A 144,179-nucleotide genomic window follows, 5' to 3' on the forward strand; every position below is an offset into this window, starting at 1 on the left:
AGATGTTTAAAAATGCATTCTATTTCTAAATCATGAAAGAAAAAATGTGGGTATCATGGCCCTTTAAGTTTAGTATATACTAAACTAATATATTTTCATTTTAAATGCATTTATTCTTAAATTTGTTCCACTGAAAATCTATATATTCTTTTAAAGTGACACAAAACCCATTGTTTTCCTTTTTTTATTCAGATAGATCATATAATTGCAAACAACTTTCCAATTTACTTCTATTATCTCATTTGCTTCATTCTTTTGTTATCCTTTGTTGAAGTAGAACTAATGCACTACTGGGAGCTAGCTGACAGCCAGTGACAAGAGGTATATATGTGCAGCCACCAATCAGCAGCTTCTGAGCCTACCTATGTATACTTTTCAACAAAGGATACAATGAGAATGAAAACTTAGATAACTGAAATAAATTAGAAAGCTGTTTAAAATGATATGCTTTATCTGAATCATGGAAGAAAAAATACACGTGAGCAGTAACACCACGTCAAGACTTCAACTGTGTTACTGGCCATTCATACCCCTTTCATATCTCCATAATCTTACATACAAAAGTATTTTTCACAGACCCATATAACCTTTTTTCACTTAAAGGGACAGTCTACTCCAGAATTTGCATTGTTTAAAAAGATAGATAATCCCTTTATTACCCATTCCCCAGTTTTGCATAACCAACACAGTAATATTAATATACTTTTTACCTCTGATTACCTTGTATTTATGCTTCTGCAGACTGTCCCCTTATTTCAGTTCTTTTGACAGACATCCATTTTAGCCAATCAGTGCCCTCTCATAAGTAAGTCCACGGATGTGAGCTCAATGTTATCTATTTGGCACACATGAACTAACGCCTTCTAGCTGTGAAAAACTGTCAACTGCATTCAGATAAGAGTCGGCCTTCAAGGGCTTAGCTTTCAACTAAGAATACCAAGAGAACAAAGCAAATTTGATGGTAAAAGTAAATTGGAAAGTTGCTTAAAATGGCATGCCCTATCTGAATCACGAAAGTTTAATTTTGACTAGACTGTCCCTTTAACTTATATATACCCTTGCTTTCACACACAACACTCATATATGCATTCACAATTTCATACATGGACTTCTCATGTCTCCATTTACAGGCAGAGTTACAGAGTACACACCGAACAAGTTTCTTTCTCACCATACACAGACATCATTCATTTTTTCATACATACACAATCACATGGTAGACGTGTACGTAAAGGATTAGGACAGGAGGGTAAAGAAAGGTAGAAAAGGATAGGATGAGGAAGGATATGGAGATAACAACGGATAGAGGGCATAAGGAGAAGGAATACAGTATGTATTAGAAGAGTAATGTCCGCGTTATTAGTAGAAAGACTTCTACAATTTTTAAGCTTTGTGATACTTTAATTTAGATTGCATTTGAACAAGCTGAAATTTTACTCTGTTTCAGATAGCACAAGCTTCAAAAAATAATTTACTGTAATATACAGTTTGAAATTGAGCGGGAATGTGGGGTGTTATGACATATAGTATGCTGTAACACCATTTAGACCTAGATTACAAGTTGAGTGCAAAATCATTAGCGTTTTTGAGCGCTAACGCAGCTCAAATTAGATCAATAGAGCTCTTATTCTTGCCCTCATATTGCAACTTCAAAGTAAAAAGGTAGTGATCGAGCAAAAGCCTTATAGGCGTGCTAACATCTGGAGGTCAGATAGCGAGGCTGCGCTAAATAACTCACCTCATATACTTCTGTGGGGCATTGTAAGGGTTTCACCCAGACTTCAATAGTTATTTGCAGCTTTTTATCTTGGCTTTCATTTTAGACTCACCTGTGTTTTCTCCTTGCCTAAAGCTCACTACTATGGTTACCACCTCGGCCATGTTGTCCTGGACACTTATGAGTTATACATGCTGCAGGGTGTGCAGAGGGGAACATGAATGCACTCCTGGACAACACACGAATAGTGATCCTGGACAGCATTATTCATGTTCCTCCCTGCACACCTTGCAGCATGTGTAACTCATAAGTGTCGAGGAAAACATGGTCAAGGTGGCAACCCTAGTCACTACTCTCAGGCTCCCTCTTATGGTCAAACTGGTAAACATCATCAGAGAGACGCAGGTTGCAGTCCCCAGAATGATGATGTCCTCATTACCTATTTAACTGTCTCAGTCCTGTTTGCCCTTGCGTTGTCTCTGACCTCTCTGTAAGTTCCTGACTCTGTGTATTTCCTAGCTTGTTTGATGTCCCATTCTAGTTCCTGATCCCTGGCTTGTTCCTGACATCGCTGATCTTCGTGTTCCTGACCCCGGCTTGTCTGACTACTCGCTTTGGTTCCTTATCCAGCTTGTCTGACTATTTGCTCTGGCTTTGACTCCTGGCTTGTCATTTGGCTTTTGGACTAGTTATAATTTTTTGTTATTTTTTAATAAAGGTGTGATAAATTTATCATTTCTTGTCTAAGTCTGGTTCCTGGTACCATAATAAGCAAGGGCCATGAATCCTGACGATGCTAATAATCCACCTTTACCCACAATCATTTCCAGGATGGAGGAACAGGATCACTGCATGGATCAATTTTCACTAGCACTGCAAACCCTTCTAACTTGCAATGCACACTTGGATCAGAGCACTCAACAACCTATGGCTGCTCCCGTTACCGCTACTGCACCTAGTCCTACTAGGAGCATGTCCGGTTTTGCACCTCTGCCCCAGAGATATGGAGGCGAAAGTGTTCAACAAGGCATTAACAACAACTTAGTAGCTTGTTCTATGGTGAGTTACCACCTGGGAGGAGCCTCTTTTAGCCCAATTGTGCGTTTCACAGAGGAGAACTTTACTGCAGTACAGTATATCAATCTGATTCCACCTAAAAATGACAGTCCAGCCCTGAAATGCTATAAAATCCTCCTCTTAACAAGGAAAATGGCAACCCTAGACAATTGTTTCTGCCTTCTGTGGGCCTTGCCAGTGAAGTCTTCTCTCTTTTGTGTATGGAAATTATGACCCTTGTGGAAGTCTCCCTAAGGGTGACGGTGGGAATCTAGACATGGACCCGTTGCACAATGTGCGATTTTGGTGCCGGACTGTACTTTTTAGTCAGGACTAGCCATAGAACAAGCTATTACGTTATTGGTTATTTTCTGGTTTCTCTCTTTTTGTGTAATCAGCTAATTTTTAACTGTTACTAATACTAACTGACCTCAGCAGGAAATAGCTAGAATAACCAACATAGTGTTTCTTGTTACCTTATATAAACTCAGGGGAACTGTAAAGCCTGCAATTTTCAGAAATAAATTGCAGGAAAAAGAGACAACCTTTTGTTGTCCTTTTTTTTAACTACACATACTTAGGGCACATGAAACTCCTTATTTGACCAAGGATAATCCCCTAATTCCAATGAGGGTTATTGTGTACGTGTGTTGTCTTTAGGGGGCAGGGTCTCCTTTGGCACCAATATCAACCATACAGTAACTACATTAAGTAGGTCACTGACATTTTATGCTGATCACCTACTAATGATAAGGTATTAGACCCAAGTTGGGAAAAATGGAGCTCCACTCTTTTAAAATGAGGTATCATGCCTTCTGTGTGCCTTGTCAGTGGTAGTGCCCCTCCTTCGTATAAAACACCTACCTTATAGCTAATTAGGGCAAATGAGTGTCATTATCATGGTAATCAACCAAAGTTTAAAGGTGCCTTAGAATCCTCAATCATTAGAGGGGCATTCTGTCTTTCAAATAAGGGGTCTCATACCCCTCTAATTAAATCACAGAGGGAAACAGGGGCTATGAAACAGCCCACTTCTCTGCCTATCCAAAAAAAAAAACACACGCTACATAGCATACACACACTACTCAGCATACACTTACATACATGTAGATATACACACACACACTACATAGCTTACATTTATACACGCATTTATATCTACATAGCTTACATTTATACACGCAGATACACACACACACTACATAGCTTACACTTATATGCAGATACACACACACACACTACATAGCTTACACTTATTCATGCAGATACACACACACTACTCAGCATACACTTATACATGGAGATACACACACACATTACATAGCTTACACTTATACATGCAGATACACACACACACACACTACATAGCTTACACTTATATGCAGATACACACACACACACACACTACATAGCTTACACTTATACATGCAGATACACACACACTACTCAGCATACACTTATACATGGAGATACACACACACATTACATAGCTTACACTTATACATGCAGATACACACACACACTACATAGCTTACACTTATATAGCATACTTCCCAACATTTCAAAATTCAAAAGAGGGACACCCCCCCCCCCCCCCGCGGCAAAAAAATGAAATGTGGTGGGCAGGGCTTAAAAAATCATAAGACCAAAGTAATATAAATAAAATTCTAAATAAAGTCATATATTTTAATATACTTAGGCAGCAAATCAAACACAAGCTCAATCCACTGGTATTGCTATGTGAGCTATATATTTAATAAGCCTTTGCAAAGACATTGCTAAATATTTTTATCTTAATTGGACATTTAATAATAAATTCTTTAAAACTGCTCTCTGCATTCCCCATTAATATTCTAGATTCTGGCCTTTAAAGTCAGCAAAAATGCACAGTAGCACACTACATAGCATACACTTATACATGCAGATACACACACACTACATAGTATACACATTCAGATACACACACGCTACATAGCATACACATGCAAATACACACACACTACATAGCATACACTTATACATGCAGATACACACACACACACTACATAGCATACACTTATACATGCAGATACACAATAGCATACACTTATACATGCAGATACACACACACTACATAGCATACACGTATACATGCAGGTACACTCACACACTACATAGCTTACACTTATACATGCAGATACACACACACACACTACATAGCATACACGTATACATGCAGATACAGACACTACATAGTATACACTTATACATGTAGATAAAAACAGCCACACTACATAGCATACACTAATACATGCAGATACACACACACACACACACACACACACACACTAAATAGCTTACAATTATACATGCAGATACACACACTACATAGCTTACACTTATACATGCAGATACACACACACTACATAGCTTATACTTATACATGCAGATACACACACCCACATTACATAGCTTACACTTATACATGCAGATACACACACACTACATAGCTTACACTTATACATGCAGATACACACACTACACAGCATACACTTATACTTGCAGAGATACACACACTACTCAGCACACTTATACATGTAGATATACACACACACTACATAGCTTACACTTATACATGCGGATACATACACTACATAGCTTACACTTATACATGCAGATACATACACACTACACAGCATACACTTATACAGATACATACACACTACATAGCTTACACTTATACATGCAGATATATACACACACACTACATAGCTTACACTAATAAATGCAGATACACACACTACATAGCTTACACTTATACATGCATACACACACTACATAGCTTACATTTATACATGCAGATACACACACACACACACTACATAGCTTACACTTATATGCAGATACACACACACACTACATAGCTTACACTTATACATGCAGATACACACACACTACTTAGCTTACACTTATACAGGCAGATACACACACTACACAGCATACACTTATACATGCAGATACATAGACACTACATAGTATATACTTATACATGTAGTTACAAACACACACACTACATAGCATACACTTATACATGCAGATACACACACACTACATAGCATACACTTATACATGCAGATACACACACACTACATAGCATACACTTATACATGCAGATACACACACACTACATAGCTTACACTTATACATGCAGATACACATTTAACATGCAATACAGATTTAACTGTTGTGGTATATAACATGTCTTTATTTATCTTAAAATTTTATAAAATTAAGTTTTGTAAATTTTACAAAAGAGCAGTAATTGGATATGGATTGATTATAACACCTTGCATAAAATGTTTTTGTCAGCAAATTTTGATTTAGTTTTAGTCATAGTATTTTGACTAAAATGTCATTTTAGTTTTAGTCGTATTTTAGTCATCAGAATTTCTTTAGTTTTATAGGTATTTTAGTCGACGAAATTAACACTGCTTCTGAGTATGGGTCCAATAGAATTTAAAAAATGCATGGGGCAATGCGGAACATATGGGATTGCCCTGCGAAAATTGGGACAGTTGGGGGGTCCTGTCACATGGTGTGTAACAGTACATAGTATAGTCCTGTCACATGGTGTGTAACAGTACATAGTATAGTCCTGTACATGTCCAGTATAGTCCTGTATACATAGTATAGTCCTGTCACATGGTGTGTAACAGTACATAGTATAGTCCTGTCACATGGTGTGTAACAGTACATAGTATAGTCCTGTCACATGGTGTGTAACAGTACATAGTATAGTCCTGTCACATGGTGTAACATTAGAACATAGTATAGTCGTATCATATGGTGTAACATTAGTATATAGTATAGTCATGTCACATGGCATAACATCAGTACATAGTATAGTCGTGTCACATGGTGTTACATAAGTACATAGTATAGTCATGTCACATGGTGTTACATAAGTACATAGTATAGTCCTGTCACATGGTGTTACATAAGTACATAGTATAGTCCTGTCATATGGTGTTACATAAGTATATAGTATAGTCCTGTCACATGGTGTTACATAAGTACATAGTATAGTCCTGTCATATGGTGTTACATAAGTACATAGTATAGTCCTGTCACATGGTGTTACATAAGTACATAGTATAGTCCTGTCATATGGTGTTACATAAGTATATAGTATAGTCCTGTCACATGGTGTTACATAAGTACATAGTATAGTCCTGTCATATGGTGTTACATAAGTACATAGTATAGTCCTGTCATATGGTGTTACATAAGTACATAGTATAGTCCTGTCACATGGTGTTACATAAGTACATAGTATAGTCCTGTCATATGGTGTTACATAAGTACATAGTATAGTCCTGTCATATGGTGTTACATAAGTACATAGTATAGTCCTGTCACATGGTGTTACATAAGTACATAGTATAGTCCTGTCATATGGTGTTACATAAGTACATAGTATAGTCCTGTCACATGGTGTTACATAAGTACATAGTATAGTCCTGTCATATGGTGTTACATAAGTACATAGTATAGTCCTGTCACATGGTGTTACATAAGTACATAGTATAGTCCTGTCATATGGTGTTACATAAGTACATAGTATAGTCCTGTCACATGGTGTTACATAAGTACATAGTATAGTCCTGTCATATGGTGTTACATAAGTACATAGTATAGTCCTGTCATATGGTGTTACATAAGTACATAGTATAGTCCTGTCACATGGTGTTACATAAGTACATAGTATAGTCCTGTCATATGGTGTTACATAAGTACATAGTATAGTCCTGTCATATGGTGTTACATAAGTACATAGTATAGTCCTGTCACATGGTGTTACATAAGTACATAGTATAGTCCTGTCACATGGTGTTACATAAGTACATAGTATAGTCCTGTCACATGGTGTAACATTAAATTAATCTAGCCCTAAGAGAACAAAGTACATTTGGATAAAAGAAATGAATTGGAAACCGTTATTAAAAATCGCATGCTTTATCTGAATCACGAAAGTTTAATCTTGAAGTGAAAAGAAAGCTAAAACTGCCTTGTTTCACTTTACAGCTGGGCTCCCTAACCCGCTGTATGAGCGAGGTACCTGTAACTGAGCATAACCTAATCGTATTATTAATGGTTTATCATGAGAACACATCAACTGTACACTTTAAAAAAAAAGTTTTATTACTTTTAATCAAAAGCATATTAACACACAGTTTGTAAAACAAGAAATAAAGTAACGTGAGAAAGTGGTTATGGGTCCACTATTAAAATTCCTGGTATTATCTTTGTCACAAATACTTTTTCGAGATAAGAGGTTACTCCTCACCTCTCCTCTAAGTAATAGATAGGCGCCACTTTGCAGCGCTAGTGCTACACGTTTAACATGTAAACATTTCTCCTCCCTTCACATCTAGATAACAACTTTTTTTCACACTGCAGCTCCTCCCTCTGTTGATCGCTCCAATACCAATTGGTCACATAAGTAATGCGGCGGGAAGACAGAAAGCGGCGGTGGGGAGTTCTATGGGAGAAAAGACGCGCGCCCTGATATTCCAACTGACTCTGCTCGCGCTGGAACTCGCGCGCATAACTTTAGTAAAGTCTGTAGTAGGCGGGGAATCTGGCCGCAAGTAAATGGGCGTGGTTTCAAACGTCCATGCGAATAGGCGTGGCTTGGAAAACTTCGCTTTAACCATTGCGCTGCCCTTACCCCGCTAGTACTGTATGTGTTGCGGCTGATTAATGGAGACGTATGGTGGTTGTTAGTGTCGCGATGTCCCCTATACAGACAGCTAAGGCAGAAGAAGAGGAAGTGGTGAGCACCAGTTATATAACAGGGAAACAGTTATAAAGTACTAATACTTACTGGTAATTGCCTGTAAAAATTGTTATTAATGTTGACTTACATCTAAATATATATTTATCAATTCATTTACTGAAATTACTCTCATTTCACGATTATTGATGTTTATATGATGCACTTATTAGGATTGTGCAGGTTATGGAAGCGAAGAAACCTGGTTTTATAACACATAATTCACGTATTTAGTACATTGCACATGGCTTTATCTGCACTTGCAACATTTAACCCTATATATTTTGTCAGGGTTTTCAAAGTATGAACTTATCTATTAGGCTAAATTACTTTTTATGCCATCATATGAAATTGTTCAATACCACAAGACTTAGATGTGCCATGCTGGACAGAACACTCCCATGTTATTGAATGTACAATACAAATAAGGAATCTATAGAGGGACTGTGATGGGGTTACCCCTGATGCCAGGGAGGGATACTGCACATGGTACCCCAGAGGTTAAAACCGTTATTTGCCTAGTTCAGTTTAGTCAGTGCCACTCAATTGTCACTTTGCTGCACGTGTTTCCCAAAGATCTTACATAGTCTGTCCCCCACCTGAAAATATCCTTGTATTTTGATCATTTTTTTAAATTATTCTGTATGTTAAGAAAACGTCACCCACTTTATATCACCATTATTTTGATAAAAACCTGCATCACACTTTTACCTAAATAGAATTGCAGCCAAATAGCATTATTACTATTTTAATGTTTTCACCGAGGGGTATAAAGTTGGATCCATTTTGCTGTTTGTTGAAAATGTGCTGCATAAAATGTAACAATGTAACTCGTCTATGTAACTGATTTATGTTGCCTGAGCAATCAATTCGGTATTCAACTGACATCTGGATTTGGTGACATTTTGAACTTTGAAAATAATTTCACACACACACACACACATATATATATATAGTTGCATCTAAAAATGTTTTTTTTTTTTAACTATTTCTTGTTTTTAAAGCTATATTTTTAATGCTTGTCTCCATATTCTTCAAGAAAGAATTTTTAAGGCTGTGACACACTGCAAGCGGAGCGGCGTGCAGGGCGTAGATGCGACTTTGTGCGCGTAGTGTGTCTTGCCTTATCAACTCTGAGCACTCTGCTGCGTCAGGTCGCATAGCTGAGCGCTCAGAGATGAAATATTTGAACTTCAGAAGCGATGAGACCTTTAGAACGTTGTGCTTTTTTTATATGCTTATGTTGAATCCTGTATAATAATACAAATCCGCAATTCATTTTTTTTTTTTTTTGCTCACATTTGGTTGGAGTGGGTATGCAGGATTTAGTAACCTGCCCCTGCAACATTTTATACAGCGGTTGCTTGATCAATGCAGAAACTCATTTATATCGGCTCCTAATTGGCCACAGCAAATAAGATAAGATAAACAGCACTGCACATGCTTTTCAAGGGGGTATATCCCTGGATTCCTATGAGGCAGAGCAATCCAGATGTTGCTGATAAAACTCAAGTTTTGTTATAACACATTTATTTTTGTTCATGCAGTGCTTTAAATATAAAATGTTTTTACTATACACACTGACTCTGGTATTAAATTGCTACTGCTTTTGGAATGGAAAGGGTTACTTTCTATCAGCCCCTTATGTAGTCACTGCCTACTCTGGCCTCAGGGGTGACCATGGGAACAGCTATGTAATTCTGTATTATTTACATTGCAACTCCACGCGAGACTGGATGTGCAACTCCCACCCTGCGTGCTTAGGCTGTGCTCACGGTGACATCAGACCCTTGTATGGCTGAGCCTGGCTGCAGAGGAGTAGCATCTACAGCGAATATGTAAGCGTTTTCCACTAGACCTTATTAGTTAGCACTTTAAACAAGCTGTCACTCAGAACAGTGAATAAAATGAGAACCTATCTGCTCCCACGCAGGAAGCAGTGGCTGAATACTGAGTCTACTGGGAAGGCCTCATTAGCATTGCACATATGACATCATTTATTATATGTTCTGCTTATGCTAGTAGTGTCATGTGTGGTGCTTTACAGTACTGCTCTTAAGCTTAGGTTTCTGTGTAAGTTTTGCACCATAACCCCTGCGCTTATGTTTACAAGACAGTTACTGACTACAGGGGGTGGAGATGAAGGTTTGTTCCTTATTGCATGGCAACTGTTTCTGTATGCCAAGTTCAAGGCAGGTGTCCTGTGACAGCGCATTCAACAAGTTCTGTGTTGCTTGCAGTGTTGGAAACTGCATTTTGGTAACTTTATCAGATTTGGAGATATATTTATTCAGTGCTAGCAAAAATACCTGCCATTTTTTTTAAAATGTATTTATTTTTAATTCACGTTTGTGATATTTTGTCTTGATATGAGATTTATTTAGTTATTCATTAGTATGAATTAATCTAAAAGAAGTGTATTAGCTCATTCTTTTTAGAAATCCTGTTTTTAGTACAAGATCTAAACATTGAATGCACCTTTCCTACAGGTATGCTCTAAATCGGCATTTAAATGACTGTGCATGGGTTTTTATACCTTTTGGATTCTTGGGAGCTGCAACACATTAGATCCTGGCTTGTTAGTGACATATGAGGGATTAACATTTACTTATATGAACAGAGAAAGTGTATTACTGTGACCAAGTGTCACAGAGACAAGTGGCAGATAAATGTGCCACTGTAAAATAGGTAAAGTGCATCATACTGAAGTATGCCACTGTAAAACAAGACAGATAAACTGTGTATGCATTGTTTATTAAAAATAGAAAGATGGTACCATAAATATTACTTTCCTAATCATGCAGTAAAGAGTTTATTTCCTCTTTTTTAATGAAAGAAGAACATTAATTGCATATAATTATTTATATTAATGAACCATATATCAGTGTTTTATGTGTTTCTTATTCTCTGTTGTAATATTGCCAAATTTTACATTCCGGAACACATAAAACAAATATCTGATTCCTATGTATTTACTTCATTAAAGAGACACTGAACCCAATTTTTTTTTTCATGATTCAGATAGAGCATGACATTTTAAGCAACTTTCTAATTTACTCCTATTATCAATTTTTCTTTGTTCTCTTGCTATCTTTATTTTAAAAGCAGGAATGTAAGTCTTAGCAGCCAGCCCATTTTAGGTTCAGCACCTTGGATAGCGCTTGCTTATTGGAGGCTTATATTTACCCACCAATAAGCAAGCATAACCCAGGTTCTCAACCAAAAATGGCCCGGCTCCTATGCATCACATTCCTGCTTTTTAAATAAAGATAGCAAGAGAAAGAAGAAAAATTTATAATAGGAGTAAATTAGAAAGTTGCTTAAAATTGCATGCTCTGCCTATTTAACCTTTGTATTGAACCACTGGCAATCAGGATCAGATCACAAATAGAAGGAATTGTACTAGGCAAACAAGAGATGAAAATAGCTCTATATGCGGACAATATACTTATCTATCTATCAAATACCAAAAGTAATATACCTAAGCTCCTGCAAATCATTAATCAATTTGGGTCATTCTCTGGCTACAAAATAAATGCCACAAAATCAGAAATTCTCTGGCTCAGGAAAAATAACAATTCTTTTCTTAATAGCCCATTTAGAACAGTTAAGAAGTCATTTAAATATTTAGGGATTTTAATCCCAATTAAACCAAACGATTTATACAATTTGAACATACTTCCAATTCTGATAAAATTTAAAGAGAAACTCAGAAGCTGGGAAATTTACCACTCTCTATCTCTGGACGGATAGCCCTATTCAAAATGGTCCTTCTCCCTAAGTTACTGTATGTGCTACAGAATACTGCATTAACACTTTTAGAAAGGGATATTCGAGCATTAAACAGCTTGCTTAGAAATTTTATTTGGCAGAAGAGGAAACCTAGGATAGCGCTGACTAAATTAACACAGGCAAAAGTATTTGGAGGTTTTGCGCTACCCGATGAACTGCTTTATAACCTTGCCTTTCTAGCACGAATCGTGGCAGACTGGATTTTCGGTAATAATTATGTTTTGAATAATGCATTAGAGGAAAGTGTATGTGACCCATACCTCCCACGTGCGCTGTTGCATTGTGAGCCAAAGGGGTTGCCAACTAGAATTAAGAGATTAAAAATGATTTTCAACCCATTAAAGGCCTGGTGGAAGATAGGGAAGCTCCTCGAAGTACCTTCCTCTTATGGGGAATCCACTATTTCAAGCTGGGCTGGATTCATTAATTTTTAAGAAATGGCATTTACTAGGACTCAATAAGATTATACAGTTTATTGATCAGGAAAAAAAATGCATCAAGTCATTTGAAGAAATTAAGAATAATTTCAATCTCTCTAACAGATAGTTTTTTTGCCTATTTACAAGTAAGGCATTATGCCTTAGATTTAATGAGGAAGGGAGAGTGGCAATGGGATCTAGTTTGTTTGGAGGGGTGGTTTTTGCTGGTAAAGAAAGGACTTATGTCCATTTCTCATTGTTATCTTCTGGGAGCCGGAAAAGGGAGACAAACTCTTGAGAAGATTGCTCAAGACTGGAATTTAACTCTGTTTCAGGAAAATATTGACCTTAAACTTTTACAAAAGTCCATCCATAAAGTGACACAGGCTACTCTCTCAGCTACATGGAGAGAAGCACACCTTAAATTACTGCATAAATTTCACTTTACTCCTGAAAAAGGTTATAAGTTTCGAAATATGGAATTTCATAAATGCCCCAAATGTTCCCTGATTGCGGCAGACCTTCTGCATATGCTCTGGAATTGTCCTTTGATTAGACAATTCTGGCGTAAATTAGAATTTTAGATGAATACATCACTTAAGATCTCCCCTCTGGAGCTGTCGGTAAGTTTAATTGTATTTTGCGTTATAAGTCAGCAAGAACAACAGCTGAATGAAAAAATAATAAGTGTGGCAATTCTGGCAGCCAGGTATTTGATTTTCAAAAAATGGAAAACTAGAGAAACACCCAATGTATCAGAGATAAAAAACTACCTTACAAAGCAATGTATACTGGAACAGCGAGACATGAATATAAATAACGAATCTGATATTAGACAATTTTTTGGTAAATGGGCACCCTTTATTAAAGGGACACTGTAAGCAAAAAATATCTAAGCTTGTAACGAATTAACTACCCTAATCAAACATTTTCTCAATATAATCTCATAATGAGATTGTTACCGTTTTGCCGATTTCTTTCTTCAATTATTTATTGCTTTCCAAACCCACTCCGTGGGTATCCTTAACTCCTGTGCAATCCGGGCTGACAACCGCGGTTTGAATATGGCGCCTCTAATAAGCTCTGCGCATGCGCAAGATTGCGCAACGTCACCGAAACCGTCACTCCTTGTAATGCGCAAGCGTGATTCCTATCTGTGGGTAACTTCGGATTCACTAGTTTAAAATGCGCATGCGATATTTAGCCGATTTTATGCGCAGTAGGACAAATTAGTCTCTTAATGAGATGCATAAACATGCAATATGATTGGTTACTGTATCCTAACACGTAGTGCCGACATTTGTGGGCTGGATATCGTGACGTAATCACCGAAAACTAAATATGATTTTTCTACCGTTATGCTTCTTCGTTTTACAACATTTATAGGTCAGTATGTTTTAGTTTATGCTTATAACATGTTATATGGGGTTTGTTTATAATAAAAATAGTAAAAGATAGTAATCCTTTAAGTCTCTCCCGAACACAGAGATTGAATACATTATATTCCCCTTCCAAAACACAGAACTGGTACTTTTAGGGATATGGTAGTTGGATCTGGTAGATGAGGAAGAATGACAGGGGAAATGAGAATGAGATTGTATGTCTTTTTTTTTTTTTTTTTTCTTCTCCTTTTTTTTTCTTTTCTTTTTTTTTTCTTTGTTATATATTTTATATTTACCTTCTTTACGGAGCTGGTCTAGGAATAAAAATGGGTCAGCAACATAAATCAGATATTAAAGTTTTAAGTGGGGTTAGCTGTGAGTTAGATCACGCTAACAGTATCCCTATTCTGTTTTTTTGTTCTTTTTGGTTGATAATTTAATGTCTGTTAGTTTAATTGCATTAACAATATAATAATGTAATGATATGTTTTGTGATTAATAATTGGTTTGTTAGAAGGCATGCCTTGCATGGCATAAATAACATGTTTGAATTTATTATGTTGAACATATATATATGCTGAAATTAAAAAAAAAAAAAATTGCATGCTTTGAATCATGAAAGAAAAAAATTGGGTTTAGTGTCCCTTTAATATATCTGATACAAGCTTGTGAAATCAAGTGATACACGTGATTTCCATCTTTGCTCATGTAAAAGATTAATAATATTTGTGCTACGGTTGGGGTACATAGGAAACAACTGTATGCCTACAGGGGTACTTGCTACAAAAAGCTTGAGAAACACTGCTCTATGGCAACTGAGAGAGTTCAGTGTGTAGCTAAGAACTCTCTGCACAGGCAACTGGTTTGACCTTTTTATGTATATATAAGAAATAATTGCTAATCATCAGATTAGTGGCTTCAGGTGTGTTTGAATGATGACATTAAACAAATTGAGAACATATTTAACAGGCAGGGTCCTGTAGCCCAAATAGGGTTGCCATCTTGGCCATGTTTTCCTGGACACTTATGAGTTACACATGCTGTAGGGTGTTGTACCCCTGGATAGCACACGAATAGTGATCATGGACAGCACTGTTCATGTTGTCCTCGGCACACCCTGCAGCATGGGTATCTCATAAGTGTCCAGGAAAACATGGCTGATGTGGCAACCTTAAAGTGAAAGTTAATTTTCAACAAAAACCTTAATGCCATTGATCCATCTGATCACCCTGTATCTAGTCGCTAAGTTTTTTTTTTTTTAAATCCATAGTTATTTTTTTTATATTTATTATTTTTCGCACATACCGTACTTACTGATCCTCCGCCTACCCGCTCATTTCCTGGTTTTTCTCTTTCAGAAATAAGAGCGGTCCCACCCGCTCTTACGTGGTCATCCGTGTGCGCTCCAGTGAAGCATCCTGTATTGCGCATGCATTAAAATACAATGTACATTTGTACATCACTTCATTCATTGTTTTGCATCATAGCAGAGATCGTATTATCTGTTCCTGTGCCATCAATGCGCATGCATGCCCCATGAACGTGCATCTATACAGGGAGGAGATTCAATGAGACACGCATGCGTAGTTTAAGTTGGGGGCGTGTAGTTTGTCTGTTAGGACGCCACTGGTTGGCCAATGCTTGTTCTTCGGAATATAGTTTTTGTATTTTTTTTTTTATATACACTTTTTTTTTTTTTTACTTAGCTTTGGAAAGTTAATTCACAAACCCGGTTTAGCTAGTACAATTTGTAAGTATGCTTTTTGTAGGAACTTTTATATCATGCATATGAAAGAGTAGGATGTACACACATTGAAAATATTTTTTTAAGGGACACTTTGTAATTACAAGATATTTCTTTTTATATTTTCGGCCAAGTCTAAACATATTGAAAACAAATTAAAGGGACAGTCAACTCCAATTTTTTTTTATTGTTTAAAAAAATAGATAATCCCTTTATTACCCATTCTCTAGTTTTGCACAGCCAACATGGTTATATTAATATACTTTTAACCTCTGTGATTACCTTGTATCTAAGCCTCTTTTGACAGCCCCCTGATCACATGACTTTTTATTTATTATCTATTGACTTGCATTTTAGCTGTGTTGTGCAGAACCCACGGGCGTGAGCACAATGTTATCTATATGGCTGACATGAACTAGCAGTCTCCTGTTGTGAAAAACAAATAAAAAAAGCATGTGATTAAGAGGCTGACTTTAGTGGCTTGGAAACAGGCCAAAGTTTAGAGGTTTAAATGTTATAAAGTATGTTAATATAACAGTGTTAGTTGTGCAAAGCTGGGGAATGGGTAGTAAAGGCGTTATCTAGATTTTTCAACAATAACAATTTTAGTGTTGACTGTCCCTTTAATGTCTTGTTTGCTGCAATTGTTTTTTAATAGACAAGCTCAACCCACCACTTGCCTTATTTGGAGGAGTCAATCCGGGTTCAAGTATGCAGAAAAGGGCTAGCTACAGTCCTTATGAATTAAAATAAAGTGCTTTGATTTGCAGTTGTGCTTAATTAAACATTATTAGGGAACAATATGTAATGGTTAGCATTGAGAGAAGTTACCAGGGTGCATTTCTGGTTCCAATCCAGTTCCATTACCACAGTGATCACCTGGTTATTAAAACCTATATAGGAGCTTTATTTTATTTTAGAGTTTAAACCAATGTCTTGGGGGTCTTTAAGCCTTTTTTTGCGGAGCTGTTACAGGCACATATAGACTTCTTTCTCATAAAATGTGTTAAATGACTATCCCTCTCAAAGGTGTTAAAGTACTACTTAGGAGCCGCAGAGAACTGCCAGCCCAGATTGGAAACTGCAGCTGACCCAATTAGCAGTGCCCTAATTTTGTGTTTAACTCCTTTGTGGGAGGTTGCTAGTGAATTTTTTTTTTACATGCTCTAAGAAAATTAAAACGTCATTTTTTGACTATAATTTCCCTTTAACTCTGAAAAATGTAGTTAAAAATTCATGAGAGGTTAAAGTGCATTCTTCAGACTTCATAAGTCTAACTCTGTTACATTCCACACGGAGATTGCTTTATCTGTATAGTAGCTCAGTTCTTGACAAATATGTTCAAAATCTAGGAGCCAGCCCAAAAATATAGAAGCCAGGCATTTTTCATGTTTATTGTATGTGTGTGTTTTGCGTGTGTGTGTGATTGATATATATATTTCATTATCTAGTAAGGAACAATTTCTGTGTTTATAACATATTGTTTAAAATGATTTTTTTTATTAAATAAAAGGTAAAAATAAAGAAATTGTATTGTGTGTATATATATATATATATATATATATATATGTTTATATATATATATATATATATATATATACATATATACACACACACACACACACACACACACACACACATATATATATATATATATATATATATATATATATATATATATATATATATATATATATATATATATAAAAGGTAAAGTCCAGCACCAATTCACCTTTAGTATATGGGTGCAAGCAGCCTCTGTCTCACCTTAAACAGATAATAATATCAAACGTAGAAATGGCTGTAGCACTCCAATTTCTTTTTAAAGATTTTTTATTACAAGCAGTGAAATACAGGCGACGTTTCGGGCTTCTGCCCTTTCTCAAGCCAAGTGATTAGTACATAATTCAAATCCACCTTTTATAGGCTGTGCATGTGACAAACAACAGGTGTATTGTATTACAATTACTTAAGTTTGGTTTCTTAAAGGAACAATAACCTAATATTAAAGTCATCATTTATTCTTTCATTTTCTTCAATTCATTTTTTTCCCAAACATATAAGTCTATCCTTCTTCATCTTTTGGGTAGTCTCCCCTATGTATATAAGACCACAAGAGCATTTTAATATATATATCACATATTCTGATTGACAGGTATATAAACCATTAATACTATGCCGTTTTCCTGTTTGCGGGTGAACAACTTCACTTCCTCTTATGACACTACTGCAATGTGAACAATTATAACAGGGGAAAGTTCCTTTCTTACTTGATATTAACATTTTAGGTTTACTACTCCCTATATATGTTTTGACTAAGTAAGGAGACTAAGTAAGGAGACTACCCAAAAGATGAAGGATAGACTTACACAACACAAATATACCATACGTAAGGGCATCACAGATCTCCCAGTGTCATCACATTTTAAAGAACAAAATCATAATGTAAATCAATTAAGGTTCCAAATATTGGAACATGTTCTAATACAGCTAAGAGGACGAGATAGAATAAAGAAACTACAACAGAGAGAGGTTATATGGATAAACAGATTAGAAAGTATGTACCCTAAGGGATTAAATAAAGATTATAAATTGTTTTTATTCCTTTAACCTATAAATTGTGATGAATAATTGTAAACTTTTTTCTTCCATAATTTAGATCAAGATTTACATAAGAATCAAAAGACTACAAGAAAAAGATATGTGCCGCATAAAATAGAATACAATTATGATATTAATATTGGCATTAAATAATAATGTGGTCTTTTTTACTAATTTGTTGTAAATTGTATTATGAAGTTATCCTCATACTAAGCCTAGCTAGCTTTAGTTATTAGTGCCTTGCTCCTGTTTTGATACATCAGCTAAGTAACATGTCTTGTAAGATTAGATTTTATTTGTTAGTTTCTTTTATTTTTACAATAGAAAGTGTTTTCTAAATGTCACAAAAGTTAATGGAATTTTACTAATATGCACTAACAGATATTTGCACGTAATTCATGATTGAATAGCTGACACTGTTAATTTATATATTCACAAAATGTTTGGTTATAATGAACACAATATTATCACATAAGTTATATATATGTTTGAAAAATAATGAAGAAAATAAAAGAATAAATGATGACTGCGATATTAGGTTATTGTTCCTTTAAGAAACCAAACTTAAGTAATTGTAATACAATACACCTGTTGTTTGTCACATGCACAGCCTATAAAAGGTGGGTTTGAATTATGTACTAATCACTTGGCTTGAGAAAGGGCAGAAGCCCGAAACGTCGCCTGTATTTCACTGCTTGTAATAAAAAATCTTTAAAAAGAAATTGGAGTGCTGCAGCCATTTCTACGTTTGATATATATATATATATATATATATATATATATATATATATATATATATATATATACAGAATATATAGACAAATAAACTGCCTTGTAGTACCCAGGGATACATGTTAGAGTTCAAATTTTCATCCCAGAGGCAGGTCTCTGCTTTCAAGATTATCTGAAGATCAGTCTATAAGGAGAGGTGTTCTAACTGCGTAGGAGACCTCTCAGTCCTGGGAGTGATTGTTCCAGTTCCAATACAGGGTCTGGGTTTTTTATCCCAATCGGATTGTGGTTCCTAAAAAAGAAGGACCTTTCAGACCACTTTTTTTAGATCTCAGGAGTTTAAACAAATTCTTAGTGTACCGTCCTTCAAGTTGGACACCTTTCGTTCCTTTCTTCCCGTAGTCCAAGAAGGTCAATTTATGACAACAGTGTTTTTAATGGACGCGTATCTTCATGTACCATTTCAAGAATTGTTTCAAGTTCTCAGGTTGGCCTTCTGGACTAATGTTTCCAGTCCGTGGCTCTTCCTTTTGGCTTGCCACAACTCTCAGAGTTTTCAAAAAGGTTCTGGGATTGCTGTTGGGGGCATTGCAGTGGCGTCCTATCTGGACGACATACCAGTCCAGACGCCAGCCTTACAGCAAGCAAGATTTCACACAAACATGGTGTTATCCTTTCCGCAATCTCATGGGTGGAAGGTAAATTTGGAAAAGTGTTCCTTAGTTCCAAGCACAAGGGCGACTTGCGTGGGAACCGTAATAGATTACATCTCAATGAAGATTTTCCTGACAGAGGTCAGGAAATCAATGATTATTGATACTTGCCTAGTCCTTCAGTCCACTCCTAGGCCTTCAGGGGTTCAGTGCATGGAGGTAATCGGGCTGATGGTGGCAGCAATGGACCTCATCCCGTTTGCTCGGTTCCACCTTAGACCTCTGTAGTTGAGCATGCTCAAGCAATGGAACGGAGATTATGCAGGTTTGTCTCCTCGAATACTATTGTAGCAGGAGACAAGGGATTCTCTTCCATGGTGGTTGTCTCTGGATTATATCTCCCAGGGAACCTGCTTTCGCAGACCATCTTGGGTGTTTGTGACAACAGACACCAGCCTTCTGGGGTGGGGCGCAGTCTAGGGCTCCCTGAAGGTTCAGGGAGTTTGCTCTCAGAGTCTGTTCTTTCTATAAACATTCTGGACAAGGCTCTTTGGGCCTGGTCTCAGTTAGCCACGGTCCAGTTTATCAAGTTCCAGTCGGACGACATGTCTTCAGTGGAGGAACAAGGAGTTCCTTAGCGATGCCAGAGGTAACCAAAATATTCAAGTGGGCGGAAGTCCACTCTTGTTACCTATTGGCGATCCACATCCCAGGGGTGGACAATTGGGAAGCGGATTTCCTGAACAAGCAGACTTCTTATCCGGGGGAGTGGGAACTCCATCCGGCAGTGCTCTCATGCTTAGTTTTCAAGTGGGGTCACCCAGTATTGAATCTCATGGCGTCACGTCTCAATGCTGAGATTCCGAGATACGGGTCGAGGTCCGGGGGTCCCCAGGCGGAACTGATAGTTGCTTGGCGGTCCATTGGATTTTCAGGCTCGCAGACCTATTTTCTCTGTTTGCTCTTTTGTTCTCGGGTAATTGCTTGAATCAAACAGGTGAGGGCTTCAGTGATTCTGATAGCTTTGGCTTAGCCTCGCAGGATTTGGTATGCGAATCTGGTGTTGGCGGCATATCTACCGTCTTGGAGACTTCCGTTGAGGAAGGTCCTTCTGATTCAGGGACCCTTCTTTCATCCAATGCTATTCTCTCTGCAGCTGACTGATTGGTGATTGTACGCTTAATTTTATCAGAGAGAGGGTTTTTCTAATTCGGCCATAGAAAAACATGATTCAGGCTCGTAAGCCTGTGACTAGAAGGATTTACCATAAAATTTAGCGTAACTATTTTTATCGATGTGAATCCCAGTGCTCCTCATGGAGTAGTGTTGGGTTTTCTACAATTTTTGTCTTTTCTCCAAGAGGGTTTGGAGAGGAGCTTATCCACGAGTTCTCTAAGAGATTTCGGCTTTATCTGTTTTGTTATGCAAACGTCTGGCAGTTGTTCCAGATGTTCAATCATTTTATCAAGCCTTGGTTGGGATCAGGCCTGTGTTAAAACCAGTTATTCCTCCATGGAGGATTAATTTAGTTCTCAAAGTTCTTCAAGGGGTTCAGTTTGAGGCTATGCATAACTTAGATATTAAGTTGTTATCTTGGAAAATTTTATTTTTTGTTACCATTTCTTCAGTTCGAAGAGTGTCTGATCTTTCGGCATTACTATACTACTTATCTTATTTTTCATTCAGACACGGTGGTTTTACGTGCTATCCTAGGGTTCCTTACTAGGGTTGTTTCTAACAGGAACATTAATCAAGAGATTGTTGTTCTTTTCCTGTGTCTAATCCTTCTGCTCAAAAGGAACGTCATTTGCACAATTTGGACGTGGTCCGTGTTTTGTAATTTTGTTTACGAAGGACTTTCGTCAGTCGTCTTCTTTGTCATTTTCAATGGAGAATGTAAGGGTCAGAAAGCTACGGCTATTTCTCTTTCTTTTTGGCTGAAGAGTATCATCCATGTTGCATATGAGACTACTGGACAGCTGCCTCCTGAAAAGATTACGGCTCATTCCACTAGGGCTGTTGCTTCCTCATGGGCATTCCAAATTGTTGCTTCTGTTGAACAGATTTGTAAGGCTGCAACTTGGTCCTCTCTTCACACTTTTCCTAAATTTTACCAATTTGATACTTTTGTCTTGGCTGAGGCTGTTTTTGGGAGAAAAAGGTTTTTCAAGCAGTGGTGCCTTCCGTTTAGGTTCCCTGTCTTGTCCCTCCCTTTTCATCCGTATACTATAGCTTTGGTATTGTATCCCACAAGTAAGGATGAAATACGTGGACTCATCGTATCTAGAAAAAGAAATTTATGCTTACCTGATAAATTTGTTTCTTTTTCGATATGATGAGTCCAAGGCCCGCCCTGTTCTTATGAGACAGGTTGTTAACTTTTTGTTAAACTTCAGAATCATCTGCACCTTGGCTTTTCCTTTCTCTTCCTAACTTCGGTCGAATGACTGGAGTGGGAGGGAAGGGAGGAGCTATATATACAGCTCTGCTGTGGTGCTCTTTGCCTCCTCCTGCTGACCAGGAGGCGATATCCCACAAGTAAGGATGAAATCCGTGGACTCATTGTATCGAAAAAGAAACAAATTTATCAGGTAAGCATAAATTTCCCTTTTGTTATTACAATGACAGTTTAAATGCATTCTGATCTTTTGCATTGTATTGCTTTATTATTAATATAAGATATACATATAAAATGCATTTTATGTCCCTTTTTATTACTTAACTTCAGTTTTATTCCCAGTATTTGTGTGTATACACATACACACCCGCAAGCAAGAACAGTGATTTAACACCATAGCAACATATTGCCCGCCACCTGAAGCCACTTCTTTTTAGCCTACGGTTCTTGTGTCCTCTGTCTTCTTCCATTCAAGGCCGTACCTGGGAACTTCCTTGCATGAGTTGTAGTTCCCAGGTGTGTCTTAGAGTTTATCTCGGCAGCCACTGGGTGGAATTTCAACAGAACTAGGCTTTAGGTGGTGGACAGTATGGAAATGTGTTCATTATTTTTACCATGAGGTCCAAATTTTAAATTGGTGGTGCTGAGCTTGTTCTATGGCTAGTTACCACCCCAAAAGTAGCCTCTTTTTGCCCAGCATGTGCCTTTCACATAGAAGAACTTTCCTGTAGTATATCAGTCTGCTCCTGCCTAAACAGTATAGTCCAGTCCCAAAATACAAGGCAATTCCTCTTTGAACAAGAGACATGTCAAACCCTAGACGTATGTTTCAGCCTAGTGTGGGCCTCGTCGGGGAAATGCAGCCAAAAGCCCATATGCGTGTCTAGGCACATTGGGCAACGGGTCCACGTCTTGTTTCTTGCATTATCCTTAGGGAGACTTTATATATATATATATATATATATATATATATATATATATATATATATATATATATATATATATATATATATAATTTTATTTTTTTGTTGCTTACTTGGATAGGGAACTGAATCTGCAATATAGTGAGGAAAGTTGGGGGAGCTGGATTTTAAGCACTTTTGTTCACAGCATTAAAGAAAGTTTAAGTAGCCCTGTACAAAAGATGACTTAAACGGCACTCTGAATACTTAATACTTTTTCCTACTGTCATTCATGCAAGTGATTACCACTGAGACAGGATAAAATTAAACTTCTCTCCACAATACGTTTTCTTAGGTTAACTGCATGATACTGAATATGGACAGCCCTTTGTTTTCACAATTTGTCAGTGGGATTTCCAGCACGGTGCCCTCTTCCCAATCTAAACTATACAGCAGCTGGTCTCTGTTTGATGAAGCAAGCTCTCCATCGGTATCTGATTTTCGGCAAAAAAGGTAAATAATGGTTTGGTCCTTTCATTTTGCATGGGCCACATTGTTCCTTATGAATTGGTTGTGCAAAATGTACAGTGTTTACACGTATCTGTCACTTTATATTTCAGTGTACCACTTGCACTTTCTGACAATGGAAACTGTAAAGATGTTTTGGGGATAGTTTGCAATATTCCAGAGGAACCAGTGACTGATTGGTAAGTTTTTGTTATTTTTTTTTTATTTTTTTAATGTGTATAAACCAGAAATTCATTATTTTAGTGCCTGGATTTTTATGGGATATATGGTGTAAACTTATGTTACTCAAAATACAATATGACTTTACATTTACCTTCCTTTGAGAAAGCTACAGAGAAATGCACTTTAGGCTTTTTGTTCCTTGCATCTGCCTGTGTGTATTTTAAATGCTATATCTGTTTAATAACTTGAATTTTGATTGTTATTTGCCCCCTTATCTTTTTATTGTTGATTTGGTTTTACATGATTGCACATAGGAATACCCAGCTATTTTCAAATAATTAATGTGACTGAGCATTAGAGACTAGGAAGGGCCACCCTTATATTTGACTTGATTAATAGTAGGGCTGGGCGATATGGGCCAAAAAAAAATTCGCAATTTTTTGGAAAAAAAACACGATTACGATTTAATTGCAATTTTCTTATAAATGACTCATTTTGCATTCTAAAGTTTATTTAACACTACAGAATCTTAATGTACATGTTTCTCAATGTCCAATACACTCTTGGAGTATAAAAATACAAAACAAAAAATAGTTAAAATAAAATTTGTGTGCTGTGATTAAATAGTAGCCACTAGCCAGTTATTAGGTCTTATGGCACACAACATTGTCATGTTTTCTTCTTGGACAGTGGTATGATTAACAAATGAAGCAGTGTAAGCCACATACACACACAATTATATATATATATATATATATATATATATATATATATATATATATATATATATATAAAATATACAACCACATACACAGTTACACACACATATATATATAACACACACACACACACACATACTGTGTTTGTGTGTGTGTATATATATATATATATATATACACAGAGAGTTATTCTCTGGGAAAAGCATTACTGGGCTAAAAAGCTGCACCCAGGTTGTAAATCGCCATAGAACAGGCTAACAATGGTATTGAGACAGTTGTTTGTTCCTGTGAGTGCACTTCTTTCTGTATGTATTTAGTCTCCCTATGGGAAAAAGGGGCAACCAGACGTGGACTCCTTGCTCAGTGTGCTTAGAGGATTATGGCTACACCTCACTGACAAGGCCCAATGAAGGCCGAAACGATCGTCTGGGGTTGCTGTGTTCCTTGTTAAGAGAGGAATTGCCTGGTATTTCGGCGCTGGACTGACCGTAATAGGCCGGATCAGACTGATTGATATACTACAGGAAAGTTCTTCTCTATGAAAAGCATTACTGAGCTAAAAAGCTGCACCCAGGTGGTAAATCCCCATAGAACAGGCTAACAATGGTATTGAGCCAGTTGTTCGTTCATGTGAGTGCACTTCTTTCTGTATATGTGTATATATATATATATATATATTTTTTTTTTTTTTTTTTTCTTTTTCTTTTCTTTTTTTAAACATTTTAATTTGACTGAAAATAAGCCCTGCTCCTGTGCAGGAATCGAATACAGGCATACTAGCAGTAGGGGTGGGGGGCTGCTCCTTTTAGAAATGCTGTGCCTTGCTGATATCAAATACATTGTAGATGCAGTTAAAGTGAAAGTAAATCCTAGCGTTTTACAAACGCTAGGATTTACTATTGAAACAAATAAAGGGGACTTTCATTCATGAAGTATAAGATACTTCATATAGAAAGCTCCTTTATTTGATTCAATCGATCGCCGCTCTTAGCTCTTACAGCAGCCCACGGCTAAAAAATTTTTTGGCTAAGAGGTGACGTTTTCACCTCTTAGCCAATAGCCGTGCGATAAATCCGGCTTGGCACCCATGGGAGCTGGATTTACCGCACCGCTATTGGCTAAGAGGTGAAAACATCACCTCTTAGCCTATTTTTTTTTTATCCTTGCGCTGCTGTAGGAGCTAAGAGCAGCGATCGATTAAATCAAATAAAGGAGCTTTCTACATGAAGTATCTTCTACTTCATGAATGAAAGTGCCTTTTATTTGTTTCAATAGTAAATCCTAGAGTTTGTAAAATGCTAGGATTTACTTTCACTTTAAGTTAACCCAGCAGCAGAGGGGACTGCAGTTTTAGCCTTTTTGGCAGCTGTGGGATTAACTGCATCTGCTATGTATTTGAGCCGTTTCTCAGAGAGCAGGAGATTGTGTGAGAGGTTCCATAATGATTACATACCCTAAGTTTCAGACTGCAGACGTTCCTAGGGGGAAATATAAGTAAGTGGCTTTCCCTCCTCTTCATTCCTGCATGGGCTCTGCTTTTATACTTCTAGATAGATTGGCCGCTGCTACTCTGAGATCAGAAAGTAAAACAGCCATTTTACAAATGTGTGCTAAAAGCAACCACTAGATAGAGCTAGTTTGCAAGAAATCACATAAAAATCAATGCATAACAGCCACTTCAGAGGATTTTTTTAAGCAAATGGGGAAAATGACTCGTTTTTAACGTGTATTTGGAACCATACTGAGTATTGAGATATATATATATATATATATATATATATATATAAATATATATATACAGTTGTGTTCATAAGTTTACATACCCTGGCAGAATTTATGATTTCTTGGCCATTTTTCCGAGAATATGAATGATAAAACAAAAACTTTTCTTTCATTCATGGTTAGTGTTTGGCTGAAGCCATTTATTATCAATCAACCGTGTTTACTGTTTTTAAATCATAATGACAACAGAAACTACCCAAATGACCCTGATCAAAAGTTTACATACCCTGGTGATTTTGGCCTGATAACATGCACACAAGTTGAGACAAAGGGGTTTGAATGGCTATTAAAGGTAACCATCCTCACCTGTGATCTGTTTGCTTGTAATTAGTGTGTGTGTATAAAAGGTCAATGAGTTTCTGGACTCCTGACAGACCCTTGCATCTTTCATCCAGTGCTGCACTGATGTTTCTGGATTTTGAGTCATAAGGAAAGAAAAAGAATTGTCAAAGGATCTGTGGGAAAAAGGTAGTTGAACTGTATAAAACAGGAAAGGGATATAAAAAGATATCCAAGGAATTGAGAATGCAAATCAGCAGTGTTCAAACTCTAATCAAGAAGTGGAAAATGAGGCGTTCTGTTTGATAACATACTGCATTCATCTTGCCATCAATTCTGACCAAATTTCCTGTGCCTTCGTAGCTCACACATCCCCAAAACATTAGCGATCCACCTCCGTGTTTCACAGTAGGAATGGTGTACCTTTCATCACAGGGCTTGTTGACTCCTCTCCAAATGTAGCGTTTATGGTTGTGGCCAAAAAGCTCAGTTTTGGTCTCATCACTCCATATGACTTTGTGCCAGAAGGTTTGAGGCTTGTCTCTGTGTTGTTTGGCGTATTGTAAGCAGGATACTTTGTGGCATTTGCGTAGTAATGGCTTTCTTCTGGCGACTTGACTATGCAGCCCATCTTTCTTCAAGTGCCTCCTTATTGTGCATCTTGAAACAACCACACCACGTGTCCTGTATTTCACCTGAAGTTATTTGTGGGTTTGTCTTTGCATCCCGAACAATTTTCCTGGCAGTTGTGGCTGAAATTTTAGTTGGTCTATATGACCATGGTTTGGTTTCAACAGAACCCCTCATTTTTCACTTCTTTATTAGAGTTTGAACACTGCTGATTTGCATTCTCAATTCCTTGGATAACATTTTATATACATTATAAAAAGAGGCCATTAACGTTTTAGACATTAATGGCTGTGTGTTGAGTTATTTTGAGGAGGTAGCAAATTTACACTGTTATACAGGCTGTACACTCACTACTTTACATTGTAGCAAAGTGTCATTTCTTCAGTGTTGTCACACGAAAAGATATAATAAAATATTTACAAAAATGTGAGGGGTGTACTCACTTTTGTGAGATACTGTGTATATATATATATATCGGAAAACAAGGGCGGTTATATTTCAAGCGCTGTCCTAAAGGGTACTAAGAATGATGATTCAAATGTATCCCTATCCCAATGAGCACAATTTAAGCAATATGAATAAATGATATAATATATATACACATATGCGCGCATATATATATATATATATATATATATATATACACACACACAATAAAGCTGCCAGTTCTCTAGGGGTGTCTAGTTATCACCAACAAGACTAAAAGGTTAAAATGTGTGGAGGGGAAGGAGAATAACGCTAGTAGAGCAAGAAAATAACTGCTGTGACTTGAAGGTATCGCAAAAGAGTGATGTCACTTACGTTTTTTTCTTGCTTCCGGTTTTCACGGCATACACGCCAAAACAGATTTTACAATTTTGGATTCAGATAAGCATTTTTTTATTTTATATTCAGTGACATTATTGTTTTACTTGTTCGGTTTTATACTTTATATGCAGTTCTGCTAGCGTTATCACCTTGTTTTTAATTGATCGATTTCTCCAGGATTTGTACATAAACCCAAATTTTGCTTTATTGATAATATCAACAGAACATGGTCGACGTTTCGGCCCTCATTCAGGTCTTCATCAGGACATATCTAATCTGAAATCAGCTGTGCAGCGGAGCTCCCAGTCGGAAAAAACTCTGCTGCACAGCTGATTTCAGATTATATATGTCCTGATGAAGGCCTGAATGAGGGCCGAAACGTCGACCATGTTCTGTTGATATTATCAATAAAGCAAAAATTGGGTTTATGTACAAATCCTGAGAGTGCCCTTTTCTACATGGATCCATATACTTCTTTCTTTTGAGGATTGCACCCAGGTCTATCATACACCACCCAGGTTGGAGTGCTGGGCCACCGGCTAATTGAAACTATATATATATATATATATATATATATATATATATATATATATATATATGATATATATATATACACACACACACTAATGAAGTCTCAAAGGGACATGAGGGACATGAAACCCAAAATTCTTTCATGATTTAGGTAGAACATTTTAAACTGCTTTCCAATTTACTTCTATTATCAAATTTCCTTCATTCTTTTGGTATCATTTGTTGAAGGAACAGCAATGCACTACTGGTTTCTATCTGAACACATGGGTGAGCCAATGACAATCAGTATTTATATGCAGCCACCAATCAGCAGCTAGAACCTAGGTTCTTTGCTGGTCCTGAGCTTTCCTAGATAAACATTTCAGCAAAGAATAACAAGAGAAGGAAGCAAATTAAATAATATAAGTAAATTTGAAAGTTGTTTAAAATGATGTGCTCTGTCTAAATTATGAATGTCTAATTGTGACTTTACTGTCCCTTTAAGCCAATGACATGGTTATAAATGAAATCATTTTAAATGTGGTTAAATGGATTTGTGGAATTTTCTTTTATCTCTTTCAGGGACTCGCTATCTAAACTTTTTCCTCCATTATGGACTTCAAATATTAATGATCACAAAGAAGCATCAGAATATTTTACTAATACTCATTCAGCAGACGGAAATTTGTCATCTTTTAATGGCTCTGAAAGTTTTGGAGAACAAGTAAGAAAACTACCAGACTTAGAGAGCCTTCAAAAAGGGTTTGAAGATCTTGGTTTACTGGATTCTTGGGTATCCCAGGCTGACACATGTAATTTTGGAATGGAGGACCTTATTAAAGATGTTTTCATTGAGAATCCTACTTTAATAAAAAATTCACCATTTGAGCTGAATGAGGGATCTAACCAAATCATGGAAGATTACATCAAGTTTCCAAGTAATGACCACAGAACAATTGGTGCTGATGTGAACACTAATTTTCAGAAGATATCTAATCCTCAGAAGCCAGTGTGGAAAGCTGAGAAAGTAAGGGGAAAGTTTGTTAAAAATAAAAACATAAATCTTGGTAATTCACCAAGTTCTAGAGAATTATGGAATAAAGAAATGGGCCCCAAAACCTACAATGACTTTTCATACTTAAAATCTTATTCAGCTGCCAACCAACCACCCATTTACCATAACCAGCAGCTACCTGAAGAAGAAACCTTTCTTGCTACCATGAATAGAAAATCCTACTATGATGAAATGGAAAGTAATTATAACATGTTCTCTAAGGTTGGCAACTTTGAAGGTCCTGAAAACCTCAATCCTCATAGCCCAAAGGAAAATTTTACAAAGCCCCATGGATTTGATTCTCCTATTAGTGCTGTTCATCAAAATGAGAACCTTCATGCATCCCCTACATGGTTAGAAAGTGACCAACTAAGTTTGCAAATCTCCATATCCAGTCCACTTCAGTCTCCTGTTAGGGCTACCTTGTCAGATTGTTCACCAAAACATCACCCAACATCTCATTCTGCTTACTTCTCACCAGCATCTGCTACACACTCATTGGTTAAGGAGGGTCCCTCACAATTAAATAATACTTCTAGTAAACTAGCATTTCCTAGTTCCATTGAAGAAAACCAGAGATCTGAAAAGGCATTTAGACACTCCCCTCCTATTAAAGAAGGCATGTATAAAAAAACACCTGTTGGATTACAACCCCCTTGGCATGGTGCCATTCATAATAACTCTGAAAGATATCCCTCTTTACCCAAAAAGCAGAACGCACAGAATAACAATAGTGATAAAAGAGGAGGAAGAAGACACTGGAATTCTCAACAAGTTAATATGAGACTAAATCAAGCGCAACATAACCAGTTTCGGAGGAAGCAAAATCCAAATGTTGGCAATGTATCTGACTTTATCAACAGCTCCTTTCTCCCATCTTTCTCAAATTCCGATTTTAAGCAGAGCCAGAATTTTCTTTCCTTTAATCCACAAACTTTTTCTTCACCAGCTAGCTTTGCCTTTCCTCCTCCATTTCCATTGTCAGATCTTATTGATCTTTTTCACTATGAAGATTTGAACCATCTGAGTCCTTTTATTAATGATCTTTTTTGTGGTGAAATTCCCTCATCATATTATGCATTCCCCACTTCATTTAACCGATATAGACCCCCAAGGAATCGCAGTGGCCCCTCCAATGAGCTTCATACTCAACTCGAGGAATGCTGTGAGCAATGGCGAGCATTGGAGAAAGAAAGGAAAAAGGCAAGGAAAAAACTTTATTAAGAGTGTACCTATAACATTTTAATCTGATGAGCCTATAGTAGGCTCAGTTGGGTATATAATTAATCAGATATTGAAGACAAAACTGATCTGGGGCTTTGTTATAATTTTTTAGTTTAATAATTTTGCTAAGAATTTTATTTAGTAACTCCAAGATTGGTTCTGTGGGAGCCTACACATTTTCTGATTGGTTCTCCAAACACAAGTTTGATTGACTTGGCTGTTTCTTGTTCCAACAGCACAGCAAAAATAAAACGTGACAGAGCTTTAGAATACTTTTAACTAGAATATCCCTTTAAATGCTCTGACTGAACAAAAACCTTCTAGCTTCTCTTACAGTAATGTAGCTAATTACATAAAGAAACAAATATACTACAGTAAGACTAACATGTATGAGCTTAGAATAAGAAATAATGCTAAAGATCAAATTAAAATGCAACTTATTTGATTAAACAAAATTATATTCTGTGTAATCAACTTAACCCACTATGTTGCTTTGCTTGGATTCTAGCAGGGCTTGACAAACCCAGGAGCCAGGGAGCCATAGATCAGACGTTTTTTGGATATATATTATTTGTGTGTAGCCATACATTTTGGCCCTTAAAGGGACACTAAACCCAATTTTTTTCTTTCGTGATTCAAATAGAGCATGACATTTTAAGCAGCTTTCTAATTTACTCCTATTATCAAATTTACTTTATTCTCTTGGTATCTTTATTTAAAATGCAAGAATGTAAGTCTAGATGCCGGCCCATTTTAGTGAACAACCTGGGTTGTCCTTGCTGATTGGTGGATAAATTCATCCGCCAATAAAAAAGTGCTGTCCAGAGTCTTAAACCAGAAAATAGCTTAGATGCTATCTTTTTCAAATAAAGATAGCAAGAGAACAAAGAAAAATTGATAATAGGAGTAAATTAGAAAGTTGCTTAAAATTGCATGATCTATCTGAATCATGAAAGAAAAGCTTTGCGTTCAGTGTCCCTTTAAGGCTTCTAAATACCAATTTGCGGTCCCCATTTATCTAAAAGATTATATAAAAAACTCAACCATACTTTGAAAACAAAATTTGACGTAATTCTAAATTGTAGTTTTTTTGTGTGTGTGTGTGTGGGGGGGTGTCCTAGGAGGTGGTTGCAGTTGTTAGCATGCTATGTACATTATATATTTATTGTATTTCTCTTTAAAGTCGGAAGCGGACCTCGCCAGAAACTTTCCTGGGAATCGAGTTTCTAGCTCTTACAGTTCAACAGTCCCCAGGCTTCCTACAAATCCATCCAGAGTTGACCGCTTAATTGTGGATCAGTCAAGAGAGCAGGCTAGGGTAAGTAACGTGTGTCTTTTTTTTTTTTTTATATAATCTTTATTGAAAAATAACTTAAAGGAACAGTAAACACCTTGCAATTACATTTTTTTCTGCAATCTTTCAGTAGGTTTACATATCAGCAGAGTCTGAACATCATTAGAACAGATTAATACTATGCTTGCTGCAGTTGTTTTTAATCATCAAGCTCTACCCACCAATTTCCTTATTGGAGGAGCCAATCTGGAGTTGTGTGGAGAAGACAGGGATAGTCACAGCCATTGTGTTAAAAAATCTTGGATTAATAAGAAATTTTAAAATAACGAACTGCAAATTAGGAACAGGTAAGTGGCAGGGTTAGGCTTTTCTCTTTCAGTTTTCAGGATGGGAAAGTCACAATTTTTAAAAGTAAATTACAGGAAAAGGGGCAAAAAATATATAAAGTATATTGCAAAGTTGTTTGATTGCACGTAATTACGCATTTTATATTACAATCTCAGTGTTTACTCTCCCTTTAATATAGAGGTTAAAATCAAGGTTCATCCTTATGCTCACTCTTTTACTTCGTATTGCCTGTTTTACACAGGTAAGACATAGTGTGTGCATGCCAGTTTTGTGGTTTAGGCTAATCAGAGGAGCACTGCAGTGTAGGTTCCAGTTTGGGATAGGAATTGCTAATAAATACAGAGGCACAGCCTATAAAGTGTGAATATACTAAGGTTTCAACATGCTTTATTTTACTTTAGTTTCTTACTGGGATGTGACATTTAAAGGGACAGTAAACACTAAATTCTTAATATATAAGTATAGTACTGAGGTTATTCCCGCCTCCTTCTAGTTATGGGTGCTGCCATGTTGAAATCTATCTTTCACTGCATTCCATTGGTGACCTGTTAATCTCCTTCAGATACTGGAAGTGTAATCTAGGTTCCATAATGGCAGCACTCATAATTAAAGGAAGGTGCATAAAATGTATTCAGTGTCCCTTTAAAACTAAACTGCCATGATTCAAATAAAGAATGCAAACTTAAAGTGTCAGTAAACCTAAAAAATAATGTTATATAATTCTGCACATAGTGCAGAATTATGTAACATTATTTTAGTGCTATTGTTATAAAAGCTTTTTTTGCCTTTGAATTTTTAAAAAATATGCCGCTTTTACAGACCCGCTCTCTGCTGAGCGGGTCTGTTTTTTTTACTCAGAGCATCGGGGCAGCTGTATAGTCTGACAGCAGGAGCGATCTGCACTTAATGCTATGGCGCGGTCGGGCCGGGCTGTGACTATACAGCTGGCCCGATGCGCTGAGTAAAAAAAACAGACCCACTCAGCAGAGAGCGGGTCTGTAAAAGCGGCATATTTTAAAAAAATTCAAAGGCAAAAAAAGCTTTTATAACAATAGCACTAAAATAATGTTATATAATTCTGCACTATGTGCAGAATTATATAACATTATTTTTTAGGTTTACTGTCCCTTTAACAATTGTGCACCAGTATGTAAACGCCACGCCTTCTCAGAGAGCTGTTGGTGGTGTGTATCGCTTCTAAAGACATAATTTCTGTCATAGAAGTCACGGCTGACTCTCTGAGCAGGCATGGTGTTTAAATACTGGTGCACAGGATATGTGCGTATGCCACTGAAAACCAGTAGCAACTTTTACTAGAAGCATTTTTCCTAATGGAAGTATATTGAAAAAATGCTTCTATTTCAAATTGAAATGCACTCATGTTTATTTTATTTTTGATCTTTCTATCCCTTTTTAAACTTTTCTGATGCAGATAGAGCATGCATATTTAAAGGGGCAGTAAACCTAGAAAATAATGTTATATAATTCTGCACTATGTGCAGAATTATATAACATTATCTTAGCCAAACTTTATGTAACATAATATTGCCGGTGAAATTTGATTAAAAAAAGAGGGTTTTCAGACCGCCGCTCTTACTCTACTGAGCGGGTCTGGTTTTCCCCCTGAGCGCATCTGGGCAGCTGTCTAGTCACAGCCCGGCCCGATAACGCCATTACACTCAATGTAGCCCGCTCCCGCTATCAGACAGAGCAGGAGCGAGCTGCATTGAGTGTAATGGCGTGATCGGGCCGGGCTGTGACTAGACAGCTGCCCTTAGTGGGAAAACCAGATCCGCTCAGTAGAGCAAGAGCGGCGGTCTGAAAAACCCTCTTTTTTTAATCAAATTTCACCGGCAATATTATGTTGAATAGTTTGACTAAGATAATGTTATTTAATTTGCTTTGTTCTTTTGGCATCCTTTGTTAAAAAACATACCTAGTTAGGCTCAGTAGCAACAATTAGGAGATAGCTGCATATTGGTGGCTACAAAGATGTCCATCTTGTCATTGGCTCACCTGATGTGTCCAGCTAGCTCCCAGTAGTGCATTACTGCTACTTCAACAAAGGCAAATTTGATAAACAAAAGTAAAAAAGAAAGTTATTTAAAATGACATGCTCCCTCTGAATCATGAAAGAAAAAAAAATTTCATGTCCCTTTAATAATGAAAATGTAATTTTGACTTTAAAGTGAAGTTAATAGCTCCAGAATTCATCCATCAGAGCAAAATACTAACAGCAATATGGTCACTAACTTTTTTAAATATTTTTTTTTTCCAAAATTAGACTTTTTATCTATATATTTTCTATTACCGTTGCTGGGCGAACTCCTCCCACCCTCTATTTCTGTAATTTGACATATAGAGTGGTCCCACACGCTCTATACGTATTTCTAATGCTCGTGCACGAAGTCCCTTTCTAATGCGCATGCACGAATCGTCGTGTCACAGTTTAACGCGCATGCGCTCCGCAGCGATACCGGTATCCAAAACAGGAGCACGCTAATGCACATGCGCGAAACTGGAACGCGCTCTAAACACAATTAGTCGGAAAAAAGGTGCGCATGTGCAGACTAAGATGTGGGAGGGTGACGTAGTTTGACGGGCGCCTAACGGCCAGAATTTCAATTGGGTAGATAGAAAACGTGACCAAGGCAGAAAAAAATGAGTAAATAACGGGCTGATTTAGGAGATAGAAAAAATGTAATTTATTGCGGCGATAACTCTGTAAATAGAAAAATAGGAAAAAAATGATGAATGAAACTGATATTATTTTTGGGTAAACAATATAACTGTGGATCGCAAACATTGTAAGTTAACTTTCACTTTAAAGTGAAGCTTAACTTTCCTTCATGCCGATCGACTATTTTACTTTTTGTACACAATCAATAGGAGTTTAATTCATCATTTTTTATTAATCTTATTATTAAACAAGTTATCGGCGCTATAAATAGATACCCGACGCTTTACAAATTCGACCTGTTTTTGTTATTTTTTTCATTCTTGATCACGTTTTTAGTTTGACCAATTGAAAACCTGGCCGTTAGGTGGCCGTCACCCCACGTCATCCGCCTCCTTGGATTATCCGCCTCCTTGGACGGCCCGTTTTTCAATTGGACAAGCTAAAAACGTCATCGAGAGTTAAAAAAAAAAAAAAAAAGGGAAATGTATTCTTACCTGATAAATTTGTTTCTTTTATGATACGATGAGTCCACGGATTTCATCCTTGTGGGATATCGCCTCCTGGTCAGCAGGAGGAGGCAAAGAGCTCCACAGCAGAGCTGCATAAATAGCTCCTCCCTTCCCTCCCAACCCAGTCATTCGACCGAAGTTAGGAAGAGAAAGGAAAAGCCAAGGAGCAGAGGTGACTGAAGTTTAACAAAAATAAAGACCTGTCTCATAAACAACAGGGAGGGCCGTGGACTCATCGTATCGTAAAAGAAACAAATTTATCAGGTAATAATAAATTTCCCTTTTCTTTTACAAGATACGATGAGTCCACGGATTTCATCCTTACTTGTGGGATACAATACCAAAGCTATAGTACACTGATGAAACGGGAGGGACAAGACATGGAACATAAACGGAAGGCACCACTGCTTGCAAGAACCTTTCTCCCAAAAAGTATCAAATTTGGAAAAAGTGTGAAGAGACGACCAAGTCGCAGCTTTGCAAATCTGTTCCACAGAAGCATCATGTTTAAATGCCCATGAGGAAGCCACATCCCTAGTGGAATGAGCCGTAATTCGTTCAGGAGGCTGCTGTCCAGCAGTCTCATATGCAAAATGAATGATACTCTTCAGCCAAAAAGAAAGAGAGGTAGCCGTAGCTTTCTGACCCCTACGTTTCCCAGAAAAAACAACAAACAGGGAAAAAGATTGACAAAACTCCTTAGTTGCCTGTAAGTAAAACTTCAAGGCACGGACCACGTCCAAATTATGTAACAGTTGCTCCTTCTTAGAAGAAGGGTTAGGACACAAGGAAGGAACAACAATTTCCTGATTAAAGGATTACTTTCTGTTATAATTTTTAAGCTAAACAACTAACATATTAAAGTTAATAAACATTAATTAAATCCTACTGACCTATATTTTCTCAAACGAAGTTTCATAACGTTCTAAAAGTTATATCTTTTATTCGCCGATGATGTCACGTTATCCTGCTCACTATTTTCAGCACTGCATGTTCAAAATACTTAAACCAATAACTTTGTGTTTAAAGCGCCATTTTGAAACCTAGGTATTGTAAACGAATTGGTACAGAGCAAAGGATACTCACGGAGTGGGTTTGGAAAACAATTAAATTTGCAGACAAGATTTCTGATATACGGTAGAGATATGTTAATGAAATGCTATTGATAAAAAGCGTATTTGGGGTACTTAGTTACTAACAGGCATAGAAAATATTTACTTACAGTGGCCCTTTAATATTTTTATTTGAAACCACCTTAGGAATAAAACCAGGTTTGGTACGCAACACTACCTTATCTGCATGGAAAATAAGATAAGGAGAATCCCATTGTAATGCCGAAAGCTCAGAAACTCTGCGAGCAGAAGAAATAGCAAACAAAAATAAAACTTTCCAAGATAACAACTTAATATCTATGGAAGGCATAGGTTCAAACGGAACCCCTTGAAGAACATTAAGAACTAAGTTCAAACTCCAAGGAGGAGCAATTGGTCTAAACACAGGCCTGATTCTAGTCAGAGCCTGACAAAAAGATTGTACATCTGGAACATCTGCCAGACGCTTGTGTAGCAAAATAGACAAAGCAGAAATCTGTCCCTTAAGGAATTTGATGACAACCTTTTCTCCAATCCTTCCTGGAGAAAAGGTAAATCCTGGGAATCCTAACCTTACTCCATGAGAAGCCCTTGGATTCACACCAATAAAGATATTTACGCCATATCTTACGGTAAATTTTTCTAGTAACAGGTTTACGTGCCTGAATCAAGGTATCAATGACCGAATCAGAGAACCCTCGCTTAGATAAAATCAAGCGTTCAATCTCCAAGCAGTCAGCTGCAGAGAAATTAGATTTGGATGATGGAAGGGTCCCTGAATGAGAAGGTCCTGCCTCAATGGAAGCTTCCACGGTGGCAGAGATGACATATCCACCAGATTGGCATATCAAGTCCTGCGAGGCCACGCAGGAGCAATAAGAATCACTGAAGCCCTCTCCTGTTTGACTCGAGCAATCACCCGGGGAAGGAGAGCAAACAGAGGGAACACATAAGCTAGGTTGAACGACCAAGGCACTGCCAACATCTATCAGTTCGGCCTGAGGATCCCTGGACCTGGATCCGTATCTCGGGAGCTTGGCATTCTAACGAGACGCCATAAGATCCAGCTCCGGCCTGCTCCATCTGAGAATCAGGTTGGCAAATACCTCCGGGTGGAGTTCCCATTCACCCGGATGAAACGTCTGCTCAAAAAATCCGCCTCCCAATTGTCCACTCATGGATGTGGATTGCCGACAGATAACAAGAGTGAGTCTCCGCCCACTGAATTATCCTGGCTACTTCTGTCATCGCTAAGGAACTCCTTGTTCCTCCCCGATGATTGATGTTAGCTACAGTTTGGTCGAAGCCAACTGAGGCCAAGCCTGAAGCGCATTGAATATTGCCCTCAATTCCAGAATGTTGATGGGAATTAGAGACTCCGATCGAGTCCACACACCTTGAGCCTTCAAGGAATTCCAGACTGCTCCCCATCCTATCAGACTGGCATCCGTTGTCACTATCTCCCATGAGGGTCTGCGGAAGCATGTCCCCTGGGACAGATGATCCAGCAACAACCACCACAGAAGAGAGTCCCTTGTCTCCTGATCTAGATCTATTTGAGGAGACAAATTGGCATAATCTCCATTCCACTGTCTGAGCATTCTCAGTTGTAGAGGTCTGAGATGAAAACGAGCAAACGGAATGATGTACATTGCTGCCACCATCAATCCAATTACTTCCATACACTGAGCCACTGACGGCCGAGGATTGGACTGAAGGGATCGGCATGTATTCAGAATCTTTAAATTTCTGACTTCCGTCAAAAAGATCTTCATGGATAGAGAGTTGATTAGAGTTCCCAGGAAAGGAACCCTTGTCTGTGGAGTTAGTGAACTCTTTTCTAGATTCACCTTCCACCCGTGAGTCCTTAGAAAGGACAGAACAATGTCTGTATGGGACTTTGCTAGCTGATAAGACGACGCCTGGATCAAAATATTGTCCAGATAAGGTGCCACTGCAATGCCCCGCGGCCTGAGAACCGCCAGCAGAGACTCCAGAACCTTTGTGAAAATTCTGGGTGCCGTGGCCAGACCGAAAGGAAGGGCCACAAACTGAAAATGTCCAGAAAGGCAAACCTCAGGAACTTGTGATGATCTCTGTGGATAGGAACATGAAGATATGCATCCTTTAGATCCACGGTAGTCATAAATTGACCCTCCTGGATCAACGGAAGAATGGTCCGAATAGTTTCCATCTTGAAGGATGGAACTCTGAGAAACTTGTTTAGACTTTTGAGATCTAAAATTGGTCGGAACGTTCCCTTTATTTTGGGAACTACAAAGAGATTTGAGTAAAACCCCTGCCCCTGTTCCCGTATTGGAACGGGGCATATTACTCCCGTGGAGGAGAGATCTCTTACACAGCGTAAGAACGCCTCTCTTTTTATCTGGTCACCAGATAATCGTGAAAGAAGAAATCTTCCTCTGGGGAAGGAATTTTTTTAACTCCAACTGATAACCTTGAGACACAATTTCTAGTGTCCAGGGATCCTGAACGTCTCTTATCCAAGCCTGGACAAAGAGAGAAAGTCTGTCCTCAACTAGATCCGGTCCCGGATCGGGAGCCGCCCCTTCATGCTGTCTTGGGAGCAGCAGCAGACTTCTTAGGTTGTTTACCCTTGTTCCAAGCCTGGTTGGGTCTCCAGGTGGACTTGGCTTGTGAATAATTCCCTTCCTGTTTAGCGGAAGAGGAAGAGGGGACTCCCTTGAAATTTTGAAAGGAACGAAAATTACTCCGTCATCCCCTTTGCTTAGATGTTTTATCTTGAGGGAGGAGGTGACCCTTACCTCCCATAATGTCAGAAATGATCTCTTTCAAGTCAGGCCCGAACAGGGTCTTTCCCTTGAAAGGAATAGCCAAGAGCTTGGATTTAGAGGACACCTCCGGAGACCAAGATTTTAACCATAAGGCTCTTCGTGCTAAGATGGAGAATCCTGAACTCTTAGCCGCCAATTTGGTGATCTGAAAGGAGGCATCCGTGATAAAAGAATTAGCCAGGTTAAGGGCCTTAATTCTATCCTGTATTTCTTCTAAAGAAGTCTCAGTCCTAAGAGACTCTTGTAGAGTGTCAAACCAAAAAGCAGCCGCAGTCGTGACTGTTACAAGGCAGGCCGTCGGTTGCAATAGAAACCCTTGATGAACATATAGTTTTTTGAGAAGACCCTCCAACTTCTTATACATGGGGTCTTTGAAAGCACAACTGTCCTCGATAGGGATAGTCGTACGCTTAGCCAGGGTAGAGACAGCTCCCTCCACCTTAGGGATCGTCTGCCAAGAATCCCGAACGGTGTCAGCTATAGGGTACATTTTCTTAAAAATAGGGGAAGGGGAGAACGGAATACCCGGTCTTTCCCATTCCCTAGCAATAATTTCCGAAATTCTCTTAGGAACATGAAAAACATCAGAATAAGAAGGAACCTCCAAATATCTCTCCATCTTACTCAATTTCTCTGGAGGGACCACAGTAGAGTCACAGTTGTCCAGAGTCACCAAAACCTCTCGAAGCAACAGGCGGAGGTGTTCAAGCTTAAATCTGAAGGACATCACGTCCGAATCAGTCGGGGGCAATGCGCTTCCTGAGTCAGAAAGTTCCCCCTCAGACAGAGCCTCCATACCCCCCAATTCAGAGCCCTGGGAGGGTACATCGCCATCAAAGCATCAGAAGTTGCAGGGACCACCTGGGCCTCTTTCCTACTGCGTTTGTCTTGTAACACTGGCAATTTAGATAAAACTTCTGAAAGAGTGGATGACATAACTGCAGCTATATCCTGCAGAGTGAATGAAGCCGACGCAGTTGAAGAACATGGCGTCGCCTGAGCGGGCGTTAAAGGCTGTGACGCTTGGGGAGAAAGTTGCAGCATACCCTGAATCTCATCAGTCTGAGAACCTTCCTTAGATATATCTTTATTAAAGAAAATCTGCTCTCTACACTGTAAGGCCCTCTCAATACATGAGGGACAAAGCGTAACAGGGGGTTCCACAATGGCATCTAAACACATAGGACAGGTACTGTGTTTAAGATCATCCATGATAACAGTAAGCAAAAACTAGCTTGGTCGTGTAACAGAAAAAAATATGGCTAGAAATCCTAACAGATAATCAGCCCCAATATATATAGAAAAAGTGTGCACTGTTTCTTTAAAACCAAACTGTCACAGTTTATAAACGAACGATACTTAAAATCAATTAAGGAGAAATATGGTTAAAGATATATCCCACACTCCCTGCAAGTAGACACTGTCTTAAAAGAAAAACACACTGGCACACCAAAATTATCAGTCACCTCGCCGCAGCTCCGCTGCAGGTCCTACCTGCCTCCACGGACCAAGACTTTCCCCTCTGAACCGGCGTGCCTAAGATCGCTTGTGAGATATTAGCAACAAGCGGACTTAGGAGCCGTAATGAAAAGCTGCCGACTGGAACACTATCAGCAAACGACTGCGCGGCTTAAGTGCGCGAATACTAGGCCCCGCCCTTCGTGGGCGGTAAACAACACAACCCGGAAAAAGTTGAGACACCGAAAACTAGGCCCCCGCCAAACACCGGAGTCCGTTAGAGCCTTACCCTCCAACTCTGGCACTTTACCAGCATCAGCCCCACATTCAATAAATAAAAATAAAAATAATTAGAGAATCGCCTGTTACAAAGTCCAGAGCAACTAAACCCCATACAAACCCCAGCGTTTCTAGGCTTACTTTGATAAATGTAAGTAAAGAAGGAGAGAAAAGAGATATCTGTATGGCACACTTATATTGAGACCTAAAGTATCAGTTTTTCTTAGGCAGCACAGAGAGTATTAAAATATAACTTTTATTGATAATGTTAAAAATATATATAAATATTAATTACGTTCACACAAAACATATATATAAAAAGGGGGATAAATTGTAGTTCTCAAAATGTGAGATTGTCACATATAGATAAGCAGTGTAGTTACTTACGGCTAGATTTGGAGTTTTGTCGGTAACGAGCCAATCAGAATCAAGTTCAATCCGATTGGCTGATCCAATCAGCCAATCAGATTGAGCTTGCATTCTATTGGCTGATCGGAACAGCCAATAGAATGCGAGCTCAATCTGATTGGCTGATCGGATCAGCCAATCGGATTGAACTTGATTCTGATTGGCTGATTCCATCAGCCAATCATAATATTCCTACCTTAATTCCGATTGGCTGATAGAATCCTATCAGCCAATCGGAATTCGAGGGACGCCATCTTGGATGACGTCATTTAAAGGAACCGTCATTCGTCGTTCAGTCGTCGGCCAGGATGGATGTTCCGCGGTGGAGGTCTTCAGGATGCTGCCGCTTCGCTCCGGATGGATGCCGCTTGGATGAAGACTTCAATCGGATGGAAGACCTCTTCTGCCCCGCTTGGATGAAGACTTCAGCCGGATCATGGACCTCTTCAGCCCCCCGCTTGGGCTTGGATCAGGACATCGGAGGAGCTCTTCTGGACGGATCGGTGTGATACCCGGTGAGGTGAAGACAAGGTAGGATGATCTTCAGGGGCTTAGTGTTAGGTTTATTTAAGGGGGGTTTGGGTTAGATTAGGGGTATGTGGGTGGTGGGTTGTAATGTTGGGGGGCTTGGGTATTGTATTTTTTTTTTACAGGCAAAAGAGCTGTATTTCTTGGGGCATGCCCCGCAAAGGGCCCTGTTCAGGGCTGGTAAGGTAAAAGAGCTTTGAACTTTAGTAATTTAGAATAGGGTAGGGCATTTTTTTATTTTGGGGGGCTTTGTTATTTTATTAGGGGGCTTAGAGTAGGTGTAATTAGTTTAAAATTGTTGTAATATTTTTCTTATGTTTGTAAATATTTTTTTATTTTTTGTAACTTAGTTCTTTTTTATTTTTTGTACTTTAGCTAGTTTATTTAATTGTATTTATTTGTAGCAATTGTATTTAATTAATTTATTGATAGTGTAGTGTTAGGTTAATTGTAGATAATTGTAGGTAGTTTATTTAATTAATTTATTGATAGTCTAGTGTTAGGTTTAATTGTAACTTAGGTTAGGATTTCTTTTACAGGTAAATTTGTAATTATTTTAACTATTTTAGCTATTAAATAGTTCTTAACTATTTAATAGCTATTGTACCTGGTTAAAATAAATACAAAGTTACCTGTAAAATAAATATAAATCCTAAAATAGCTATAATATAATTATAATTTATATTGTAGCTATATTAGGATTTATTTTACAGGTAAGTATTTAGCTTTAAATAGGAATAATTTATTTAATAAGAGTTAATTAATTTCGTTAGATTTAAATTATATTTAACTTAGGGGGGTGTTAGTGTTAGGGTTAGACTTAGCTTTAGGGGTTAATACATTTATTAGAATAGCGGTGAGCTCCGGTCAGCAGATTAGGGGTTAATAATTGAAGTTAGGTGTCGGCAATGTTAGGGAGGGCAGATTAGGGGTTAATACTATTTATTATAGGGTTAGTGAGGCGGATTAGGGGTTAATAACTTTATTATAGTAGCGCTCAGGTCCGGTCGGCAGATTAGGGGTTAATAAGTGTAGGCAGGTGGAGGCGACGTTGAGGGGGGCAGATTAGGGGTTAATAAATATAATATAGGGGTCGGCGGTGTTAGGGGCAGCAGATTAGGGGTACATAAGGATAACGTAGGTGGCGGCGCTTTGCGGTCGGCAGATTAGGGGTTAATAAGTGTAGGTAGGTGGAGGCGACGTTGTGGGGGGCAGGTTAGGGGTTAATAAATATAGGGGTCGGCGGTGTTAGGGGCAGCAGATTAGGGGTACATAAGGATAACGTAGGTGGCGGTCGGCAGATTAGGGGTTAAAAAAAATTATTCGAGTGTCGGCGATGTGGGGGGACCTCGGTTTAGGGGTACATAGGTAGTTTATGGGTGTTAGTGTACTTTAGAGTACAGTAGTTAAGAGCTTTATAAACCGGCGTTAGCCCAGAAAGCTCTTAACTACTGACTTTTTTCCTGCGGCTGGAGTTTTGTCGTTAGATGTCTAACGCTCACTTCAGACACAACTCTAAATACCGGAGTTAGAAAGATCCCATTGAAAAGATAGGAAAAGTCGCGGCTGAAAAGTGAGAGTTAGACCCTATTTCTCCAACATAGGTGTGTCCGGTCCACGGCGTCATCCTTACTTGTGGGATATTCTCTTCCCCAACAGGAAATGGCAAAGAGCCCAGCAAAGCTGGTCACATGATCCCTCCTAGGCTCCGCCTACCCCAGTCATTCTCTTTGCCGTTGTACAGGCAACATCTCCACGGAGATGGCTTAGAGTTTTTTAGTGTTTAACTGTAGTTTTTATTATTCAATCAAGAGTTTGTTATTTTAAAATAGTGCTGGTATGTACTATTTACTCAGAAACAGAAAAGAGATGAAGATTTCTGTTTGTATGAGGAAAATGATTTTAGCACCGTAACTAAAATCCATGGCTGTTCCACACAGGACTGTTGAGAGCAATTAACTTCAGTTGGGGGAACAGTGTGCAGTCTCTTACTGCTTGAGGTATGACACATTCTAACAAGACGATGTAATGCTGGAAGCTGTCATTTTCCCTATGGGATCCGGTAAGCCATGTTTATTAAGATAGTAAATAAGGGCTTCACAAGGGCTTATTAAGACTGTAGACTTTTTCTGGGCTAAATCGATTCATTATTAACACATATTTAGCCTTGAGGAATCATTTATTCTGGGTATTTTGATATGATTATATCGGCAGGCACTGTTTTTGACACCTTATTCTTTAGGGGCTTTCCCTAATCATAGTCAGAGCCTCATTTTCGCGCCGGTATGGCGCACTTGTTTTTGAGGACAGCATGGCATGCAGCTGCATGTGTGTGGAGCTCTGTTACATAGAAAAGTCTTTCTGAAGGCATCATTTGGTATCGTATTCCCCTTTGGGCTTGGTTGGGTCTCAGCAAAGCAGATTCCAGGGACTGTAAAGGGGTTAAATATAAAAACGGCTCCGGTTCCGTTATTTTAAGGGTTAAAGCTTCCAAATTTGGTGTGCAATACTTTTAAGGCTTTAAGACACTGTGGTGAAATTTTGGTGAATTTTGAACAATTCCTTCATACTTTTTCGCAATTGCAGTAATAAAGTGTGTTTAGTTTAAAATTTAAAGTGACAGTAACGGTTTTATTTTAAAACGTTTTTTTGTGCTTTGTTATCAAGTTTATGCCTGTTTAACATGTCTGAACTACCAGATAGATTGTGTTCTGACTGTGGGGAAACCAAGGTTCCTTCTCATTTAACTATATGTATTTTATGTCATAAAAAAATTTAGTAAAAATGATGCCCAAGATGATTCCTCAAGTGAGGGGAGTAAGCATGGTACTGCATCATCCCCTCCGTCTACACCAGTCTTGCCCATACAGGAGGCCCCTAGTACATCTAGTGCGCCAATACTCCTTACTATGCAACATTTAACGGCTGTAATGGATAATTCTATCAAAAACATTTTAGCCAATATGCCCACTTATCAGCGAAAGCGCGACTGCTCTGTTTTAGAAAATTCTGTAGAGCATGAGAACGCTGATGATATGGTTCCTGAAGGGCCCCTACACCAGTCTGAGGGGGCCAGGGAGGTTTTGTCTGAGGGAGAAATTTCAGATTCAGGAAACATTTCTCAACAAGCTGAACCTGATGTGATTACTTTTAAATTTAAGTTGGAACATCTCCGCGCTCTGCTTAAGGAGGTGTTATCCAATTTGGATGATTGTGATTATCTGGTCATTCCAGAACCACTATGTAAAATGGAAAAGTTCTTAGAGGCCCCGGGGCCCCCCGAAGCTTTTCCTATATCCAAGCGGGTGGCGTACATTGTTAGTAAAGAATGGGACAGGCCCGGTATACCTTTAGTACCTCCCCCCATATTTATAAAATTGTTTTCCTATAGTCGACCCCAGAAAGGACTGATGGCAGACAGTCCCCAAGGTCGAGGGGGCGGTTTCTACTCTACACAAGCGCGCCACTATACCCATAGAAGATAGTTGTGCTTTCCAAGATCCTATGGATAAAAAATTAGAAGGTCTGCTAAAGATGTTTGTTCAGCAAGGTTCCCTTCTACAACCAATTGCATGCATTGTCCCTGTCACTGCAGCCGCGTGTTTCTAGTTTGATGAGCTAGGAAAGGCGATTATTAGTAATTCTTCTTCTTATGAGGAGATTATGGACAGAATTCGTGCTCTTAAATTGGCTAATTCTTTCACCCTAGACGCCACCTTGCAATTGGCTAGGTTAGCGGCGAAAAAATTCTGGGTTTGCTATTGTGGCGCAGAGCGCTTTGGTTAAAATCTTGGGCAGCGGATGCGTCTTCCAAGAACAAATTGCTTGACATTCCTTTCAAGGGGAAAAACACTCTTTGGCCCTGACTTGAAAGAGATTATCTCTGATATCACTGGGGGCAAGGGCCACGCCCTTCCTCAGGATAGGTCTTTTCAAGACCAAAAATAAACCTAAGTTTCGTCCCTTTCGCAGAAACGGATCAGCCCCAAGGGCTACGTCCTCTAAGCAGGAAGGTAATACTTCTCAAGCCAATCCAGCCTGGAGACTTATGCAAGGCTGGAACAAAGGAAAGCAGGCCAGGAAACCTGCCACTGCTACCAAGACAGCATGAAATGCGGGCCCCCGATCCGGGACCGGATCTGGTGGGGGGCAGACTCTCTCTCTTCGCTCAGGCTGGGGCAAGAGATGTTCTGGATCCTTGGGCGCTAGAAATAGTCTCCCAAGGTTATTCTCTGGAGTTCAAGGGGCTTCCTCCAAGGGGGAGGTTCCACAGGTCTCAATTGTCTTCAGACCACATAAGAAGACAGGCATTCTTACATTGGGTAGAAGACCTGCTAAAAATGGGAGTGATTCATCCTGTTCCATTAGGAGAACAAGGGATGGGGTTCTACTCCAATCTGTTCATAGTTCCCAAAAAAGAGGGAACGTTCTGACCAATCTTAGATCTCAAGATCTTGAACAAGTTTCTCAAGGTTCCATCGTTCAAGATGGAAACCATTCGAACACTTCTTCCTTCCATCCAGGAAGGTCAATTCATGACCAAGGTGGATTTCAAGGATGCGTATCTACATATTCCTATCCACAAGGAACATCATCGGTTCCTAAGGTTTGCATTCCTGGACAAGCATTTCCAGTTCGTGGCGTTTTCTTTCGGATTAGCCACTGCTCCTAGGATTTTCTCATAGGTACTAGGGTCCCTTCTGGCGGTGCTAAGACCAAGGGGCATTGCTGTAGTACCTTACTTGGACGACATTCTGATTCGAGCGTCGTCCCTTCCTCAAGTAAAGGCTCACACGGACATTGTCCTGGCCTTTCTCAGATCTCACGGATGGAAAGTGAACGTGGAAAAGAGTTCTCTATCTCCGTCAACGAGGGTTCCCTTCTTGGGAACTATAATAGACTCCTTAGAAATGAGGATTTTTCTGACAGAAGCCAGAAAAACAAAACTTCTAGACTCTTGTCGGATACTTCATTCCGTTCCTCTTCCTTCCATAGCGCAGTGCATGGAAGTGCTAGGTTTGATGGTAGCGGCAATGGACATAGTTCCTTTTGTGCGCATTCATCTAAGACCATTACAACTGTTCATGCTCAGTCAGTGGAATGGGGACTATTCAGACTTGTCTCCGAAGATACAAGTAAATCAGAGGACCAGAGACTCATTCCGTTGGTGGCTGTCCCTGGACAACCTGTCACAAGGGATGACCTTCCGCAGACCAGAGTGGGTCATTGTCACGACCGACGCCAGTCTGATGGGCTGGGGCGCGGTCTGGGGATCCCTGAAAGCTCAGGGTCTTTGGTCTCGGGTAGAATCTCTTCTACCGATAAATATTCTGGAACTGAGAGCGATATTCAATGCTCTCAAAGCTTGGCCTCAGCTAGCGAGGGCCAAGTTCATACATCAACCATCAGGGGGGAACAAGGAGTTCCCTAGCGATGGAAGAAGTGACCAAAATCATTCTATGGGCGGAGTCTCACTCCTGCCACCTGTCTGCTATCCACATCCCAGGAGTGGAAAATTGGGAAGTGGATTTTCTGAGTCGTCAGACATTGCATCCGGGGGAGTGGGAACTCCATCCGGAAATCTTTGCCCAAGTCACTCAACCGTGGGGCATTCCAGACATGGATCTGATGGCCTCTCGTCAGAACTTCAGAGTTCCTTACTACGGGTACAGATCCAGGGATCCCAAGGCGGCTCTAGTGGATGCACTAGTAGCACCTTGGACCTTCAAACTAGCTTATGTGTTCCCGCCGTTTCCTCTCATCCCCAGGCTGGTAGCCAGGATCACTCAGGAGAGGGCGTCGGTGATTTTGATAGCTCCTGCGTGGCCACGCAGGACTTGGTATGCAGATCTGGTGAATATGTCATCGGCTCCACCATGGAAGCTACCTTTGAGACGAGACCTTCTTGTTCTAGGTCCGTTCGACCCACTCCAGCTGACTGCTTGGAGATTGAACGCTTGATCTTATCAAAGCGAGGGTTCTCAGATTCTGTTATTAATACTCTTGTTCAGGCCTGAAAGCCTGTAACCAGAAAAATTACCACATAATTTGGTATATCTGTTGGTGTGAATCTGCAGGATTCCCTTGGGACAAGGTTAAGATTCCTAAGAGTCTATCCTTCCTTCGAGAAGGATTGGAAAAAGGATTATCTGCAAGTTCCTTGATGGGACAGATTTCTGCCTTGTCTGTGTTACTTCACAAAAAGCTGGCAGCTGTGCCAGATGTTCTAGCCTTTGTTCAGGCTCTGGTTAGAATCAAGCCTGTTTACAAAATTTTGACTCCTCCTTGGAGTCTCAACCTAGTTCTTTCAGTTCTTCAGGGGGTTCCGTTTGAACCCTTACATTCCGTTGATATTAAGTTATTATCTTGGAAAGTTTTGTTTTTGGTTGCAATTTCTTCTGCTAGAAGAGTTTCAGAATTATCTGCTCTGCAGTGTTCTTCTCCTTATCTGGTGTTCCATGCAGATAAGGTGGTTTTGCGTACTAAACCTGGTTTTCTTCCAAAAGTTGTTTCTAACAAAAACATTAACCAGGAGATAGTTGTGCCTTCTTTGTGTCCTAATCCAGTTTCAAAGAAGGAACGTTTGTTGCACAACTTGGATGTAGTTCGTGCTCTCAAATTTTACTTAGCAGCTACTAAGGATTTCAGACAAACTTTGTCTTTGTTTGTTGTTTATTCTGGTAAACGGAGAGGTCAAAAAGCAACTTCTACCTCTCTCTCCTTCTGGATTAAAAGCATTATCCGATTGGCTTATGAGACTGCCGGACGGCAGCCTCCTGAAAGAATCACAGCTCACTCCACTAGGGCTGTGGCTTCCACATGGGCCTTCAAGAACGAGGCTTCTGTTGATCAGATATGTAAGGCAGCGACTTGGTCTTCACTGCACACTTTTTCTAAATTTTACAAATTTGATACTTTTGCTTCTTCTGAGGCTATTTTTGGGAGAAAGGTTTTGCAAGCCGTGGTGCCTTCCATTTAGGTGACCTGATTTGCTCCCTCCCTTCATCCGTGTCCTAAAGCTTTGGTATTGGTTCCCACAAGTAAGGATGACGCCGTGGACCGGACACACCTATGTTGGAGAAAACAGAATTTATGTTTACCTGATAAATTGCTTTCTCCAACGGTGTGTCCGGTCCACGGCCCGCCCTGGTTTTTTTAATCAGGTCTGATAATTTATTTTCTTTAACTACAGTCACCACGGTAACATATGGTTTCTCCTATGCAAATATTCCTCCTTAACGTCGGTCGAATGACTGGGGTAGGCGGAGCCTAGGAGGGATCATGTGACCAGCTTTGCTGGGCTCTTTGCCATTTCCTGTTGGGGAAGAGAATATCCCACAAGTAAGGATGACGCCGTGGACCGGACACACCGTTGGAGAAAGCAATTTATCAGGTAAACATAAATTCTGTTTTTGAGTGACTCCAAATATCGGCGGTAGCCTAAAACCAGCGTTAGGAGCCTCTAACGCTGGTTTTCATGGCTACCGCCAAACTCCAAATCTAGGCCTTAGTTTCAAATCATGTAGGCGGTGTAAGTGATTTTACGTTGCAACTGTAGGATCCTATATATTAGGTTTATCAAGTATAAATATAAGTCAAACACTCACTCCATTCAGAAAAGCACTACTTGTGAGTCAGATCATGAGACTACAAATATTCCCCAAAGGAAATGACAAAAATTGTCATATGTTAAAAGTGAGGGGGGGATCTATTAGAAATAAGGATCTGTCCCTAAATGAGGAACATCCTATATTTGCAGAATTAAATAACTCCCTTAGAGACAGAAAGATGTGGAAATTAAATTCCCCAGAATTTTAAATATATAGACAAAGTCCACAAATTAATATGGTTAAGGGTAATGACTTGAGGATACCAGGGATGGGGCGTTTATAAATGCCCAAAAATAACAGTACGTTACAGTTAGACTATCAAGATACTAATATTGTATAGGGGATAGGAGATCCAGTATCAAATTGCTGATTGGTGATACCGAGTGCCCCAGGTTTTCCCCAATGGACAATTTAGGTGCGATACAGACTCACAGAGTACTATCAGTATGTAGCATTATAATGGATATATTGTCCAATGGTAGCCCGGTATTTATCAGACCCCATGTATTACTTCTACAGCCAAGTTTAAACTAAGCGTGTCAGGCCCCAGATATTACTTCTGCAGCCAAGTTCAAACTAAACATGTTAATTAAATGAGTATCAGGTAGTAGATCGATTTTAGGTACACACCATGTATTACCCAAGAACCAAGTTAAACTAAGCGTATGCCATATAGGCCAACAAGCTCAAAATGATCTATTAGTTTTTCTATTAAGTATCTTTTAAACACAAAATGTGTCAGAGGGAGCAGTGCGAGCGTCTGACGCGCGTTTCGCCTGCTGCTTTGTCAAAGGCACCAGTTGTTCTCCGTGCTGCCTGTTTTATGTTAACGCCAGCCAATCCGGAGGGAGGTGTGTCATACACATGATATTTGTTACAAACTGCTGTTTGTAACTGGCCCTTTAAATGAAAAATTGCCCTGCTTCCCTGGATTTTGGAGAAGCCTATTTGCCAGCCTCCTTCCACATGACTATGGCCCCTGGAAGATTGTGCCCCTGAGGACATATTGACTTTTGTTGGGTGTGTGTGGCCCTTTAAGAACCATCTGGGGACATATTGTGACTTTGATGAACAATGCCCCCTTTAAGACTATGTCCCCAGACCTGTGAAACGACTTGTCCCTGGCTTTCTCCCACTTGGTTCAGTTTCATTGTGTGCCATTAAGAGTTAAATTTTGTTCAGCTTCAAGAAACCTATTCTAAATACAAGTCTGCTGGGATTAGCTCTAATTAGGTTTAGTGATCAACTTTCCCATTGTCTAATCAGACTAGTATTGATAAGGTGGACTGCATTGTTTTATTGTGTGTAAAATGTTATCTGCTGAAGTAAATGTTGTGGCCTGTCAAAGGGAGTGTCTCTCTATCTAATATCAAATGTGTGATGGGGGATTTTATGCCTCCCCCTGAGAGTGTCCTGTTTGCATGTAACCTGAATAAAAGCAGGCTGTGTGCTCCAGCACATCAGACCTATTTTCTGTCCCTCTAACTTGCAGCTTTGACTCATGTTTGTAGGGGACAGCTTCAGCTAATATCACTACAGGGATTGCTGACTATGGTGCTGATGATTCTTTGGTGAGCGCTAGGAGCATCCTTTTCTACGGTCCAACTTCCAGCCAGCCTGGAGGCAACCGTAACAATATTCCTAGCCAATCAGTGAGGGTTAATGACGTCACACGTATTACGCGTGTTATCTATCACTCTTGAGTGGACACAGGGAGAGGGGTATGTGTGTCTATCGTCCAATCAGGGGAAGGGTAAATAAAGACATATGTTGTATTCAGGGGTTTATTTGGCAATCGATATATTCTTTATGTGTGATCATTGGGGGCATTTCTTGTACAAGTATCTGATCCTTCTATCACATCGTGCATTCGTTTAATACACAAACAGGAAGAATAAATTAAGAAGAAACATATGTTACAATAAGAGATTCATTCGGCGATCACTGTCATTTACATATATAGTCATTGATGGTAATCCCCATGAAAACATCTGACCCGTTAAGCACATCATGCACTTAACATTATTGGATAAAGATGTTATAATCCAATCATATCAATTACTATCGATAGTGGTGACTATTTATTGCCAGGGGTTTACAAAAATCATATAGCTAAGAATTTAATACATAAAAATTGTCTATCACCAGTAAGGGGAGGGCAGAGAGCCCATCGCGGAGACTAAAAGTAAAAACTCATCTCCGATTGTAGGGATATGTATATTATTGAAAGATCACAGAAACATTTACAGTGGGTCAGGTTCCCAGGAGGTTAGACATTTTAGGTTTTTTGGAGATTTAGGTCAATTGTCATATTTTGAGGGGCATATGCATAATGGCTATAAATAGCCAAATCTCCTATATCTCACATCAAAAAACAGAGACTAACACAGGCAAAGAGAATGATTGGGTTGGGAGGGAAGGGAGGAGCTATTTATGCAGCTCTGCTGTGGAGCTCTTTGCCTCCTCCTCCTGCTGACCAGGAGGCGATATCCCACAAATAAGGATGAAATCCGTGGACTCATCGTATCTTGTAAAAGAAAAAAACTGTCTAATTTGTAAAGCGCCTTTGTTGAAAATAAGATTGATAAAAAATGATGAATTAAACTCCTATTGATTGTGTACAAAAAGTAAAATACTCGATCAGCATAAAGGTAAGTTAACCTTCACTTTAAGGGCCAGATTACAAGTGGCGCTCTATTTAGTGGTTTTGTTTGAGAGCAAACACTGACAGAAGTAAACTTTTAATGTGTGCGGGTAAAAGTGAAAGTCAATCCTAGCGATGTACAAACGCTAGGATTGACTATTGAAACAAATAAAGGGTACTTTCATTCATGAAATATAAGATACTTCATGTATAAAGCTCCTTTCTCCAACATAGGTGTGTCCGGTCCACGGCGTCATCCTTACTTGTGGGATATTCTCTTCCCCAACAGGAAATGGCAAAGAGCCCAGCAAAGCTGGTCACATGATCCCTCCTAGGCTCCGCCTTCCCCAGTCATTCTCTTTGCCGTTGTACAGGCAACATCTCCACGGAGATGGCTTAGAGTTTTTTGGTGTTTAAATGTAGTTTTTATTCTTCAATCAAGAGTTTGTTATTTTAAAATAGTGCTGGTATGTACTATTTACTCTGAAACAGAAAAGAGATGAAGATTTCTGTTTGTAAGAGGAAAATGATTTTAGCAACCGTTACTAAAATCGATGGCTGTTTCCACACAGGACTGTTGAGAGGAATTAACTTCAGTTGGGGGAAACAGTGAGCAGACTTTTGCTGCTTGAGGTATGACACATTTCTAACAAGACTTGGTAATGCTGGAAGCTGTCATTTTCCCTATGGGATCCGGTAAGCCATTTTTATTAAATAAGAATAAAGGGCTTCACAAGGGCTTTAAAGACTGGTAGACATTTTTCTGGGCTAAAACGATTGATTTATAAGCATTTTTAATAGTTTATAGCTTTGAGGAGTTATTTTATTCTTGGGAATTATGTTAAATAACCGGCAGGCACTGTATTGGACACCTTTTTCACTGGGGGCCTTCTCTAATCATAGGCAGAGCCTCATTTTCGCGCCACTAATGCGCAGTTGTTTTTGGGAAGCAAGGCATGCAGATGCATGTGTGAGGAGCTCAGATACATAGAAAAAGCTTACTGAAGGCGTCATTTGGTATCGTATTCCCCTCTGGGCTTGGTTGGGTCTCAGCAAAGCAGATACCAGGGACTGTATAGGGGTTAAATATAAAAACGGCTCCGGTTCCGTTATTTTATGAGTTAATTTTGAACAATTCCTTCATACTTTTTCACATATTCAGTAATAAAGTGTGTTCAGTTTAAAATTTAAAGTGACAGTAACGGTTTTATTTTAAAACGTTTTTTGTACTTTGTTATCAAGTTTATGCCTGTTTAACATGTCTGAACTATCAGATAGACTATGTTCTGTATGTGAGGAAGCCAAGGTTCCTTCTCATTTAAATAGATGTGATGTATGTGACACAAAATTTAGAGAAAATGATGCCCAAGATGATTCCTCAAGTGAGGGGAGTAAGCATGGTACTGCATCATCCCCTCCTTCGTCTACGCCAGTCTTGCCCACACAGGAGGCCCCTAGTACATCTAGTGCGCCAATACTCCTTACTATGCAACAATTAACGGCTGTAATGGATAATTCTATCAAAAACATTTTAGCCAAAATGCCCACTTATCAGCGAAAGCGCGACTGCTCTGTTTTAGAAAATACCGAAGAGCATGAGGACGCTGATGATAATGGTTCTGACATGCCCCTACACCAGTCTGAGGGGGCCAGGGAGGTTTTGTCTGAGGGAGAAATTTCAGATTCAGGGAAAATTTCTCAACAAGCTGAACCTGATGTGATTACATTCAAATTTAAATTGGAACATCTCCGCGCTCTGCTTAAGGAGGTGTTATCTACTCTGGATGATTGTGACAATTTGGTCATTCCAGAGAAATTATGTAAGATGGACAAGTTCCTAGAGGTCCCGGGGCCCCCCGAAGCTTTTCCTATACCCAAGCGGGTGGCGGACATTGTAAACAAAGAATGGGAAAGGCCCGGCATACCTTTTGTCCCTCCCCCTATATTTAAGAAATTGTTTCCTATGGTCGACCCCAGAAAGGACTTATGGCAGACAGTCCCCAAGGTCGAGGGGGCGGTTTCTACTCTAAACAAACGCACTACTATCCCTATAGAAGATAGTTGTGCTTTCAAAGATCCTATGGATAAAAAATTAGAGGGTTTGCTTAAAAAGATGTTTGTTCAGCAAGGTTACCTTCTACAACCAATTTCATGCATTGTTCCTGTCACTACAGCAGCGTGTTTCTGGTTCGATGAACTAGAAAAGTCGCTCAATAAAGATTCTTCTTATGAGGAGATTATGGACAGAATTCATGCTCTTAAATTGGCTAACTCTTTTACTTTAGACGCCACTTTGCAATTGGCTAGATTAGCGGCGAAAAATTCGGGGTTTGCTATTGTGGCGCGCAGAGCGCTTTGGCTAAAATCTTGGTCAGCGGATGCGTCTTCCAAGAACAAATTGCTTAACATACCTTTCAAGGGGAAAACGCTGTTTGGCCCTGACTTGAAAGAGATTATTTCAGATATCACTGGGGGTAAGGGCCACGCCCTTCCTCAGGATAGGTCTTTTAAGGCTAAAAATAAACCAAATTTTCGTCCCTTTCGCAGAAACGGACCAGCCCCAAGTTCTACATCCTCTAAGCAAGAGGGTAATACTTCTCAAACCAAGCCAGCCTGGAGGCCAATGCAAGGCTGGAACAAAGGTAAGCAGGCCAAGAAACCTGCCACTGCTACCAAGACAGCATGAGATGTTGGCCCCCGATCCGGGACCGGATCTGGTGGGGGGCAGACTTTCTCTCTTCGCTCAGGCTTGGGCAAGAGATGTTCTGGATCCTTGGGCGCTAGAAATAGTCTCCCAAGGTTATCTTCTGGAATTCAAGGAGCTACCCCCAAGGGGGAGGTGCCACAGGTCTCAATTGTCTTCAGACCACATAAAAAGACAGGCATTCTTACATTGTGTAGAAGACCTGTTAAAAATGGGAGTGATTCATCCTGTTCCATTAGGAGAACAAGGGATGGGATTCTACTCCAATCTGTTCATAGTTCCCAAAAAAGAGGGAACATTCAGACCAATCTTAGATCTCAAGATCCTAAACAAATTTCTCAAGGTTCCATCGTTCAAAATGGAAACCATTCGGACAATTCTTCCTACCATCCAGGAAGGTCAATTCATGACCACGGTGGATTTAAAGGATGCGTATCTACATATTCCTATCCACAAGGAACATCATCGGTTCCTAAGGTTCGCCTTTCTGGACAAGCATTACCAGTTTGTGGCACTTCCATTCGGATTAGCCACTGCTCCAAGAATTTTCACAAAGGTACTAGGGTCCCTTCTAGCGGTGCTAAGACCAAGGGGCATTGCAGTAGTACCTTACTTGGACGACATACTGATTCAAGTGTCGTCTCTACCACAAGCAAAGGCTCATACGGACATTGTCCTGGCCTTTCTCAGATCTCACGGGTGGAAAGTGAACGTAGAAAAAAGTTCTCTATCTCCGTCAACAAGAGTTCCCTTCTTGGGAACAATAATAGACTCCTTAGAAATGAGGATTTTTCTGACAGAGGCCAGAAAATCAAAACTTCTAAGCTCTTGTCAAGTACTTCATTCTGTTCTTCTTCCTTCCATAGCGCAGTGCATGGAAGTAATAGGTTTGATGGTCGCGGCAATGGACATAGTTCCTTTTGCGCGAATTCATCTAAGACCATTACAACTGTGCATGCTCAGTCAGTGGAATGGGGATTATACAGACTTGTCTCCGACGATACAAGTAGATCAGAGGACCAGAGATTCACTCCGTTGGTGGCTGACCCTGGACAACCTGTCACAAGGGATGAGCTTCCGCAGACCAGAGTGGGTCATTGTCACGACCGACGCCAGTCTGGTGGGCTGGGGCGCGGTCTGGGAACCCCTGAAAGCTCAGGGTCTTTGGTCTCGGGAAGAATCTCTTCTCCCGATAAATATTCTGGAACTGAGAGCGATATTCAATGCTCTCAAGGCTTGGCCTCAGCTAGCAAAGGCCAAATTCATACGGTTTCAATCAGACAACATGACGACTGTTGCGTATATCAACCATCAGGGGGGAACAAGGAGTTCCCTGGCGATGGAAGAAGTGACCAAAATAATTCAATGGGCGGAGACTCACTCCTGCCATTTGTCTGCAATCCACATCCCAGGAGTGGAAAATTGGGAAGCGGATTTTCTGAGTCGTCAGACATTTCATCCGGGGGAGTGGGAACTCCATCCGGAAATCTTTGCCCAAATAATTCAATTGTGGGGCATTCCAGACATGGATCTGATGGCGTCTCGTCAGAACTTCAAGGTTCCTTGCTACGGGTCCAGATCCAGGGATCCCAAGGCGACTCTAGTGGATGCACTAGTAGCACCTTGGAGCTTCAACCTAGCTTATGTGTTTCCACCGTTTCCTCTCATTCCCAGGCTGGTAGCCAGGATCAAACAGGAGAGGGTTTCGGTGATCTTGATAGCTCCTGCGTGGCCACGCAGGACTTGGTATGCAGATCTGGTGAATATGTCATCGGCTCCACCATGGAAGCTACCTTTGAGACAGGACCTTCTTGTTCAAGGTCCGTTCGAACATCCGAATCTGGCCTCACTCCAACTGACTGCTTGGAGATTGAACGCTTGATTTTATCAAAGCGAGGGTTCTCAGATTCTGTCATTGATACTCTTGTTCAGGCCAGAAAGCCTGTAACTAGAAAAATCTACCATAAAATATGGAAAAAATATATCTGTTGGTGTGAATCTAAAGGATTCCCATGGAACAAGATAAAAATTCCTAAGATTCTATCCTTTCTTCAAGAAGGTTTAGAGAAAGGATTATCTGCAAGTTCTTTGAAGGGACAGATTTCTGCTTTATCTGTTTTACTTCACAAAAAGCTGGCGGCTGTGCCAGATGTTCAAGCTTTTGTTCAGGCTCTGGTTAGAATCAAGCCTGTTTACAAACCTTTGACTCCTCCTTGGAGTCTTAATTTAGTTCTTTCAGTTCTTCAGGGGGTTCCGTTTGAACCCCTACATTCCGTTGATATCAAGTTATTATCTTGGAAAGTTTTGTTTTTGGTTGCAATTTCTTCTGCTAGAAGAGTTTCAGAGTTATCTGCTCTGCAGTGTTCTCCTCCTTATCTGGTGTTCCATGCAGATAAGGTGGTTTTGCGTACTAAACCTGGTTTTCTTCCGAAAGTTGTTTCTAACAAAAATATTAACCAGGAGATAGTCGTGCCTTCTTTGTGTCCGAATCCAGTTTCAAAGAAGGAACGTTTGTTGCACAATTTGGATGTAGTTCGTGCTCAAATTCTATTTAGAGGCTACAAAGGATTTCAGACAAACATCTTCCTTGTTTGTTGTTTATTCTGGTAAAAGAAGAGGTCAAAAAGCAACTTCTACCTCTCTCTCTTTTTGGCTTAAAAGCATCATCAGATTGGCTTATGAGACTGCCGGACGGCAGCCTCCTGAAAGAATCACAGCTCATTCCACTAGGGCCGTAGCTTCCACATGGGCCTTCAAGAACGAGGCTTCTGTTGATCAGATATGTAGGGCAGCGACTTGGTCTTCACTGCACACTTTTACTAAATTTTACAAATTTGATACTTTTGCTTCTTCTGAGGCTATTTTTGGGAGAAAGGTTTTGCAAGCCGTGGTGCCTTCCATCTAGGTGACCTGATTTGCTCCCTCCCATCATCCGTGTCCTAAAGCTTTGGTATTGGTTCCCACAAGTAAGGATGACGCCGTGGACCGGACACACCTATGTTGGAGAAAACAGAATTTATGTTTACCTGATAAATTACTTTCTCCAACGGTGTGTCCGGTCCACGGCCCGCCCTGGTTTTTTAATCAGGTCTGATGATTTATTTTCTCTAACTACAGTCACCACGGTATCATATGATTTCTCCTATGCAAATATTCCTCCTTTACGTCGGTCGAATGACTGGGGAAGGCGGAGCCTAGGAGGGATCATGTGACCAGCTTTGCTGGGCTCTTTGCCATTTCCTGTTGGGGAAGAGAATATCCCACAAGTAAGGATGACGCCGTGGACCGGACACACCGTTGGAGAAAGTAATTTATCAGGTAAACATAAATTCTGTTTTATTTGTTTCAACCGATTGCGTTTTTAGCTGCTACAGCAGCCCACGGCTAAAAAAAATTTTTTTGCTAAGAGGTGACGTTTTCACCTCTTAGCCAATAGACGTACGGTAAATCCGGCTCCCATGGGTGCCAAGCCGGATTTACCGCACGGCTATTGGCTAAGAGGTGAAAAGGTCACCTCCTAGCAAAAAATTTTTTTAGCCGTGGGCTGCTGTAGCAGCTAAGAACGGCGATCGGTTGAAACAAATAAAGAAGCTTTCTGCATGAAGTATCTTATACTTCATGAATGAAAGTCCCCTTTATTTGTTTTAATAGTCAATCCTAGCGTTTGTAAAACGCCAGGATTGACTTTCACTTTAATGTGCGTATTACAAGTTGAAAGCAAAATGTTTGCGCACGAGAGAAAGCCGATGCGCGCTAAGTTCAGAACTTCGGCTAGCGCAAATGTGCTAACTTCTATGCATAGACTCCAATGGATGCAAACTGACAGGAGTTTAACGCCTATGTGAAGAACATTGTAATATAAAATATTTACAGTTAAAACACATTATTAAATATTAACATGCGTATCTTCTCAGGTATTTGAGTGGAAAGGACTCCAATATATATATATATATTTCTCCAACATTGGTGTGTCCGGTCCACGGCGTCATCCTTACTTGTGGGAATATCTCTTCCCCAACAGGAAATGGCAAAGAGTCCCAGCAAAGCTGGCCATATAGTCCCTCCTAGGCTCCGCCCACCCCAGTCATTCTCTTTGCCGTTGCACAGGCAACATCTCCACGGAGATGGTTAAGAGTATGTGGTGTTTAGTTGTAGTTTTTTTTTTATTTTACTATCAAGAGTTTGTTATTTTAAAATAGTGCTGGTATGTACTATTTACTCTGAAACAGAAAGAGATGAAGAATTCTGTTTGTGAGAGGAAGATGATTTTAGCAGACAGTAACTAAAATCCTTTGCTGTTTCCACATAGGACTGTTGAGATGAAGTAACTTCAGTTGGGGGAAACAGTTAGCAGACTTTTCTACTTAAGGTATGACTAGCCATATTTCTAACAAGACTGTGTAATGCTGGAAGGCTGTCATTTCCCCTCATGGGGACCGGTAAGCCATTTTCTTAGTCTCAAGCAGAATAAAGGGCTTAATATGGGCTGTAAACTGGTAGACACTTTTATGGGCAAAATCGATTGCTTTATTTGGGCATTTTATACATGTTTATGCTGGTATTTCACATTTATAAACTTGGGGAACGTTTTTTAACGTCAGGCACTATGTTAGACACCTTTTCCAGTCAGGAAGGGCCTTCCCAGTTGTAGGCTGAGCCTCATTTTCGTGCCTTTACTGCGCAGTTGTTTTTGAGAGCAAGACATGCAGATGCATGTGTGAGGACCTGAAAATAGTTGGAAAAGTTCCTAGAAGGCGTCATTTGGTATCGTATTCCTCTCTGGGTTTGGTAGAGTCGCAGCAGAGGCTGTAGCTGGGACTGTAGAGGGGTTAAAACTTTAACCGGCTCCGGTTTCGTAATTTTAAGGGTTAAAGCTCTGAAAATTGGTGTGCAATACTTTTTAAATTTTGAACAATTCCTTCATATTTTTTCACATATTCAGTAATAAAGTGTGTTCTGTTTAAAATTTAAAGAGACAGTAACGGTTTTGATTTAAAACGGTTTTTGTGTTTTGCTGACAAGTTTATGCCTGTTTAACATGTCTGTGCCTTCAGATAAGCTATGTTCTATATGTATGAAAGTCAATGTGTCTCCCCCTTCTAAATTATGTGATAATTGTGCTAAAGCGTCCAAACAAAGTAAGGACAGTACTGTCACAGATAATGAAGTTGCCCAAGATGATTCATCAGATGAAGGGAGTAGACATGGTTCTACATCATCTCCTTCTGTGTCTACACCAGTTTTGCCCACGCAGGAGGCACCTAGTACTTCTAGCGCGCCAATGCTTATTACCATGCAAAAATTGACGGCTGTAATGGATTACTCCATAGCAAATATTTTATCCAAAATGCCTGAATATCAGAGAAAGCGCGATTGCTCTGTTTTAAACACTGAAGAGCAGGAGGGCGCTGATGATAATTGTTCTGTCATACCCTCACACCAATCTGAAGGGGCCATGAGGGAGGTTTTGTCAGATGGGGAAATTTCAGATTCAGGAAAAATTTCCCAACAGGCTGAACCTGATGTTGTGACATTTAAATTTAAATTATAACATCTCCGCGCACTGCTTAAGGAGGTGTTATCTACTCTGGATGATCGTGACAACCTGGTCATTCCAGAAAAATTATGCAAGATGGACAAGTTCCTAGAGGTTCCGGTGCACCCCAACGCTTTTCCTATACCCAAGCGGGTGGCGGACATAGTGAATAAGGAATGGGAGAAGCCCGGCATACCTTTTGTTCCCCCTCCTATATTTAAGAAATTATTTCCTATGGTCGACCCCAGAAAGGACTTATGGCAGACAGTCCCTAAGGTCGAGGGGGCAGTTTCTACTCTAAACAAGCGCACTACTATTCCTATCAAGGATAATTGTGCTTTCAAAGATCCTATGGATAAAAAATTGGAGGGTTTGCTTAAAAAGATTTTTATACAGCAAGGTTACCTTACCTTCTTCAACCCATTTCGTGCATTGTTCCTGTCACTACAGCAACGTGGTTCTGGTTCGAGGAACTAGAAAAGTCGCTCAGTAGAGAGACTCCATATGAGGAGGTTATGGACAGAGTTCACACACTTAAGTTGGCTAACTCTTTTATTTTAGATGCCGCTTTGCAAATAGCTAGATTAGCGGCGAAAAATTCAGGGTTTGCAATTGTGGCGCGCAGAGCGCTTTGGCTAAAGTCTTGGTCAGCGGATGTATAATCCAAGACAAAATTGCTTAATATCCCTTTCAAGGGTAAAACTCTCTTCGGGCCAGAATTGAAAGAGATTATCTCAGACATCACTGGGGGAAAGGGCCACGCCCTTCCACAAGATAGGCCTTTCAAAGCCAAGAATAAGTCTAATTTTCGTTCCTTTCGTAATTTCAGGAACGGACCGGGCTCTAATTCTGCATCCTCTAAACAAGAGGGTAATACCTCACAGACCAAACCAGCCTGGAAACGATGCAAGGCTGGAACAAGGGTAAGCAGGCCAAGAAGCCTGCCGCTGCTAACAAAACAGCATGAAGGAGTAGCCCCCGATCCGGGACCGGATCTAGTGGGGGGCAGGCTCTCTCTCTTTGCTCAGGCTTGGGCAAGAGATGTTCAGGATCCCTGGACGCTAGAAATAGTTTCTCAGGGTTATCTTCTGGAATTCAAGGAACTACCCCCAAGGGGAAGGTTCCACATGTCTCACTTTTCCTCAAACCAAATAAAGAGAAAGGCATTCTTACATTGTGTAGAAGACCTGTTAAAGATGGGAGTGATACACCCAGTTCCAACGGCGGAACAAGGAATGGGATTTTACTCAAATCTGTTTGTGGTTCCCAAAAAAGAGGGAACTTTCAGACCAATCCTGGATCTAAAGATCCTAAACAAATTTCTCAGAGTACCATCGTTCAAGATGGAAACCATTTGAACGATTCTACCCACAATTCAGGAAGGTCAATTTATGACTACCGTGGATCTAAAGGATGCGTATCTACATATCCCTATCCACAAGGAACATCATCAGTTCCTAAGGTTCGCGTTTCTGGACAAACATTACCAGTTTGTGGCCCTCCCATTCGGGTTAGCCACTGCTCCAAGGATTTTCACAAAGGTACTCGGATCCCTTCTAGCGGTTCTAAGACCAAGGGGCATTGCAGTAGTACCGTACTTGGACGACATTCTAGAACAAGCGTTGTCTCTTTCAAAGGCAAAGGCTCACTCAGACATCGTTCTGGCCTTTCTCAGATCTCACAGATGGAAGGTGAACATAGAAAAAAGTTCCCTGTCTCCGTCGACAAGAGTTCCCTTCTCGGGAACAATAATAGATTCCTTAGAAATGAGGATTTTCTTGACAGATGTCAGAAAGTCAAAACTTCTAAACGCTTGTCAAGTTCTTCATTCTATTCCTCGTCCTTCCGTAGCTCAGTGCATGGAAGTAGTAGGATTGATGGTTGCAGCAATGGACATAGTTCCTTTTGCGCGAATTCATCTAAGACCATTACAACTGTGCATGCTGAAACAGTGGAATGGGGATTATACAGACTTGTCTCCAGTGATTCAAGTAGATCAGAAGACCAGAGACTCACTCCGTTGGTGGCTAACCCAGGATCACCTATCCCAGGGAATGAGCTTCCGCAGTCCAGAGTGGGTCATCGTCACGACCGACGCCAGGCTAGTGGGCTGGGGCGCGGTCTGGGAATCCCTGAAAGCTCAGGGACTGTGGTCTCTGGAAGAGTCTCTTCTCCCGATAAACATTCTGGAACTAAGAGCGATATTCAATGCTCTCCAGGCTTGGCCTCAGCTAGCAAAGGCCAGATTCATAAGATTCCAATCAGACAACATGACAACTGTTGCGTATCTCAATCATCAGGGGGGAACAAGGAGTTCCCTGGCGATGAAAGAAGTGACCAAAATAATACAATGGGCGGAGAATCACTCCTGCCACCTATCTGCGATCCACATTCCAGGTTTGGAAAACTGGGAAGCGGATTATTTGAGTCGTCAGACATTCCATCCGGGGGAGTGGGAACTCCACCCGGAGATCTTTGCCCAGTTGATGCAACTATGGGGCATTCCAGATATGGATCTGATGGCGTCCCGTCAGAACTTCAAGGTTCCTTGCTACGGGTCCAGATCCTGGGAAGCGGATTATTTGAGTCGTCAGACATTCCATCCGGGGGTGTGGGAACTCCACCCGGAGATCTTTGCCCAGTTGATGCAACTATGGGGCATTCCAGATATGGATCTGATGGCGTCCCGTCAGAACTTCAAGGTTCCTTGCTACGGGTCCAGATCCAGGGATCCCAAGGCGACTCTAGTGGATGCACTAGTAGCGCCTTGGAACTTCAACCTAGCTTATGTGTTTCCACCGTTTCCTCTAATTCCCAGGCTGGTAGCCAGGATCAAACAGGAGAGGGCCTCGGTGATCTTGATAGCTCCTGCGTGGCCACGCAGGACTTGGTATGCAGACCTGGTGAATATGTCATCGGTTCCACCATGGAAGCTACCTTTGAGACAGGACCTTCTTGTTCAGGGTCCATTCGAACATCCAAATCTGGTCTCCCTCCAGCTGACGGCTTGGAAATTGAACGCTTGATTCTATCAAAGCGTGGGTTTTCAGATTCCGTGATAGATACTCTGGTTCAAGCCAGAAAACCGGTAACTAGAAAGATTTACCATAAAATATGGAAAAGATATATCTGCTGGTGTGAATCCAAGGGATTCCCATGGAATAAGATAAAGATTCCTAGGATTCTTTCCTTTCTACAAGAAGGTTTGGATAAAGGATTATCTGCAAGTTCTCTAAAGGGACAGATTTCTGCTTTATCTGTCCTACTGCACAAACGACTGGCAGTTGTGCCAGATGTTCAAGCATTTGTTCAGGCTTTGTTTCGGATCAAGCCTGTTTACAGACCTTTGACTCCTCCCTGGAGTTTAAATCTAGTTCTTTCAGTTCTTCAAGGGGTTCCGTTTGAACCTTTACATTCCGTAGATATTAAGTTGTTATCTTGGAAAGTTTTGTTTTTGGTTGCTATTTCTTCTGCTAGAAGAGTTTCTGAGTTATCTGCTCTACAATGTACTCCACCCTATCTGGTGTTCCATTCAGATAAGGTTGTTTTGCGTACTAAGCCTGGTTTTCTACCAAACGTTGTTTCCAACAAAAATATTAATCAGGAGATAGTTGTACCTTCTTTGTGTCCGAATCCAGTTTCAAAGAAGGAACGTTTGCTACACAATTTAGATGTAGTCCGTGCTCTAAAATTCTACTTAGAAGCTACGAAAGACTTCAGACAAACTTCTTCTCTGTTTGTTGTCTATTCTGGTAAAAGGAGAGGTCAAAAAGCAACTTCTACCTCTCTTTCTTTTTGGCTTAAAAGCATCATCCGATTGGCTTATGAGACTGCCGGACGGCAGCCTCCTGAAAGAATCACAGCTCACTCCACTAGGGCTGTAGCTTCCACATGGGCCTTCAAGAACGAGGCTTCTGTTGATCAGATATGTAAGGCAGCGACTTGGTCTTCACTGCACACTTTTGCCAAATTTTACAAATTTGATACTTTTGCTTCTTCGGAGGCTATTTTTGGGAGAAAGGTTTTGCAAGCCGTGGTGCCTTCCGTTTAGGTGACCTGATTTGCTCCCTCCCTTCATCCGTGTCCTAAAGCTTTGGTATTGGTTCCCACAAGTAAGGATGACGCCGTGGACCGGACACACCAATGTTGGAGAAAACAGAATTTATGCTTACCTGATAAATTACTTTCTCCAACGTTGTGTCCGGTCCACGGCCCGCCCTCGTTTTTTAATCAGGTCCGATGAATTATTTTCTCTAACTACAGTCACCACGACACCATATGGTTTCTCCTATTTTTTCCTCCTGTCCGTCGGTCGAATGACTGGGGTGGGCGGAGCCTAGGAGGGACTATATGGCCAGCTTTGCTGGGACTCTTTGCCATTTCCTGTTGGGGAAGAGATATTCCCACAAGTAAGGATGACGCAGTGGACCGGACACACCGTTGGAGAAAGTAATTTATCAGGTAAGCATAAATTCTGTTATATATATATTTTTTTTTTTATGTGTTTATATGTGTAAATATGTATATATATATATATATATATATATATATATATATATACATATGTACACATATAAACATAAATACAAATGTATACACATATATACATACATACACATATTTAGACGTGTGTGTATATATACATTATAGCTCTTTCCATTCAAATACCTTGTCATATACCACATACCTTTTTAACCCTTATAAAAAAAAAATCTTCATATTTCTGTGAATAATATATATTAGATAGTGTGTGTCTGTGTGTATATATATATATATTATTTATATAAATATATATATATATATATATATATACAGTATATATATGTGTGTGTGTGTGTATCACTTTTTCTTTTTTATGACACAATGAGTCCACAGATCATCTTAATTACTAATGGGATATTCACCTCCTGGTCAGCAGGAGGAGGCAAAGAGCACCACAGCAGAGCTGTTAAATAGCTCCTCCCTTCCCTCCCACCCCATTCATTCTCTTTGCCTATGTTAGTGATAGGAAGGAGGTAAAATGAGGTGTTAGATTAGATTCTTCAATCAAGAGTTTATTATTTTTAAAGTAGTGCAAGATTGTGCTGCTTTGTTCTAGGGTGTAGCCATAGTCCATATCAGTCTCTACAGTAGAGCTTTTGGTGGCTTTAAAGCAATGGGAACTTGTGGGACATAATTCTCACTGTGCCTCTCATACATGGTTTGCTGCCCTGCTTGTAAAAGTCTGAGGGAAGAGAGAGACTCAGTACTTTTTATTTCCACAGGTCAATGTAAGGAGAAATTTTGCGTTTCTAGCCGACCGGGAGTTTTGCTTTATGACTGGCACAGATTGTCTGGGGCAAGTTTTTCTTCCGGCGACTTTATTTTATATATTCTAGTCGGATGGGATTATTGCCACCTTGATTCTCCCAGCGTCTGTTTCTAATAAGGTATTTAGCCGCCCGGGAGCTTTATTTTGTCACGCCCACGATGGGCGGAGCTATACTACGCGTCTTGGCGCGCCTTTGCTCTTAACCGTTGAATCGGACAGTTATGGTGGGTTTTCGCTGCTGCGTTTTTGTCACGCAGCAGAGAGACTTTACTCTGGTTTTAGAAGTTTTATTTCCGGAATACTATACAGTTGCCTTCTATTTCTTAGGCAATCCGGTGTCAAGTCTCCTCAGATTCTCTGAAGTTTGGGGATTGTTTTTCATTTTTATGTTAAATAATTACATAATAATACTGTTGTTTTTAAAAGACACAGTAATCCTCATTTTTAGTTGTCCAAATGGTGCTTTCAGTCTCAGTACACTCAGTACACTCTGTTATTGAAATAAACGTTTTTGCTAATCTAAGTTTTTTCTACACAGAAAAATAAAAAGTTACTGTTTAAAATTTAAAGAGACAGTATCATATTTTATGTGTTAATTTACTGAGGTGTAAATACGTTATGCAATATTTGCAGGCTAATATAAGTTATTTCTGCACAGAAAAATAAAAATTCCAGCTGTTTATTTGTGTAAATTCATCCTTTGACTCAGGATGGATCAGGAAGCCCTACGACTGAAAAAGGTTACATCTTAAAATTTAAAGAGACAGTAACATTTTTTATGTTTTATTCTTTATTAAAAAAGTTCCAACTGCTTATTTGAGTGATTCATCCTTGTGACTCAGGATGACAAAGGAGGCCCTGCTAGGGGTCTCTTGTGTTAGGATGGGATGCCAATGTGGTACTCCCAATCCTTTTCTATTTCTCTTTTCTTGAGAGATCTTTAATTGATAAAGCTAAACTTGTTCTGATCCTACTCCTCTTTAGGCACATGCTGCTTAGGAGTCTATTGACAAGGGTCAAGTTATGCCACAAATTTCTCCTAAGGTGTCCCAAAAAATTTATAGCCCACATGCAGTACCCTGCGTTTCCTCTCACACTACACCTGGAGTTATCTTGTATTTAATGCATTGTCTGTTTTTCCCACGCTGTAAAAGGGAAAAGGGCAAGAAGACATATTTTCAATCAATGAATAGTGTGATTGGTTCAGTTGTATCTGTTCCGAATGTTTATGAAGGAAGAAGATACTTCGGTAGTATCTGATGAGGAATTCTCAGACTCAGATGGGGTAATACCTTTATCTGATCCTAAGTTTGTTATCCTTCTGTCTTAGCTTGAATACCTACATTTGCTACTTGAGGAGGTTTTTAGCTACCCTAGGTGACCCAGACACTACCGGCGAAGTCTAAGTCTAGTTATGAGAGTCCCGTAGGTTACACTAATATTGTGACGTGCCCTTCAGGGTGGAAGCATTTCCTGTACCAGATAGGACTATAGAATTTTTGCTAAGGCATGGGAGATGTCCTTTTTCTCCTTCCCTTAAAAGGAATACGATAACCAGGGTGGATAAAATTCCACGCTAGTCAAGGGAGATACTATTGGCATGGAGGATAGTGGTTCCTTAAGGACTCTATGCAGGAGAAAGACCCTATGGATAGGGTTTACATTGTCAACCTGCAGCTGGTATGGCTACTGTCTCCAGTGCGGGGGCGTACTGGTTTGATGCGTTGTCTGTTTCTATTGGACAGACACCACTCTCGCAGGGATAGGTTAAGAGCCTTTAAGTTAGCAGTCTCCTTTAATACAGAGGGTTTATTAAGTTGGGAGCTATGATGCAGGCTTTGCCATATTGTCCCGCAGAGTTCTATGGTAAGATCTTTGTCTGCGGATGTTTCATCTACAGGATAAGAAAAATAGCGTAAAAGGACGTCAGATAACTTTGTTCCTTTCGGGATTTCTAGGGAAATCATTCCACTCCTCCCACGCAGAAGCAGTTTAAGCTTTCGTGGAGACCCTATCAGACTTAGAATAGGGGAGAACAGTCAGAGAAGCCTGCTGTTGAATCAAAGACAGCATGAGGGGCGTGCACCCGATTCGTAAGGGGGCAGGTTTTCCTTTTTCAATCAGGCTTGGTTTTGTGATCTTGATCCCTGGGGGGTGTACATTGTGTCCCAGGGATACAAATTGGAGTTCATGACTTTTCTCCCAGTAGTAGGTTCCTGCTTTCAAGACATAGGGAGAGGCGTTCTTACACTGTGTACGGATCCTCTCCAACCTGGGAGTGACAGTTCCTGGTCCAATGCAGGAATGAGGTCAGGGATACTATTCCTATCTGTTCGTGGTTCCTAAAAAGGAGGGAATCTTCAGACCTATTTTTGAATCCACACAGGGTTCTCAGAGTGCCATATTTCAAGAAGGAAACTATTTTTCCATTCTTCCTTTGGTCCAAAGGGTTCAATTAAAGGGATACTAAACCCAATTTTTTTCTTTCATGATTCAGATAGAGCATGAGATTTTAAGCAACTTTCTAATTTACTACTATTATCAATTTTTCTTTGTTCTCATGCTATCTTGATTTGAAAAAGCAGAACTGTAAGCTTTAGAGCCAGACCATTTTTTGTTCAGCACCTGGGTAGCACTTGCTGATTTGTGGCTAAATGTAGCAAACCAAACAGCAAGCTCTACGAAGGTGCTGAACTAAAAATGGGCCGGCTCCTAACCTTTTATTACTGCTTTTTCAAATCAAGATAACATGAGAACAAAGAAAAATTGATAATAGGAGTAAATTAGAAAGTTGCTTAAAATTGCATGCTCTAGCTGATTCATGAAAGAAAAAAATGTGGGGTTAGTATCCCTTTAAGACCAGGGGGGGGGGGGGGATTGAAGGATGCATTATAAATGCATGTTCCCATCAACAAGGACTATCTTAATTTTCTAAGGTTTGTCTTTTCATGACAAACATTTCAACTCGTGACCTTTTCCGGCCTGGTCACAGTTCTCAGAATTTTCTCGAGGGTTCTGGGTTCCCTGTTGGTGGTACCCCGATTGCGGAAACTCTGCAGTGATAACATTCTAGTTCAGGCACCTTCCTTTCAATGAGCAGGATTACCCACGATTTTTCCTGCGGTCTGAGGTTAATTTGGAAAAGAGTTCCTTAGTTCCAACTACAAGGGTAGTTTTTCTTGGAAAACTATATTAGTCTCTTCATCAATAAAGCTGACAGTAGTCAGGAATTCAAGAATTGCCTAACTCGTCAGTCACATCGGTGGCTCAGTGCAGCATTTAAGAATTCTTTGGTGGTTGTCTCTGGATCTTTGCTCCCAGGGAACATGCTTTCAAAGTTCTTCTGGGTGAGTGGGCCAACAGTTAACCAGCCTGTGTACTGGGGAACTGTTTGGGGCGTTCTTAGAGCAGGGAATATGGACTCGGGCGGAGTTTGTTCTTCCCATAAGCATTTGGAAGTTAAGAGTGATCTTTAATCTTTAATCCTCTCCTAGCCTGACCTCAGTTAGCTTCGGCAGGGTTTATCAGGGTTAAGCTAGATCTTACTTCACCCGTGGTGGGAATTATGGCTGGGAGTGCTTTACAGCCTGATTCTCCACGGGGTCAGTTGCAATTAAATTTCATGACTTCTCGTCAAAATGTTAAGAGCCTGAGGTACGGATTAAGGTCAAAGATCCCTCAGGCTGTTCTAATAAATGCCTTGGCGTTAACATGGATTTTCAATATGGCATATCTAATTCCTCCGTTTGATTTTTCTCCTGGAGCCTTGGCTCGGACTAAGCAGGAGAGGGCGTCGGTGGTCCCCATTTCACCGGCGTGGTCCGCAGGATTGGTATGCAGTCCTGGGAGACATGTCTCATCTTTCACCTGGGAGTCTCCGTGGAGGAAGGACCTATGTGAGGGACCTTCTTTAAACGAAAATATTTTCCCTGAAGTTATCAACTGGAAGATGGAACCTTTACAAGAGTAAATTAGTAACTGGTCATTGAGACCATGAATCAGGCGCGTAAGCCAGTGTCTAGAAGATCTTTACCCATATGATATGGTGTCAATATTTATACTAGTGCGATTCCAGTGGATTCTCTTAAAGGGAATAGAGATCGGATTCCTAGAATTTTCTACAAGTCATAGCTGCCTTGTCTATTTTATTTCAGGTTCGTCTGGTGGTCTTCCCAGACATACTATCATTGGTCAGGCCTTGGTCAGAATCAGACCTGTGTTCAAACCAGCTTCTCCTCCATGGAGTTTGAATTCGTTCTTAAGGGCTCAGTTTGAGCCTAGACATTCCTTAGATATTAAATTGTTATCTTGGACAGTTATTATTTCTTATGCTCTCAGAGTGTCAGAACTCTCGGCATTACAGTATGAGTCTCCTTATCTTATTTTCAATTCAGATAAGGTAGTTTTACGTACTAAATTGGGATTTCTTCCTAAGGTTGTTTCTGATCGGAACATTAATCAGGAAGATTGTTGTTCCTTTCTTGTATCCTAATCCTTTTTCTCACAAGGAAACACTTCTGCACATTTGGACGTGGTCCGTGCCTTAAAGTTTTACCTGCAGGCATCTAAGGACTGTTGTCTGTCTTCTTATTATTTGTAGTTTTCTGAGGAAAACGTAAGGGACAGAGAGCTACGGCTACTACTCCTTCTTTTTGGTTGAAGAGTTCATACATTTTGCATATTAGACTGCTGGACAGCAGCCTTCCGGGAGAGTTATGGCTCTTTCCACGAGGGCTGTTGCTTCCTCATGGGCGTTCAAAAATGAAGCTTCTGTGGAACAGAGTTACAAGGCTGCAACTTGGTCCTCTCTTCACATTTTTTCAAAGTTCTACAAATTTGACACTTTTGTCTCGGCTGAGGCCGCTGTTCGGAGAAAGGTTCTTCAAGCAGTGGTGCCTTCCGTTTAGGTTCCCTGTCTTGTCCCTCCCATATCATCATTGTACTCTAGCTCGGGTATTAAATCCCATTAGTAATTAAGATGATCCGTGGACTCATCGTGTTATAAAAAAGAGAAGAACATTTATGCTTACCTGATAAATGTATTTCTTTTTTGACACGATGAGTCCATGGCCCGCCCTGTTCTTGGAAGACAGGTTGTGAATTATGTAAACGTCAGACACCTCTGCACCTTGGCTTTTCAAACTTTCTCTTCCTAACTTTGGTCGAATGACAGGAGTGGGAGGGAAGGGAGGAGCTATTTAACAGCTCTGCTGTGGTGCTCTTTGTCTCCTCCTGCTGACCAGGAGGTGAATATCCCATTAGTAATTAAGATGATCCGTGGACTCATTGTGTCAAAAAAGTAATAAATGTATCAGGTAAGCATAAATTTTCTTATTTTTACTTGTAATCTAGCCCTAAGTAAGACCATTTTATTATTGTTATGCAACTTGGTCCTCTATGTTTTAGTGGAACTAATCTAGATTGTTTTCAGAATTACTAGATTTCTTGTTAATCTCAGCCCCACCACCCCCCACCCCCTGGTCGCCTTTAAGGACTTTTCAGAAAAATCTGTCATCTTTAATTAGAAAAAGAGAAAAACATTACTTGAGTTGAGTCATTTATTTAAAACTAAAAAGTCTGCTAAAACTGATGAGTCAGGCTCTTTTTAGGAAAAACAAAATATATACAGAATACTTTTTTCAATGTTAAGAGTCAAACTGTAGTAGCTCTGAATCATAATTGTTTATTTTTTTAAGGCTGTTTCATTAGTCCACATAATGGAAAGACTTCAAGGTTCTGCTCTTCATGGCAATATCACTCTTGCGCTGGAACATCATTTAGAAGCAATCCACTTGACACAAGCCCGACGTAAGGATGAGATAATAAATGCCGCTAATCGCCAAAAGCAAGGAGTACCCAGATATAATAACGAGAAAGGTTAGTAGAGAATTCTTTACATCAGATGCTGGTAAATAGCAAAAAGTCAACAGTTAATATTTGTAACATAACCATTCTTTTTAATTAAATAAATCATTTGGAGCCTAATAAATCTTATCGCCTCCCACTATAACTTACTCAATAAGGTGCAACCAATTCATAACAGCATGTGTAAAACATCCGATAAAAGTGATGGTAAACTCTCCCCTTTTTAATATCAGATCTGGAATGTTAGCGATATTTAGATTGAGTTCCATTCATCAGTTGTAATGAAGATGAATTGGTTAGCGCTTGTGTAATGTAAGGCTGCTTATTAATGACATTTTTTTTTTTTACTGTATTTATTTTTGTGTGTGTAGATGTTCTTGGTTTGGCAGCTGCCATAAAAGAAATGGTCTGTTCTACACGCAAAGCCCGTACTGCCTTATGGTGTGCTCTGCAGATGACACTGGCAAAATCTTCCTCGGGGACCGCAGCAAAGAAAGAGGATGTTGAAAGGGCATTGCAAGAGCTTTTCCCGGAAAAAACTCCCATTTTCTGTGTGGAAATCTGCCCAGATGTTGTTGGCAAAAAAGAAAACGAGGAAGAGCAGTTCCAGAACTCCAGCTAATAATGAGTCCCGTGCGGCAATAACCTACTCGCTCTGATACAAAGTGTAGCACTGCAGTGTTTATACACATTTTGGATATATGTTTGGCCATTAAATAGCGCCTTGGTGTAGCTAATTTGTAACATTTTATATATATAATTTTAACAGTGGGTGCGTACTGCAGTCATAGCCGTAGAACATTATCCAGTGCAAGGTAACTAAATAAGTACTTGCTGCAGCCGCGCCACTTAATTGTATTAACTAGCAAGATCCCTACACAGTTTCTGTCTGATCAGTAGACTATGTTGTAGTAATGCTGCGCTACATCATTTGTAACAATATTTTATAGCTTTGCTTTCACATTCTCTCAGTCTACCTGATCCCTTTCCCGTCTTTGCGGCTAGCTATGTAAAAACGGAGAGTGATTTGCAAAGACAACACTGCTTGAGATAAAAAAAAAGTGCATTAAAGCGACATTGTACTAATTATTCACTATCATGCATCATGTTAGCATGTTGAAAATATCCTATTGCCTGAAAAATTAAGTAAAAACTGAAATGTATACGGTAATATACATTTTGTGTTCCTCCCATTGCTCATTAGATATTAAGGATAAACCAACAGCCCAGTTGGTAGAAAGGAACATAACCTCTACAAGCCTTACAAGAAAGCATTGGGATTTTTTTTTAAATATATATATGTGTGTAAGCAAACAAAAAACTTGCACTCACTGGTCTTTCCAATCTAGTAAAATTTTTACTGTGGAGAGTGACGTTTCGGGGACAAAGTATCCCCTTCCTCAGACCTATACCATATATATATATATATATATATATATATATATATATATATATATATATATATATAAATTAAAAAAATGTTGCTTATATTGCAATCATTCAGAAATTCTGACTGCAATGTCCCTTTAGTAATTACTCTTCTAATGTAAAGCATGTAGGAGTTCTACAGCATTTTTAGGATATTTTTGTTATCAACTTTAGATTTAACTTCTTGGCTGCCAAAGAGCACAACACAGTGCTTTCACCCCTTGGCAGCCAGTGTGTTACTGAACAGTATTCTCCACCATATGAAGTGAAATTTTTTTCATTTTAGACTGTAAACCGTGTGCTACCGCAATTTTAGGGAAACACTACGCTGCATTATTATCTTGTCTCATTATTGTTGTGCCAAAGAGCAGTAAATGTTATTATATAGAGATAAATATTTATAGAATAACTAGTATTACATGTCCTTGTTCTCATATGTCTGTTTAGATTTGAAGTGTGACACCCTTGCCATTTTGTCCCTGTAGTTCATGTAGATGAGACATACTAATTCTGGATACGCTGCATGAAGCATTACTTAGATTATTAGTAATTAGTTCCTATTTATAATGTATCCAATTACCTAATCAGCTCACATGTCATAATGTGCACTGCTTGTGTGTTCATGAAGTATTTCTAGTATCAAACTACACATTCACTGTCGATGGATTTCATATATCTGAGAATGTGTAGAAACCTCCCATCAATGTATGTTTAGTTCAGGGGGTTAAGCTTTAATGAATATGTGACATATAACTGTTGTAATACATGTGACTAGGCTTGTAATATCACTCAGGTGTTACTGTGGGTTATAGAATAAGTAATCTAGTTTGCACTTATTCAGTAGGATAGGTAAGAATGTATAAGTTATAGGAAAAATTGTTCTATATTCACTCACATATATATATATATATATATACACATACACATATATATATACATATATACACACACACACACATATATATATATATATATACACACATATATACAGTATATATATATATACACACATACACACATATATATATATATATATATATATATACACACACACACATATATATATATACACACATATATACAGTATATATATATATATACACACATACACATATATATACAGTACATATATATATATATACATACACACATATATATATATGTATATATATATATATATATATATATACACACTCACTCATACACTATTAATCTGTCAAAATGTGCTGCATGTTTCATATCTTCTTGATTTACCAAAATATTCTTAACCAATGTAACATGACTCAGGAAACATTTGTAAATTCGGTATGTGCAAATACAAGGTACTGTAGGTTTGGGAAGGTTAAAAGTGTACAGATTATTTTCACTTCATTATTGGTTACCAAAACTGTTTTTATATAGTCTTTGTTTAAGGACATTAAGGTACATGATTCTTTTGTTTTTGTGTTTTGTTGTCTGAGTGTTCTGCAGCAGACATAAAAATGCTGTTTCTCCTGCATGGAACTGCGTTTCAGTCAATGCAATTAATCACCTTTGTATTATTTTATGTGTGGCTTGGACAATCATGTTTTGTCTGCTAAATGTGTATGTAAAAAATGAACACAGTAGATAAAAAGGATAGGTTTTTATCTCACGGTATGATAGATCATATTACTTGGCAAATTCCAAATTATTTCTTCATCTAAAAGTATTCAGTAGGGAATTATTTTGGTACTAGCATGGTAAATTTAGAAATGCCATACTTTAAAACACAATTGTTGAGATGTGTTCACTTATTGCAGAAGAATACGTTTTTTAAATGTATAGATTGACTTGGTGTCGCTATGTTTGTAATGTTAACATAACACACAGGTGTATTGGCTGTTTGTTATTGTGATACGTAAAGGGAACCGTATTATCTGCAGAGACTATTCATTGTTCAAAATGTATTCATACTAGTAGTCCCGTACCATTGTATTAACTATGTTGCTGGCATCTTATAAACCAGCATTCCTGCGCACTTTTTATTTATGTTAAAAAAAAATCTTGGATGATAATTATGATTTGTAAAGGTTGGTAACTTTCAGGCCTCTTGCATTAGTAGCCACATTATTCAAGTTACTAGATCATTATATTGTAACACTAATATGGTTTCATGTTGAATGTATTTTTTATTTCTTTTGGTTACAATTATTTTATAGCTAATTTTACATATGTAGATTTATTTTGCACTAACAGTTTTTTTGAAGGTAATTTGTAAGTTAATATTATGGAATATTATGCTTCTAGTCTATATTTTGTTGAACTTGTATGTGGTTTGTAGTATAGATTAGAAAAGTATGTTAACATGATTAATATATACATTTTTGTTTTCAATGTGAATTACTCTGGAGTAAGTAATATCTCCTTTTTGTATTTTGTGCTTTGTCAGTTGTAGATCAGTGGTATGCAATTTAGTAGTGTTAATTTGAGAATTAACATTCTGTTGAAAGGCAAAATCCTGTTGCAGCTAAAGGAATTATTATATTTCAAAATAATTTAGTCCTTAATAAGTACGAGTGTTTAATATTCACAGCTTCAATTAAGTAAACCCCGTAGATTAGTATATTTTTATCTAAGATCACGTAAATTTCTATTACAGAAGTAGAATAGCTCACTGCCCCTAAGGTGCTTATCATGAGAAATTTATAGTTGACGTTAGAGTTTGAGCATTATGACAGAATGTGTTCTGGAAGAGGAAAAAGTGTTAAAATGTAATACATATGCCTTATTGAAACTGATGCATTGGAAGTTTTACTCAAGCAACATGAAGTAGTATTGGAAGTGTGTGAAATAAATTTGAGAGCTGGTCTCCAAATGCAAATCTCATTATGCATTCGTACACTGAATTAATATGCAGACACGTATTCATTAATACTTTACTCTTTAATATAGATTTGTTGAATATCGCCTATAAATAAAAGTTCCTTTTTTTTTTTTTTTTAATTAAAAGGGACATGCAACCCAAAATGTATGTTTTATGATTCCGATAGAGAATACAATTTAAAAAAAAAAGTTTCCAATTGACTTTCATTATCAAATGTTATTCTTTGTTAAACAGATATCTAGATAGGCAGCGTGCACGTCTGCAGCATTAGATGACAGGAAATAGTGCTGCCATCTAGCACTCTTGTTAACATTGTAGCAAGTCTGCTGCCATATAGTTCTGGAGACACGTGCACACTCCTGAACTTAGCTTTTCAACAAAGGAAAACAGAGCAAAGAAAATTTGATAATAGAAGTAAATTGGAAAGTTAAACGAAAAAATTTGGCTTTATGTCCCTTGAATGTTGAGAACAAAATGACAAATAAATTGCAGAGGGCATCATTAACCAAGTATTTAATCAGGGGAACTTCCTGTTCCTGGAAGTAAAAAGCAAGTAACGCTAAACACGTGGCTTAAACATCTGCTAATATATTATGAAATGGTGATATGTTAGATACAAATATATATATATGTATATTCTAACATCTGAAAAAGAACATTTTATTTAAAAACAAGATTTGTTTAAATCTTAAAACATGGTTAACTTTGTTCAGTATTCAATATAATCTGAATGGTTGCTGACATCACTGTGTATCCTGCTGATTTTAAATGTTTACACAAAGTATGAATCATGTTATTTAACCCTTTGAGTGCTAAGCACTTTCCCACCTGGGCGTTAAGCTGATTTAATTTTTCTAACTTTTTTTTTATGCGATTACCTTTCCAATGGTGGGTCTTGGGGGTCGATAGCTGCTTCTAAGCAGCATGCCCCATTCCTTATACTTTGTATTGACAAATTGTTGATAAAGTTGCGCGATGACGTCATCACGTCATTGCGCGTGACGTCACCACACAAAACGTGGGAAACTCTATGACGACTCAGAGCCGTCATTAGCACTCAAAGGGTTAAAGGGACATAAAACCCAAACATTTTCTTTCATGGTTCATATAGCAAATACAATTTTAAACAACATTCCAATTTACTTCTATTATCTAATTTGCTTCATTCTTTAGATATCTTTTGTTAAAGAAACAGCAATACACATGGGTGAGCCAATCACATGAGGCATCTATGTGCAGCCACCAATCAGAAGCTACTGAGCCTATCTAGATATGCTTTTCAGGAAAGAATATCAAGAGAATGAAGCAAATTAGATAATAGAAGTAAATTAGAAAGTTGTTTAAAATGGTATTCTCCATCTGAATCATTAAATACATTTTTTCTGGGGGTTTAATGTCCCTTTAAAGAGACAAGGAAGGAAAAATGTAATTTCCATAGTCAGAGCACAACATTTTAAACAGATTTCCAGTTTTCTTCTGTTACTTTGTTCTCCTGGCATCCATTATTGAAAAGCATACCTAGGTAGGCTCATGAGTGTGCAAATGTCTTAAGCACTACATTGCAACATTTGAAAACACTGTTGACCTCTAGTGCTCAACAATGTAGAACATTGTTCTAAACACTGCTGGCACATGCACTGGACACATGCACTATCCTGCGCTTACCTAAGTATGCTCTTCAACAAAGAATACCTACAGAATTAAGTAAATTTGATAACATTGGAAAGATGTTTAAAAACACTTGCTCTATCTGAATATTAATCTTAACTACCATGTTCCATTTAAGTCATTAGAACCAGGCATTCAGGGATATCTGCTTCAATTTTTTTTAAAGAAAGCCGTTTGATCACCTAAAATTTTGGCTCACAGGGAAGGAATTAGTTGGCAATACATGCAAGTTATACTGTGGCTGTACAGCAATATAAAGTTAGTTTAAAAAAAAAGAAAAAAAAGCTGTTTAAGCTTTATTTTGTAATTATGAAAATATTTTTACAACCCCCCCTAGTTACACAAACTTTGTTTATTTCTTAATTGTAGAAATATTTTTGTTTTCTTCTGTTATGTGTGATCAGTCCACGGGTCATCATTACTTCTGGGATATAACTCCTCCCCAACAGGAAATGCAAGAGGATTCACCCAGCAGAGCTGCATATAGCTCCTCCCCTCTACGTCAGTCCCAGTCATTCTCTTGCACCCAACGACTAGATAGGATGTGTGAGAGGACTATGGTGATTATACTTAGTTTTTATGACTTCAATCAAAAGTTTGTTATTTTAAAATAGCACCGGAGCGTGTTATTACTTCTCTGGCAGAATTTGAGGAAGAATCTGACAGAGATTTTTTTACTATGATTTTAACCGGAGTCGTTAAGATCATATTGCTGTTCTCGACCATCTGAGGGAGGTAAAGGCTTCAGATCAGGGGACAGCGGGCAGATGAATCTGCATTGAGGTATGTGGCAGTTTTTGTTTTCTGAATGGAATTGATGAGAAAAGCCTGCCATACCGTTAAAATGACATGTATGTATACACTTCAGTATTCTGGGGATGGTATTTCACCGGAACTACTGTGTTAAGGTCACTAATCCTTTTAATAACTATTCTCATGTTAAACGTTTTTGCTGGAATGTAGAATCGTTTACATTGCTGAGGTACTGTGTGAATAAATGTTTGGGCATTATTTTCCACTTGGCAGTTTTTTGCTTTAATTGTGACAGTTTCGTTTCTCTTCACTGCTGTGTGGGAGAGGGAGGGGCCGTTTTTGGCGCTCTTTGCTACGCATCAAAAAATTCCAGTCAGCTACTTTTATATGTCCTGCATGATCCGGTTCATCTCTGACAGATCTCAGGGGTCTTCAAACTTCTTTGAAGGGAGGTAAATTCTCTCAGCAGAGCTGTGAGAATTCTTATAGTGACTGTGTATAAAAAACGTTGTTTTGTTTTCTTATGTACAAATTTAATTAGTGTTGTTTTTTACTAATGGGAACAAACCTTTGCTAAAAGTTGTGTTGTTTTAAAATTTGATGCAATAACTGTTTTTCAGTTCATTATTTCAACTGTCATTTAATCGTTAGTACCTCTTTGAGGCACAGTACGTTTTTTGCTAAAAAAGATTATAACCAAGTTGTAAGTTTTTTTGCTAGTGTGTTAAACATGTCTGACTCAGAGGAAGATATCTGTGTCATTTGTTCCAATGCCAAGGTGGAGCCCAATAGAAATTTATGTACTAACTGTATTGATGCTACTTTAAATAAAAGTCAATCTGTACAATGTGAACAAATTTCACCAAACAGCGAGGGGAGAGTTATGCCGACTAACTCGCCTCACGCGACAGTACCTGCATCTCCCGCCCGGGAGGTGCGTGATATTTTGGCGCCTAGTACATCTGGGCGGCCATTACAGATAACATTACAAGATATGGCTACTGTTATGACTGAAGTTTTGTCTAAATTACCTGAACTAAGAGGCAAGCGTGATCACTCTGGGGTGAGAACAGAGTGCGCTGACAATGCTAGGGCCATGTCTGATACTGCGTCACAGCTCGCAGAGCATGAGGACGGAGAGCTTCATTCTGTGGGTGACGGTTCTGATCCAAACAGATTGGACTCAGATATTTCAAATTTTAAATTTAAATTGGAGAACCTCCGTGTACTACTAGGGGAGGTCTTAGCAGCTCTCAACGATTGTAACACTGTTGCAATACCAGAGAAACTGTGTAGGTTGGATAAATACTTTGCGGTACCGGCGAGTACTGACGTTTTTCCTATACCTAAGAGACTAACTGAAATTGTTACTAAGGAGTGGGATAGACCCGGTGTGCCGTTCTCACCCCCTCCAATATTTAGAAAGATGTTTCCAATAGACGCCACCACTCGGGACTTATGGCAAACGGTCCCCAAGGTGGAGGGAGCAGTTTCTACTTTAGCTAAGCGTACCACTATCCCGGTGGAGGATAGCTGTGCTTTCTCAGATCCAATGGATAAAAAATTAGAGGGTTACCTTAAGAAAATGTTTGTTCAACAAGGTTTTATATTACAACCCCTTGCATGTATCGCGCCGATTACGGCTGCGGCAGCATTTTGGATTGAGTCGCTTGAAGAGAACCTTAGTTCCTCTACGCTAGACGACATTACGGACAGGCTTAGAGTCCTTAAACTAGCTAATTCTTTCATTTCGGAGGCCGTAGTACATTTAACCAAACTTACGGCTAAGAACTCAGGATTCGCCATACAGGCACGCAGGGCACTGTGGCTAAAATCCTGGTCAGCTGATGTTACTTCTAAGTCCAAATTACTTAATATACCTTTCAAGGGGCAGTCCTTATTCGGGCCCGGTTTGAAAGAAATTATCGCTGACATTACGGGAGGTAAGGGCCACGCCCTACCTCAAGACAAGGCCAAAGCTAAGGCTAGACAGTCTAATTTTCGTCCCTTTCGGAATTTCAAAACAGGAGCAGCATCAACCTCCACTGCACCAAAACAGGAAGGAGCTGTTGCTCGTTACAGGCAAGGCTGGAAGCCTAACCAGTCCTGGAACAAAAGCAAGCAGGCCAGGAAACCTGCTGCTGCCCCAAAGACAGCATGAACCGAGAGCCCCCGATCCGGGACCGGATCTAGTAGGGGGCAGACTCTCTCTCTTCGCCCAGGCCTGGGCAAGAGATGTTCAGGATCCCTGGGCACTAGAGATCATATCTCAGGGATACCTTCTAGACTTCAAATTATCTCCCCCAAGAGGGAGATTTCATCTGTCAAGGTTGTCAACAAACCAGATAAAGAAAGAAGCGTTTCTACGCTGCGTACAAGATCTGTTAACAATGGGAGTGATCCATCCGGTTCCGTGGTCGGAACAAGGACAAGGGTTCTACTCAAACCTGTTTGTGGTTCCCAAAAAAGAGGGAACTTTCAGGCCAATCTTAGATTTAAAGACTCTAAACAAATTCCTAAGAGTTCCATCGTTCAAAATGGAAACTATTCGGACAATCTTACCCATGATCCAAGAGGGTCAGTACATGACCACAGTGGATTTAAAGGATGCTTACCTTCACATACCGATCCACAAAGATCATCACCGGTATCTAAGGTTTGCCTTCTTAGACAGGCACTACCAGTTTGTAGCTCTTCCATTCGGATTGGCTACGGCTCCAAGAATCTTCACAAAGGTTCTGGGTGCCCTTCTAGCGGTACTAAGACCGCGAGGGATTTCGGTAGCTCCGTACCTAGACGACATTCTAATACAAGCTTCAAGCTTTCAAACTGCCAAGTCTCATACAGAATTAGTTCTGGCATTTCTAAGGTCGCATGGATGGAAAGTGAACGAAAAGAAGAGTTCTCTCTTTCCTCTCACAAGAGTTCCATTCTTGGGGACTCTTATAGATTCTGTAGAAATGAAGATTTACCTGACAGAAGACAGGTTAACAAAACTTCAAAATGCATGCCGCGTCCTTCATTCCATTCAACACCCGTCAGTAGCTCAATGCATGGAGGTGATCGGCTTAATGGTAGCGGCAATGGACATAGTACCTTTTGCACGCCTACACCTCAGACCGCTGCAATTATGCATGCTAAGTCAGTGGAATGGGGATTACTCAGATTTGTCCCCTACTCTGAATCTGAATCAAGAGACCAGAAATTCTCTTCTATGGTGGCTTCATCGGCCACACCTGTCCAGGGGAATGCCATTCAGCAGGCCAGACTGGACAATTGTAACAACAGACGCCAGCCTACTAGGTTGGGGCGCTGTCTGGAATTCTCTGAAGGCTCAGGGACTATGGAATCAGGAGGAGAGTCTCCTTCCAATAAACATTCTGGAATTGAGAGCAGTTCTCAATGCCCTTCTGGCTTGGCCCCAGTTAATAACTCGGGGGTTCATCAGGTTTCAGTCGGACAACATCACGACTGTAGCTTACATCAACCATCAGGGAGGGACAAGAAGCTCCCTAGCAATGATGGAAGTATCAAAGATAATTCGCTGGGCAGAGTCTCACTCTTGCCACCTGTCAGCAATCCACATCCCGGGAGTGGAGAACTGGGAGGCGGATTTCTTGAGTCGCCAGACTCTTCATCCGGGGGAGTGGGAACTTCATCCGGAGGTCTTTGCCCAAATACTTCGACGTTGGGGCAAACCAGAGATAGATCTCATGGCGTCTCGCCAGAACGCCAAACTTCCTCGCTACGGGTCCAGATCCAGGGATCCGGGAGCAGTTCTGATAGATGCTTTGACAGCACCTTGGAACTTCAGGATGGCTTATGTGTTTCCACCCTTCCCGCTGCTTCCTCGATTGATTGCCAAAATCAAACAGGAGAGAGCATCAGTAATTCTAATAGCACCTGCTTGGCCACGCAGGACTTGGTATGCAGATCTAGTGGACATGTCATCCTGTCCGCCTTGGTCTCTACCTCTAAGACAGGACCTTCTGATACAGGGTCCATTCAAACATCAAAATCTAACTTCTCTGAAGCTGACTGCTTGGAAATTGAACGCTTGATTTTATCAAAACGTGGTTTTTCTGAGTCGGTTATTGATACCCTGATTCAGGCTAGGAAGCCTGTTACCAGAAGGATTTACCATAAAATATGGCGGAAATACCTATACTGGTGCGAATCCAAAGGTTACTCCTGGAGTAAGGTTAGGATCGCTAGGATATTGTCTTTTCTACAAGAAGGTTTAGAAAAGGGTTTATCAGCTAGTTCATTAAAGGGACAGATTTCAGCTCTGTCCATCTTGTTACACAGACGTCTGTCAGAAAATCCAGACGTCCAGTCCTTTTGTCAGGCTTTAGCTAGGATCAAGCCTGTGTTTAAAGCTGTTGCTCCACCATGGAGTTTAAACTTAGTTCTTAACGTTTTACAGGGTGTTCCGTTTGAACCCCTTCATTCCATTGATATAAAAATGTTATCTTGGAAAGTTCTGTTTTTAATGGCTATTTCCTCGGCTCGAAGAGTCTCTGAGTTATCAGCCTTACATTGTGATTCCCCTTATCTGATTTTTCACTCAGACAAGGTAGTTCTGCGTACTAAACCTGGGTTCTTACCTAAGGTAGTCACTAACAGGAACATCAATCAAGAGATTGTTGTCCCATCCTTGTGTCCAAATCCTTCTTCAAAGAAGGAACGTCTTTTACACAATCTGGATGTAGTTCGTGCCCTCAAGTTCTACTTGCAGGCAACTAAAGATTTTCGCCAAACTTCTTCCTTGTTTGTCGTTTACTCTGGACAGAGGAGAGGTCAAAAAGCTTCTGCTACCTCTCTCTCTTTTTGGCTTCGTAGCATAATACGTTTAGCCTATGAGACTGCTGGACAGCAGCCTCCTGAAAGAATTACAGCTCACTCCACTAGAGCTGTGGCTTCCACTTGGGCCTTTAAGAATGAGGCCTCTGTTGAACAGATTTGCAAGGCTGCAACTTGGTCTTCGCTTCATACTTTTTCCAAATTTTACAAATTTGACACTTTTGCTTCTTCGGAGGCTATTTTTGGGAGAAAGGTTCTTCAGGCAGTGGTTCCTTCTGTATAATGAGCCTGCCTATCCCTCCCGTCATCCGTGTACTTTTGCTTTGGTATTGGTATCCCAGAAGTAATGATGACCCGTGGACTGATCACACATAACAGAAGAAAACATAATTTATGCTTACCTGATAAATTCCTTTCTTCTGTTGTGTGATCAGTCCACGGCCCGCCCTGTTTTAAGGCAGGTAAATATCTTTTAAATTATACTCCAGTCACCACTTCACCCTTGGTTACTCCTTTCTCGTTGTTTCTTGGTCGAATGACTGGGACTGACGTAGAGGGGAGGAGCTATATGCAGCTCTGCTGGGTGAATCCTCTTGCATTTCCTGTTGGGGAGGAGTTATATCCCAGAAGTAATGATGACCCGTGGACTGATCACACAACAGAAGAAAGGAATTTATCAGGTAAGCATAAATTATGTTTTCTCTCTTATATACATTTTTTTCCTAGTAACACATACACTAAACCTAAATTCTCAAAGTAGTGGCATATTGTGGCAACCACAGGAAATAAAATACACAGAGACAGCACGTTTGTTATTTGGACTATTGGTTGCCATGGGAGATACAGTGTGTTCATGTTCTGTAGCTGATATAAGATGAATTATACCACATGTAAATCTTCCTCTACCAAAGCCTGCAGTACAAGAAAACGTAATTCTGCTGAAGTTGTCTATCTGATTTCTACTCAAAATATTTGTATCCGCCACCGTTTCTGCTGAGCTTTCTCTATGTGGCCCTAATACGTTTTTTATTTTTGTGTGTTTCTAACTCAACTGTGGTGTTAAAGAATTGGAATCACTGTGATTTGTTACTTTGAAAAAGTATATAGGGTATTGCAACCCTATTTGTCTTTGTGGTGTTTAACATAGCCAAATATAATTACTGCTTTTTATTTTTTATTCCGGATCCGGTTATGCCTTGGTATATTTTGCTTTTAAAATGCTAAATTTCAATGTTTTATGATGAGTTTTTCTATGAACAATAATATTTTTAAATTGGAGTGAAATTGTGTTAATTATCTGGAAATTCCACAGATTTACATTCTAGTTAATATGTTTGAAGACGACACAGGTTGATTCTGTGTGTAGTGTTTGGGTGCTACCTGTTTATTGTAACGGAAACAATTGCTAAAGAGAAGCAAGTTAACAAATTTCTATATGTAAAAACTAAAATGTTTGAACTAAATGTTTTTTATTGCTAACCAAATGAAGCTTTGCTGAATTGTGTATGACATTAAAATCATTTAGTTATTAATATCAGTTTTGTGAATTTATTTATTACTGACTACATCATCATTTCCCAGTCACACACACAAGTAAGGTGACTGCTTCTGTTAAAGGGACATGAACCCCCCCAAAAAATATTTTATGATTCAGATAGAGCATATGATTTTAAACCACTTTCTAATTTACCTTTATTATCTAATTTGATTTGTTCTCTTGGTATCCTTTGCTGAAAAGCATACCTTGGTAGGCTCAGGAGCTGGGGACTAGTTGCTGACTGGTGGCTGCACATATATATATCCCTTATCATTGGCTTACCAATGTGTTCACCTAGTTCCCAGTAGTGCATTGCTGCTCCTTCAATAAAGGATACAAAGACAATGAAGTGAAATTGATAATAGAAGTAAACTGGAAAGTTGTTTAAAATTGTATTATTTGCCTGAATCATGAAATAAAAAATAGGGTTTCCTGTCCCTTTAAGGGCACATGCCCAGTCCTTAGGGGACAATTCTCACCCCCCCCCCCCGCCCTTTTTATTGAGGTCCATATACAAATTCTTACAACACTGCATTGTTACATCGAAAATATGGTCAAATATACTTATTAACCAAATGGCATAACATGTATCACAATAAGCAAAATACCAACTGGAACACTTACACAATGACATGGCAATTACCTGCGTTGTACACATACAGTAATTAGAAAGCCCACCTCACATTTCCCTTATATTTTCCCCATTATGCATAGAAAACAAAGTTATGACCACCTGTATTGAAACACTAAGAGGCCCCTATTGGGCCTCCAAATATGGGTTATAATCATAAGAGGGTGATATAGAGCCATTTTTGGGCCCATCGTAAAACATATGTTCCAGTAATTAAAAATGAACAAGAAGAAAAATAATTAAAAACTGTTAGCATGCGATATATCACATGGATCCAGCACTTAACGGTCAGAGCCCACATCTGTAACGCTATTTAAACCAGACCTTTCAAAATCAACCTTTTAGAAGGGCAATAGGAACCTTATAACATTTAATATATAATATGAGATTTGATTATAAAACTAAATTGGAATGTTGTTTAAATTTGCATGCCCTATCTGAATCATGAAAGTTTAATTTTGACTAGACTGTCCCTTTAAATATACCAACATAAAGCAAACCATGTATGTAATAAATTAACCAATAACTAATTGTTGGCAATGACCTTAGAGGGTCTAGTTTATTCTAAGCAGGAGCATATAATAATATATACTTCATCAGGAGAATATAATATGCTTGTAAGTCCAACAGCTCTATACAGTCCACAGCTCCCAGAATTCCTATGTCTCAAGCTTAAAAGTCATCATTGCGTAATATAGGAAACACAGGATCGATACCAGGTGAAAGGTTTATAATATATTGCCACAGTAAATAGGAATAGAAAGTCACAAATATTAACTACTTTCCATATCTTGGTCCATCTGAACTAGTTATTTACCCAGCCAAACCCTATTTTGTGTGGAAATGGTGTCCATGTGGTTCTCTTACCAAGGCTTCCACTTGTTCCTGACAACATGGATGTTCTACTTCCATGGTCTGACAGCAATCTGGGGAGGTGAGTGCCATTTGCTGTAGCCCCATAGCACTGTCACTATCGATGTTAAGGTCTTCATTCAAGCATTCAGCAGGAACCCTGGGATCCGACAGAGCAAAGGCAGCCATTAGAGTTTTCTCAAAGGCCACTTGAAATCCCTCTATTATAGCACCATGCTCCCACAGTAAGTATTCAGTGTTCATCGTGTTGTTAGCAAGCTTGATCAATAGGCAAGTACTTAAGCTATGTTCTTAGGTAGAAAGATAGCAGCACACACTTGGCGCTTAGTAATAACAGAGACCAAAGTGGTTGGATGAAGGCTGCAGCCTTTTAAGTTCTCCAGAATACTGGTGCTGGCACTACATAGTAATAATGACTGTTCAGATAGGCATCTTCAACAACAAAATAAATTATACTTATCAACATCTGATGATAGAAGTAAAAGTAGATTTCTTGAATATTAGTCTTGAGGACAGAAACTGCATACAATATTGCTGCAAATCATGGCTGCTGCCCCTGGGGGGGGGGGGGGGGCACATTTTCAACCAAGGACACTAAATAAAAAAAATATATTTCTCTTGTAAGGTGTATCCAGTCCACGGATTCATCCATTACTTGTGGGATATTCTTCCCAAAAGGAAGCTGCAAGAGGATCACTCACAGCAGAGCTGTCTATATAGCTCCTCCCCTAACTGCCACCTACAGTCATTCTCTTGCAGCTCTCGACAAGGGATGTGGTGAATTAGTGTAGTTTATCTTCAATCAAAAGTTTATTTTTAAACGGTGCCGGCGTTGTACTGTTTTTTTACCTCAGGCAGAAATTAGAAGAAGAATTTGCCTGAGGTTTTTGATGATCTTAGCAGGTTGTAACTAAGGTCCACTGCTGTTCTCACACATAACTGAAGAGTATGGGGAAACTTCAGCTGGGAGAACGGCCTGCAGAATTAACTGCCCTGAGGTATGTTCAGTATATTTTTTTCTAGAGGATGATAAGAACTAGAAAATGCTGACAGTACCTTATATAGTTAAGGTAAGCCTGATTGCAGTGATTTAATAACGACTGGCATCATGCTTGCAGTAAAGGGTAATTTTCATATTACTTTCTATTATGGCTTAGTATGTAAAACGTTTGCATAATATATAAGGAACGTTTTTTACTGAGGTGATAAATCTTTATTTGGGGCCTAGTTTTCCACATGGCTGTTATTTTACTCCTAGGAATAGTTTTTTAAGGCCCTCTGACTTTGAGTGCATGGTGGGAAAATTTATCATAAGATATGGTGTAAATATCTTCATTGGTGTGAATCCAAGGGTTACTCATGGAGTAAAGTCAGGATTCCCAGGATATTATCTTTTCTCCAAGAAGGATTGGAGAAGGGATTGTCAGCTAGTTCCTTAAAGGGACAGATTTCTGCTCTGTCTATTCTTTTGCACAAGCGTCTGGCGGATGTTCCAGACGTTCAGGCGTTTTGTCAGGCTTTAGTTAGAATCAAGCCTGTGTTTAAACCTGTTGCTCTGCCATGGAGTTTAAATTTAGTTCTTAAAGTTCTTCAAGGGGTTCCGTTTGAACCTCTGCATTCCATAGATATCAAGCTTTTATCTTGGAAAGTTCTGTTTTTGGTAGCTATCTCTTCGGCTCGAAGAGTTTCAGAATTATCTGCCTTGCAGTGTGATTCCCCTTATCTGATCTTCCATGCAGATAAGGTAGTTTTGCGTACCAAACCTGGGTTTCTTCCTAAGGTGGTATCTAATAAGAATATCAATCAGGAGATTGGTGTTCCGTCACTGTGTCCTAATCCTTCTTCAAAGAAGGAACGTCTATTACACAATCTTGACGTGGTTCGTGCTTTAAAGTTTTATTTACAAGCTACTAAAGATTTTCATCAAACATCTGCATTGTTTGTTGTCTACTCTGGTCAGAGGAAAGGCCAAAAGGCTTCAGCAACTTCTCTTTCCTTTTGGTTAAGAAGTATAATCCGCTTAGCTTATGAGACTGCTGGCCAGCAGCCTCCTGAAAGAATTACAGCTCATTCCACTAGAGCGGTGGCTTCCATATGGGCTTTTAAAAATGAGGCTTCTGTTGAACAGATTTGTAAGGCGGCGACTTGGTCTTCGCTTCATACTTTTTCTAAATTCTACAAATTTGATACTTTTGCTTCTTCGGAGGCTATTTTTGGGAGAAAGGTCTTACAGGCAGTGGTGCCTTCCGTTTAAGCTCCTGCCTTGTCCCTCCCTTCATCCGTGTCCTATAGCTTTGGTATTGGTATCCCACAAGTAATGGATGAATCCGTGGACTGGATACACCTTACAAGAGAAAACAAAATTTATGCTTACCTGATAAATTTATTTCTCTTGTGGTGTATCCAGTCCACGGCCCGCCCTGTCATTTTAAGGCAGGTGTTTTTTATTTTTTAAACTAGTCACCACTGCACCCTATAGTTTCTCCTTTCTCTTGCTTGTCTTCGGTCGAATGACTGGAGGTGGCAGTTAGGGGAGGAGCTATATAGACAGCTCTGCTGTGTGTGGTCGTCTTGCAGCTTCCTGTTGGGAAGGAGAATATCCCACAAGTAATGGATGAATCCGTGGACTGGATACACCACAAAAAAATTTTTTTTATCAGGTAAGCATAAATTTTGTTTTCCATCTTAATACGAGTAGAGTCCACGGCTCCATTCATTACTTGTGGGAAATACAGAACCTGGCCACCAGGAGGAGGCAAAGACACCCCAGCCAAAGGTTTTAATACCTCTCTCACTCCCCTCATCTCCCTGTCATTCTTTGCCTTTCGTCATAGGAGGATGGCAGAGAAATGTCGGAAGATTAAAGAGTAGTCCCTAATGGAGGGTAGTACTCTTCGAAATCGGACTGGAGTTTTAAGTAGTCCTGTCAGCCTTTCAGTGAGAGCATGGATGAAAGTTAGAGTCCGGAGATGCAGGGAGAGTCTTTCTGTGAAACCATCCCGACTCGTATTAACAGCTCCATAAGCAATCAGCGTTGACGAGTTTTGCTGCCTGCTTTCTACCACTCAAGTCCATGTCAGAAGCGATGCTACAACACTGTCAAACTTGAGAGGCGTGTTCTTGTTCCACGGCATAGATTCTGGTAAGATCGTTTCATTTTTTTATACATTTATGATAACGCAAGAAGACAGGGTCACAGTGTGACTCCTTTTATCTGTATAGAATCAAGGGTTAATATCTCCGGAAGGGTATTATTGAACAGGGGGGAATTTATACATGATTGCTTTATTGTGTTTTTTGCTGCAACATGTGTGAGATGAGGCTCTGGCAGTGTGTGAACAGTCAGGTTTTGATTAACTACGCAACCAGTTTAGTTTGGCACAGTTTTTCTTGACTGCAGGGGCGGTCCTGCATGGAACTCCATGTGACCGGGTGTGGCTTCATCATCTGCCTCTTTTTCCTGACAGTCAGTCATAGGAGACTATACGGTTTCTCTGTGGGCCCGGGTCATAGGAGCTGGTGAGTGCCCCGGCCATTGGAGGTATAAAGGTGCTTTTTATTTTTCGATAAGTCCATATTAAAGGCGCAAGCTATGGAGGACTCTGATGCGTTAGCGGGTACTCCCTCTTTGCCTAGATCTAATGCCTGTGTTTATTATGAGGAGGTTATGGTATACCTGCCTGCTTAACTATTTTCCACATGCCTTGATAAAATAGTGATATCTACAAAGAACAAGGTGTTTAGTACCACTGAGCCTTCCACCTCTGAGGGGTCTCTGTCCCTACTATCATTTCCGATTACACATGCAGTTCCCCAGTGCACTACTAATCATCCTGCTGGAGGGGCCATGTGGCCGCCAGATTTTGCTGATCAGTTGCAAACGGCGGTGTCTGCGGTCTTTAGTGCTTTACCTCGCCCTGCTAAGCGCAAGCGAAAGGTCAAACATTGCTATCCTTCCCAGGGGTCATCTACTCCGTTGGATGTATCTGAGACTAGATTATCCGCTGATGAGGAAGACTCCGATACCTCGGAGTACTCTCTCTCTGGGTCGGGATCTGCGGCCTCTAAACCTCCGGCTGCGGAGGAACCAGACTTTAGGTTTAGGATTGAGCACTTACACTTTTTATTAAAAGAGGTGTTAGCTACTCTAAAGGTTCCGGAACCAAAGTTACCCGAAGAACCTTCCATTCCTAAGCTTGATAAGGTCTGCGAGGACAGGGTAGTGCCCCAGACTTTCCCGGTTCCCGTAAAGATAGCGAATATTATTAAGAATGAATGGGAGAGACTTGGATCTTCTTTCTCATCTTCTTCGTTTAAGAAATTGTTCCCGGTTCCTGACTCTCAGCTTGAATTGTGGGGGTCTGTCCCTAAGGTGGATGGAGCTATCTCCACGCTCGCTAAGCGCACCACTTTCCCACTTGAGGATAGTTTGTCGTTTAAGGAACCCATGGATAAGAAATTAGAGACCCTGTTAAGAAATATGTTTCAACACACAGGGTTCTTGTTTCAGCCTGCAGCGGCGGTCGCTGCAGAGGCGGGAGCCGCTACCTACTGGTGCGACTCTGTCAGATATGATCGAGGTGGAAACTCCCCTTGATGAGATACAGGAAAGAATTAAGGCCCTGAGGGTAGCTAATTTGTTTATCTGTGATGCAAATTATTCGCTTGAATGCCAATACATCAGGCTTTTCTGTTCTGGCCCGGAGGGCTCTGTGGTTGAAGTCGTGGTCTGCTGACATGACGACCAAATCTAGATTACTCTCCCATCCGTTCAAGGGGAAGGTTCTTTTTCGTCCAGGTCTGGACTCTATCATATCCACGGTCACGGGGGGGCAAGGGTGCCTTTCTACCGCAGAATAAGAAAAACAAGTCTAAGGGTCCTAATTTTCTTCCCTTTTGTTCAGACAAGTCTCAACAACTACATCCTGCCGCGAAGCCCGAGCAGTCCATGGGATCTTGGAAACCTTCTCAGTCTTGGAATAAAGCCAAGCAGAACAAGAAGCCCGCCAAGACAAAATCGGCATGAAGGGGCGGCCCCTGAACAATAGTTCTGGATCTTGTAGCGGGCAGACTATCTTTTCGCTGAGGCTTGGATGAGAGACGTGCAGGATCCTTGGGTTCTAGAAGTCATTGCCCAGGGTTACAGGATAGGTTTCAAATCTCTCCCTCCCAGGGGCAGATTCCTCTTGTCAAATCTGTCGTCAAAACCAGAGAAACGAGATGCCTTTTTAGAGTGCGTGAGGGATCTCTCCTCTCTAGGAGTAATAATACCACTACCTCTAGCAGAAAGAGGTCTAGGGTACTATTCAAACCTTTTTCGTGGTCCCAAAGAGGAAGGGTACGTTTCGCCTGATTCTAGACCTAAAGTGCTTAAAAGTTTCTGTAGGTCTCATCGTTCTATTCTACACTTAGTTCAAGAGGGGCAGTTCATGACTATGGTAGACGTGAAGGACGCTTACCTTCATGCGCCCATTCACAAGGATCACTTCAAGTTCCTAAGATTTCTTTTCTGGATCAGCACTTCCAGTTTATAGCTCTCTCCTCGGTCTGGCTACTGCTCCAAGAGTCTTTACGAAGGTTCTGGGAGATCTACTCGCTGTGGCGAGATTCAGAAGTATTGCAATAGGCTCCGTGTTGCTGGCTGGCAGAGGACCATTCAAGACCTCTTCTACTTCGATCTCATGGATGGAAAATAAACTCAGGAAAGAGTTCTCTGGTCCCCAGTACCAGAGTGGAGTTCCTGGGAACAATAATAGACTCCATATCCATGAAGATATTCCTGACAGACCAGAGACGTTGCAAAATTGCCTCAAGCTGTCTTGCCCTTCAGACCTCCTCAAGGCCATCTGTGGCCCAGTGTATGGAGGTGCTTGGGCTCATGGTATCCAGCATAGATGTCATTCCATACGCCAGGTTCCATCTAAGACCTCTTCAGCTGTGCATGCTAAGACATTGGAACGGCGATTACTCTGATCTATCCCAACAGATTTCTCTGGACAACCGGGCAAGAGAATCCCTCTCTTGGTAGCTCGGTCCAGATTGGCTGTCCCGTGGGACATCCTTCTTGAAACCATCCTGGGAGATTGTGACTACGGACGCTAACCTCTCAGGATGGGGAGCTGTTTGGGGTGCCAGCAAGGCACAGGGCAGGTAGAATCGGGAGTCGCTTCTTCTAATCAACATCCTGGAACATCGAGCGATCTACAACGCTCTGAGGGCTTGGCCTCTTCTGGGTTTGTCCCAGTTCATCAGATTCCAGTCAGACATTACCTTGGTGGCTTACATAAACCATCAGGGGGAACGAGAAGCTCCCTAGCCATGAAGGAAGTATCTCAGATTTTGGAATGGGCGGAGGCCCACAACTGCTCGCTGTCAGCAAATACACATTCCGGGTGTGGACAACTGGGAAGCGGACAACATTATATCATTATATCAGGGGGGGAACAAGGAGTTCCCTAGCTATGAAAGAGGTGTCTCGCATCCTACAATGGACAGAGTCTCACAACTGTCATATCTTGGTCATTCATATCCTGGGGGTGGACAAATGGGAGGCAGACTTTCTAAGCAGACAGACCTCCCATTCCGGTAATTGGTCTCTCAATCAGGAGGTGTTCTCAGAGATAACTCTCAGGGGGGGGAGTTCCGGAGATCTCATGGCCTCTCGTCTCAATACCAAACTGCCCAGATATGGGTCGAGATCGAGGGACACTCAAGCGGTCTTGGTGGACGTGTTAGCGGTTCCGTGTAATTTCAAGCTTATTTATCTGTTTCTTCTGATTGCACTCCTTCCTCAGGTGATCACCCACATCAAGCAGGAGCGGGCCTTAGTGATCCTAATTGCTCCCGCGTGGCCATGCAGGACTTGGTTCGCGGACCTCGTGAAGATGTGGTCCTCTCCTCCTTGGAGGTTGCCTGCTTAGAGAGTGAACCTTCTTCAGCAAGGTCTATTTCTTTGCCAAAATTTTGATTCTCTGAGGCTGACTGTGTGGAGTACTGTCCAAGAGAGGTTTTTCTGATAGAGTCATTGATACTCTGACCCAGGTTCGATTGATACTTCAATGTTCTGTTTGGGTTGTCTTTGCCTCCTCATGGTGGCCAGGTGAAGTATTTCTTATAGGTTATGAATGTTTTCATGGACTCTCACTGCCAAGAATAAAATGAATTTATCAGGTATAAATTGTATTTCTTCTACAAGATACGAGTCCACGGATTTCATCCTTACTTATGCTAACAGGAATTGGCAAAGAGCACCACAGCAGAGCTGTATATATAGCTCCTCCCTTCCCTCACCCCCAGTCATTCTCTTTGCCTGTGTTAGTTATAGGAAGAGGTAAAGTGAGGTGTTAGTTTTAGATTCTTCAATCAAGAAGGTTTTTTATTTTAAATGGTACCGGTGAGTACTATTTTCCGCAGGGAGATATGGAATGAAGACGATTTCTGCCCTGAGGTTTATGATCTTAGCAAATGTAACTAAGATCCATTTTGGTTCCCACAGAGCTTCTGAAGGTAATGTAAGAGAAATCTTCAGTGTGGAGACCGGTGTCATGCTACAAGCAGCATTGAGGTATGTTCAGTCTTTATTTCTGAGGAGACATTTTATATCAGAACTGGCTGACATTTTTCCCTGTAAGGGAAGGGGTAAGCAGTAGACCTGGATGGCATAGGGTGTTACTGACATTACAAGTTAACCATATTGATTACGAGTATGTATTCAAGAAGGGCTTGACACTGGAGAAGGCATCTGTGACACTTTCTATGTTTATGTAGGGCATATAGTGTGTGCGATAACATCAGGGGACCACATGGCTTATCAGTACCGCTTACCATGCGGTTAAGGAGACATTTTATTATGGCATAAATTTATTTGGGCGCTCAGACGCGTAGTTTCTCCTCACTAGAAGACAGCAGGCACTAGCTCTGGTGGGGCCTAAAAGTTGAGATTCAGTCACCGGATCGTTGTTGAATCCATTTTGTGTACCCAGGGGACAGGTAGGCGCTGCAGCAGAGCTGTGGCGAGGTGCAGGGGCGTTATCGTTGTTTAAAGTTTATTTTCTAGATAAAAAAGACTTAAAGGATGATTTAGTTTATTGCTGAACTAGTGCAATCATTTTTGGCAAAATTAAACTGTTTAGCATAAGATTTAAGTGCTAAAGATCGTTTTTTTGTGCAGACAGAAAAATTGTTGCGCTTTTATTATTTAAAGGCGCAGTATTTTTTTTTTCAAAATTTTCTTACTACCACAATTAAAGCTAAAAGACGTCCATTGTGGCTAATGCTAGTCTGTTTAACATGCATGAAAGTGAAGATAATACTTGTTCTATGTGTTTAGAGGCCAGTGTGGAACCCCCCCTTACTTTGTGTACCTCTTGTACTGAAAGAGCCTTACAATGTAAAAATCATATTTTATGTAAAGAAAGTGTGCCTAAGGATGAAGAGAATCATGATATGCCATCTAATTCTCCACAAGTGTCACAACCTTTAACGCCCATACAAGCGACGCCAAGTACCTCAAGTGCGTCTAATTCTTTTACTCTGCAGGATATGGCTGCAGTTATGTCAACTACCCTTACAGAGGTATTATCTAAGTTACTAATGTTACAGGGTAAACATAGTAGGACAGGAATTAATGTGAATACTGAGTCCTCTGATGCTTTGTTGGCTATTTCCAATGTACCCTCACAGGGCTCTGAGTTGGGGGTCAGGGAATTGTTGTCTGAGGGAGAACTTTCAGACTCAGGAAGTATGTTACCTCAGACAGATTCGGACGTCATGTCCTTTAAGTTTAAGCTTGAACACCTCCGCCTGTTACTTCGGGAGGTTTTAGAGACTCTGGATGACTGTGATCCTATTGTAATACCACCAGATAAATTGTGTAAAATGGACAAATATCTAGAGGTACCTACTTACACTGATGTTTTTCCGGTTCCTAAAAGAATTTCGGAAATTATTAAGAAGGTATGGGACAGACCGGGTATACCGTTCTCTCCTCCCCCTAATTTTAAGAAAATGTATCCCATATCAGACACCATTCGGGACTCTTGGCAGACTGTCCCTAAGGTGGAGGGAGCTATATCTACCCTGGCTAAGTGTACAACTATTCCTATTGAGGACAGTTGTGCTTTCAAAGACCCTATGGATCAGAAGTTAGAGGGTCTTCTAAAGAAATTATTTATTCATCAGGGTTTCCTTTTACAACCAACAGCTTTCATTGTTCCGGTTACTACTGCAGCAGCTTTTTGGTTTGATGCTCTAGAAGAGTCTCTGAAGGTTGAGACCCCTTTAGAGGATATTTTGGATAGAATTTAGGCTCTCAAGTTAGCTAATTCTTTTATTACAGATGCTGCCTTTCAAATTGCTAAATTGGCAGCGAAAAATGCAGGATTTGCCATTTTAGCGCAAAGAGCGCTATGGTTAAAATCATGGTCTGCTGATTTGTCATCTAAGTCTAAGCTCTTAGCTATTCCTTTCAAGGGTAGGACCCTATTCGGGCCTGAGTTGAAGGAAATCATTTCTGACATTACCGGAGGTAAAGGTCACGCCCTATCTCAGGATAAGTCTGTTAAGATGAGGGGTAAACAAAATAATTTTCGTTCCTTTTGAAATTTAAAAGGAGTACGCTCTGCTTCCTCTTCCTCCACAAAGCAGGAAGGGAATTTTGCTCAGTCCAAACCCATCTGGAGACCCAACCAGGCTTGGAACAAGGGTAAACAACCCAAGAAGCCCGCTGCTGCTACAAAGACAGCATGAAGGGGCGGCCCCCGATCCGGGACCGGATCTAGTAGGGGGCAGACTTTCTTTTTTTGCCCAGGCTTGGGCAAGAGATGTTCAGGACCCCTGGGCACTGGAAATCGTGACCCACGGGTATCAACTGGAATTCAAGGATTTTCTCCCAAGAGGGAGATTTCTTCTTTCATGATTGTCTGTAGACCAGATAAAAAGAGAGGCGTTCTTACGTTGTGTAAAAGACCTCTCCACTATGGGAGTAATTCGTCCCGTTCCAAAACTAGAACAGGGACAGGGATTTTACTCAAATCTTTTCGTGGTTCCCAAAAAAGAGGGAACGTTCAGACCTATTTTAGATCTCAAGAGTCTAAACAAATTTCTCAGAGTTCCATCCTTCAAGATGGAGACCATCCGAACAATTTTACCAATGATTCAGGAGGGTCAATATATGACTACCGTGGATCTGAAGGATGCATACCTTCATTTTCCTATTCACAAGGATTATCATCAGTACCTAAGGTTTGCCTTCCTGGACAAACATTTTCAGTTTGTGGCTCTTCCCTTCGGGTTGGCCACAGCACCCAGGATCTTCACAAAGGTTCTAGGGTCCCTTATGGTGGTTCTCAGACCGCGGGGCATAGCAGTGGTGCCTTATTTGGACGATATTTTGATTCAGGCGTCGACTTATCATCTGACGAAATCTCATACAGACACAGTGTTGTTCTTTCTGAGAACTCACGGATGGAAGGTGAACCTAGAAAAGAGTTCACTAGTTCCACTGACAAGGGTTCCCTTCTTGGGAACTCTGATAGACTCTGTAGACATGAAAATATTTCTGACAGAGATCAGAAAATCAAAAATTCTTTATACTTGCCAAGCCCTTCAGTCCAATCCTTGGCCATCAGTGGCTCAGTGTATGGAGGTAATTGGATTAATGGTAGCGGCAATGGACATCATTCCGTTTGCTCGTTTTCATCTCAGACCGCTGCAGCTGTGCATGCTCGGACAGTGGAATGGGGACTATGTGAATTTATCTCCTCAGATAAATCTGGATCAAGAGACCAGAGACTCTCTTCTTTGGTGGTTGTCGCCGGATCATCTGTCCCAGGGGACGTGTTTCCGCAGACCCTCGTGGGTGATAGTGACAACGGACGCCAGCCCACTGGGCTGGGGTGCAGTCTGGAATTCCCTGAAGGCTCAGGGTGTATGGACTCAGGTGGAGTCTCTACTTCCAATCAATATTCTGGAATTGAGAGCAATATTCAATGCGCTTCAGGTATGGCCTCAGTTGGCTTCGGCCAAATTCATCAGATTCCAGGCAGACAATATCACGACTGTGGCTTATATCAATCATCAGGGGGGAACAAGGAGTTCCTTGGCGATGATAGAAGTATCCAAGATAATTTGATGGGCGGAGGCCCACTCTTGTAATCTGTCGGCAATCTACATCCCAGGAGTAGAGAACTGGGAAGCGGATTTTCTAAGTCGACAGACTTTACATCCGGGGGAGTGGGAACTCCACCCGGAGGAGTTTGCCTCTCTGATTCTCCGATGGGGCAGACCGGAGTTGGATCTGATGGCATCTCGACAGAATGCCAAGCTTCCAAGATACGGATCCAGGTCGAGGGATCCTCAGGCCGAACTGATAGATGCCTTGGCAGTGCCTTGGTCGCTTAGCCTAGCTTATGTGTTTCCACCGTTTCCTCTCCTTCCACGCGTGATTGCTTGGATCAAACAGGAGAGAGCTTCAGTAATTCTGATCGCACCTGCATGGCCACACAGGACTTGGTATGCGGATTTAGTGGACATGTCCTCTCTGCCACTATGGAAACTTCCATTGAGACAGGACCTTCTCATTCAAGGACCTTTCCAACACCCAAATCTAAATTCTCTGCAGCTGACTGCTTGGAGATTGAACGCTTGATTTTATCTAAGCAGGGATTCTCAGATTCGGTCATTGATACTTTGATACCGGCACGTAAGCCTGTCACTAGAAAGATCTATGTAAAGAGTGTGCCCAGGCTCCAAACAAACGGAGGCTAAGGTATAGGTATAAGATAATAGGATTAAAACATTTATTAACCCCTTAATGACCACAGCACTTTTCCATTTTCTGTCCGTTTGGGACCAAGGCTATTTTTACATTTTTGAGGTGTTTGTGTTTAGCTGTAATTTTCCTCTTACTCATTTACTGTACCCACACATATTATATACCGTTTTTCTCGCCATTAAATGGACTTTCTAAAGATACCATTATTTTCATCATATCTTATAATTTACTATAAAAAAAATTATAAAATATGAGGAAAAAATGGAAAAAAACACACTTTTTCTAACTTTGACCCCCAAAATCTGTTACACATCTACAACCACAAAAAAACACCCATGCTAAATAGTTTCTAAATTTTGTCCTGAATTTAGAAATACCCAATGTTAACATGTTCTTTGCTTTTTTTGTAAACTATAGGGCCATAAATACAAGTAGCACTTTGCTATTTCCAAACCATTTCTTTTCAAAATTAGCGCTAGTTACATTAGAACACTGATATCTTTCAGGAATCTCTGAATATCCATTGACATGTATATATTTTTTTTTAGTAGACAACCCAAAGTATTGATCTAGGCCCATTTTGGTATATTTCATGCCACCATTTCACCGCCAAATGCAATCAAATACAAAAAATCGTTCACTTTTCACAAATTTTTTCACAAACTTTTGGTTTCTAACTTAAATTATTTACAAACAGCTTGTGCAATTATGGCATAAATTGTTGTAAATTCTTATCTGGGATCCCCTTTGTTCAGAAATAGCAGACATATATGACTTTGGCGTTGCTTTTTGGTAATTAGAAGGCCGCTAAATGCCACTGCGCACCACACGTGTATTATGCCCAGCAGTGAAGGGGTTAATTAGGGAGCATGTAGGGAGCTTTTTGGGATAGTTTTAGCTTTAGTGTAGTGTAGTAGACAACCCCAAGTATTGATCTAGGCCAATTTTAGTATATTTTATGCCACCATTTCACCGCCAAATGCGATCAAATTAAAAAAAAAGTTAAATTTTTCTCAATTTTAGGTTTCTCACTGAAATTATTTACAAACAGCTTGTGCAATTATGGCACAAATGGTTGTAAATGCTTCTCTGGGATCCCCTTTGTTCAGAAATAGCAGACATATATGGCTTTGGCATTGCTTTTTGGTAATTAGAAGGCCTCTAAATGCCGCTGCGCATCACACGTGTATTATGGCTAGCAGTGAAGGGGTTAATTATGTAGCTTGTAGGGAGCTTGCAGGGTTAATTTTATCTTTAGTGTAGAGCTCAGCCTCCCACCTGAAACATCAGACCCCCTGATCCCTCCCAAGCAGCTCTCTTCCCTCCCCCACCCCACAATTGTCCCCGCCATCTTAAGTACTGGCAGAAACTCTGCCAGTACTAAAATAAAAGGTATTTGGCCATTTTTATAAAAAAAAAAAAAAAAAAAGCATATTTACATATGCTGATGTGTATGATCCCCCCTTAGGCCCCAACCTCACTGATCCCCCACCTAACAGCTCTCTAACCCTTCCCCTCTGCCTTAATGGGCGCCATCTTGGGTACTGGCAGCTGTCTGCCAGTACCCAGTTTTGCAAAAAAAGTGCCATTTTATTAAAAAAAAAGCAATTTTCTGTAGTGTAGCTTTCCCCCCCACCAAGACCAACCCCCCACCCCTTCCAGATCCCTGAGATTATATTTTTTCAAGTTTAAACTTCATTTTTTTTTAATACTTTTTACTAAGTTTTTCTGTAGTGTAGCGGTTCCCACCCGCTCCCGCCCCGTGCACGCGCCCGCCCTCCAACCCCCGTGCACGCCCCCGTGGGTCCCGCCCCCGATCCCGCCCCCCTCCACTCCATACACAACATCGATGGCCGCCCACCCACCTCCCACGTAAGCTCCCACCCACCAACGATACCGGCCATCGATGTCCGGTGCAGAGAGGGCCACAGAGTGGCTCTCTCTGCATCGGATGGCCAAGGGGGGTTATTGCAGGATGCCTCCATATCGAGGCATCACTGCAATAACCGGAAAGCAGCTGGAAGCGAGCAGGATCGCTTCCAGCTGCTTTCCAGACCAAGGACGTACGCCACACGTCCTCGGTCATTAAGTGTATTTTTTTAGAGGACGTGTGGCGTACGTCCTTGGTCGTTAAGGGGTTAAATAATAATCACAAATTACATGGATCCATGCATAAAATTACATAGAAATACAATAAAATAAAAAAATAAAAAATAACAATAAAATACTGATTAAAAAGGATAAGATAGGTTGCTGCACAAATGGTTAATAAAAAATACTACACAAATGGTTGATAAAAATACTCAGCGGAGATACATAAAAAATAAATACAATTAAAATCAAAAATCAAAACATTGTCCAAGAGGTAGATGAATAGTGGTATACAAATGTGAACAGTGAAAAAGTCAATAAGTCAATGATCCTAGTGAAAAAACAATGTCTCCAAAAAATAACTCCAAAAGATTATATCCAAAAAGCAGTGTGATATTAATCCAAAAAATAATAATCCAAAAAATAAAAACAAAATGGTGTCAAATCCTGTGAGGTAGTGAAAGTGTAGGTAATCCAACTAAGATGAACAGGTGACAAAACAAAACGATAAACTTGATGTGTCTATATGGCAAAAAATTCAGTGATGATAATGCCTATAACCTCCTAGTAACTGTCGTTAACCAGCTAGGCCAAGGTAGAAAAAATCCTGTGGGAAAAAAATCCTGTGAGAAAAAACTTGTGGAAAAAAGAAATAGAACAAATTGTGTAGAACATTCAAAAATAAATCCTCTTAATGATATAAGGCTTACCAGTGCAGGTCTACGCGTTTCGGCCCTATCTAGGCCTTTATCAAGACTGTCTTATTGACTGTCTTATTGACTGTATTATTGACTTTTTCACTGTTCACATTTGTATACCACTATTCATCTACCTCTTGGACAATGTTTTGATTGTTGATTTTAATTGTATTTATTTTTTATGTATCTCCGCTGAGTATTTTTATCAACCATTTGTGTATCTTATCCTTTTTAATCAGTATTTTATTGTTATTTTTTTATTATTTTTTTATTTTATTGTATTTCTATGCAATTTTATGCATGGATCCATGTCATTTGTGATTATTGTTTAATAAATGTTTTAATCCTATTATCTTATACCTATACCTTAGCCTCCATTTGTTTGGCGCCTGGGCACACTCTTTACATTTGTTTCACTTGAGGTGATAGCTAGGTATCACCAACCCCGGGCCTCAGGGTATATTTGGCGCTGGAGTATACCTCTGTCTTTAACCTTGTTTACAACTAGAAAGATCTATCATAAGATATGGCGTAAATATCTTTTTTGGTGTGAATCCAAAGGCTACTCATGGAGTAAAGTTAGGATTCCCAGGATTCTGTCTTTTCTCCAAGAAGGATTGGAGAAAGAGTTATCAGCGAGTTCCTTAAAGGGACAGATTTCTGCTTTGTAAATTTTGCTACACAAACGTTTGGCAGATGTTCCAGATGTTCAGTCTTTTTGTCAGGCTCTAACCAGAATTAAGCCTGTATTTAGACCAATTGCTCCGCCCTGGAGTTTGAATTTAGTTCTTAATGTTCTTCAAGGGGTTCCGTTTGAACCTTTGCATTCCATAGACATTAAGCTGTTATCTTGGAAAGTTTTGTTTTTGGTTGCTATTTCTTCTGCTCGTAGAGTTTCTGAGCTTTCAGCATTACAATGTGATTCTCCTTATCTTATCTTCCATTCTGATAAGGTGGTTTTACATACCAAACCTGGTTTCCTCCCTAAGGTTGTTTCTAATAAGAATATTAATCAGGAAATTGTTGTTCCTTCATTATGTCCTAATCCTTCTTCTAAGAAGGAGCGTAAGATGCATAACCTGGACGTGGTCCGTGCCTTGAAGTTTTACTTGCAGGCGACTAAGGATTTCCGTCAATCATCTTCATTATTCATTGTTTATTCTGGAAAGCTTAGGGGTCAGAAAGCTACGGCTACCTCTCTTTCTTTTTGACTGAAGAGTATCATCCACCTGGCATATGAGACTGCTGGACAGCAGCCTCCTGAAAGAATTACGGCTCATTCTACTAGGGCTGTGGCTTCCACATGGGCGTTTAAAAACGATGCTTCTGTTGAACAGATTTGTAAGGCTGATACTTTTGCTTCTTCTGAGGCTGTTTTTGGGAGAAAGGTTCTTCAAGCAGTGGTGCCTTCTGTTTAGGTCTCTGTCTTGTCCCTCCCGTTTCATCCGTGTCCTGTAGCTTTGGTATTGTATCCCACAAGTAAGGATGAAATCCGTGGACTCGTCATATCTTGTAGAAGAAAAGTAAATTTATGCTTACCTGATAAATTTCTTCTACGATACGACGAGTCCACGGCCCTCCCTGTCATTTTTCAGACAGATTTAGATTATATTATACTTTTTATAAACTTCAGTCACCTCTGCACCTTTAGCTTTTCCTTTCTCTTCCTAAACCTTCGTGGAGGGAAGGGAGGAGCTATATATACAGCTCTGCCGTGGTGCTCTTTGCCACTTCCTTTTAGCAGGAGGTTAATATCCCACAAGTAAGGATGAAATCAGTGGACTCGTCGTATCGTAGAAGAAATTAATTTATCAGGTAAGCATAAATTTACTTTTTTTTGTCTGAATCCTGAAAATGTAATTTTGATTTCCATGTTCCTTTAAGTCTTCTGTTGTGCATTTAATGGACAGTAATGACATAATTAAACTTTAGTTGATTATTACAGTCGTCAGAATTCTCAAACAGAGAAATGTTCAGGAGACAGGGGACATAAGCAGACTGCACAAGGGGCCACACTGAGCATGCATGATGACCACACCCTATCCAGAGGTGATGGGAGGCTAAGCTGACCAGATAGACAAGTCAGGATAATAGTAAGAGAGGGTCCAGGGGTAACCCTTTATTCATTAACTATAGCTTTCATCCTAAATCCTCATAATCTACAGTGGTTCCTTAGGATTGTGAGAGACTTACTTGTTCATAACCATTTAATATATGTAAAGAAGTTCAATCAGCCCAATCTATTGATCAACCCCACCCTACTGCTCCCAATTATCAGAAAACATGTTTAGTTACTCAATACTTATAACTTGGTGTGCCCTGCAAAAATGGCAAATAAATTGCCTATGCCCCGAAAATCTCTCAAATGAGTGCTAAAGAGATCTTTCATATTTGCTGCTGCCATTACCTGTGTTATGTGCCCTGCTGGTCATTACCTGTGTTATGTGCCTTGCTGGTCATTACCTTTGTTATGTGCCTTGCTGGTCATTATCTGTGTTATGTGCCCTGCTGGTCATTATCTGTGTTATGTGCCCTGCTGGTCATTATCTGTGTTGTGCCCTGCTGGTCATTATCTGTGTTATGTGCCCTGCTGGTCATTATCTGTGTTATGTGCCTTGCTGGCCATTACCTGTGTTATGTGCCCTGCTGGTCATTACCTGTGTTATGTGCCTTGCTGGTCATTACCTGTGTTATGTGCCTTGCTGGTCATTACCTGTGTTATGTGCCTTGCTGGCCATTACCTGTGTTATGTGCCCTGCTGGTCATTACCTGTGTTATGTGCCTTGCTGGTCATTACCTTTGTTATGTGCCTTGCTGGTCATTACCTTTGTTATGTGCCTTGCTGGTCATTATCTGTGTTATGTGCCCTGCTGGTCATTATCTGTGTTATGTGCCCTGCTGGTCATTATCTGTGTTATGTGCCTTGCTGGTCATTACCTGTGTTATGTGCCCTGCTGGTCATTACCTGTGTTATGTGCCTTGCTGGTCATTACCTGTGTTATGTGCCCTGCTGGTCATTACCTGTGTTATGTGCCCTGCTGGTCATTACCTTTGTTATGTGCCCTGCTGGTCATTACCTGTGTTATGTGCCTTGCTGGTCATTACCTGTGGTATGTGCCTTGCTGGTCATTACCTTTGTTATGTGCCCTGCTGGTCATTACCTTTGTTATATGCCTTGCTGGTCATTATCTGTGTTGTGTGCCTTGCTGGTCATTACCTGTGTTATGTGCCTTGCTGGTCATTACCTGTGTTATGTGCCCTGCTGGTCATTACCTGTGTTATGTGCCCTGCTGGTCATTACCTGTGTTATGTGCCTTGCTGGTCATTACCTGTGTTATGTGCCTTGCTGGTCATTACCTGTGTTATGTGCCCTGCTGCTCATTACCTGTGTTATGTGCCCTGCTGGTCATTACCTGTGTTATGTGCCTTGCTGGTCATTACCTGTGTTATGTGCCCTGCTGGTCATTACCTGTGTTATGTGCCTTGCTGGTCATTACCTGTGTTATGTGCCCTGCTGATTATTACCTGTGTTATGTGCCTTGCTGGTCATTACCTGTGTTATGTGCCTTGCTGGTCATTACCTGTGTTATGTGCCCTGCTGGTCATTACCTGTGTTATGTGCCTTGCTGGTCATTACCTGTGTTATGTGCCTTGCTGGTCATTACCTGTGTTATGTGCCCTGCTGGTCATTACCTGTGTTATGTGCCCTGCTGGTCATTACCTGTGTTGTGTGCCCTGCTGGTCATTACCTGTGTTGTGTGCCCTGCTGGTCATTACCTGTGTTGTGTGCCCTGCTGGTCATTACCTGTGTTGTGTGCCCTGCTGGTCATTACCTGTGTTATGTGCCTTGCTGGTCATTACCTGTGTTATGTGCCCTGCTGGTCATTACCTGTGTTATGTGCCCTGCTGGTCATTACCTGTGTTATGTGCCCTGCTGGTCATTACCTGTGTTATGTGCCCTGCTGGTCATTACCTGTGTTATGTGCCCTGCTGGTCATTACCTGTGTTATGTGCCCTGCTGGTCATTACCTGTGTTATGTGCCCTGCTGGTCATTACCTGTGTTATGTGCCCTGCTGGTCATTACCTGTGTTATGTGCCCTGCTGGTCATTACCTGTGTTATGTGCCTTGCTGGTCATTACCTGTGTTATGTGCCTTGCTGGCCATTACCTGCATAGTGTATATTGAGCGTTATTGTTTGCCTGTAATATAAGTCAATTAATTGAAATCCATTATCCTGTTTTTGGTTTGAATTTTACTTCGCTATATATAACCTAAGAGACTAGGGGGCCGACTCCTAAATAACTTCACTGGGGTGAGCACAATGTTATCTATATGACACACATAAACTAGTACTGTCTAACTGTGAAAAACTTTCAAAATGCTCTGAGCTAAGAGGCGGTTTTCAACGGTTTAGAAATTAGTTTCAGCTTACCTAGGTTTAGATTTTCAAAAATACCACCAAGGGAACAAAGCAAATTTGATGATAAAAGTAAATTGGAAAGCTGTTTAAAATTGCTCTATCTGAATCATGAAAGTTTAATTTTGACTTGACTGTCCCTTTAAGAAGCAGTGGTCTTAAGACCGCTGCTCCTTAACTTGTCCGCTGCCTCTGAGGCTGCGGACATCAATCTGCCCGATCGAATCGGGTTGATTGACTCCCTGCTATTGTCCGCAAATCTGCCGGGGACGGCATTGCACAAGCAGTTCACCAGAACTGCCAGTGCAATGTTAAATGCCGACAGCGTATGCTGTCGGCATTTAGCGATGCAGGGCGGACATGATTCACTATAGCGAATCATGTCCGCTCGGGATATGATAAATCTACCCCTTGGTCTCTGTTGGACTCTCTCCACATCAATCTCCGGCCACTGCCGTAGCTCAATCTTTTTTACCTTGTAGAGTCAGCTGATCTCTGTCCTTGCTTTGTACAGTAGCCAAAAAGACATGCAGTGATGCAAATATATGCTAAGTAAGTTTCTTTTTATTTTATTGGAAAAGATATGAATTTCCTTGTACTGTAACATGATAAATGCAAGAACTGTAGTATTATTGTTATGGTTTCGAACAATGTAGGTCTAGCAATGAGATTTTTACAAATGTAGCCAGAGGTAAACTCAATCTAGCTTTTAATCATTTAATAAAAAAAAGTGTTTAAAGGGACATTGTACACTGTAGTAGTGCAGCATGTACATATTTAACAAAAACAAATGTAAATGTTCCAGGAATGCTCTTATTCGTTTAGACAAATACCAAACAGTACGGGTGCTGAATAGTCCAAGTATTTTGAATAGATTTGGCCAAACCCTGTGCACATGTCTAAGAGCTGTTGTAGTTGAAAATCTTTGATGTTAGTAATCCTTTCTTCCACATGAGGGCATCAGAGCCTACAGAAAAAGAATCCAAATACATTGTTTTAACTGGAATGACATTTCAGTATTGTACATTGATAGTTTTTATGTTTTCTGTTTGAATTTGTCACTCTTACAGCAATGATTTCAGTTGCAAAACCGCAATATTTATGAATGATAAACAAAAAAATTTCATACAGTCCTTTTGAATAATAAGATTATAGGCTCTTACCAAGTAGAACTACAGTACCCTGTCGTTTTCATGCTAGTGTGTCTCAACAGTAGCAAGACCAACCTATTGTTGAATGCCGCCTAAAGTGAGGCGAGTAATAAAATCACGTTTTGCCACTTTTGGCCAGACCTGCGCTATTACAGGGCTTGAAACCCCTTAAGGACAAACAACAAATATGTTCGTCTGTGTCTTTAAGGGGAAAAAGCATACACGTGTCTGAAGCAGCAGTGCTTGCTAAATGTATAACATTGTAAAAATCATTGTTGCAAAACTCCTGACATATAGTGCTCCAGATACATGCACGCTCCTTAGCCTACCTAGGTATTCATAATAAGTAGATTTCATAATAGATGAAAAGTCGTTTTAATTATGGTCTTACAAAAATAAATAAAAGTGCAAAAATAGAAACACTGTTGTAGATATGTTTAAAATGTACTAAAGGGATTTTATATATGTTAAAATGTTTTACTTAATATGTGAAATTAAAAACACTACAATTAAACTGAAACTAATGCAGCAGTATCAGTTGTGTATCTCCTAATAATGTTTACTGGGTGATTGGCTGATAGGTACTTCCTGGTAATGGTCATTGGCTGATAGGTACTTCCTGGTAATGGTCATTGGCTGATAGGTACTTCCTGGTAATGGTCATTGGCTGATAGGTACTTCCTGTTAAATGTCAAAAAATGCTTCCTTTAAAAATGGCAAACAAACCATGCAAGTTATAGATTTGTTTGCTTGTTTATCATTTGTGAAAACAGGATTTAGTAATTGTGTAGTCTTGTCAAGGCAACATTTCATATTGTGTTACTGAGATCTCCATCATTAAAAGGGTTAATCTGCTCTTCTGATGGAAGAGTTGCATGAGCACTGGCCTCAGGAGAATCTGCTTGCTCGATGGAGCTAATGCCAGCTTGACTGGAACGAAACAGGTGGTCATGCAGTGATAGACAAGGATAAAGAGAAGAATGCTTTGCGTTACAGTCCTCTGGGCACCTTTATGGAACAACCATGTACAATTTTTCCATTCACATCATACCATATATTTAGAATTTAGATGAGTTTAGATCATGTGGAGCCATTTCCATCGTAATGGGAGGAGAGTCCACTGCTTCATTCATTACTTGTGGGAATTAAGAACCTGGCCACCAGATGGAGGCAACGACAGCCCCAGCCAAAGCCTTAAATACCTTCCCCACTCCCATCATCCCCCAGTCATTCTTTGCCTTTTCGTCAAAGGAGGTTAGCAGAGAAGTGTCGGAGTAGTCTCTTATGGAGGGTAGTACTCTTCGCAATGGGACTAGGGTTTTAAGTAGTCCTGTCAACCTCTCAGTGAGAGCTTGGGTAAATGTTAGACTCCGGAGATGCAGGGAGAGTCTTTCTGCGAACCCATCCCAACTCAGTTTAACAGCTCCATTAGCAATCAGCGTTGACGAGTTTCGCTGCCTGCTTTTCTTCTCTCAAGTCCATGTCAGGAGCGATGCTACTACCCTGTCACACTTGAAGGGCCGTGTTCCTGTTCCATGGCGTTGACTTCATTTATATATATATATATATATATATATATATATTTGATAACGCAAGAAGACAGGGTCACAGTGTGGTTCCTTTTATCTTTATAGAATCTAAGGTAATACCCTCAGAAGGGGGCTGTTGAGCAGGGGGGATATTAATATGCATAATATTGTTTATTGTGTTTTCTACTGCATTTGTGTGAGATAAGGCTCTGTCTGTGTGGAACATAGTTCATAGAGAGAAATTGAGGCAGACTTTTTTGGCGCATCCTTCTCTTGAGTGCAGGGGCGGTCCTGCATGGCACTCCGTGTGACTAGGTGTGGCCTCTACAACTTTCTAGACCTGCGTTCGAGGAGACGAGAGTTATTTCTTGTAGTCCGGGTCATAGGAGGTGGATGAGTACCCAGGCCATTGGGATATAAAGGTGCCATTTATATTTAATCAAGACTGTAATGATTTAAGGACTCTAATATGTTAGAGGATACTCCCTTTATCTAAACCCATTAACTGTGTATTGTGAGGAGGTTCCTGTTAAACCGCTGACGCAACTCTGTTCCACATGCTTTGAAAATATTGCTATTTCCAAAAAGAGTAAAGTATTTAGTACGACTGAGCCGTCCACCTCTGAGGGTTCTCCGCCCTGCGAGGTACATTCCCTGCAATCATCTCCGATTACTCAAGCAGTTCCCCAGGGCACTACTAATCCTCCTGCGGGAGGGGCCCTTTGGTCTCCAGACTTCGCTGATCAATTACAGCGGTTTCTGCGGCCATTAATGCAATGCCTCGTCCTTCTAAGCGCAAGCGGGAGGTACGGCACTGCTATCCGTCTCAGGGGTCTTCGACTCCACTGGATGTCTCGATCAGATTATCAGCTGAGGAGGACAACTCCGACTTATCGGAGGATGTCGCTTCCGGGGCGGAATCAGCTACTGCTAGGCCTCTGTCCGGAGGAGCCTGATTTTAAGTTTAGAATGGAGCATTTGCACTATCTGCTATAAGAGGTGCTTGCTACGTTGGAGGTTCCGGAACAAAAGTCTATGAGGACAGGGTAGTGCCCTAGGCCTTCCCGGGTTCCAGTCAAAATGGCTAACAATATAAAGAATCGATGGGAGAAACTGGGTTCGTCCTTTTCCCCCTCTTCTTCATTTAAAAAGCTTTTCCCCGTTCCTGAGGCGCAGCTTGAACTGTGGGGAACTGTCCCTAAGGTGGATGGTGCTATCTCCACACTTGCTAAGAGAACAATTATTCCGCTAGAGGATAGCTCCTCTTTCAAGGAACCCATGGATAAAAAGATATAATCCATGTTGCAGAAGATGTTCCAACTAACGGGGTTCTTTTCCGTGGTGGCTGGTGCGGCTACCTACTGGTGTGACGCACTAGCAGCGATGGTCGAGGTGGAGACTCCTCTCTGAAATTCTAGACCGAATTAAGGCCTTAAAAGGTGGCACATTCATTAATTTGTGATGCTAACATGCAGATTATTCGCCTGAATGCCAAGACATCAGGGTTTTCTGTTTTAGCCCGCAGGGCTCTGTGGCTAAAGTCATGGTCTGCTGACATGACTTCTAAGTCTCGTTTGCTTTCCCTCCCATTCAAGGGGAAAGTTTTGTTTGGCCCGGGCCTGGATTCTATCATATGTACGGTCACGGGTGGCAAGGGTGCCTTCTTGCCTCAGGATAATAAGGCTAAATCAAAGGGATCTACATTTCGTCCCTTTCGTGCGGACAAGTCTCAGCATCAGCAGCCTGCCTCAAATTCAGAGCAATCCAAGGGATTTTCGAAGCCAACTAACTCTTGGAACAAATCTAAGCAGAACAAGAAGCCCACCGGATCAAAGTCTTAGGGGGCAGACTATCTTTTTGCAGAGGCCTGGAGAAGAGACGTTATAGACCCTTGGGTTCTGGAGGTCGTATCCCAGGGTTACAGGATAGGTTTCAAGTCTTATCCGCCCCGAGGCAGATTCCTCCTGTCAAACATATCTTCAAGACCAGAAAAGAGAGATGCCTTCCTGGGGTGTGTGAAGGATCTCTCATCTCTGGGGGTAATCATCTCAGTTCCTCCGGCAGAAAGAGGTCTGGGATATTATTCAAACCTTTTCGTGGTCCCAAAAAAGGAGGGCACGTTTTGTCCAATTCTGGACCTAAAGGCCCTAAACAAGTTCCTGTCCGTCCCATCGTTCAAGATGGAGACGATCAGGTCATTTTTGCCCCTGGTGCCAGAGGGGATCACTCGAGAGCTCTTCTCCTTTGATTCCACTTGTGGAAGATAACCGAAGAAAAGAGTTCATTGGTCCCCAGCAACAGGGTGGAATTCCTGGATACGATAATAGATTCTTCAGCCATGAAGATATTCTTGACAGATCAGAGACGTTGCAAGCTTGTGTCCAACTGTTTAGCTCTTCAGACATCCTCCAGGACTTCTGTAGCCAGGTGTATGGAGGTGATCGGGCTCATGGTATCCAGCATAGATGTAATTTCAATTCACCAGGTTCCATCTCAGACCTCTTCAGCTGTGCATGTTGAGACAGTGGAACGGTGATCATTCAGATCTATCCCAACAGATATCTCTAGGCAGACCGGTGAGGGAGTCCCTATCTTGGTGGACCAGACCAGGTCAGTTATCTCAGGGGACATCCTTTTTGAGACCATCCTGGGAGATGGTGACCACTGATGCAAGTCTATCAGGATGGGGAGCTGTTTGGGGTGCCAGAAGGGCACAGGGCAGGTGGACTCAAGAAGAGTCGAGTCTTCCTATAAATATATTGGAACTTTGAGCAATATTCAATGCTATGAGGGTGTCAGGGTGCCAGGAATCAGACTGAGACGAGAAGTGCAAAAATAATCACACCTTTATTAATAACAAAAAATAATAAAAAGTCCACAAGTCAAATAACAAGCCAGGAGTCAAAACCAGAGCTGGTAGTCAGGCGAGCCGAGTTAGGAGCCAAAGCGAATAGTCAGACGAGCCGGAATCAGGAACAAGGAAAACAGCAGAGTCAGGAAAAAGCCAGGGATAAGGAACCAGGAAGGATGTCAGGCAGCCAGGTAATACACAGGAACTCTCACAAACAGGTCTGAGACAACACAAAGGCAAAGCATACTGAACAGAGGCCCTTTAAATAATAAGTGATGACATCACAATTCTGAGACTGCATCCTGTCTCACATGGATGATGCACACCAGTCTGGCCATAAAAGGAAGTGCAGGAAATGAGCAGCATCCCCCACAATGCACCATAGTCAGGAAGAGAGGTGAGTAAAATGGCTGCCAGCAGCATATGGCAAACAAAACAGGGAAAAACCCTGACAGTACCCTCCCCTCAATGACTCCTCCCCCGCGGGAGGACAAAAGAAGGCTTATTGAGGAAACGGGCATGGAAGGCACGGAGGAGGGTGGGAGCATGAACATCAGAGGAGGGAACCCAAGAACGCTCCTCCAGACCGTAGCTCCTCCAGTGAACCAAATACTGTACACGGCTCCTGGACATACAAGAGTCAATAATGCTGCTGACCTCATACTCCTCATGGTTGTCAACAAAGATACTATGGGGACGAGGCAACACAGTGGTAAACCTGATTACAAACCAATGGTTTCAAGAGGGAGACATGAAAAACATTGGAGATGCGCATAGCAGGAGGAAGGTCAAGAGCGTAGGCCACAGGATTAACCCGTCGAGAAATTCGAAAAGGACCAACATAACGGGGAGCCAATATATTGGAAGGCACACGAAGGTTCAAGTTGCGGGAGGACAGCCAAACTCTCTCACCAACCTGGTAGGAAGGTGCGGGCAGACGCCTACGACCAGCCTGGAACTTTTGGCGCTGCATAAAATGATGAAGGCAATCCTGAATCTGCACCCACGTGGAACGGAGTTGCCGGAGATGCTCCTCCAAAGCTGGAATACCCTGAGACATGAATGAATCGGGCAACAAGGATGGTTGAAACCCATAATTTGCCATGAACGGGGATAACTTGGAGGAAGCATTAATAGCACTATTACGAGCAAACTCTGCCCAAGGTAACAGTTCAGACCAATTATTGTGGTGATCTGAGACATAGCAACGGAGGAACTGTTCCAGAGCTTGATTAGACCGTTCCGCAGCCCCATTGGATTGAGGGTGCTATGCAGAGGAGAAGGAAAGCTGGATCCCCATTTGAGCACAAAAGGATCGCCAAAATCTGGAGACAAACTGGCTACCCCGTTCCGACACTATCTCCTTGGGTAACCCATGTAAACGGAAGACCTCCCGGGCAAAAATTGAAGCAAGCTCCTGAGCGGCAGCTTAATCAAGGGAATGCAATGTGACATTTTAGAAAACCGGTCAACCACCATAAGGATAACAGTATTGCCATTGGAAACAGGGAGCTCGACAATGAAGTCCATGGAAAGATGTGTCCAAGGACGCTCACCATTAGCAATAGGTTGAAGAAGACCCACAGGAAGACATTGAGGAGTCTTATTGTGTGCACAAACTGAGCAGGAGGCAACATACGCAGCGACATCAGAACGAAGACCTGGCCACCAGAATTGTCGAGTGAGAGAACAAATCATTTGGTTCTTGCCTGGGTGACCTGCGGATTTAGGATAGTGGCAAGTGTGCAAAAGTTTAGTTTGAAGATTCTCAGGAACAAAACACTTACCACTAGGTTTCTCAGGAGGTGCATTGGTTTGTGCAGCCATAATCTCCTCCCCCAAGGGAGAAGTCAAATTAGTACATATGGTAGCCAAAATATGGTCAGGAGGTATAACAGGAGTAGGTACAGACTCCTCCTTGGACAGAGACGAAAATTGTCGAGAGAGGGCATCAGCCCTAACATTCTTACTACCAGGCAGGTAGGGGACCACATAATTAAACCGAGTCAAAAATAGTGCCCATCTGGCCTGTCGGGCGACAAACGTTTTGCTTCAGATAGATAAGTTAAATTCTTGTGGTCATTAAGAATGAGCACTGGCACGCTAGTACCCTCGAGAAGATGCCTCCATTCCTTGAGTGCCAAAATTATGGCCAGTAATTCCCTGTCGCCAATTTCAGAATTGCACTCCACTGGAGACGATTTCTTAGAGAAGAAACCACACGGATGCAAGGAACCGTTAGGCGTAGGACGTTGAGACAAGAGGGCACCTACTCCAGTCTAAGACGCATCGACCTCCAGAATGAAAGGCAGGACAGGGTTAGGATGAGCCAGAACTGGAGCGGCAGCAAAGGCAGTCTTAAGACTATGAAAGGTCTTAATGGCAGTAGGTGACCAATGGAGTGGATCATTCTCTTTACGGGTCATGTCTGTGATAGGTTTGACCAAGGAAGAAAAGTTTTTAATAAACTTTCTATAGTTATTGGCGAACCCCAAAAAACGTTGAATAGAACGAAGACCAACTGGGCGAGGCCACTGCAGAACTGCAGATAACTTGTCAGGATCCATAGAGAACCCTGCAACAGAGATAACATAACCTAGGAAGGTTACTTGAGTCTGATGGAACTCACAAAACAGGCTGTTCTCACGTAGTCTCTGAAGAACCTGTGTAACATCAGAACAATGAGCCTCAAGTGTGGGTGTCTAAGTACACCACAACACACTGTTGCAACATATCTCGTTGGACATCATTAATAAATTCCTGAAAAACAGCAGGAATTTTGAGTCTGATGGAACTCACATTTCTCGAGTTTACAAAACAGGCTGTTCTCACGTAGTCTCTGAAGAACCTGTGTAACATCAGAACAATGAGCCTCAAGTGTGGATGTCTAAGTACACCACAACACACTGTTGCAACATATCTCGTTGGACATCATTAATAAATTCCTGAAAAACAGCAGGAGCATTACATAGGCCAAAGGGCATTACAAGCTACTCATAATGCCCGCTCCTGGTGTTAAATGCTGTTTTCCATTTGTGGCCCTCCTTAATCCTAACGAGATTGTACACTCCTCTCAAATCAAGTTTAATAAAGACCGTAGCTCCCTTGAGGCGGTCAAAGAGTTCCGTAATGAGCGGAATAGGGTAAGCATTCTTAATGGTAAGACGATTAAGACCCCTATAATCGATGCATGGTCTTAATTCGCCACCCTTTTTCTTCACAAAGAAGAAGCCAGCCCCTGCAGGAGAGCAGGATTTGTGGATGATTACCCGCGACAGAGCATCGGCAACATACTCCTCCATAGCACAATTCTCTGCAACAGACAGAGGGTACACCCGGCCCCGAGGAGGAATGGCTCCGGGTTGCAGGTCTATGGCACAATCATAAGAGCGTTGAGGAGGCAACGTACCGGCACACACCTTGTCAAAAACGTCTAGTAACTCTCGTTACTCCTCTGGCAATTGACATACCGAAGAAGTGCACAAGACTTTAACTGGTTTCTGAAGACAAGTGGAAATACATTGCGGGGACCACAACAAAGTTTCGGACCTGCGCCAGTCGAGATTGGGATTGTGCTTTTGGAGCCAGGGATAACCCAGAACAACCGGAAAATGCGGAGAGTTTATCACCTGGAACTGGAGGGTTTCAAAATGGAGAGCCCCAACAGCCATGGACAAAGGAGCAGTTTCGTGAGTAACGAGTGCGGGCTGAAGGGGCCTGCCATCAATGGCTTCAATAGCAAGCGGAACGGAACAAGGCAAAACAGGAATGGAGTGCTTTGATACAAAAGCACTGTCAATGAAATAGCCCGCCGCACCGGAGTCAACAAGAGCCTGAGTGACTATGGAGGAGTCCACCCAGGAAAGGACAACCTTAAGGTTTCTCCTTAAGCGGTTCCGGGGACGAGGATAAACCACCCAAGGTCTGCCCCCGACAGGACCTTAGGTGTGAGCATTTCCCGGCCGTGTAGGACAAGACTTCAAAAGGTGGCCCTGTAACCCATAATCGAGGCAGAGCCCCTCCCTCCTCCTAAAGGCCCTCTCCGCCGCGGAGAGACGCGTGAATCCCAACTGCATCGGCTCAGCAGTACCTGGTGACTCGGGATCAGGAGGCATGGGAGGAGAGGGAGGCATGGGTGGGAACGAACACGTAGGAGACAACGGAACATGAGGCTTCCGCAAGCGCTCCTTGAAAGAGGGACTCTCTCTGAGTCTGATGTCAACTAGGATTAAAAAAAGACACCAATGCCTCAAGATCCTCTGGTAAATCTCTGGCAGCAACTTCGTCTTTAATCGCATCAGAGAGCCCATGAAAGAAGGCGGCAACAAGGGCTTCATTATTCCAACCTACCTCTGCGGCAAGCGTACGGAACTCAATAGCATACTGAGCAAGAGATCTTGTACCTTGCTGAATGGACATGAGTCATTTAGCAGCAAAGGAGGAGCGAGCCGGAACATCAAATACCCTTCGAAAGGAGGCCACAAATTCAGGGTAATTTGAAATCACAGGTTTATTAGTCTCCCACAAGGGATTAGCCCAGGCAAAAGCTGTGTCAGAGAGTAACGAGATGAGAAATCCCACCTTAGCTCTGTCAGAGGGAAACACTTGAGGTAACATCTCAAAGTAAATGCCTACCTGGTTCAAAAACCCTCTGCACTGAAAAGGATCGCCTCCATATCGCTGAGGTAGAGGTGCAGAACCGGACATGCTCCTGGTACGCATAGGTGCAGCAGCGGAAACAGGTGCAGCCATAACTTGCAGGACACTTTGGTCCAAATGTGCAGTGCGAGTCACAGGGTTTGCAGGGCTTGTGCAAATTGATCCAAGCAGTGATCCTGTACATCCATCCTGGAAATGATGGCAGGTAAAGGTGGATAATTAGCACCATCAGGATTCATGGCCTTTGCGTAATGTCAGGGTGCCAGGAATCAGACTGAGACGAGAAGTGCAAAAATAATCACACCTTTATTAATAGAAAAAAATAATAAAAAGTCCACAAGTCAAATAACAAGCCAGGAGTCAAAACCAGAGCTGGTAGTCAGACGAGCCGAGTCAGGAGCTAAAGAGAATAGTCAGACGAGCCAGAATCAGAAACAAGGAAAACAGCAGAGTCAGGAACAAGCCAGGGATAAGGAACCAGGAAGGATGTCAGGCAGCCAGGTAATACACAGGAACTCTCACAAACAGGTCTGAGATAACACAAAGGCAAAGCATACTGAACAGAGGCCCTTTAAATAATAAGTGATGACATCACAATTCTGAGACTGCATCCTGTCTCACATGGATGATGCACACCAGTCTGGCCATAAAAGGAAGTGCAGGAAATGAGCAGCATCCCCCACAATGCACCATAGTCAGGAAGAGAGGTGAGTAAAATGGCTGCCAGCAGCACATGGCAAACAAAACAGGGAAAAACCCTGACAGACCTGGGGTCGTCCCGATTCATAATATTCCAGTCGGACAACATTACCTCGGTGGCTTACATAAACCATCAGGGGGCGACGAGAAGCTCCCTGGCCATGAGGGAAGTATCTCGGATTCTGGAATGGGCAGAGACTTAATTGTTTGCTCTCAGCGATCCACATTCCAGGTGTGGATAACTGGGAAGCAGATTTTTTGAGCAGACAGACGTTTCATCCAGGGGAATGGTCCCTCCATCCCGAGATGTTTGCAGAGATCTGCAGCAGATGGGGGACACCGGAGATAGATCTCATGGCATCCAGACTCAATTGCAAGCGACCCAGATACGGGTCGTGATCCAGAGATCCCCAGGCGGAACTGATAGATGCCTTGGCGGTACCCTGGGACTTCAACCTAATTTACATATTTCCACCGTTACCTCTTCTACCTCGGGTAGTGGCCTTCATCAAGCAGGAGCAAGCTTCGACCATTCTGATTGCTCCGTCATGGCCGCGGAGGATGTGGTTTGCGGATCTGGTGGCAATGTCATCATATCCGTTGTGGAAGTTACCTTGTTGCAGGGATCTGCTGGTTCAAGGTCCTTTTTTACATCAAAATCTAGATTCTCTGAGGCTGACTGCGTGGAGATTGAACGCCTAGTCTTAGCCAAGAGAGGATTTTCGGAAAAAGGGATTGACACCCTTGTTCAGGCCAGGAAGCCGGTCACTCGTCGCATCTACCACAAGGTGTAGAGGACCTACTTGTCCTGGTGTGAGGAACGAGGATATCCCTGGCATAAGGTCAGGGTATCCAGGATTTTGGTCTTTTTCCAGGACGGTCTGGATAAGGGTCTTGACGCCAGTTCCCTAAGGGGACAGATCTTGGCTTTATCAGTTTTGTTGCATAAGAAGCTTGCCGAGCTTTCTGACATTCAGTCTTTTGTCCAGGCTCTGGTTCGGATCAGGCCTGTCTTCAGGAATCCTGCTCCTCCTTGGAGCTTAAACTTGGTTCTTAAGGTTTTGCAGAGGGCTCCGTTTGAGCCTATGCATGCTCTTGACATTAAGGTTCTTTCATGGAAAGTCTTTTTATTACTGGCTATTGCACGCAGGTCTCTGAGCTGGCGGCCTTGCAATTTGAGCCTCCCTACTTGGTTTTTCATGCCTATAAAGCTGTTCTTCGCACTGGATTGGGGTTCCATCCCAAAGTAGTGTTGAGTCGTAACATCAATCAGGAAATAGTAGTCCCTTCTTTGTGTTCTAACCCTTCTTCTTCCAAGGAGAGGTTACTTCATAATCTGGATGTGGTTCGGGCATTGAAGTTTTATCTTCAGGCCACAAAGGAGTTCAGACAGACTTTGTCCTTATTTGTTGTGTATTCAGGGAAGTGCAGGGGGCAAAGGGCCTCTGACACTTCTCTATCTTTTTGGTTGAGGAGTATGATCCGTCACAGCAGGACACAAGCCTCCTCAGAGGATTACGGCTCACTCGACTAGAGCTGCCGCCTCCTCTTGGGCCTTTAAGAATGAGGCTTCTATGGAGCAGATTTGTAAGGGGGCCACTTGGTCTTCCTTACATACTTTTGCAAAATTTTATAAATTTGACGTTTTTGCTTCGGCGGAAGCAGCTTTTGGGAGAAAGGTTCTGCAGGCTGTGGTGCCCTCAGTATAGGGTCCACCTCCTTTTACCCTCCTGTTGTTTTCATTCAGTGTCCTCTAGAGCTTGGGTATTTGTTCCCACAAGTAATGAATGAAGCAGTGGACTCTAATCCCATTAAGATGGAAAACATAAATTATGCTTACCTTTTCCGGTGGGCGGACCTAAATATATATTAATCTTCGGGCACCATTTATACCCTAATATTTCTCTTACTGTTCCTTGTTCCCTTGGCAGAATGACTGGGGGATGCAGGGAGTGGGGGATGTATTTAAGCCTTTGGCTGGGGTCTTTGCCTCCTCCTGGTGGCCAGGTCCTTAATTCCCACAAGTAATGAATGAAGCAGTGGACTCTTCTCCCATTGATGGAAATGAAATTATAAGGTAAGCATAATTTATGTTTTCATGAATCCAGGACTTTTACTATTACGTATATACTGCAACTTTTTTTTTATGGGAGCTAACAGCCTATACTGAATACTTAGAAGCTCCCATGATCTAACAAATATCTATCAGCCTGAATGATTTTTTGTCTGAAATTTTGATTTGGGGGCCCAGCTCCCCCCCCCCTTATTTAGTATATAATATCTTTATAATTGTGTTAGAGCTAACAAATCAACTGACAGATCATACAGTACCTGATCTAACAAATATCTATCAAATTAAATCACTTTTCATCCAATTTCTGTTGGGGGGCTGATGGCAGGTTAGCCCCCCTGCAAATAATTGTTAATACCAGCTTTAGGTTGTTAGATCTAATGTTATAAAACACTTGATCAAACCTGATCTAACAAATATCCATCAGCCTGAATGATTTTTTGTACAATGAGGAAAAAGGAAACGCTGAGTCTCTCAGTAGGTCCAAAAGAGTTTATTCAGGAGCAGGCTTCTACAAAGAACACTAACGGCTAGATTTGGAGTTCGGCGGTAAAAGGGCTGTTAACGCTCCGCGGGCTTTTTTCTGGCCGCACCATAAATTTAACTCTGGTATCGAGAGTTCAAACAAATGCTGCGTTAGGCTCCAAAAAAGGAGCGTAGAGCATTTTTACCGCAAATGCAACTCTCGATACCAGAGTTGCTTACGGACGCGGCCGGCCTCAAAAACGTGCTCGTGCACGATTCTCCCATAGGAAACAATGGGGCTGTTTGAGCTGAAAAAAAACCTAACACCTGCAAAAAAGCAGCGTTCAGCTCCTAACGCAGCCCCATTGTTTCCTATGGGGAAACACTTCCTACGTCTGCACCTAACACTCTAACATGTACCCCGAGTCTAAACACCCCTAACCTTACACTTATTAACCCCTAATCTGCCGCCCCCGCTATCGCTGACCCCTGCATTACACTTTTAACCCCTAATCTGCCGCTCCGTAAACCGCCGCCACCTACGTTATCCCTATGTACCCCTAATCTGCTGCCCTAACATCGCCGACCCCTATGTTATATTTATTAACCCCTAATCTGCCCCCCACAACGTCGCCGACACCTACCTACACTTATTAACCCCTAATCTGCCGACCGGACATGAGCGCTACTATAATAAAGTTATTAACCCCTAATCCGCCTCACTAACCCTATCATAAATAGTATTAACCCCTAATCTGCCCTCCCTAACATCGCCGACACCTACCTTCAATTATTAACCCCTAATCTGCCGACCGGAGCTCACCGCTATTCTAATAAATGTATTAACCCCTAAAGCTAAGTCTAACCCTAACACTAACACCCCCCTAAGTTAAATATAATTTTTATCTAACGAAATAAATTAACTCTTATTAAATAAATGATTCCTATTTAAAGCTAAATACTTACCTGTAAAATAAATCCTAATATAGCTACAATATAAATTACATTTATATTATAGCTATTTTAGGATTAATATTTATTTTACAGGTAACTTTGTATTTATTTTAACCAGGTACAATAGCTATTAAATAGTTAAGAACTATTTAATAGTTACCTAGTTAAAATAATTACAAATTTACCTGTAAAATAAATCCTAACCTAAGTTATAATTAAACCTAACACTACCCTATCAATAAAATAATTAAATAAACTACCTACAATTACCTACAATTAACCTAACACTACACTATCAATAAATTAATTAAACACAATTGCTACAAATAAATACAATTAAATAAACTATCTAAAGTACAAAAAATAAAAAAGAACTAAGTTACAGAAAATAAAAAAATATTTACAAACATAAGAAAAATATTACAACAATTTTAAACTAATTACACCTACTCTAAGCCCCCTAATAAAATAACAAAGACCCCCAAAATAAAAAATTCCCTACCCTATTCTAAAATACAAAAATTACAAGCTCTTTTACCTTACCAGCCCTGAACAGGGCCCTTTGCGGGGCATGCCCCAAGAATTTCAGCTCTTTTGCCTGTAAAAAAAAACATACAATACCCCCCCCCCCCAACATTACAACCCACCACCCACATACCCCTAATCTAACCCAAACCCCCCTTAAATAAACCTAACACTAAGCCCCTGATGATCTTCCTACCTTGTCTTCACCATGCCAGGTTCACCTATCCGTCCTGGCTCCAAGATCTTCATCCAACCCAAGCGGGGGTTGGCGATCCATAATCCGGTGCTCCAAAGTCTTCCTCCTATCCGGCAAGAAGAGGACATCCGGACCGGCAAACATCTTCTCCAAGCGGCATCTTCTATGTTCTTCCATCCGATGACGACCGGCTCCATCTTGAAGACCTCCAGCGCGGATCCATCCTCTTCTTCCGACGACTAGACGACGAATGACGGTTCCTTTAAGGGACGTCATCCAAGATGGCGTCCCTCGAATTCCGATTGGCTGATAGGATTCTATCAGCCAATCGGAATTAAGGTAGGAATTTTCTGATTGGCTGATGGAATCAGCCAATCAGAATCAAGTTCAATCCGATTGGCTGATCCAATCAGCCAATCAGATTGAGCTCGCATTCTATTGGCTGATCGGAACAGCCAATAGAATGCGAGCTCAATCTGATTGGCTGATTGGATCAGCCAATCGGATTGAACTTGATTCTGATTGGCTGATTCCATCAGCCAATCAGAAAATTCCTACCTTAATTCCGATTGGCTGATAGAATCCTATCAGCCAATCGGAATTCGAGGGACGCCATCTTGGATGACGTCCCTTAAAGGAACCGTCATTCGTCGTCTAGTCGTCGGAAGAAGAGGATGGATCCGCGCTGGAGGTCTTCAAGATGGAGCCGGTCGTCATCGGATGGAAGAACATAGAAGATGCCGCTTGGAGAAGATGTTTGCCGGTCCGGATGTCCTCTTCTTGCCGGATAGGAGGAAGACTTTGGAGCACCGGATTATGGATCGCCAACCCCCGCTTGGGTTGGATGAAGATCTTGGAGCCAGGACGGATCGGTGAACCTGGCATGGTGAAGACAAGGTAGGAAGATCATCAGGGGCTTAGTGTTAGGTTTATTTAAGGGGGGTTTGGGTTAGATTAGGGGTATGTGGGTGGTGGGTTGTAATGTTGGGGGGGGGGTATTGTATGTTTTCTTTTACAGGCAAAAGAGCTGAACTTCTTGGGGCATGCCCCGCAAAGGGCCCTGTTCAGGGCTGGTAAGGTAAAAGAGCTTGTAATTTTTGTATTTTAGAATAGGGTAGGGAATTTTTTATTTTGGGGGTCTTTGTTATTTTATTAGGGGGCTTAGAGTAGGTGTAATTAGTTTAAAATTGTTGTAATATTTTTCTTATGTTTGTAAATATTTTTTTATTTTCTGTAACTTAGTTCTTTTTTATTTTTTGTACTTTAGATAGTTTATTTAATTGTATTTATTTGTAGCAATTGTGTTTAATTAATTTATTGATAGTGTAGTGTTAGGTTAATTGTAGGTAATTGTAGGTAGTTTATTTAATTATTTTATTGATAGGGTAGTGTTAGGTTTAATGATATCTTAGGTTAGGATTTATTTTACAGGTAAATTTGTAATTATTTTAACTAGGTAACTATTAAATAGTTCTTAACTATTTAATAGCTATTGTACCTGGTTAAAATAAATACAAAGTTACCTGTAAAATAAATATTAATCCTAAAATAGCTATAATATAAATGTAATTTATATTGTAGCTATATTAGGATTTATTTTACAGGTAAGTATTTAGCTTTAAATAGGAATCATTTATTTAATAAGAGTTAATTTATTTCGTTAGATATAAATTATATTTAACTTAGGGGGGTGTTAGTGTTAGGGTTAGACTTAGCTTTAGGGGTTAATACATTTATTAGAATAGCGGTGAGCTCCGGTCGGCAGATTAGGGGTTAATAATTGAAGGTAGGTGTCGGCGATGTTAGGGAGGGCAGATTAGGGGTTAATACTATTTATTATAGGGTTAGTGAGGCGGATTAGGGGTTAATAACTTTATTATAGTAGCGCTCAGGTCCGGTCGGCAGATTAGGGGTTAATAAGTGTAGGCAGGTGTCGGCGACGTTGTGGGGGGCAGATTAGGGGTTAATAAATATAACATAGGGGTCGGCGATGTTAGGGGCAGAAGATTAGGGGTACATAGGGATAACGTAGGTGGCGGCGATTTGCGGTCGGAAGATTAGGGGTTAATTATTTTAAGTAGCTTGCGGCGACGTTGTGTGGGGCAAGTTAGGGGTTAATAAATATAATATAGGGGTCGGCGGGGTTAGGGGCAGCAGATTAGGGGTACATAAGTATAACGTAGGTGGCGGTCGGCAGATTAGGGGTTAAAAATTTTAATCGAGTGGCGGCGATGTGGGGGGACCTCGGTTTAGGGGTACATAGGTAGTTTATGGGTGTTAGTGTAGTTTAGGGTACAGTAGTTAAGAGCTTTATGAACCGGCGTTAGCCAGAAAGCTCTTAACTCCTGCTTTTTTCAGGCGGCTGGAATCTTGTCGTTAGAGCTCTAACGCTCACTGCAGAAACGACTCTAAATACCAGCGTTAGAAAGATCCCATTGAAAAGATAGGCTACGCAAATGGCGTAGGGGGATCTGCGGTATGGAAAAGTCGCGGCTGTAAAGTGAGCGTTAGACCCTTTAATCACTGACTCCAAATACCAGCGGGCGGCCAAAACCAGCGTTAGGAGCCTCTAACGCTGGTTTTGACGGCTACCGCCGAACTCTAAATCTAGGCCAAAGTAAGCTCCTAACTGACGCGTTTCGCGCATGCATACATGCGCTTCATCAGAGATGAATGATTTTTTGACTGAAATTTTTATGTTGGGGGGCCAGCCCAACCTAATTTAATACCTAATATCTCTGTATTTATGTTAGATCTAACAAAACAAATATATATTTGTTAGATCAGGTATGATCAGCTATCAATTTAAATAAAATTGTGTCCAATTTTTTTATAAGGGGGGCTGATGACGGGTTAGCCCCCCTCCAAATAATTGTTAATACCACTCCTTGTGTGATAGATCTAACGAAAACAACAATTGTTCAACCTGATCTAACAAAGATCTAACCAACTGAATGAAGTTTGTTTTAAAAATTTAATTTGGGAGTGGGGGCTAACCTGACTGAGGTTGTAAACAGCCACGATAAACCAGTTTATCGATCGCGTATAACTGGCCCATAATGAGGCAGTAACAAGAGGCAATCAATATATGCCTTTCAACAAAGGATACCAAACAAACAAATTACATTTGATAACTGAAGTAAATCAAAATGGCAGGCTCTATCTAAATCATAAAATTTCAATTTTGACTTTCATGTTTCTTTTATTTTTCTCCATAAATTACATCTTATGATCTATTCCTCTATTTCACTCGTTTTAATACCAGCTCTTCTCTCCTCCCTAATATATTCCTTCATCCCATTGTTGAGATTCAGCTGGTTCTTAACAGTTCTTAAGAACCTGTTCCTAAAACTGGTGGGTGGGTGTATTAACTGCAGGGTTAGCAACTATTATTATAAGATAAATTATTTTTTTTTAAATATATCTATACGAATAAACACACACACATACACATATTTAGACATATCTATATACATTGGAACATCAAAACTATCTATTTTTTTTTAGTAGCCAACCCAAAGTATTGATCTAGGCCCATTTTGGTATATTTCATGCCACCATTTCACCGCCAAATTATTTACAAACAGCTTATGCAATCATGGCACAAATGGTTGTAAAAGCTTCTCTGGGATCCCCTTTGTTCGGATGTAGCAGACATATATGGCTTTGCCATTGTTTTTTGGTAATTAGAAGGCCGCCAATTACAGCTGCGCACCACACTTTTATTATTCCCAGCAGTGAAGGGGTTAATTAGATAGATTGTAAGGTTAATTTAAGCTTTAGTGTAGAGATCAGCCTCCCACCTGACACTTGCCACCTGCTAATCCCTCCCTGATCCCTGTCAAACAGCTCTCTTCCCTCCCCCACCCCCCAATGGTCACCCCCATCTTAAGTACTGGCAGACCGTCTGCCAGTATGCAATACTAGACCTTTTTTTTTTTTTATTATAATTATGTTTTTCATTGTAGGATTATACCCTTACTTTCCCACCTCCCTGATCCCTCCAAAAAAGCTCTCTAACCCCCCCTAACTAATTACCACCATCTTAGCTACTGGCAGTTTTCCAAAATTTGCCAACTTTAATAAATAAAATTAAAAAAACACACTTTTTTCTGTAGTGTAGCTGCCCCCTACCTCATTTACCCCCTCACCCTCCCAGATCGATTTCCCACCCTCTTATCCCACCTCCACAATATGATCCCCCTCTCCCTCCTTCCCCCTCCCTGCCGCTCTGAGTTTTTTTTTTCCTTAGCGGTCCCTCCCACCTCCCGCCCCCCTCCAATGATGGGCTGCCCATGTGTTTTGTGAAATTTTATTTTTTTAACCCTTACAGTTTACTTCAGCTCTCAAGGTGTGCTAAATATTCTACCACACTTTCAACTTGTAATACCAGCACAAATTAGCGCAGTTGCCATATTCATTGAAAGTATAGGTTGCGCTAGAGCAAAGTCAGGCACGCTCACCACTCTCTTGTTAGCGCGCTTTACCATGGACTTGTAATATCAAAGTGGCGTGCTAATGGTGGTGCAGTCAAGCGAAAACAGGTTATCTACTACAGCCGATTTTACAGGTCTTGGCAGTCTCACAGATAGGGATGGTCCATGTTGTAGGCAACTAGACAGCAAAACAGAACTTGGCAATCTTATAGCCATGAATAGACAGGCCAACAACTTGACATCAGGACAGTACTTGGCAATCGTATAGTCAGGAATGGACCAGGGGAGCTAAACTTGGCTATCTCATAAGAATAGACCTGCTCTGCAATTTGACAGCAGAACAGGACTTGGTAATTCCATAAACATGAATGGTTAGAGATATTAAAAGAAAGCATCTAGAGGTTTGTCCTAAATTATTAGAAATTCTGGAGAAAGAGTGAGAGTGATCCATACTATAAAAGGCAGCAGGTGAAGAAGTATTAGCAGGAAGCAGTGACCTTTCAATTTGGTGATTGCAGTCTCTCTGGAGCGCTAGAGATTAAAGCCAGATTTCATAGGATTTAGAATAGAATTTGATGTATTGAAATAGTCTAGAGGTGAACGGGAGTATAGAGATGGGCAGCAGTTGGAAAAATAGCTGGTATCAAGTGAATGTTTCTTAATGACAGGTTTGAATACTGCATGTTTTAAGGGAGATATATAATATGTGTGTCAGGACTGGTAGAAGAGAAGATTAAAGTGAGAGCTTTGGATATTGTGGGTAGCCACAAAGGCTTGATGGCTACCTATTTGAAAGACCATGAGTGTAGGCCATTCTTTTACCTAATGTTTTTTTTAATAGGAAAAATGTGGCTTTATACATGTGACTTTAAATATGCATTGTGGGACAGTCTATCCTGAACCTGCAGAGAGAACCTTTCAAGATATTTTTTTTATATTACAGGGTCAAAATTAGACTCTCTAATAAGAGCATGTACATTTTTGACTACTATAGCCCTTTAAACTCCAGCTGGCAACAATGTAATCATTTGTTCCAAGAAGATGATTCCATTTTCATGTAGAGTTTATGCATCTTAAAACCACTTTTTACTGTCTACAATATTATATATAAACATGATAGATATTTCAAATTTGTATCTGTTTATTTAAATATGTTGAAAATAGAAAAGAATTTAAACAAGTTAATATTTGTATTGCCAATCGTACAGGTGCTACTTATATCAAAATGTATCTGTAAATGTTACTTGACCCCAGCCTGAGATCTACATATTTCGAGTGTATGATTATTGCTTATATGTAACTACTGTTCCACACAAAGAATGTTCATATATATTTAACTACATTTTGATGAAACAAAGGGCATCAAATTGTTTTGCTGTGGCTAAAGTCTCAACTGGTTTGTGGAGCAACAGTTTACATGCTGAAGTATTTTTGACTGAAGTTAATGATATGAATATATAACCTGTTAGATACAAATAATACATTCATCAGTCCAGCTCAACTGAAGTCAGTAGCAAAATAAATGCCAATAAATAACGTACAGTAAGAGTATCCTGGTTTAAGCAGCTTGGGTAAGTGTCAGTTTCACAGTAGGTCAGGAAGTTGTTGCCACATATAACTCTTGGTATGCTGTCTCTCATTAGTTTACGTGTCTGTCTTACATCAGGCCACAAATTCATGACCTATGTATTTTCATGGCACTTGAAACCACGATATAGTGATCTGCAGAATTTTGAACAGAAAATCTTCCTTTTGGCTATATGGGAAAGCTATTTCTGCCAGCCTTACCAAAATTAAAATGAATGACACTAAATTTTAACACACTATGGGTTAGATTACAAGTGTTGCGCAAATGTTAGCATGTGCAATATTAAAATATTGCACCCACGTTAACTTGCACACGTATTACAAGTTGAAAGTAAACACGATTGCAAAATAAACTTGTGCTCGTTAGGTTAACATGACCAAAGACCTTGCGTAAAGGTTTAGGGCTAAATTAAAAGTTGCATTAAACACTACATAAATACATTAAAATAAAGTATTACGGTCATATATACACACTATAAAAAATATTTATATAAATATTTAAAAAAAGTTAAAATGTACATGGTATATGACAAGGTATTTGAATGGAAAGGGCTACATTGTATATATACATATGTATATACTTGTATACACGTTTATTTATGTTTATATATGCGTACATATGTATATGCATACATGTATACATATATAAACACAAATATACACATTACACATGTATACACATATATAGATATGTATATCCATTTCCACTCAAATATCTAAAAAAATAAATAATAATTTTTAATAAATTTTAATCTGTTGGCGCTCTACAAATAACCGATAATAATAATAATATTTAATAATGCATTTTACTTTGTATGTGTAAATATTTTACATTCTAATGTTCTTCACATAGGGGAAAAATGTTTTATGTCTTTTTAAATACATATTCCTATATATATCCGTATATACATATATATATATATATATTTCATTTTTACAAAAAATACATTAGATATACAGGTGTTCCTCGCTGATACAGCGGGTTTAGGGAACGGAGCCCCGCTGTCAAGTAAAAACCGCCTTAAAATCAAACTTGAGTACATGTTTGAACTAACATATATTAGTTGTGCAATAGCTCAAGTTTAGTTTGTTAAGTGTAACGCTAGCACAGTATAGTACAGTATTTAATTAGTATTCAATAAAAACTGTACATTACTTGTAAAACAGTGACAATTACTGTAGTAAAACTCAGCTTCAGCTCGGTATTGGCGATGTATTAGCGAAAGCGCTGTAAAGCAAAGTGCTATAAAGCGGGGTATACATGTATATAGAAGTATATATTTAAAAATAAATAGAACATTTTTCTTCTATTTGAAGAACATTGGAATGTAAAATATTTATAACTACCTTTGGGTTAGCACTGTAGGTTGAACTCCTGTTGGGTTAGCACATAAGCGATAAGTGTTAGTTTTTTGTTTTGTTTTGCGCCCTCTATTAAACTATATTTGGAGAATATACATACACAAACACACATATACATACACACGCACATACACACATATACAGACATACACACACACACATATACATACACACACACACATACACACATATACAGACATACACACACACATATACATACACATATACACACACACATATACATACACACACACACATACACACATATACAGACATACACACACACATATACATACACATATACAGACATACACACACACACATATACATACACACACATACACACATATACAGACATACACACACACACATATACACACATATACAGACATACACACACACATATACATACACATATACAGACATACACACACACATATACACAAACACATATACACACAAACACACATATAAAACAAAGTCACAAATTCAAATGTTGCACCCTCTCCATTCCATCATATGGTAAACACCGGGTTGCCCAGGAGTATAAATACAAGCTTGAAGTAGTACTAGCACTCATTCGATTTAATAAAGATAAAATTTAACTTTTATTATGCATAATAAAAAATAGCAAAGCATTTTGATTTCTACTGGCCCCATTTTGGGCTAGAATATGAGTGGAGGGGTAATTACTGCTCCGACTTGCATGCTAACTCCACTCGACTTCTGCTGTGCATGTTACAAGTTTAAAATAAATCTTTTTCGCTTGCGCTAACCCAACGTGTGCAAAGAGCAGAAATTAGAAAATTGAAACTGCGTTAACGTACTCCCCCTTTGACTTCAATGGAGAGAGAAAAGTGGAAAAAACACCCATATTCGTGTGCTAACCCGAATTGCCATAAGCACCCTACTGTAATAACCCCTAAACTACCACATAGCTCACTGCAAAGTCCCCACTATACTATTAACCCCTAAACCGCCTCAGCCCCCATTGCAAAGTAACCCACTACACTATTAACCACTAAACCACCACACACCCCATCACAAAGTAACCCACTATACCACTTAACCTAACTCCCTCAAAGTTACCTAAAAACAGACTAACCTTACCTGCAAAAAAATAACAGTACCTTAAAAAAAACATCAACAAAATCTAACCTTACCTTAAAGCAAATAAACATTAAAAAATATATAACCAAATAGTAACTTATCAAGACCATTTTAAATAGAAAACTTACAACACCCTGATAGCATAATGGGGCTCTAACTGTGTCCACAATTCTAAATCATGCCTGTAGGTAAATAGCATACACCTGCCAACAATGAAAGTGATTAAACCTAGATTAAAGCCAGCTGTTACTGTAGGATTTGCTTCAGTGTTTGGAGTTGCTTCCTACTGGAAGAGCAATATGCTCCGCAAAGAGTTGCCAAAGAAACTGCAAGAGCTAATTGTTGAAAAGTACCAATCAGGAGAGGAGGGATACAAAAGAATATTAGAGGCACTGGATGTACCATGAAGCACTGTTAAAACCATCATCAATGAGTGGGGAAAATGTGGCAGCACAGAGACATTGCAGAAGATAAGGATGACCCTCCAAGTTTGTTGAGGACAAGGAGAAAACTCATCAGGGAGGCTACCAAGAGGCCAACCGCAACACTGTTGAGCTACAGGAATTTCTTTCAAGTACCGGTCACTCCTAGCATCTGACCACCAGGTGGCAAGATGGAAACCCTTTCTTACAAAAAAGAACATCCTAGCCCATCTAAATTATGCCAAAAGATGCATTCAGTCACCATGTGGAAAAATATGCTATGGTCTGATGAAATAAAGGTTGAACTTTATGCCCTAAATTTTAAAAGATATGTTTGGCACAAATCCAATAAAGCTCATCATCTAAGGAACACCATACTAGCTTTGAAGCATGGTGGAGGTAGCATCATGCTTTGGGGCTGCTTATCTTCAGCTGGGTCAGGGGCTCTTGTCAAGAAAGTTGGGATAATAAATAGCTTCAAATACCAAGATATTTTAGAACAAAACCTGCTGGCCTCTGTCAGAAAGCTGAAGAGGAATTTCACATTCCAGTATGACAATGACCCAAAGCTCACATCTAAGTCAACCAAGGTATGGCTTCAGAGAAGGAAAATCAAAGTCTTGGAATGACCCAGTCAGAGCCCAAACCTCAATCCCATCAAAAACCTGCGGAATGACCTAAAGAAAGCTGTACACAGGAGATCCCCTCGCAATGTGTAGAAACTTGAACTTTTTTGCAAAGAAGAGTGTAATAAAATTCCAAAGTCTAGATGTGCAAAGTTATTAGAGATGTATTTGCAAAGACTTGCTGCAGTAATAAATGCAAAAGGTGCTTCTACACACGTATTAGTTGGGTGGGGTGTGCATACTTATGCAATCAGGGTGGTTTTTTTTATTTATTTAAAATGTTCATAATAACTCTCTCTCTCTCTCTCTCTCTATATATATATATATATATATATATATATATACACACATATACTTTTTTAATGGCAAAGATTACATATAGGTAATTTGATTAGCTAAAGTTTACCATCACTTTAATTTAATTTTGGTTTTATTGATAGACATAGCAAAGCTAACATGATTCAGGTTTTGAATGTTTTCCTCTTTGCAAATTGTATAGTTGTGTGTTTTGTTTAAAATTTCATAAATAACTCTTTTGTAAAGTTTGGTAGCCATTGTTTCATGTATTAAATTACATTTCCATAATTATATAGCAGTTACATAACATTATTGTACCCTAATACTATATATATATATATTTATATTTATTTAAATGTTATAAGTTATAAAATAACCTGAAACCTAACTCTAGACTTAACCCTATGAGGCCTATTTATTAAAGGTCTGTCGGACCTGATCCGACAGTGCGGATCAGGTCCGACAGACCTCACTGAATGCGGAGAGCAATACGCTCTCTTGTGAGCTGCTGGTGCAATGCCACCCCCTGCAGATTGGCCGCCAGCAGGGGGGTGTCAATCAACCCGATCGTACTCGATCAGGTTGAATTGTGGCGATCTCTGTCCGTCTGCTCAGAGCAGGCGGACAGGGTTATGGAGCAGCGGTCTTTAGACCGCTGCTTCATAACTGCTGTTTCTGGCAAGCCTGCAGGCTCGCCAGAAACACGGCCCTCAAGCTCCATTCGGAGCTTGATAAATGGGCCTCTAAACTTTGCCGTAATTCTAGTACTAACATTAGCTCTAACTCTAGTCCTAATCCTAGCCTTAACTTTAATTCTAGTCCTAACTCCTCTAGTCCTAATCCTAGCCCTAAATCTATAAATAATCCTACTACTAACTTTAGACAACAAATAGCCTTAACTTTATTCCTTACTGTAAACCTAGCCCTAATACTAGCCTTAACTCCAGTCCTAATTTGTCTTAATCCTAGCCTTAACTCTTCATAACTCTAAAACCTAGCCCTAACTCTAGTCATAACTTTAGCTCTAACTCTAGTCCTAACACTAGCCCTAACTCAAGTCTTAATCGTAGTCTTAACTGTATTCGTAACTCTAAACCTAGCCCTAACTTTATAACTAACACTAGCCAAACTCTAGTCCTAAATTTATCATTAACTCTATTCCTCTCTAAATCTAGCACTAACTTTAATCCTAAACCTAGTCCTAACTCTAGTCCTAGCACTAGCCCTTACTCTATTCATCATTCTAAATTTAACCCAATCTCTAGTCCTAATCCTAGCCCTTACTCGATTCTTAAAGGGCCACTGTAAGTAAATATTTTCTATGCCTGTTACTAACTAACTACCCCAAATAAGCTTTTTATCAATAGCATTTCATTAACATATCTCTACCGTATATCAGAAATCTTGTCTGCAAATTTAATTGTTTTCCAAACCCACTCCGTGGGTATCCTTTGCTCTGTACCAATCCGTTTACAATACCTAGGTTTCAAAATGGCGCTTTAAACACAAAGTTATTGGTTTAAGTATTTTGAACATGCAGTGCTGAAAATAGTGGGCAGGATAATGTGACATCATCGGCGAATAAAAGATATAACTTTTAGAACGTTATGAAACTTAGTTTTGGAGAAAATATAGGTTAGTAGGTTTTAATTAATGTTTATTAACTTTAATATGTTAGTTGTTTATCTTAAAAATTATAACAGAAAGTAATCCTTTAATCCTAGTTTTAAACCTATTCAGAACACCAAACCTATACCTAGCTCTACTCCTAACCATAGCCCTAACTCTTGTTCTAACTCTAGCCCCAATTCTACACCTAACCCTAGCCTTACCTCTATCCCTAACTCTAAACCTAGCCCTAACTCTAGTCATAGTCCTAATCTTAGCCCAAACTCTAGTCATAATACTAGTCCTAACTCTTCTTCTAAACCTTGTTCTAACTTTACTCCTAACCCTAGCCCCAATTCTACTCCTAACTGTAATCATAGCCCTAACTCTAGTCCTAACTCTACTTCCCAGTCCACCCTAGCCTTACCTTTACTTCTAATCCTAGTCCTAACTCTACTCATAATGCTAACTGTAGCCTTAACTCTAGTCTTAAACCTAGCCTTGAATCTTATTCTTGTAAACATTGTTTCAAACACTGCCGACAAATACCTAAAGACACATGCACACTCCTAAATTCACCCAGGATTACTCTTTAACAAAAAATCCAAAGAAACAAAACAAAATTGAAAATAGAAGTAAATTGTAAAGTTGTTTGAAATTTGATGCTCTATTCAATGGGGCCTAGTTATCAAGCCATCTACTTTATCTGCCTTCGCTGGTTCAATACGCCCGCCTAAGCTCGCCTACCATCGCTGCCGCGGACCTGCAAAATTTTGCCTAAGTTATCAATAAAGCTGTCAAAAAGCCGCGCACCAAGTATCGGAACAGCCAATAGAATGCAAGCTCAATCTGATTGGCTGATTGGATCAGCCAATCGGATTGAACTTGAATCTGATTGGCTGATTCCATCAGCCAATCAGATTATTCCTACCTTAATTCTGATTGGCTGATAGAATCCTATCAGCCAATCGGAATTCGAGGGACGCCATCTTGGATGACGTCCCTTAAAGGAACCGTCGTTCGTCGTGGAGGAAGGATGTTCCGCATCGGCGGGATGAAGATGGAGCCAGAAGAAAGAAGATTGAATATGCCACTTGATAGAAGACTTCAGCCGGATGGAAGACCTCTTCAGCCCCCGCTTGGATGAAGACTTCAGCCGGATGATGGACCTCTTCAGCCCCCGCTTGGATGAAGACTTCAGCCGGATGATTGACCTCTTCAGCCCCCGCTTGGATGAAGACTTCAGCTGGATGATGGGCCTTTTCAGCCCCCGCTTGGATGAAGACATCGCCCGGATTGGATGAAGAATTCGGCTTGGCTGAGTGAAGACGACTCAAGGTAGGAAGATCTTCAGGGGGGTAGTGTTAGTTTTTTTTAAGGGGGGTTTGGGTGGGTTAGAGTAGGGGTGTGTGGGTGGTGGGTTTTAATGTTGGGGGGGTTGTATTTTTATTTTACAGGCAAAAGAGCTGTTTTCTTTGGGGCATGCCCCGCAAAAGGCCCTTTTAAGGGCTGGTAAGGTAATAGAGCTGGTATCTTTTAAATGTAGAATAGGGTAGGGAATTGTTTTATTTTGGGGGCCTTTGTTATTTTATTAGGGGGCTTAGAGTAGGTGTAATTAGCTTAAAATTGTTGTAATATTTTTATAATGTTTGTAAATTATTTTTTTATTTTTTGTAACTTAGTTCTTTTTTTTATTTTTTGTACTTTAGTTAGTGTATTTATATGTATTTATTTGTAGGTATTTATATTTAATTTATTTAATTTATTTAATGATAGTGTAGTGTTAGGTTTAATTGTAACTTAGGTTAGGATTTATTTTACTTGTAATTTTGTATTTCTTTTAGCTAGGTAGTTATTAAATAGTTATTAACTATTTAATAGCTATTGTACCTAGTTAAAATAAATACAAAATTACCTGTAAAATAAATATAAACCCGAAAATAGCTACAATGTAATTATTAATTACATTGTAGCTATCTTAGGGTTTCTTTTACAGGTAAGTATTTAGTTTTAAATAGGATTCATTTATTTAATGATAGTGTAGTGTTAGGTGTAATTGTAACTTAGGTTAGTTTTTATTTTACAGGTAAATTTCTCTTTATTTTAGCTAGGTATCTATTAAATAGTTAATAACTATTTAATAGCTATTCTACCTAGTTAAAATAAATTGAATGTTGCCTGTAAAATAAAAATAAATCCTAAAATAGCTACAATGTAACTATTAGTTATATTGTAGCTAGTTTAGGGTTTATTTTACAGGTAAGTATTTAGCTTTAAATAGGAATAATTTAGTTAATAAGAGTTAATTTATTTTGTTAGATTTAAATTAGATTTAATTTAGGGGGGTGTTAGGGTTAGACTTAGCTTTAGGGGTTAATAATTTTATTATAGGTGGCGACGTTGTAGGGGGGGCAGATTAGGGGTTAATAAGTATAATATAGGTGGCGGCGGGGTCCAGAAGCGGCGGTTTAGGGGTTAAACTATTTATTTCGTTGCGGCGGGGTCCGGGAGCGGCAGGATAGGGGTTAATACATTTATTAGGGGTGGCGGCGGTATAGGGGGGCAGGATAGGGGTTAATAGGTATTATGTAGGTGGCGGCGGGGGCCGGGAGCTGCGGTTTTGGGGTTAACAGATTTCTTAGAGTTGCGGCGGGGTCCGGGAGCGGCGGTTTAGGGGTTAAAATGTTTAATATAGGTGGCGGCGTTGCAGGGGGGCAGATTAGGGGTGCTTAGACTCAGGGTACATGTTAGGGTGTTAGGTGTACACACTTCCCATAGGAATGAATGGGATGTCAGGCAGCAGCGAACTTGAACTTTCGCTATGGTCTGACTCCCATTGATTCCGATGGGATCCGCCACCTCCAGGGCGGCGGATTGAAAACCAGGTACGTTGGGCCGTAAAAGTGCCGAGCGTACCTGCTCGGATTTTGATAACTCCCAAAAGTAGTCAGATTGTGCCGAACTTGCGTTCGGAACATCTGGAGTGACGTAAGAATCGATCTGTGTCGGACTGAGTCCGGCGGATCGATGCTTACGTCACCAGATTCTACTTTTGCCGGTCTGTAGGGCTTGATAACTAAGGCAAATCAGCCTCGCCACAAATACGCTGCGGAATTCCAGCGTATTTGAGGTTGACGGCTTGATAACTAGGGGCCAATGTATTTAAGTTTAATTTTTAGTTGAATGTACCTTTAAATTTACATTGTATTACATCTTCACTATGTATGTCAGAGTTATCTTTAGATTTGTGTGGTCTTTGCCAGTCAGTCAACAATTGTCTACAGGGCTCATGTATTGTGACCACTGCCATGTTTTGGAGACAGCGCTGAGTTGACTAAATACATATTTCTGTGACAAGTTTAAAACAAAGCAAAAAAAGTTCTATATTACAAATGGCAACACTGTGTTAGCATAAGTGACTGTACCCACCAGGTCACATACTAAATTTACAATCACTTTTATATATGTACACTCAATCTAGGAATCCATCAGGGTTTGAATGTTATTAAAAAAATTAACATCTTGTTTGCTGCAATTATTTTTCAATGGTCAAACTCTACCCACCACATTCCTGGACTTGAGTTTGGAGACAGCTGGCCTTACCACTGTCATTGTGTTAACAATATCTAAATTTTTTGGCTTCAACAGAAATCATCAGATAACAAACTGCAAATTAGAAACTGGTATGTGGCAGCGTAAGTGTCTGCTCTTTTTGTTTACCCAGCCCCTTTCAGTGGGTGTCTCAGCCTATCCTCATCAACAATGCTAAACTTGGAGCTTCTAAGTAAGTTTTAAAAAGGTTTTCCATCTAAAGGGGAGGAGAGTCCCCGGCTTCATTCATTACTTTTGGGAAATAAGAACCTGGCCACCAGGAGGAGGCAAAGACACCCCAGCCAAAGTCTTAAATACCTCCCCCACTCCCCTCATCCCCAAATCATTCTTTGCCTTTCATCACAGGAGGATGGCAGAGAAGTGCCGAAGATTCAGAGTAGTCTCTTATGGAGGGTAGTACTCTTCGGAATGGGACTGGAGTTTTAAGTAGATCTCTCAGCCTCTCAGTGAGAGCCTGGATGAAAGTTAGAGTCCGGAGATGCAGGGAGAGTCTTTCTGCGAAACCATCCCAACTCATATTAACAGCTCCACAAGCAATCAGCGTTGACGAGTTTCACTGCCTGCTTTCTGCACTCAAGTCCATGTCAGGAGCAATGCTTCTACCTGTCACACTTGAAGGGCCGTGTTCCTGTTCTACGGCGTTAATTCTGGTAAGATTGTTTAATTTGTTATACATAATGATAACACAGAAGACAGGGTCACAGTGTGGCGCCTTTTATCTTATGGAATCAAGGGTTAATATGCCTAATGAGAGGATTATTGAACAGGTGGGGTTTATACATAATATTGTTTATTGTGTTATTGCTGCGTTATGTGCGAGATGTGGCTCTGGCAATGGTGGAACTTCAGGTTGACTTCCGGGAGTATTTGCGCGGCAGTTTCCTGCGAGGCATCCCAGGTGACCGGGAGTGAGTTTTCACTTCCTCTGTTGATCAGCGGCATAGGAGACGAAGCGGTTTCTGTAGTCCGGGTCATAGGAGGTGGTGAGTGCCCCGGCCATTGGATAATATTATTAAGAACCTTTTCCCCTTCTTCTTTTAAGAACCTGTTCCCCCTTCCGGACACTCAGCTTGAGCTGTGGGGGACTGTCCCTAAGGTGGATGGTGCCATCTCTACGCTCGCAAAGCGGACCACTATTCCTCTCGAGGATAGTTCGTCGTTTAAAGAGCCCATGGATAAAAAGTTGGAAAACATGTTAAGAAAAATGTTTCAACACACGAGGTTTGTTTTTCAACCGGCAGCGGCTAGCCACGGTTTCCAGAGCTGCGACATATTGGTGTGAATCCCTGTGTGAAATGGTCGAGAGGGAGACTTCCATCAACGAGATACAGGATAAGATTAAGGCGTTAAAGGTCGCCAATTCTTTCATTTGTGATGCCAATATGCAAATTATTCGCCTGAGGTTTCAGGATTCTCTGTTTTTAGCTCGCAGGGCTCTGTGGCTAAAGTCTTGGTCAGCGTACATGACCTCTAAGTCGAGGCTGTTGTACCTGTCTTTTTTAAGGAAAGATTCTGTTCGGTCCAAGATTGGATTCGATCATATCCACGGTTACGGGAGGCAAGGGAGCTTTCCTACCGCAGGATAAGAAGGCTAAACCTAAAAGATCTACTTTTCGTCCCTTTCATGTGGACAAGGCCCAGCGCCAGCAGCCCGCCGTGAAAGCGGATCAGTCCAAGGGAACTTGGAAGCCTGCTTAGTCTTGGAACAAGTCCAAGCAGAACAAGAAGCCCTCCGAGACAAAATCGGCATGAAGGGGTGGCCCCTGTCCGGTCCCTGGACCAAGTAGGGACAGATTGTCTTTCTTCTCCGAAGCCTGGTTGCAGGACGTTCAGGACACTTGGGTTCTGGAGGTTGTTGCACAGGGTTACAGGACAGGATTCAGGTCCCATCCGCCCAGGGGCAGATTCCTCCTGTCAAACCTGTCTTCAAGACCGGAAAAGAGAGTGGCCTTTCTAGAATGTGTGAGGGATCTCTCCTCTCTAGGTGTTATCGTACCAGTACCACAAGCAGAAAGGGGTCTAGGGTACTATTCAAATCTTTTTGTGGTTCCAAAGAAGGAGGGCACGTTCCGCCTGATTCTGGACCTAAAGTGTTTAAACAAGTTTCTGGCTGTTTCATCGTTCAAAATGGAAACGATCAGATCTATTCTGCCCCTAGTTCAAGAGGGGCAGTTCATGACGACAATAGACATGAAGGATGTTTACCTTCATGTTCCCATTCACAGGGACCACTTCAAGTTCCTAAGATTTGCGTTTCTGGACTAACACTTCCAGTTTGTAGCCCTTCCCTTTGGCCTGGCGATGGCCCTGAGAGTCTTCACGAAGGTTCTGGGGGCGCTTCTTGCAGTGGCCAGATCCAGGGGCATTGCTGTGGCACCCTATTTGGACGACATCCTAGTCCAGGCGCCGTCATTCAGCCTTGCAGAGGATCATTCGAGGGCTCTTCTTTTATTGCTTCAATCTCACGGTTGGAAGATCAAATCACGAAAGAGTTCCCTGATTCCCAGCAACAGGGTGGAGTTCCTGGGCTTGATAATAGACTCTATGTCCGTGAAAATATTTCTCACAGATCAACAACATAGGAAGATTGCGTCCACCTGTCTTGCCCTTCAGTCTTACTCAAGCCCTTCGGTGGCTCAGTTTATGGAGATGATCAGGCTCATGGTTTCCAGCATAGACGTCATCCCTTTCACCAGGTTCCATCTCAGACCTCTTCAATTGTGCATGTTGAGACAGTGGAACGGTGATCATTCAGATCTATCACAGTGGATATACATGGATGCTCGGACCAGGGTTTCCGTATCTTGGTGGATCCGTCTGGAGCATCTGTCCCTAGGGACATCTTTCCTGAGACTGTCCTGGGAGATTGTGACCACAGACGCGAGTCTGGCAGGATGGGGAGCTGTTTGGGGTGCCAGATTGGCACAAGTAAAATGGACCCGGGAGGAGTCTCTCCTTTTGATCAATATTCTGGAACTTCGAGCAATCTACAGTGCTCTGAGGGCATGGCCTCCTCTGGGGTCATTCAGCTTCATCAGATTCCAGACCGACAACATTACCTCGTGGCTTACATCAACCACCAGGGGGGAATGAGGAGCTCCCTAGCAATGAGGGAGGTGTCTCGGATTTTGGAGTGGGCGGAGTCCCACAACTGCTTGCTCTGAGCAATCAACATTCCAGGTGTGGACAACTGGGAAGCAGACTTTCTCAGCAGGTAATCCTTCCATCTGGGGGAACGGTCTAGCAGAGATTTGTCTCAGATGGGGAACGCCGGATATAGATCTCATGGTGTCTAGACTCAATTGCAAGCTACACCGATACGGGTCGAGGTCGAGGGATCCAGAGGCAGTGCTGATAGATGCCCTAGTGGTGCCTTTGGGATTCAGCCTAGCTTACATTTTTCCACCGTTACCACTTCTACCTTGTGTAGTGGCACGCATCAAGCAGGAGCGAGCTTCGGCCATCCTGATTGCTCTTTCGTGGCCGTGGAGGACGTGGTTTGCGGATCTGGTGGGGATGTCATCCTCTCCACCATGGAGGTTACCCTGTCGCAGGGATCTGCTGGAACAGGGTCCCTTTCAACATCAAAATCTCGTTTCTCTGAGGTTGACTGCTTGGAGATTGAATGCTTAGGCTTAGCCAAGAGAGGTTTTTCTGAAATGTGATTGACACTCTAGTTCAGGCAAGAAAGCCAGTCACTCGTCGCATCTACCATAAGGTGTGGAGGACTTACTTGTCCTGGTGTGAGAAACATGGATATCCTTGGCACAAGGTGAAGGTATCCAGGATTCTGTCTTTTCTCCAAGAAGGTTTGTAGAAGTGTCTTGCCGCCAGTTCCTTAAAGGGACAGATTTCGGCTTTATCAGTCTTGTTGCACAGGAGACTCGTTGAGCTTCCCGACATTCAATCTTTTTTTCAGGCTCTGTCTAGAATCAGACCTGTCTTTAGGCAGTCTGCTCCCCATGGAGCTTAAACTTGGTCCTTAAGGTATTGCAGAGGGTTCCGTTTGAGCCTATGCATTCTATTGACATTAATATTCTGTCCTGGAAGGTTCTCTTTCTGTTGGCCATTGCATCGGCACGCAGAGTATCTGAGCTGGCTGCCCTGCAATTCGAGCCTCCTTATATGGTCTTTCATGCGGATTAGGCTGTTCTTTGCACCGGTTTGGGGTTTCTTCTGCTCCCCCATGGAGCTTAAACTTGGTCCTTAAGGTATTGCAGAGGGTCCGTTTAAGCCTATGCATTCTATTGACATTAGGATTCTGTCCCAGAAGGTTCTCTTTCTGTTGTCCATTGCATTGGCACGCAGAGTATCTGAGCTGGCTGTCTTGCAATTCGAACCTCCTTATATGGTCTTTCATGCGGATAAGGCTGTTCTTTGCACTGGTTTGGGGTTTCTTCCCAAGGTGGTGTCTAGCCGTAACATAAATCAGGAAATAATTGTTCTTTCTTTGTGTCCTAAACATTCTTCTTCTAAGGAGAGGTTACTTCATAATCTGGATGTGCTTCGGGCCTTAAAGTTCTATTAACAGGCTACAAAGGATTTCAAACAGTCTACATCTCTTTTTGTGGTGTATTCCGAGAAGCATAAGTGGTAGAGGGCCTCTTCTATTTCTTTGTCCTTTTGGTTGAGGAGCTTGATTCGCTTGGCCTATGAGACAGCGGGACATAAGCCTCCTCAGAGGATCACGGCTCATTTAACTAGAGCTGTGGCTTCATCTTGGGCCTTCAAGAATGAGGCCTCTATGGAGTAGATTTGAAAGGCGGCTACCTGGTCCTCCTTAAACTCTTTTACAAAGTTTTACAAATTTGACGTTTTTGCTTCTGCATAAGCTTTTTTTGGGAGAAAGGTGTTACAGGCTGTTGTGCCCTCAGATTATGGTCCACCTTCTTACCCTCCCGGTTTCATTCAGTGTCCTCTAAAGCATGGGTATATGTTTCCCAAAAGTAATGAATGAAGCAGTGGACTCTGCTCCCCTTTAGATGGAAAACATAAAATTATGCTTACCTGATAATTTTATTTCCATCGTGGGGAGGAGAGTCCACAGCTCCCACCCGTAACTCCGGTGGGCAGACCTAAATTTAATTTCTCTTCTGGCATCATTTATACCCTGATATTTATCCTACTGTTCCTTGTTCCCTCAGCAGAATGATGAAAAGTAATGAATGAAGCTGTGGACTCTCCTCCCCACAATGGAAATAAAATTATCAGGTAAGCATAGTTTATGTTTTATACTGGATTTTTAGATCAGTATCTGTGCATATTCTTCTTTATAGTAGTGTCTATTACATGCAGTTATATGAAAATAGGTGTATACTGTCCCTTTAAGCATGTGTATTTGTAGCATATGTTGTAAATTGGAGCAGTATACAGTCAAATTAAATGTATTACTAGAACAATTTTCCTGTATTAGTTTATGATGTGATTTATTTTTAGGCATTACCTTTGGTATAAGTGTGAATATTATGTAATATGGCTCCTAATCAATTCCCCCTGTTGGTGAATAGCCCTCCAAATAAAAAGCTTAGGCACCCCTGTTTTAAAGGCACATGAAAATCATAATTTCATGGTTCATATAGAACATGCAATTTTAAGAGACTTATGAATTCATTTCTAATAGCAAATTTACTCTGTTCACTTGGTGTAAAAGCAAGCATAGCTCAGGAGTAACAGTGCACTACTGGGATCTAGCTGGTGAGTGGTGGCTACACCCATATGCCTCTTGTAATTGGCTCACCAGATGTGTTCAGCTAGGACCCAATAATACATTGCTGCTCTGGAGCTGACTTTATGTGTTTAAAGGGACAGTCAAGTCCAAAAAAACTTTCATTTTTCAAATAGGACATGTAATTTTAAACAACTTTCCAATTTACTTTTATCAACAATTTTGCTTTGTTCTCTTTGTATTCTAGTTGAAAGCAAACCTAGGAAGGCTCATATGATAATTTCTAAGCCCTTGAAGGCCGCCCCTCTTTTATTTGCTTTTCACAGCAGGGGAGAGCTAGCTCATGTAGGCCATATAGATAGCATTGTGATCACGCTCGTGGCTAGTGGCAGACACTGCACTAATTGGCTAAAAAGCAAGTCAATAGATAATAACTAAAATTCATGTGATTAGGGGCGATCAGAAGAAGCTTAGATACAAAGTAATCACAGCAGTAAAAAGTGTATTAATATAACTGTTGGTTATGCAAAACTGGGGAATGGGTAATACAGTGATTAGCTATCTTTTTAAACAACAAACATTCTGGTGTTGACTGTCCCTTTAATCAAATTTGCAGGAGTTAAATACATAGTTATATGCAAGCAATAATAAAATGCTCTAACACACTAAAGCAATTATTTTTGGCACTTTTATGCCTCTTTAAATTATGATGGAAAACCCATTTCATTTAATCTCTTATCCTGATTGTTGAGTCCAAGATGGCCCCTTCTGAAAGCATATACCGTACCACTGCTTATTGCATGGCAAACTAACAAGAATATCCGCTCTTGTTCACTGGCTGATACAGACAGTTCCTACAGTTCTGATAGAAAAAAACAGACCTCTCAACTGTCCCTATAATTCTGAGCTCTCTCCCGCTGTTTCTCAGGAACAGACCTATGTCCAGATTTGCAGAATTTCCCTTAGCCCCACCCATAAACCACCCAAACACACCCACAAATCACTACCCAATTGTGTCTCTGCCCATCTCACTATGGCCCCGCCCACAAAACAGCAACACCCCCTTAAAGGGACATGAAACTCACAATTTTTATTTCATGATTTATGGAGAACATACAATTTTAAACAACTTTCCAGTTTATTTCTATTATCAAATTAGTTTAATTCTCTTGGTTTCATTTGTTGAAGGAGCAGCAATGCTCTACTGGTTTTTAACTGAATACATGGGTGAACCAATGACAATCGGTATTTATATGCAGGCACCAATCAGCAGCTAGAACCTAGGTTCTTTGCTGTTCCTGAGCTTACCTAGATAAACATTTTAGCAAAGGATAACTAGAGAAGGAGGCCAATTAAATGATAGAAGTAAATTGAAAGGTTGTTAAACATTGTATGCTCTGTCTAAATCATGAATGTCTAATTATGACTTTACTGTCCCTTTAAACTTCTGAGTCCCTAAATGCTGGGCGATATGGCTAAACACATTATAAAATGTCTTCTTATAGCAACGAGGAATAAAATGACTTTAGAGTCCCTTTATACAAATGATATATCTTCCCACCATTTCCTTTGATCCATGTACATACTAAATAGTGGTTGTGCCCTAGATCAGTGTTTTTCAACCAGTGTGCCGCGGCACACTAGTGTGCCGTGAGAGATCCTCAGGTGTGCCGTGGCAGACTGACAAGTGTGACATATTTTTTAAATGTTGCTTGTTTTTTATTCTGGGCTGTTTTTTTTTTATTTTGAGTGAGATGATGACTGATTGGGGGTAGGGGACTTTTCCCAGTGCAGGGGTGTCCCTCTTTCAAATTTTGAAATATTGTGGAGGTATGTGACAGGCTCTTGGGATGGTGGTGTGCCGCAGGATTTTTTTAATGTAAAAAAATGTGCCACGACAAAAAAAAGGTTGAAAATCACTGCTCTAGATATTGCATGTGCAGTAAATGCTACCACTGTGATAGATTTTACTTGAAGCATTTTTGCTAACACACTACATGCTCATTTCAGTTTTGAATAGAAAGTCTTTTAAAAACAATGTATTAGTTTAAACAAAAATATATTTCTATTTCAACAAAACCTCAAATCCTTAAAAAAAAATGCCACAAACCAAATTAGTCCACAGAAAAATATATGTTTTATCCACAGAGAAAAAGTCAGAAGTGGCACAGGAAATGGATCACTGTTGAAAATGAACAAGATGGATTGGGAATGAAAGGCTGTGGGCGCTGTATTGTGGCCCTGGGGCCTTACACCTATGCTCCAGACTGATTACTCAGTGTTTTGCTGCACTTATGGCAGGACAGTGAATCTTCCTACCTTGCTTAGGAAAACCACATGGTAGTTGATTTTGTTACAGCAAAGCATTTGGGAGCCTTCATCAGAAAACAGAAATCCCACCTGTTGCTATGCAGCTGTTTAGCAGAACTGACAAAGAATCTGCTATTCATTCTTTAAGGATCATGAAACACAAAATGTTCTTTCATGATTCAGATGGAGACTGGAGTGCACACTTTTTAGAAAATGTCCCCTTCTATTATAACATTTACATAAAGGGACAGTCTAGTCAATATTAAACTTTCATGATTCAGATAGGACATGTCATTTTAAACAACTTTCCAATGTACTTTTATTGTCAAATTAGCTTTGTAGTCATGGTATTCTTTGTTGACAGCTAAACCTAGGTAGGCCCTAGGGTTGCCACCCGCCCCGGTTTCACCGGGACAGTCCCGGTCTGAGGCTCTGTGTCCCGTGTCCCGGAACTAGCCTCAAATGCCCCGGGCTAAACGCTCCCCTGGTGCAGCAGTGAGCAGAGTGACTTTAAAAAACATTAGCTGGCCAGAGGAGC

At 40.6% G+C, this 144,179-nt stretch overlaps 1 protein-coding gene across 2 annotated transcripts; it reads left to right on the forward strand.

Annotated features, from left to right (window-relative positions):
- The first annotated feature begins 8,468 nt into the window (after positions 1-8,468).
- On the forward strand, positions 8,469-72,719 carry MEIOC (meiosis specific with coiled-coil domain). Of its 2 annotated transcripts, none has more exons than XM_053713765.1 (7): positions 8,469-8,588; positions 23,567-23,724; positions 23,832-23,918; positions 29,211-30,885; positions 32,090-32,224; positions 71,819-71,999; positions 72,359-72,719. In XM_053713765.1, the coding sequence occupies exons 1-7, from the start codon at positions 8,526-8,528 to the stop codon at positions 72,607-72,609; spliced, it is 2,550 nt and encodes an 849-aa protein (XP_053569740.1). In that variant the 5' UTR covers positions 8,469-8,525; the 3' UTR covers positions 72,610-72,719. The 2 variants fall into 2 exon arrangements, with proteins under 2 accessions (XP_053569740.1, XP_053569741.1); XM_053713766.1 differs by lacking the exon at positions 8,469-8,588 and adding an exon at positions 10,314-10,426.
- The last annotated feature ends 71,460 nt before the right edge of the window (positions 72,720-144,179 follow it).

The sequence above is a fragment of the Bombina bombina genome, chromosome 5 (assembly GCF_027579735.1).
Source record: "Bombina bombina isolate aBomBom1 chromosome 5, aBomBom1.pri, whole genome shotgun sequence".
Classification (NCBI taxonomy): Eukaryota; Metazoa; Chordata; class Amphibia; order Anura; family Bombinatoridae; genus Bombina; species Bombina bombina.

Bases quoted from the DNA above. Each gene is read 5' to 3' on its own strand.
- MEIOC (XM_053713765.1), top strand. From the start codon at position 8,526: ATGGTGGTTGTTAGTGTCGCGATGTCCCCTATACAGACAGCTAAGGCA. The intron at 8,589-23,566 runs GTGAGCACCAGT...ACGTTTTCTTAG, and splicing joins AGGCAGAAGAAGAGGAAGTG to GTTAACTGCATGATACTGAA. The intron at 72,000-72,358 runs GTTAGTAGAGAA...TTGTGTGTGTAG, and splicing joins CAGATATAATAACGAGAAAG to ATGTTCTTGGTTTGGCAGCT.